Genomic DNA, 122,336 nt, shown 5'->3' on the forward strand with positions numbered 1-122,336 from the left:
AAAGATGCTCAACAGCAAACAAATAAAAGGCACCGGAGCAGGAAGTCGAGGCGCGCTCCGAAGCGTTTCAAAGATACGCTTTTAACAGCTCGTGTATCGTTTTGCAACTCGGAGAAGAGGGTGAACTCTTAAGCGCGTATTGTTAGCTCTCATCAATATCATCCGACATCTTCCCAGTCAGTGGAGGTTTGGCACATGGGTTAGTGCTCTCACCTCACACCATGAAGCAAAACAGAGTTGGCCAATTCTGTTTTGATTGTCAGATAATGTGTTTGTGTGTGCAACGAGGAAGTGGATTAAGAAGCTTCTGGTTTTACTGTTTGCAAACAAGCGTCTTTTTTTTTCTTTTTTTAGATCAATATTTTTTTCCGCTCTGAAAGGTGATCCGTCTGCATTTCCAAAGGGCTTTTTCTTCACCAGAGTACCACATCGATCCCGATTTGGCATCGTCTTCTCTGCGGTTTATGACTACACTGTAAGACCTCTTAAAAAGTGAGTGTTCGGCTTCAACCTTACATCCAGTCGATACCAGAAAATATTACAGGCATTTGGGTTTTTGATCTGACCTCCACGAGCCGCGGGAGGCCGGGCATTTTTTTTACCAGTGAGAAGGAAGAGAATCGATTTTTTGGGTGTGTGTGTAAAAAGAGTAAATAGCCGCAAAAGCAGGTGTAAGGTTCAAGGGTTTGTCTGCGAAAGATAACCACAAACTGCTAAACATGGTTAAAACTTGCTCTTAAATCATTAGAGTTGAACAAAGTGCATTCTCGATGGGAGGAGCAGGCGCTAAAGGAGGCTAAATACATCTGGGGTCAGCCTCTCACCTTGATGCCTTCTGGACGTCATTTTTATGTACAGTACCTTCTTCCTTACTTTCTTTGAGCCTCTATTCTTTTCTGAACTATTGGGATTCTGACACACCTTGTTTCTACAGTGTTGTAATAGGCTATATGCACAGTTTCCCCACGTGACGTCTTCCTGGACAGTCAGCCAGACGCAGCACTTCCTGTCGCTGGTCGTTTACGTTCACAATTAGCAGGTTCCCACACAAAAATAGCGATAGCTCAGGATCTGGTTAAGGACAACGAGTTACTGATGGACAGTCACAGCAACGTATTACAAACATCATGTTCGCTGTGAATCCAGCACCCAAAGGAAACGCCAGCTGTCGTAAGGTAGGAGCTTTTATCTTAGAGCTAAAGGCTAGTGTTGAAAAATGATAATATAACATGTAAACAAGTAAATATTATTTAAACTACTAACAGGACGATTCTTTTTTGCGCAGGCTCGTTCTAAACTTTGCGCTAGTTTTATTTTTTATTTTGTTAGCCGCGTTAGCTTCAAGACAAAAACCTCCACCGTTATGAACACGGAGGTTTCCTCCAGTGAAGTCGTTGCGTCTCACGTAATATTTTTTAACCTGCTTCAGCCACATCCGAACTTTTACTCGCTGTCCTTTACCAAATCTTAAGCTATTGCTTCATTTCTGTGGGACCTGCTAATTTTTAATGGGAAGAGATGACAGACAGGAAGGACAGCCTCTGGCTGACTGTCCAGGCGGGAATCACGTGGGGTCACTGTGCATATAGCCCATTGAATAGAATAGCTATGACATGATTTTTCATCCCTCTTACAACTAAAAGTTATCTTAAAGGAACAGGCCATCGTTTTTCCATTCTGAGATATGTTCTTACCTGAGCATAGACGAGTTGATGCGTACCTGTCTGGTCTTTGTGCGTGCCCGACCCGTGTAAGAGCTTGGTCGCTTCTGACTTCACCCCGTTTGGAGCTATAGGAATGTGCTGGGTGAGGCTAAATGCTACCAACATATTTGTGTTGTTTTGCGTGACTGAGCACACGCACAAAGACCAGACAGGTACGCATCAACTCGTCTATGCTCAGGCAAGAACATAACTTAGACTTTACTGTGCGGATGTCAAAGTGCTCCTAAGGTGTTATTACGCCTTACAATATAGACATCAACATGTTTGATTTTGTGTAGCTATACTTGGATTGTGTAACTGCTCATGTAACCATATTTAAATAGGGAAAACGTGGAAGAGCTTGGTCACTTCTAACTTCACCCCCGTTGGTCCCATAGGCGAGGAGATGCTAAATACTAACAACATCTTTGGTCTTTTTGCGTGACTGAGCGCATGCGTCGAGACCAGACAGCTTCAACTCGTCTAAGCTCAGGTAAGAACATATGCAAAAACGGTGGCCTGTTCCTTTAACCTCTTAACTCCCGCCTGAACCGAGAGGATCTTTTTCCTCACGTCATCAGATTTTTTTTCCATCATTTTTTTTGTTGGGTATTCAACTCATTTTTGTCATTTTTTTGGTCACATTTTTTGTCACATTTTTGTCATTTTTTTGTAAATTTTTTATCAAATTTTTATCATTTGTTTGTCACATTGTTGTCATTTTTTTTTGTCATTTTTTTGTCCATTTTTTGTGACATTTTTGCTATTTTTTCCATAAACTTTTCATCACTTTTTGTCAATGTTTTCACACTTTTTTTTTCACATTTCCATCATTGTTTTCGTCTCAGTTTTGTTGCTATTTTCACAGCTTTTTTCCATAAGCTTTTGGACTGGGGTAAAGCCAAACTGGAGAAAATGTGCTCGGTTCAGATGGGAGTTAAGGGGTTAATAAAATAATTATCTCCATTACTACGGAAGAAATAGTAATGAACTGGATTAGTTACTAGAAAATCTGATCTAACTTTATAAACGCTGTTCCCAACTCCGACGGTGACTATATCGTCAGCTTGTGTATTTTATAAAACTACCCTTCAACAACATCCTGAAATGTATCAAATTTACAATAAATCACATTATTTTGTTCACCGCCACCTAATCGTTCTAACGCCCCTGATCCTGGGAGCTTTGTTGACGTGAACATGAGGTCCAAGGCAGAAAGGTCCCCGGGCCAGACGACTCTGTTATGGAAGTGTCAGTGTTAAGATCCATTGCCCCTCTCAGATTGGCGCCAGTGGGGCCCCTCCCTGGAGTCTGCCCCAGGGGCGTGTGAGCGGGGCACCTGAACCCCCACAGACAGCAGAGGGAACCGGGGGCCAGTGTGAAGGAGGAGAGGTGGAGCTGATTGCTTTGATGGCTCTATTCTGGACACTGAGTCCTTCCAAAGCATTGTATGGACTTTCACCGATATCTTACATCATTGCAACTGTATTAAACAACATAACAACTATTTTAATTCGAACTACAAAACCCTGGCTCTCACATCTCTGCTGTAGACGGTGCGAGAGCCTATTGTAATGTGTGTTCCCACAGGAACCCAGGCTCATTGGTCAGGTACAGGACCCCTCCACAGTCCCATCTGAATCTGAGTGTTTCTGTGTCAGCAATAAAGACAGAAAGACAAAGAGTTTCAGTTTAGTGCTAATGTCCCAGGGCGAGGATGCTCTGTTCCCCCTCATCAAGCACACTGCCAGCGCTTTAGCCCTGTAATGGCCGCCGCACACAACAGTTTCCTGCCTCATTGTTCATTCTGTGTTGGTCTGGGTGCAACTACATTAAGACTCACGTTCTAACTAACCCTCTGCAGCTAACTGTGCGGCAATAGGCCCATCTGTGACCATGAATAGATCCTGAAATAGACAGATGAAGTGTATGTAAAGGATTTTGGGAGATATTTTGGCTCAGACCACGAGTCTGAGTCAAATGAAGTCTTTAAGGACAAGTTGCAGGTCTCTACAGCAACTTAAGTGTGAATTTTGCGTTTACGCTTAGATTTTTGCCAACACACTTTAGCTATTTTTTCACTTTTGGTTATATTTTGCTGCAAAACTAAAGCAACATCCCAGCAATTGGCTACGTGCAGAATATGGCGTCCACTAACTTCCGGTCCCAGTGGGTGATGGACGGGACTTGTTTCTGCCTGCCTGTCAATCAACTTGGATTATTGTTGTCAGCGAAAGCAAGCGAGCAGAGGAAAAATGTGTTTGTTTGGTGTCCAAAGAAGGAGATTGGCCTGTCAATGGGTCACTACACTGTTGTGCAGCGAAATGTACATGTTCTTCATGGTACATTTTGTGTCTTAGTTTCCACTGCTTCCCTACTGATAATGTAGCACGTCAGCTATGGCTAGCTAATATCCGGAGAGATAACTTCACTCAAAGAAGGGACACACGAGTATGTAGCCGGCATTTTTTACCTGGTGATATTGTACCTACACCACAGGGAGAGGCTAAAAAAGGGGATGCTCACTGTTCTTTTTGAGTGGAACAACTATGAATTACCTGAGCAAGACCCGGTGTGTGGGAACGTAGGCCACGGCAGGAGAGCCCTACGGCTGCAGATCCAACCGACGACTCTTCGGAAACGGAGGTTATGGCTCCCGACCACGATTGTTGTGTTTCACCGGCAACTGGGGTTATGGCCAGGGAGTTGCAAAGAGAAAACGAGTCCCTGTGGAGACAACTTGAGCTGGATCGGAGTCAAATACTGGACAGCTGAGCTAACCTGTTCACTACAACGCCACAGCAGTCTTAATGCTTGTATTAATCAGATATTCTGAACTCATCTCAGTACGGCCATGTCAAAATGTGAGTCACCGATATACATGTAAGACGAGGCTGCGTCCTTTCCTCATCCTGTTAATGCATCAAATGTGTGCGCCTGACGTCGCTGATGACACTGTTTGCAGCAGTTGGATGTCGGTAGAGATTTTACGATCTAAAGCCACAAAACAACATAAACTCCAATCAACACGGTGGCCTTTGCACATTTGACTGATGTTTTAAAAATAAATATTTTTTTTACAGTTGATTTATTCACTTATTCATCAAGGAATAAACTATGCAGAGAATGTAGAAATTCTGTATTGCAATATGATTCAATCATCTGTTTTCATCTGTTGAATTAGCTAAATAGAAAAAGACACGCACACCCAAAAGCAGGTTAGGCTTGCATGCTGAATCCAAAAGTGAAATAATGGAGAAAATTAAAAATGGTCAGCACAGCAATTGGAGCTCCCAAAAAGATTTTTAATCTATAATTACACCATTTATAGTGTAAATGGTGCCACATGCCCTTCATCAGACTTGAAAACATGTTTCACAAAACGTATCAATTCCAGCAGGCAACTGGTACATTTCCAATTTCAGGTATGAACATCCGTTTGTGTAAAAAATAAACTTGAATACTTGAAAATGTTCACACATCTATCACACTGCTGTCTTCTAAAAGACCAGCCGAGTCATTTTGTAACCGGGGGCTGTCACTAAAAGCACACAAGGAAGCAACATTGAACACAGAGGCAGGTAATTCTGTAACTGTATCTTTTGCTGCCTCTTGGCAAGGACTCCTTTGAAAAAGAGGTTTTTAATCTCAATGGGACTTTCCTGGTTAAATAAATAGAAATAAATGTTCCATTCTTTTAAATATCAGAATTTATTTGGTAGCAAAATTAAGATTTAACATTGATAAAACCTGGTTAAGACCTGTTTAAATTTTGTTTAGGCCTGGTATATATCAACATAAGGCGTTTTGTTAACTCACTGTATAGTAATTAAAATGTACAGCTCAACATGTACTTCTTTCAAATAACCATATTGTCTCTTCACAGGTGAACAAACTGGCCCAAAAACATGTTTGAGGGCCAAGTGGACTCTCGCCATGGGACCTTCTGGGTAAAACTCTGTGTGGGCCAATTCTGCGCATTCAGTACATGCTTCCCCAATTGAATAAACATCTGCTCCTGAACAGGGGTGGCTGAAGCCATTTAACATGGACTCGGACCCCTGTTCTTATCATTCTGAGGTGGCGGAGGCCTGATGGGTGAGGCACAGTCTGATTCAGCTGTGGCTTCTGCCAGCGGGTGGCACTTTGTCATGAGGGTCACCCTGGGATAGCTGTGGGCGGAAAGGACTATGTCAACTCGGGATTTTTACTGTCCAGTCCAACATGGAGACCCCAGAACCAGAGGCTGAGTTTCAAACCTCGGAGACCCCAGTACCAGAGGCTGAGGTCTCCAGAACCACAGTCTTAAGACTCTGCGGATCAAATCTTAAAGACAGCGGTCCAGGACCCAGACCAGAGGTTCCGCTAGACTTTTTTTTTGTCGGCCACTTTGGCCAGCTTGGTCGTAAAATGTCGGCCATTCACAAGAATTACGGGCCATTAGAAAATATATACATAATGAACGTAGCTTATTATCAATAACAATCTACATTTAGACAGAGCGTTACATGAGTGCTTTAGTGGGTCCAAAACACGGCTATTGCTAATGAAAAAAGGAGGTGAGAAAATGCAGCTCAAATCCAAACATAAAGTTGTACGCGTGGAGACGATGAAGAGTGGCAGGTGTCAAGCGGACGAAGCCTACTCATCTGCACTTCAACTCAGACAGAAAGTAGCTGATATCTATGACTCTAACGCTGTCCTTATCCAGGTCTGACCACATGAGGGTTGGGCTTTAACGTGACATCAGGTGTAAAATAATGATTAAGTCTGTCACCGCTGAAATATTATGGACAAATCGACTGACCATGGACCCAGCTCTGCCGCGCTCTAGAGCGACTCCAACACCGGCTCCAACACCAGTAACTAAGCCGAGGCGTCTGCGCAGACTGACCCAGGGAAGCACCTCTATACCCGGCCACTCTCCCAGGAAGAGCCGGTGCAGGACAGTACGTCAGTCTGACTGACCACACGCTCGTTTAAAGAATCCCAATCAAAAGTATTAGCCGCTGAGTTCTTAGAACACTTTTATAAAAGTAAATATACCTGTAGTTCACTGTTTTCTTGGAAAATGTGACAAAGCACGAAGAGAAAATCCTTTCATTTCCAGTGTGACGATGGCGCTTCAACTGCACTTTGTAAAATGGGCTATGGGCGTAAATCAAAACTTTTTCAATAAAAACATTGAACCTTTCTTTAATATTTGGGGCTGTCTCAAAAACACTTTGTTATGTTGATCACTGACTCAGGTGACATGTTGTATTTAATATATTTTTCTATATTCTCTCCATATTTTTTACTGTCGGCCAATTTGGCCGATGGAAATTATTTTTACCGGCCATTTGCTTTGCAAACCGGCCAAAAGCAGCTACAGCCGGCTAACAGAAACCCTGACCCAGACTAGAATAAAACAAGTGTCAAAACTACAATGGTTTTCATTTCTGAAAGCCATGGCAGTGGAGTTTTTTTTTACATTTAATATTTAAGAATTAATACCAGTCCAATAGATGAATATCAGTTCACTTTGGCTTACATCAGAGATGAGATAAATGCTCCAAAACCAGACACAGGCTTGTGAGAGTGGAGACAATGAAGAGCTACAGATTTCAGAATTTTCTCTTGGGCTCCACGCATATCCTCAACTCAGATAGTACATGTCACCCATAGTCTTCTCTGACTGAAAAAACAGCCCTGCGAGAACATTGTATTTTAGATCTTCGGATTTGAAAATAATAATTCTATCAAACAAGGTACATTTTGGCTAGATAGAGGCCAAGTACCGCGGACCACTTTTCCCCCTGGTGCCCAGACCTGATGACCCTGTTTGGGGAGATGTCGGAGGCAAATTGGCCATGTGGTGAAGTTGCATTTGTAAATGAAAACAAAAGTTTGTGTCATTGTTAATGTCTAAGTCAGAGCTGCACTGTGGTATAGGGATATCGATACCAAACGGCTACTTTTTAAATATCGATTTTGATCAAAAAGTATCGATACTAATTTGAGTATGTAAAAAGAAGGCGTGGCAGCAATTTTAAACATAAAAGGACGATTTACAGCCAAAACAGTCCACAGCAGCAGGGGATTGAACTAAGCCATATCATTCTGGTTTAGATTCTGTCTGTCATTAAAGTATCAATTTTCTTTGTTTATGCATTTAAATTCACATTAACATTGTTTAATTAACCAGTTAAAGTAATATAATTTTAAGTTACGTATTAATTATATTAAATAAATAAATAAAACCAGTTTTAGAAATGTATATTGATTGAAACACATTCACCCATATAAAAATGATCAGTATTGGTATCGGTATTGGTATAGGTATTGGTATAGAGAAAAATGACCCCAAAAGTATCGGTATCGTATCGATTCCAAAAAATGTGGTATCGCCCATCCCTACTGTGGCACATGTGTCAGTGTATCGAGCAAGAGCTACAGAGAAAGAGGGAGGAGATTCTGATCACCCCTCTGTGACAGTGGCACAGATGGTAGAGCGGGTCGTCTCATGATCGGAAGGTCGGGGGTTCGAATCCCACCTCCTGAAAGTGCAAATTGTCGTTGTGTCCTTGGGCAAGACACTTCACCCACATTGCCCCCAGTGTCTGCGTACATTGGTGTATGAATGGTGAGTGGATCCTTGCTGTAAAGCGCTTTGAGTGCCTAATGTAGGTGGAAAAGCGCTATATAAGTTGAGACCATTTACCATTTTACCATTTACTTTGCTTATCTAGTGGTTATACGTATGTCGTATACCTGCATATCATCTAGACCAGTGGTTCTAAACCTGGGGTCGGGACTCCCAAGGGGGTCACGAGACCCCCTTGGGATCATTTAGATAAAATATACATATTTTCATTAGCATATAATCTATGTTTTATTGTGGCATGTGTTTGCTATTTTACCAGAGTGCCATTATTTGTTCGTAGTTTGATCAATTTTATTTCAGCCATTTGTTTTTGCTGATTTTCCTATTTATTTATACCAACTCACCTACGAAAAAAAAATTTGCACCCGAGGCACATAGGTGCGCATCCAAAAGAGCGGAGAATGAAGTCAGCAAAATTGACCGTGATCCGCTCTTTAGCTGGACAGTGTCTCTTTCTAAATGGTGCAAAAAACGTAGACAGCTTTGCTCCCTGGGGCAAAACTGTGTTTCTTTGATATGAGTGGTTCCTCATCACAGAGAAGACCTGTACACATTTTTTCACAAGTGCTTCATAAGGTCCCAAGTTTGATTCCCACCTGGACGGTGTGTGTGTGCAGTTTGCATGTTCTCCCGTGTCTGCATAGATGTCCTCCGGGTGCTTCGGTTTCCCCGACCACTAAAAACATGTGCAACAGGTGAATCCTCCAGCCAGGTGTTTCTGACCATCAGCATGGCACCACATCTGGAGATGGGTCCTCGGGCGTATTCATGCTACGGTCACTGGACTCAATCACTGGTACAGCGGTGAGCCAGGTTTCCAGGCAGGCCAATGTGGCCAAGCAGAATTTAGGTTGTGGCTATAATGTGATTTTTTTACCTGTCCCTGTCCGGATTCATCTCTGACTCTGTACAATGACATTTCTTCCGAGCGGGGAGTCCCACAGGCCCCATGTAAACTGCATGTTTCATTTATAGTGTGTTTATCCTGCATGCTCAATGTGAGCTCAAAATACTCACTTTCACAAGCTTTTTTTTGTTTCTGCTTTATTCACAAACAATGGAACAATGTTGAACAGTGGTATAATAAACATGCTACAAACAAGTGGTTAACAAGAGCTGGCGTGTCAATGCTATGTTTTAATGGTGTATGTCCAAATGACATGCCAGGCAAGCCCTTTACGTTAAAGGAATAGGCCATACTGAGATGTTCCTACCTGAGCTTAGACGAGTTGATGCGTACCTGTCTGGTCTTTGTGCGTGCACTCAGTCAAGGACAAAGACCAAAGATGTTGTCAGCATTTGGCCTCTCCAAGCATATTCCTAGCTCCAAACGGGGGTGAAGTTGGAAGCTACCACGCTCTTCCACGGGCACGCACAAAGACCAGACAGGTACGTATCAACTCGTCTGAGCTCAGGTAAGAACATATCTCAGTGTGGAATAACGGTGGCCTGTCCCTTTAACATTGCTACAGTTACAGTTAGAAGTGTAACACAAGACCGACAAATGTTCTCTACATGGTCATTTCTCTCGTCATCTGCCTTGAAGGTCAGCTTCATTAAAACAAAACAGCTGTCCGCTTCACAATAGGATCTCCGGGTCTTCATCCTTCTTCATTACCCCCTCTGGTACATTGGTTGCAGGGCTTGACATTAGCACCCGCCATCTCCCTCACTAAATGATAACATGGTAAATGGGCTCAGCTTATACAGCGCTTTTCTACCTTCATTTGGCTCACTTTACAGCAAGGAACCAGTCACACATTCACACCCTTCAATACAGTAACTATGCAGACACTGGAGGCGAGGTGGGTTAAGTGTCTTGCCCAATGGCACAACAACAGTGGGCACTTTCAGGAGCTGAGATTCGAACCCCAACCTTCCTATCATGAGACCAACTGCACCACCATCGCCCCTCACTAGCCACAGTGGCGGGACAGACAGCTCGCATTCATTTTCTTTTAGTGTCTCAAGAAAGTCTCAAAATAAAGACCTATTTACTCTAAAAAGTGAACCCTCCTCAGTCGTGCATACACCGCCAACCTTTTCACTGATGTAGATACAGTACTTATAAAACCAACACAAGGCAGTGTGTCTGAACTGTCTATACAACATTGGCAAAGACCAAATGATTTCAAAGTCAACAACAAAAACAAAATCGACAGGACGACATCGAGGCCGCATCAGTGAATGATGATGCCGAGGGCGTCCATATTTCCTCCCGTCACTCTGAATCACTGTTGAACTGAGTCACAGCTCCTCCGAGTCAAAACAGAAACTCGATCTGAAACCCTGTACTGTAGCCTACTCCGTGTCGGCGGGAGCCAGGGCAGACGAGCAGCTTTTCATATTTATCACAGACACAAACAATTCTGAACCATCACAACATCATTGAACTGGACTCGTGTGGAAGTGGAACGTCCCGGCGCGCAACCCCTCGTCTCTGTCCTTCAGCTCTTTATGGAAGGATTTATGGGAACAGCCGTCGCTTCTGAGCCAAACAGAGAGAATACACCTATTATAATGCCATATCCTCATCCGTGCCCGTCGACAGAGAAAGGGGGAAGTCGCCGCGGGCCATTGGACCAGCAGTGGCCATGAAGAAGCCCACAGTTATTTATATATTTATTACTTTCATTCTCTATTATGAGCCATTTATTTTTTATATAGTGGGCTGTTTTATTAGAATCCAAATTCATACATGATATCAACCTAAAAGCAGTTTACAAAGGCTGAAAAATATGGGCCACACTTGTTTAGGACTTGCTATTTTAATTGAGAACTAATGGAGCGGCCTACTTCTGACAGACTTACATGCTCTCACCACAAAAGGTTATCTGAGAAAATCGTTTTTTTCTCTTCAGCCTTCCAACTGAGCCGGTCACTTTCAAATGTGTTGAATGAAAATAAATAATAACAGAGCAAATGATGATTAATATTGAACATATATTATCTGAAGTGGACAGCGTATAGGGGACTCCCCACAATGCGCTGCTTTCAAAAATAGTGCTTTGTCTTGGTCTCTGGCGCCCTCTAGAGAAACATTGCCGAAGTACATGCCTATAAGCTTTCAGTTCTTGTGTCATCATCATTTCAATATGTAAAACCCTCCCTATCGGCCAGTTTCAAGTACATATGCTGTAATATGGAATGGTTCAGTAATTGTAACACCGAGATAAAACAAAAGTGTGTGCGCCGTCGACTGATCCTGAGTCAGCTGAACTGACAAATGTGTGACCTCGTTTCAAATCTCGCTCTGTCGAGGGAAATGATCCGCTGTCAGTGCCACCAATCTCTGATTCTGGTGCAAAAGGGACTGATGTGATAATGAACCACGAGATTCCACTGTTTTTTTTTTCTGATGAAGGAGCACTTTGATCTGAAGTTGTTTTTTTTCCTTCCCCGCATGAGATTCATAATGTTTTATTTACAGACTTCTATGTTGCTTCCACCTTTGACGCATCATGGAAGGCTGCAAGCCAAACAACAGTGATTGTTTCAACTTACTATGAAAAATATTTGGGAGTTTTACCCTTATAGTATCATCATCTGACAAATGAACAAGATGTCTGCCCCCCCTCTATTCTGCCCCACCTCCTCATTGTCTCCCCATTGTCTCCTCACTCTTAATAAGAGTCTATTACGACACTCTGTTACATTTTACAGGCCTGTCCACCACCAAAAACCAAGGTCCTCTTTGCACTGTTCAGACTCCACACTCCGCCTGCCTTTGTCCAACCCTCCCGTATCGCTCTGACACTGCTCTTTAGTCCCTCTAAAACCATCTTATCAGCGCCGGGTGATAGCTGAAGATTAATGACGGGCTCCAGCACAAAGAGACGCGCAGACAGAGCCATTTTGAAAACAGAGTCTGGTCAAAAGCATCATTAATTATCACAGAGTGCTTCTCGCAAATCTGTCTGTTAGACTTTTCAGAGCAAGTCCAATTCTCCACCCGACGAACTCCATTGTCCTTTTTCCAATGAGAATCTTTGGATATCTTTAAGGTCATTCATACTATACAGTCGATTTGTAACATTGTATTTTTGATGTATCTTGCAAAATGTGTGAAGACTTTGACACTAATTAAACTGTACACTTAAAGAGGCCCCTGGAAAGAAGTCCTTTCTTTATCTCGTACTTTTGATCTGATACTGTAGCCTCCAGTAATTAGATGAAACAATGCAGTAACTTAGCTGGGACAATGTATGATCAAATAGACAAATCTATGTTTTCCGTTCAAAACTTGAAATGGTCAATCCTCTCCTTTGCTCACACAGTTTGTCAAGTAGGCTCTCCGGTGTTATGTCACAAATCAAAATGGCGGTTAGCAAAGGTGAAAGCAGCGCCTCGGCTTCATTGAAAACACCAGCAGATCACTGGCGTTGGGCGGTTGTTATTGGACCTGAGAGGATTTATTAAGCTGAATGATTGTCATTTGATTACCGCCTATTGAGGCAAAAGTCTGATATAAACACAAATTGCACTTGACAGGTTTTAATGAATGTTTGTACAAACTGCCAGTACTTGGAGTAACGACCTAAATGTTCAGATTTGGAGGTCGCGACCTGTAGACCTTTCTCACTGACACACCAGGTCATTTTCTCAGCAGTTTTATAAAGTTTAAAATCTGTTTTAAAGGTCCTATATCATGCAAAATCGACTTTTTGGAGCTTTTAACCATGTTGTCATGCTATTTCCTTACCACAAATACCCCCAGAGTGATTTTTGGCTTCATTCTCAACAATCCTCCTGAATCCTGCTCCCTGAGCAGCTGCTCCGCCCTCTCCTGGAAAACGACTGACTTATGACGCGTTTTTTACATCATAGGGTCAAACAGGAAGAGCCCGACATCTGTAATGTTATGCCTTACGGCTGATTTTAATTTATAAAACAGCTTTCTCATTATTTCTATAAGAGAGAGAGAAAGAATTGTTTAAAAAAAGGAAGTGCCCGAGGTGTCCGCAGAAAAAACAAACACACCCCTTGAGCGTCTAAACCAGGTATCTCCAACCAGTAGCTCAGGAGCTAGTAGCTCGTCAAGCCTCTCCAGGTCGCTCGCCAAAGACTTTCTACATCTCTACACGCTTGATAACTCACATTTTCTGTTTGTTCTGAATATGCTGAACACAATCTGTGAACAGTTGGTTCAATATAGTAAAGTGAGGACTAAACTCAAGTCACTTTCTTTGAAATACCATTTTGCCAAGTAATTCTTCTGGGTGAACCACCTAAGTTGCATTTTTCAGTGTTTTTGAACACAAGTAGCTCTCCGATGTTCATATTGTGTAAAAGTAGCTTGTTGGGTAAAAATGGTTGGAGACCCCTGGTCTAAACGTATGTCATGTTTGCACTGAAAGTTGTGAAGAAGGAGCTCTTTCAAACCTACTCTGGACATGCCTATTCTTTTTTCTTACCTAATGATAATGTCATGGAGAAAATGCGTATTTGCGAGGTACGGGACTTTATTCAACCTTCCTAAAGAAGAGGCTGGATGGATGCTTGGTGAAACTTCGCCAGAATCAAAGTGGATTAACTTTTATAACCAACGCGAGTCCCATAATGTGATGGAGTGACCAGGACAGAGTGGTGAGTCAAAACATGTGTTAGCTTCTGTGTTAGCCATTTAGCTAAGCTGTGTTGCAGATGTCAACTCCTTATAACTGCATTGTGAAGTAACTTCACTTATTGCTGCGATATTTATATTTCTTATACTGCTAATAATGCATGGGCGGATTAGCTCGGAGAGAGGGGGTGGAGTTAACTGAATCAAAACACTGTGTCTTCCGGGTTTGCAAAATACCCTCAGAAAATACTTATATTTCTCACAAAAAATAGTTCTCCATAGTGGTAGAGGTACAATATATCATATTATTGCCTATACTTTACTTTGGGATGGCTAAAATAGCATGATACAGATCCTTTAATGTTTAACGGCAATGAGTTTTCAGTGTGGACAAGAGTACCTTGTGGCATTTTTCTGATATTTATGAAGTTAGCAAAAGAAACGTAGCTTGACTAATCCATCTAACATTATGATGAATTCATGCATTTATGTTTGCGTTTCAGGAAATAATCATGATCTAACATAATGCTGACTAGAAAATGTTATAGACGCTCTTAGGCGACGTTCTTTCTAGTTTATTCGGCTTTAGATCTAGCTAAAGCATGTCATGACATTAAACACTTGATGAACAATTCATTTAATGTTTAAAGCTAAATAAATCGTACAATTTGGAGCCTGATGTGTCCTGCACAGTTATGTTAAACTTTGAAACATAATCCTTACAATTTGTTTAGATCTGCAGATGTCGATTCTAATCAGTAACTCAGTTTACAAGATTGATATCTTTCTGACAAAATGGAACATCCAACAGCACAGCAGCTTTTAGGCATGATTTACTGAGAACTTTATTCAATGTACAGGCAAAACCGCCATCCATATAGTGATTGTTTTCATCTGGGGCCAGTTGCATCCTGCGGGAATATCAGTGATTCCCCGGATGTTTGGACAGCCCTATTAGGAGAACACTATCACATTGGGTGACTATACGAGCACCAGGGGGAGTGCATACTAATTCAGGGGCCCGCTCTCAAGATCATTTTGAGAACTGTTATTTCAGTAATATTTTAGTACTTGATTACAATTTAAAAATTCAATTTCAGGCAGGACTCCCTGAAAGTTCCTTTTTTGGATGTACAAAACTAGTACTACAGAAAAGTGGTTAGTCAGCTTTGGACTCTGCGCAATATTTGGCCCTTTCTACTACAATTGATTAGGAGGAAAAAGTTGCCGCTCCACAACACAAACTTGCCAAAAGTACATCCACTTACTATATGGTCAATTATCCCAGCATATCAGCACACTTTGTTCATTGCCTTTTTATTTGATTTCCACTCAACTTTTATATGTCTATTTTTCTATCTATTTTTTAAATTGTATTTTCCAAGGGTTACAGAGGTCAGGGAAGTCTGGGAGTCCCTGCTCAGTCCACTGCCCTCATGACATCCTGGCCACGGACGGGCCGAAGAAGACTGATAATCTCTCGCAGTTGGGAGGAGTGTGGGACGTCCTGCTGATGGTGCTTCCTCTGCCTCAGCCAAACACAGGACACAGGGCACAGAGCCATTATCACTGTCTCTTCCTTCCTCTCGGTCGGCTCCTGCTCGAGTGCGAGAATGGTCATCTGCTGTAACTGTATGTGTAGAGTAATTGTGTGACCGCTCTCTCTTTTTTTCTATTTTGATGATTTTCCTCAGCTTCTGCACCTCAGATATAACATTTGGTGTACGTTGCTTCTCTTTTCTCACCAAATAACAGTGCAACTACAAAAAATGACTTGACTACGGTTTAGGATGAAGGAGTAAGAGTCCATGTGGTAGGAAGCAGGTTACACAATTAAGAAACAGTAATCCACACTAAATTATACCCAGTTTTAACGTTAGTCATGGTTGTAATTTTTAGGTTTAAAGTCCAATGAAACCTCTTTAGAGCAATCTTCTTGAAAATGTGAGACTGGCTCAACTCTGACAATGTTAAAATCCAGGTTGAAAATTGTTCTTTTCAGCTGTGCATATTAACTGAAAATATTTGACCTACACTTGCTTTTTTAACCTTTATTTTGAAGTGCTTGTTATTGTAATTGCCAGCGAGTTGGCCTATTTGTGAAACGTTTTTATGGATCGCTGGATAATTGCAAAGAAGAAGTCAAAGCAGTATATTGCAACTATTTAAAATGTCACTGAAAAAAGCATTTACTAAATAAGCATGAAGCACCTTTACCATAATACATCTAGTTGCACACAAATGCAGAGGCTTGTATTTTACAGGTCAGTGCTGCCCTCTTTTGGTTGTTCTATTTTACTACAGTTCGATGCTGCAGTAATCTCCTGGAATACGTTTGCATGTTTTTGAAAATAAATGTGTCATTGTCCGCAGAGATACATTAATAAATTATACACACACATTTACATAAAAGCAGTTCTTAATATTAAATGAGTACTCGTGTTTAGCAGGTGCCACATTATTAACATAAACAATATCAAAATAGGACGGTACGTATGTTTTTCTTCAAACTTGCCATTAAAATTATATTAGGTTTCATTTCTGGTTTCTTTTTCATCAACAATTATCTGTATAACTTTGACTCTAAATAAACTGAAATTGTTTGACGCGTGTTGCTTGTGGGGCTGCTCTCCGGTGTAACACACACTGTGACCCTGCATCAATGCTGACTCGCTTATAAGCCACTTCTCCTGCTGCCGGGTCTGTTTCAGACAGACTTTTCCTTTGCAGGAACATGCATTTTGAGTGTTAGTGCGAAGGAAAATGAAGGAGGATGCAGTTTCAGAAAGGGCCCTATTCTCTGGGCAACAGGAAGCCAGTGCGACCTGAGTACTGGACTAATATAGTCATATTTCCTGGTTCTCAAGCGCAGTGCTCTGGATGTGCCGCAGCTGTCTTACAGCTTGCTTGGAGAGGCCAGAGAGCAGGTCGTTACAGTTGTCTAACCTGCTGGAGACGAAAGCATGAATTGGGTTTATTGATTCCAGAAGTTTGTCCACATGGCCACTGGGGCAACCTGTCAGGAGCAATGAGCGACCACAGTGAAACACCCGAGGACCCATCTCCAGATCATAAAGGCCCACTGTTCGGAAATCAAAGCCAGGAACTTCTTGCTGAACTTAGACAAAACAACTAAAGTCTATAACAAATAATTTTGAGCTTCTCCCACTCTTGCCACACGAGTAAGTGCAAAAGTTCTCCCGGACGAGCCCCCACACATTACAACATACACTAGCAATAAGTAAGCAATTTTTTAGAAAAGTTTGATTGTAAAGTGACTTAATAGAGTCAAAATCTTACTGTAGCAGATGAGCTTTGAAAAGGACTTCTAACTGCCTCAGACACAACACTTACTTTTTAAAGCTCACTTGCTACAGTAAGATTTAAAGTCAACTACTTCTCAAGCTATTTCGCCTCGTCCTCGGAGAGCACCTGTTTGCTAGGCTTAATACAAAGACCCCTCTGAAGCGCTCACCTTTATCCCTTTCTGAGTTTTAAAAAGTTTTCCTTGGCCTCAGACTTGGTACATGTCAGCAAATGAGCTTACAGCAGAGGAGAGGATGTGACCTTCTTTAATGCGAGTCGACTCTGGCACAAGAGACTGAGAAACGGGAGCCTGCGTCTGCACCAAACCATTCTGTGGAATAGACCTCATCAATCTGAGCTATCTGTGACGCGCCGCTAAGGCCCGCTCCCACTCGGCGCTGCTGCGGGGGGATAAGAGGACACTAAAACTCAACATCAAACCTCTATCTAAAAAATGCACCCGCTTGTTAAGGCTATGAATGAGGGGAATAAATAGCTAATCATGTTCAATTATAGTGAAAATGCTGAGCGATGGAAGACAAAACTAGCCTGTTATGAAAGTGTCAAAGGGGTGCGCGGTGGAGCACTACAGCCATCAATCAAAACACAGCGGTCTGTCAGCTTCGCTAACAAAACAAGGCTCCGGCTGAAAAGCACACTCTGAAAAGGTTGCATTCATTTCACAAAATTACAATTACGGCCCTCCTTGATGCAATTAGGGAAGAGATTGGTGACAAAATCATCTGGTTCATCTGACATGTTGGATGATACCTTTCAGGCTCTCGTGTCTAGGTCTTTGTTTGCTCCTCAGATTCAACGTGGGCAAACAAATCCAAACTGCTTTAGGCACTTCGCAGATAAGGATTTCGTATCTTCTGTGTTAAAAGGTTTTCCTTACACTGGATTCAAATAGGTTGCGTTCGCGTGACATAATAACATTTTTGACAGCCGATGACTTCAGATTGAGTTGGTGCAGCTGAGATTTTTATTGTGTTAACCGTCAAAATGCTACAGTTTTTTTTAACTTGGTTACACTTAAAGGAACAGGCCACCGTTTTTCCACACTGAGATGTGTTCTTACCTGAGCTTAGACGAGTTGATACATATCTTTCTGGTCTTTGTGCGTGCCCGTGGAAGAGCGTGGTGGTCGCTTCTAGCTTCATCCAGTTTGGAGCTATAGGGATATACTGAGAGAGGCTAATGCTAACAACAACTTTGGTTGTTTTGCGTGACTGAGGGCACACAGCTCTTCCATACTGTGATATGTTCTTACCTGAGCTTAGACGAGTAGATACGTACCTGTCTGGTCTTTGTGCGTGCCCGTGGAAGAGCGTGGTAGTTTCCAGCTTCACCCCCGTTTAGAGCTATAGGAATACATTGGGAGAGGCCAAATGCTAACAACATCTTTTGTTGTTATGCGTGACTGAGGGCACGCACAAAGACCAGACAGGTTTGTTTATTAAGGTCCCCATTAGCCATTGTCAAGGGCTAATGGGGACCTGTACGCATCAACTCGTCTAAGCTCAGGTAAGAACATATCTCAGAATGTAAAAATGGTGGCCTGTTCCTTTAAGTCTTAAGACATCAATTTGCAGTATAAAAATATCTTATTTATTTTGTTTGTTTTTCCTCTTCATTTTTGACATCTGGAATCACAGCTTGAACCTTTCAGTGTGAATAACCAGCCGTCATGTTGATGGAGACGTTTGTCCAGCAGTAGGTATTCGATCCATGTCATCTTTCTAAAAGCTGTCTAAGTGGGAAGACGTCAAAATTACAGGGTGCTGTATTCGACAAAAGAACTGAACCAGAGACGCACAGCTGTGAATGAAGTGCCTCTTCTTTTCCTATTCAGAGGCAATTTATACATTCGACTTTTGAAGTACAGTGTTTGTAACAACAGCTGCCTGTAACCTCTTTGTTTGATTCAACAAATGCCAATCAAAGTGACAGACTGTAGCTAGATCGTGAAAGCAATTTATGCAAATCAAGTTGTGAATTATACGTTTTTGTAAAGACTGTGGTTTTTCTCCATCTGCAGCACCATTGATAATCATTCAAAAGCCAAATCTTTTGTAAAGTGCCGCACCTTGGAGAGAAAAGTTTGAGAATCGCTGTCCTAGACACACCTGGCCTTTTTTTCATTACGTCCCATTGAACATCTATGGAACGTGCAGGAACTTGGCAAAATAAAACAAAAGATTAGACTAACAGACGATATTGAGTGTCAGAATGTAGATGAAGTTGCTAAAGTATTACCTTCACGTGCAGCTTGCTCCATACTTACATCTCAGCTCCTTCATTACTAATAGCTCCGAGACTCTACATTCATCTTGGGCAGCTGCGTCTCGTGTCCCAGGGCCGGCCCTGGGAGCAGTCTGCAGCTCTCGTAGCCATCCATGAAATGAGAAAATCTATAATGCATTTAATTCAGCTCTCCGGAGATCAAGGCTGTGTCTCCCAACGCCGCGGCGCCACTACAAACACTGCATCAACCTTTGTCCGAGCCATTTTCTTTTTTTTTTTTGCAATACTCGTGTGTGCATACTCAGGCTATTACTCAATGCCTCTGTCACTTTCACACACACACCACAACACAAGCCACCTGGCCCGTCCTCTCTGTCCCCCTCTTCTCCTCTGTGTACGTGAGTTATCTAGGATGTAATCAAATGTACTTACGTAACACTCACTGTGGCAGCCATTGTTCTTCTTTGTCAGCAGAGTGCGACGTAAAGCCAAAATGGCCACGCAAGTATTCTCAGTCACACCAGCACAAGTCTGCAAGGAATCAATAGTTCTCTGTGAAGGCATTTGTGCTAAACTTGAGAGCACTCCGGTTTTGAATAAGGACTAAATGTTGTTGCTGCAGTTGGTCAGGTCTGTGTTCAGCAACACTATGTGCCCAAAGAGTGAGGTCAGCCGGCCACCTGAACATCCAGGATTCATGGGGCTCACATTGTGAACGAGTGGTTCAGGAAGCTGTGGTTTTTTTTCACACATGGTTTGGCCTCCATAGAGTCCAGATCTTAACCCCATTAAGGATCTTTGGGATGTGCTGGTGAGGGCTTTGCACAGTGGTCACACTCTCCCATCATCAATACAAGATCTTGGTGAAAAAATAATGCAACACTGGATCTGTTGACATTGCAGAAGCGTGTTGAAACAATGCAAATTCTATAATCAAAGCTACAGGTAGTCCAACAAAATATTAGAGTGTGTGATCTTTTTAGTGTAGTGATGGGATGTATGGCTCTTTACCATTCATTTCAACGAGCTGTTCAAAAGACTGGCTCTTTTTCATAGAAAATTTGAATAATTCTAGCCTGACGAAGGCCACTGGCCGAAACGTTGCATTAAGAACACTGGTGTTGCAAGTATAGAGTGTGCAAGAGATTTTTCCTGTTCTCTGATTTAAATGATCTAGAATTACAATGGAACTGATTATGCTTGAAGAACATATTTGTGAATAAAATCGTGCGCATAAAAGAGGCTGCAACTGCCTGACAAATCATTTTTAGTGCATTTAGCTTTGACTTTAGCGCAAAAAGCTTTCACTTGTGTGGCCTGCTCCACTATTGGGCTGATTCTTGAGTTTGTTTGGAGAGTTAAAATTGACGGAAAAACAGATTTGGCTATTTTCACAACTGAGATCCTGTTGGAACCGAGGAGCTATTTGGTCATTTAAAGTATTCTCTAAGCTTTAAATAGTAACTTAAACCACTCACACAACTTTGTTCTGTATACAAAGTTCCATAATGCACCTTTAAATATCGTGTGTGTATTTCTTACAGGCTCTTGCTTCACTGTTGTTCTCCTGCACTGACAAGTCCTCATTCATACCACGTTGAGTCTCCTCATGATCCCCGAAGCTGAGCAGGGATGGGTCTGGTTAGTACTAGTATTGGGTAACTTGTGGCATGTGAAAAGCGCAACACAAACTAGATTCCCTGCCCTCCATAAAGCCAGAGTGTTGTCAGGACTTTGGGGTGTGACTGCTAACTCATCACCCCGACAGGAAGCATGACTTTGCACTGATTTCATGAGGAAGGCACTCCACAGATCACATGTGACCACAGGTCAATGTCTGAAAGCTGCCGCTCACAAAAATGTAATAGATTTGCTGCATGTGACACAAACATGATTGCTGCGAAACCGGATGGGGCTCTTTGAGGACTCTTTCATACGCTGCACTTTGTTATCAGCTCATTTTCGTGCATTACTTTGACGCTGTAGTTTGTCGTCTGCAGTTCTTTACAAAATGATTGATCTGTTGAACTATTGCATTCAACACTTTTAACAAATAAAGATGAATGCAAATGATAAAAGATAAGAAGATGATTGACTCAAAGGACTGAGTTGAACTTGCCACATGTTAGCTATAGTCTTACATACAGAGCTGTAGTAAACATTAACTGTCAGTTTAAAGACACCGGTGACTAAGGGCTGGCTGAGGCACATTCGGTCTCATACACCCCCGTGATGAGTGGACCGTCCCATTGTGACTGACACAGTTTATCTAATGCATGTGTCATCCCCCTCCATGCGCGTGGGACTCCTGCTCCTGTCCACGGTGTCACACGAACTGGCAGGTCGACCATGATGTTTGGGGCCCCTCTATCTGGGCCAGTCCCGTGAGGGGTGGGGGGCTGAGTTGTGAGGCCCTGTCAGGTCTCTCATTGCACAACAAAGTGTGATGTGACGACAGCAAGCCATGCAACATATTAGAACAAAATATAGACGCATCTAGATTTTATGTTTGGTTATTGTAGGTGTTAGTTGTGTAAGTTTCTGTAAGAAAATTGCTGATCTGCTCATTTATAACAGTGACAAGGTTTATTGAGTTAAACCACACCACAAAAATATGATATTATTTCCCGCCCCATCTTAACATTAGGATATCTTACAGGAGCATGCTTTTCATGGACTAAAACATTGCTAACATAAATGTGCACAGCCCTATTCCACGAAGGCCTCCGTCAAATGAAAACAAAAAAAAGTTATTTTTCAGGCCTTGAGACTTAAGCAAGTAGGCTAACATAAGCAGCGTTGTAGTAACAGGTTAGTAAAATATTTTTTTCAAACTTTTTTCACTAACTACGGAATATAACATAATAACATATTACTTAAACAAAATAATGTTGTCATGTAATGCAGTCTGTAGTTAATGTCGTCAAAACAAAACACAAGAGAATGGGGGAAAGCAAAGGAAAAGGAAATCTCAGACTGCACTTTTGCTCAGTGGCATTATTACTATTTTCAGTTTATATTTTGTCAAAAATAACTCAAGAAGTGTAACTAATATATGTAGGATTTATTACAATTTTTAACTTGCCCAACACTGAACATAAGTAATCATTGGACATACAAACAGTGTTGGGCAAGTTCTGAAAATGTTTTATATATTTTATATTAGTGATTACAGCTTGAAAAATGTAATCAGTGTGTATTGCATATTACTTATTAAATGTAGCTGAGCTACACTACTTTGAGTCACTTTTGAGTTACGTTTGGCAAAATGTAAACTGAATACAAAAATGCCACCGAGCAAAAGTGCAGTAGGAGATTTCTTTTTCCTTCGCGTTCCCCCATTCCCTTGTGTTATGTAAATGCTTATCTAATACACCAGTGTCCAGCTGGATGACTAATGACTAATATATTCCCGTATTTTGTCTCAGTAATATGTTATTCCTTAGTTACTGAAAAAAAAAAATATATATTTTTGTAACTAGTTACTTTTGTAATTCGTTACCCCCAACACTGCGTACAAATCTAGACTATTGGGGGTGATTATTATAGAATAGCCTAAATGACACATTTTCACAAATGTACAAACTAAAATCGGGCCATTGCATTTAAAATCGTGTTATCTTGCAGTAGGTTACCCTGAACCACATTTATGTAGAATGAATGAACTCCGGCATCCATAAACAGGCAAAGGCTACCCTGTCACAGGCGCGCCATGAGCATAACGACCGCTTAAGAACTCTACTCCAGAGCATTTCCCTCATTCTGGGAATAACTCGAGTGAAAAACAACATTTAGTAACTGACTACTGCGTGTCAGGTATCAAAGTTTACCAGCAGCACAACATCGAGGGAAACGCGCGGGGCTGGAGGCGCTGTAGTGTGTGTTTGTCTATGTGGATCCAGTCGTGCCTGGACGCGTCGTGAGCGCGCATGTCAGGTTCGCTCGCTGCGGAGATCCTGCTTCCTCGGCTCTCACGATTAATCGCAGGGATGGTGTTGACAGCGAGAGGCGACGGACGCTCGGTTTTACACGTTTGAATAGATGACACGACCGGCTGAAATTACATTCACACGGGACGAGCAGCGGTCCACCGACAGCCCCCTGTTCGCCGTGGAGGAGAGCCGCCAGGCCGAGGACAGCGTGAACATTACTGATGGAATTCCCACTCGTCGCTAGATGGAGAAACCTAAAGGGTGGACTCGTTATAAATAATTAAAAACCATTTGCTGCTAACATACAATCAAAATGCATCTGCACCAGGTGCTGACCGGGGCTGTGAACCCGGGAGACTGCTGCTACTCGGTGGGGAGCGTGAATGACATTCCGTTCACGGTGAGTTCTTGCTTTATACTCTCTATCTGACCAGGATAACACCCACTGAGGCTGGGACTGAGTAGCTAGCTGGATCCCGGATAGCAGTGCGTTGGCTAGCTGCCTGGCTAACCGCGGCTAACGAGCTAAAGCGCTGGTTGTCCGGGTGATTGTTAGCCAAGCTGCCGCACCGATGGAGCTGCTAGCCCTGCCTCTGCTGGAGCTCCGGTGCCCTTCCTGCCATCGGCTACACGGCTACTACAGAGCTAACGAGTAGCACTGCATCCTGCAAAGCATCCCTCCAAATAATATCCATTACAGTAATGTCCCCCCACACTAAGAGAGTTATCGCTCGTCTCTCAAATGACCTTTAGCTTCATCTTGAAATGCAAGAATGACTGTAAGGGAATCCCTTTGCGCAGCCATAACATTATGGGGGAAATCGCCAAGGGGCACGCTCCGCTCAAAGTAAGCACCGCACTGGATACTCTCACAGTGCAGTGGTCGTGCGTAAAATTGCGCACTTCGCCAGAATGTAAAGGCGGCGTGTCTGTTGGTTGCAGAACTTGCTAAGCTCGCTACCATTTGGCGTTAAATCCTGCTCACGGATCATTAGCCCGCTGTCATCTCAGCATCAGCAGCGCCAGGCATGACGTAGAGAGCCATATATGGATACATGAGCTGGAGGATGGGTGTCACGCTGGAATAAATGGACAAAACTTTACATAATGATGTAGGATGCCGTATTATGGCCAGTAAGGTGCATCTATTTGACACGGACATACTTGCACTGCTGAACAGTTTGAATATTAATGCGCTGTGTCGCTGTCTGTCAAATGTCTAATTGATATGAGACGTAGTGACCTCTGTGACCTGTGCATATTCATGGGCTGACTCAGTGTCCAGAGTCTGGCAGCATCTTGCCTTGTTTTCTGTGTCTCATGTTGACAGAGACAAGCGGCCCGAGCCCCCAGACAAGAGCACATTTACAGTAGAATGTCCAATTCATCTTCAAAGTATTATTGTGTGTGATTCTCAAAGGACATGCTCAAATCTATGTGAGATGCAGTAAAACCGGCATCCTAATAGATTGCTGATGTGTCGGTGACATACTGAAATCTTGCCAAAATAGTCCTTGATGAGTTTATAAAGGCGTTGATTGCAAACAAACCATTCTGTCTCCATAATTCTTGTTCATGTCCTTATTGTTTGTGATATACATACTAGACAAGATTGAAAGCTCCTACATGAGTCCTCCTTATGAATTCCTCTTAATGACCTGCATTGGTAATTAAGATGAATTCATCAGCTATAGACTTAGAGTTTTATTCCTGTCACCCACCCTTTTCTCACTTGAGATCTTAGCTAAATGTGCTACAGTCTTGTGGAGCGCTACATGCTGTGAACACTAAGGAGATGAGTGGCTGCCAATTGTGAGCCGGCTCTGTTTCTGCTGCTGCCTACCACCGAGGTGTTATTGAGAACATATTATGTAATAAGCAACATGATACTGAATGTTTTGTCTTTATTGTTTGTCAATAGCCTTCGACATGGAGTAGAGTCGAAATAAGCTGCATCAGACGATCAGTTGTCTTGCTTTCGAAATAGCAATGGTACATGCCTTCAGTAACAGGGGCGGACTGGGACTGAAAAACAGCCCTGGACTCTGACCAGCCTGGCCCAAATTAGCGTAATTGTGCACTTCTAAAAATACATATTTTAACCTCTTACCACCCGCCTTAACATTAACGAGTGCATTTTAACCTGTTCGGCTTTTTATTATTATTATTTTTTGATTGGCATCATCAGCAAAAAGAACGGGAAAGGTGGTCGTAGAAACAGAAGCAAAATCATTAATATAAATAATAAATAATAAAGGTCCGAAAATTGAACCTTGTGGTGCACCATACTCCACGGAATTCCTTTTAGATTCATGTTTTTTTATACTGGGCGTTTACCCAAATCTAAAAGCTTCTCGACTGGAGATCAACAATGTAACGCCTCATTTGAAAGCTAAGACCTACAAAAGTGACGGAAACTTTTCGTCACGTCGCCACATTTTTGTCGTGTTTTTGTTGTTTTTTTAATCATTTTTTCTATCATTTTTTGTTGTGTTTTTCTCACGTTTTTGTAGGGTTTTTTTGTCCGTGTTTTTCTCATGTTTTTGTTGACTTTTCATCCTCTTTTTCTCGCTATTTTGATGCTTTTCTTTTCAGCTTTTAGATTTGGGTAAAGCTCGGTTGAGGCGGGACCGGTGGCCCTAGAGCCAGTGGCCCTTCTGTGCTCTTCCATAATGGACATATGGCCAGTCCGCCCCTGTTCAGTAATGATAATAGTTTTAACAACATGATGATTTTATGTTGAAAAACTGAAAGTACAAGTACACAGAGCCTTGAAGGGAAGTTGGTCTTTGGTTTTTAGTTACAAGTTAGGTGATTATTACTTTACTGAGCTTCAATTAAATGAAAACTAGCGCTATATTGTCCCCTTTGGTGGTTAGTTGCACACATGTGGCATTCAAAAGACATCCTCTCAGCTGGCAGTGTCGCTCTGAGCTCCTCACTCAGCAACATTTCAGACATTCCTCAAGGTGTTTATCTTTTATTTCCTCATCTTTGCAGGTAGCACAGTTCATCGTCAGGTCATGTGATTAACAGTATCCAAAGTAGTTATAGCCTTTCTGACGCAATGAACCTGCGCTTTAGATAAAAAAAAAAAAGCGTTTTATTGGATCCTTGCCGTTTAATGATCATATCTACATTATGTTTTGCATTCACTCTGAGCCAGAAGTCTTTTCCACAAACTTTCTCTGCTGATAATGATTACTTGCTTTGTTCTAGTATACTGTAGTTGTCATAGCTAGCATTCCATGTAGTATATGCTCCCAATCTTGTTTTCTCAACTATTTCATAGTATTTTGTCTCATGCAGTACTACTCTATTCATAAAGGCTTTAGAGAAACAGTGCCTTTGTTCTCTCAGTGAGTGGGATAACTTAAATGTTGTGCAGATTTCTTTTACGACTATTGTAAGGATTACCTCTTTTTGATTCTGCACTTTTTAGATTGTGGATGAGCTTGTGTTTTCGTTCAGCTCTCTCCTCTGCATTTAACCTATCAATCAATGCTGCTCACGCTCAGACAGCATTTTAGCGGTCAGAAGCCTTTCAAGGATTGATCTCCAGATTTGGTCAAGACTACCTTGCTGGAGAGCCTATTGTGCACGTTTTAGGTTGAAGGATAAAGCTAGTGGCAGGTTACTAGATTCAAGAGTGTGATTATGTGTGATAATCAGAGCGGGTGTCTTCATATTGTCTACAATGGCTTCTGGATCAAAGCTGTTAACTGGCTTTGTATCTAAGGGTCACAGCAGGGGTCAAGAAAGAGGTGACATCTGCTCAGCTCCATAAGACAAACCTCCTAGGGAAGGCAAGCCTTGGCCTTCGTCTGTGGGCTCACCACCGTCAGCCTGGTGTTTCCTCGAGAAGAGCAAGAGGACGTCCTGTCCAATGCTGTTACAGTCAAGCCTAGACCCTTGTAGCTATAGGTCACTGTCATATCTGACATACAATAGCATGCTTATGTGCACCAATAAGCAGCACTGAGGCTATATGGCAATGCTATAGCTTCGGTGAGATGGTGCATATATATATTGCACATTTTGGGAAGGGTTTTTGTATTGAAATGCTGTAGAGCTGCATGAATAAAAAACAAAACGATTTTTTGTTTGATATTTTATGACTGAATTAATAGTTGGAGCTATAAAATTACGATTTCAGTGTTCCTATGGTCTATTACTTCACAGCTCAGTACTAACATTGTTATTGTAACTAGAAATCACAAATGTATTTTTAAGCCAAAAAGGTTTTATATGTGGCCTCATAAAACACGACAGTATAGCGACAGATGGCCTGTTGTCCCTCGTCCAACTCGCCCTGTGCGCAGGACTCAGATGTGATGCCCTCGAGAAATTCAGATTATGGTTTTCAAATCTCATTAGCACAGAAATAATTAAGCCATGTTGGTTAAATTTTGGTGATTACATTTCTGTTTAAACGCGTCCAGGGACAGATTCAGTTGGACCACAGTGAGTTTGTTGAATCTACTGTAGTAAAGGAAGGACATTCAGATGTTTTCTACCAGGTAGGTCACAGTGACAGTTGGTATAACAAAATTACCATAAGAGGATCTGTTTTTAACTATCATTACTTTCTATGGGGCACACAGTGGCCGATTGTGGGTTTAATGCCAGGCCTGGGGTCACGTTGCCCGTGTGGGTTTTGGGTGAATAAGTCACACGATTGTTTCCTTGGGTAAGACACTTCACCTGCCTTACCTTCAGTGCATGTAGGCTGTGGACAAACAATTAGCGATCATTCAGGTACATTGCAGTTTGCAGAATGTCACTGTGAAATGATATGGATGACATCTGCATCATATTCCGTGGCTTTTGTGGAAGGTCACAGTCACAGAAGTGGTTTATCCATATTGAAATTAGTCTTTTGAGGATGTATTTTGAAAGTCTCAAACAGAGCCAAGGAGCTGTTCTCTCTAAACGTCTGATAAAAATAGCCTCGGCTTCAGTCTGGAGATGCTGCATGAATATTTCAGTAATACGCTGTATATGTATTCACTGAAGACAGGCCACTGCTTACAAGTGACATTTTTACAGCAGAGGATTGGTCTGTGTTTTTTAGCAGCGCAATGGCTAAAATATGAAACAGAAATGTGCTTGTGTTTGATGCAATCTCGACAAGTTTTGAATGAAAAAGACAACGTTTTTACCCCTTGCTGCTCTGCGGAGAGGAGCTGAGCAGAGCAATGCTACGGAGCGGAAGGTTCACAGCTTCACGGTTACGTCATGGGAGAAGCTATGTGTGAATGGGAACAAATAGGCATGTATCATCGCACTTCAAATAGAATTGCTGCAGGAAGATTCAAAGTATACTCAAACATCTAACCTCTCACTCCCCGCCTAAACCGAGCACATTTTCTCCAGTTTGGCATTGCCCAAATTTAAAAGCTTCTTGAAGAAAAAGTGTCAAAAAAAAAATGACAACAATGTGATGAAAATGCAACACAAAAGATTAACAAAAAAGTGACAAAAAATGTGACGCAAGGAAAAAAGATCTGTTTCGATCAGTTTTGTAGGTCTTAGCTTTCAAATGAAGCTGTGTTAGGCTCCAGTCGGGAAACTTTTACATTTGGGTAAAACCAAATTGGGGAAAAGTTAAGAGATTAACTAAAAACACAACTCTGATATGTTTATTTTTTCAAGGAGGCGACATAATAAGTCAATTTTACATAACTCCCATGTTTTAACAAAGGTCTAAACAAAGGTGTTGCACTTCAGATCACAGTGAAATGCAAACTCTCATAAGAAGCAGAGAGACTTTAGTTTAATCGTGAAGGAAACACAACAGTGATATAACATTTATATTATGACCTTGGTTAGGGCTGCTCGATTATTGAAAAAATAATACTCACGATTATTTTTGTCATAATTGAAATCACGATTATTCAAACGATTATTTGTTCCCTATAAAAAAAGGTCTTGATTTTATTTATATATTTATTAATTTATTAATAACAAAAAAACTATGCTGAATATTTTCTGTTTTCTGAACAGTCATAAAAGTACAAATCGATTAAGGAGAGGTCTCTGTTTCACACCTGCCCCCTGCTGGCCAGCCCTCACACCTGCGGCAAAAACATGAGCCATGACACGTGAAATGTGAAGGGGGAAATAATCCCAGCGCCATGAAATATGCAAGTCTGCTTTGCAAAAAAAAAATAAAAAATAAAAAAAAGTGGAAAAAATAAATAAAATAATCGAAATTGTAATCGAATTTCGATTAATTGCACAGCCCTAACCTTGGTTTTAAGAAACGTACAATCTGATTTTATCTCCCCCTACGGCGCCCACCCTTTATTAATTTGCCACGACGACGCAGCCCCTCATCGGCAGTGACCCAGTTAGCTACCTGTACTAAAAATACCTGACGGGGACTTAATATCATTTTACAATACGCCGCTCCAGTATTAGACGTCTGTCCTGGATTCGTGTGTGCTTCGGTGAAAGGGGAACCTCGCATCTTCACACAGCAGCAAACTAACCATGCATGATGCACTACCTCGGCCACTGCCTGTGTTTTTTAAGGAAAGGTACAGGCATGAAAAGCACCTCCCGAGTTAGATGTGCAGCGCTTCAGATGTGTGATGATCTAAAAATAGCAAACCTGGAAATGATGTCGCTGGAAGAGAGGGAGAGAGAGTGATTGAGGAAGAGAGATGAGGGAGCGTTGGCCTCTCAGCGGTACACTCAGGATATTAGCTCATATTGTTCAATGACTGTGCTTGACAGGATGGGGCTCTTGTCAATCTCGCTTATATATTTTTCATTACAGCCCACAACGTACTAACACATTACACACTCTCACACATGTCTTTTGATAATTGAGCATAATGGAGGAAAGTTGTCATCGGCTACATGCTGTTTGTGTTTTAAGCCTTTGATTATTTGGTGAGACAATATCCATCCCACAACTGCACAACATCATGAAATCTCTGAGGTCTTCCATGTGATGCAGGCTGATTTTTGTTCAAACGGAATGAAATATTGCAGTGTAATCGCGTTTTAATCCAATCCGACTTTCTTTGTATCGCACATTCTAACAAGTCTGTTTCCTTTTAAACAAAAAAAGAAGTTGATATTTGTGCGTATTTGACCTTGTAGTGACCCAGCAGCTGCATGAATGGTTAGCATGGCACCTTTACTTTTGATCGTGGTGCTCTTAAAAGATCCAGGATCAATTGTTTTGTAGGTTTTCTGGTCTGTCAGCAGTGAAAACCTTCCAAGCATTTGATCCTAGAGCGTCCTAAAGACCACTGTGATGGAAAGTAAAGGCTCATACAGCCGCTGGGTCACTACAAGGTCAAATACGCACAAATATGAACTTTTATTTTCCACATAAAAAGTTGCATAATGCACCTTTAAGTGCCAAGCAAAAAAATAAAGAGAAAGTGCTTCATTCTGCTTCTGCATTCCTCTATAAAACTGAGCAGTTTGCTTTACTTTTACAATATATTACAAAATACAAAATAAACAAAGAAGAATGACTGAGCGGGCAAATGACAGTTGTAATTTGTGGGAATTCGTAGAGCAGTTTTGGTCATATTATGTTCTAAACTAATTCATTTTCACCCTTGTTCTGAATTTGTTTGGAATTTAGTCGTGTTTTGAAATGGGTCAATGAAATATCGCATTATCACTGGCAACATTGAAGACAGTTTTCAAATATTTCTTCTCATAGTGTGCAGGCCGAGAGTTTGCCAATAAACCCTCGCTTTTAAATGGCCAAGAACAGAATGTATTGTCTGTTTGGTTTAGCGTTTAACCTCCTCCTTTAGTGTCTATATTTTTTTTTTTTATGAGACCAAAGTACAAAGCTTCCTTAGAAATCTGTGAAAACGCTTCTCCACACACACGTGAAAAGACTTGTACTTTCGATATGAGTAAAAATAACCGTCTCTTTTTCTTTTTCTTCCCGCCCGGCTGCTGACTCAGAGCCAAAGCCAGCCCAAACATGACAAATGCAGCAGCACATTGGAGCAGCTGTGGTCTAACACGCCTGCATGATTACATTAGACACAGGACTTATGGCCGCGTAGACTCCCCTAGATCTACATTTACGATCCACACAACTGCAAGTGCCTTAGTTTGCGTACAAATGTTCACATAGGGATAAAGCTTTTGCGGATCTTCTTTTTTTTTTTTGAGGAAATTGCCAGCTACAGTGAAATAGGACTAAATCGGTTGCACATATTTTTGCATAGCATGAATTCCTCACTTGGTTTTCATTCATTTGTAGAAGATAAAGCTGAAAGTGCCTGGTGTAGTAGCCCTGTTGTAAATGCACAATGCCCTCAGGAGAAGTCGCAGTGCTTTGTCATGGCTGAGGTGTTATTGGGGTAATGTTTACTAAAGGCAGCAGCTGATGTCTGGAGTGAGCAGTTCAGATGACACAGAGAGGAAAGGTGGACAGCGCCCTGTAAGTCAGCACATTCACAAACCTCACTGCAAACTGCAGACTTTTTCTCCGGCTGTGGGAGGAGGCAATCACTGGCATCATTTTTCCATGAATTGCCATGTTAGAATAATAATTAAATTTGAAAACCATTGCTGCATCTTAACGGTGAAAAAAAAGCCATTGAGACTAGGCGTGGGCCACATCGTATCGCATATCGTTATCGCGATATAATGTTTGTATCGTTGTAAATTTTGATATCGCTGTGTCACGATATAATTTATGTTTCGCCCTGCTCCATCAGAGCAGCATAAACACTGACAGTGTCAGACAAAGGATCAGGTGCTCAAAAGTAAAATGAAATGGAGGATGTAAAAAGCTTGAGTAGATCATATTTGTGAGGAAACTAGTCTGGTGCTAAATAAAACAAAAACAAATGAAATATCTTTGCATTAATCTTCAGAATAGGCGTAAGGCTGGAATTTTGAAGTTATTTGCCCGTTGTCAATTATGCTGTCAAATATATTGTATATCGTGATATTTCTTTCGTATACCGTGGTAGAGATTTTAGGCCATATCGCCCTGCCCTAATTGAGACGAGAAGATTTAGCAACAAATCTATGGCAGAATGTAATAATGTCATGTTGCAGCTCTTTCCACCCGGTTTATGATTATTCAATCATTTATTCGGCCTATTCACACAATACAAAAACTGACACGAAGTTCAATTCCATCTATGTCAACACAAGATATAATCTAGACTATTTAATCAAAAACCTAACATTAGCATGATTGTTGTCAGTTGAAAGAAAATGTGGCCGTAAAATGAATATGGCAGGTTTGAGGACCTAATCCCTAACAAATAATCTGCTTCAACAGGATTTTCTGTTTGGAGAAAAACGGCCTGAATCACACATTTTATAGGCCACTGCACTCCAGCTGAAATTTTGACATCATCCAGTCACGTGAATAGAATTTCTTTGCAATAAACTACAGTTTCAAAGGGTGAAAAAGCCTCAGACTTTGACCATTTTCTGAATCTGTCCATCCTCAAAGCAACATTATTATCAAGTGAACTATTCCTTCTGAATGCTCCACTGGTTAGTCAGGAGTCTCCGTTCTCAAAAAGTTTGAATACCGCTGCGCTAGTGTGATAACATAAATACTTCCTCGTCTTCCAGCACAGGCTGTAGATTTCCCCTTTTTTTTTATCCGTCTCTGACCTAGAGTGAGTGTGGAATATGCCGCTGTGACCCCTGTTCCTCCTGTGTGCTCCCGTGATGAAGCATGGCCCCTGTTTCAGTGAAGGAGGAGCAGCGCCGTCGTCCTCCTCCTCGGGCCCGTGACGGTGACCGCTCTTAATTCCAGCCGTAATGCGCACAACCAAGTGCTGCAGTCACAGCGAAGCACCATCTTGAGTCTCCCCCCACAGCTTTACATTATTTTATTTTGCCATATTCATCTGGCTGCGCTGTTCATTGTCACCTGGATATTTGTTCAGTCGAGATGTGTTGTCGTTTTCTATTTGTGACATAGTGTTGTTTCATGTTCAGTGCTTTGTCCCTTGATCAGCCTCGACATGTGAATCAAATGTGTGTTAAAGCGAGTCAAATGTAGCCTCTCATTAGAAGCAGATCGTATATTGATTGCTTTTCAACCTGACACTCCTTTTCTCACTAATTCCATTGTAAATAGTGTGGTGGATGATTGTAAATCTCATATGGCGCTCATGTTTGGGAGCTCTCCATAGCGGCTGTATTTGAGAGTGACGTTGCCCCGCTGTGTGCCCTGGCCTCAGCCTCTTCTTCTGTTCTCCTGAATAATGAAACGCAGACACTCGGCTTGGAGGCCAGCTCTGTGCCTCAGTCGCCTCTGCACTGCTGCTGTTTACACACCTGACCACCAGCAAACAGCCGATCTTTGCGTACGTCCAAACACGGGGCGCCCAGCGATTGATCTGTGTGTAACTATACATGAGAGCTGATTGGATTGATTGATTATCACATAGAAAATGTATTTAAAAATGTTACCAAACAGTCTGAAGGAGATTATTGCATTTTATGTGACCTTTGATGTAGTTGCTCTTTGTACATGATCAAAGAGCAGGTTTTTGAGGCACTTCCTCTTCTGAATAAACTGACGTTGATCGACTAAACTCTCCTGTTCTCTTGGTGAACAATAGAACATGGAAGTTTATTGTTCACACAAAAACTGTAGACGCCACAATGTGTTCAATATTTTCACCTTTGACCGAGCAGTTGTTCCTCGTGTCTTTTGTTTACTTTTACACGTTTTTGCCCTTTGTGAATCTATGAATGGACTTTGCTTCACCTCCATCGTGTTCAACTTCCAACATTTGATCCTGAACCCCCAGACTCTACACTATCACTCATTCTCATCACATTACCACTGCAAACACACAGAGACATTATCTAGAAGTTATCCATTATCTATTATCTAGAAATACTGGTTAGACGGGGGATATACGGTTGCCTTTTCGGGGCGCTCAATCTGCTTTTGTCAGTATCAGCCCAAAGGTTACACCCCTGTGGTCCAGTCAAACTGATGTGAGCTGCGGAAAAGGGCAACGGTGGTTTTGAAAGACCGTCAGAACATGACAGTTTGTATTCATTAGTATACGGCGATAGCTACACCCCCCCTCACTACTCACCCCGTTGCCCCTCCCTCTGTTGGCAGGCCTACGGCTCGGGCTGCGACGTGGTGATCTTGGCCAGCGACTTCGAGTGCGTGCAGATCATCCCCGGGGCCCAGAACGGGAACATCCAGGTGGGCTGCGTGGAGTGCTCCCACCAGCTCGGACGGGTAAGTCTCCACCTCACCCAAACCCCCTCTGAGACTATAGAACTCAGTGCGCCTGCTGCTGCTCTGCGCCGGTGCGCCGTCCCAGGAGATTGTCAGTCAGTCTGCTCGATGGAGGAATACACAGCGAGACAGTAGTTGTAGTTTGGAGTTACAGGCTAAAAATGGGAACTAAAAAATGTGCTTTCCTAATTTAGTTCCAATTCTGTGTTGATGTTTTTTAAGGTCATTTAGTAAAATCTCTCAGCTGCTGCCCAACCGTGTTCCTAGCTCTCACAGACAATTCTTCTTCTTCTTAAAATATCACTACCCTAGTCCACTTTTAGATCTTCTTTTAGCTTCAAAAACGTTATTTTTAGTAGTACTTGAGAACCACCAAGTGAGATTCTGGGCTGCAGCGAACAGTAACTACAGCGAAATGGAGGAGGCTGGAGCCGAGTGAGATTTTGTGAAACAGCAGAGGAAGGGTTAATAGACAGATGGATAGAAGAGGAGCAGGGGAACGCTGAACTTGTGAAGTAAGGCTTGAAAAAGGATTGAAAGAAGACAATAATATTACTAAATACCCCGAACTAAGATGTAAAGAATGAATGGACGATGTGTGAATGAGTAGAACACAGAAGTCGAGGGGATAGAGAGCAGGGAGAAGGAAAAGCAAAGAGAGCAGACGGATGAACAAAGGGTAAGAGATGAAAAAAATGGCATTATTTCAATACAGCACGCACCAAAACGCTTATATTATGACTAAAACTGAACTTTTTTTATGATATCAAGGGGTTCTTTTTTAGACTGTGCGCTGCCCTTGTGGCATGAATGCTAAATAATGCCGAGTTGGAGAAATGAAGAGACAGTGAGAGCGAGTGAGGAGCTGAGAAAGAATAATCTAGACAACAAATACACAAAGCAGACACAAGACGCAGTGAAAGGACCGCAGGAGCTTTGCAGAATCATCAAACAACAACAAGGAAGGATGGACCAGGGGAAGTAAACTAAAGAAGTGAGTGGAGAGAAATCAATAATAAAAACAGAGAAACAAAGTCTCCCCAAAATGAATTATAGGATGAAGGAAATAGAAGCGAGATAAGCGAGTAGGAAAGACGGATGGAGTGATTAAGGGAATAGATGATGAAAGATGGAGCAGCTCAGTGGAGTAGTCCGTCTCCTCTCACTCTAATCTCTCTCCCCCTCTTCTGAACGCCCCTTCTCCCCTCCTCTCTCCTCCGTTCCTCCCCGCGGCCTGAGTGAGTGCTGCTGATGGGGTGAGTAATGTTGTGACGATGTCTTTATTTTTAGATCGCGGCCTCTTACGGAAACACGGTGTGCATTTTCGAGCCTCTCTCCACCAACCCAAACAAACGCCACAAGGTAGACTCCACAAACGTTTCATTTTTAAGAAAAATCCCCCAAAAAATGTGTCTGGGATTAATGGGAGTGTGCCAATAACCAAGCATGGTGTGTGTGTTGCTCTCCTGTGACTAACTTGCAGCTTAACTATCAGTGGCAAAAGACAGGACAGTTCTTCCTCGATGCCATCACCTACAACCTGGCCTGGGACCCGCAAGGTACGACCGCTGTGTGTCTCTGTTCCCCTACTGTCGGTTCAAAGGCAGACTGCAGCACACAGCACGCTTTTTGCTTTTTTTTTTATTTGAAGTCATGTAAAATCCATCTTCTTGCCACCTTGTAGTGTTGTATGTTCGCAGATGTTTGTGAAAATAGAGGGCACTGTTAGCGGTGTGTGTCGTATTTGAGCAATCAATGGCCTGCTGTAGGTACACTGCCGTGAGACTCTGCTTCCTGAAAGGTGTTTATAGGCTCAAATAGCCAGGAACCAAACTACTTTTATGTTTCTAAACCAGGGCAAACTGGATGTCAAAAGTATGTACTGTAGGTAGATAAACTTTGTCATTGAAAACCGTCTCCTAGTTCTATCGCTTGCCACTCCCAAAATGGCTCCTTCGAGCTTCAGAACCATTTCCCTGATGAGCAGCTTGTGCCAAAAAGCCATTTGCTTGATTTTTCTTTCTCTGAGTCGGACAGGGCAAGTCTCTGAAGATGATGAACTGAAGCTACCCTGTGGATATTGCAAATGCACTCTCTCTCGTCGAGGATATTAAAAAGGGTTAAAGATCGGAGAGACTTGTGCATTTCCAAAGACGTGCAAATCTGTGCTTCTCCTAATGAACTTAAGTTACTGTGCTTTACCAACTGGCCACTATACAGTTTTCTAGCTATTTATAATCAGCAAATAGCAAAATATGCACTTATTTAAGGAACATAAATTGAGGGCTTATTTTGTATAAAACTGTTACTGCTAACTGTTACTGTTAGCAGTCCGTAGTTCAATGTGCTCTGAAATGTTCATACTGAAAAATGATTAAAAAAAAAAAGAAACCTTTTTAGGAAAATAACAATGATCTTCAGAGTCAGTTCGTCTGAGTCCCACAGTAGCTCACAGCCCTGTGTCCCCTGATTGTTATCCGCCACTGACACAGACATGTTTTGTCTCTCTTTGAGCCGCTGTAGAACTGCGGCAGCCAGATCCACTGGTTTCACCCAGTAATACATCTCTGCCTCCTCTCACTGGCTTTGTGTTTACTGCTATTGGCGACGCAGTGCTCATAATGCACTTGTTATTAAACGTATTGATTGTTTAGAGCTGACGGCACTTAATCAGTTTGGTGAAGTGAAATAAGGACAATAGATCCCGGAATTGGACTCGTTCTTTTTCAGCTTCCAAAATGTGTAGGCGTGTGTGTTCATAGCGTTAAGAGATTTTTGTATGGTAGGTTTGAACAATTCATCTTTTTGTTTGCAAACCTAAAACATGCACAATAGGGTCAGACCTCCAACTAGGTTACCCCCTGACCAGATACAGCTACAATCCCTCTGTTATAATGTGGCCCCTTCTTTTTGCATGTCTGTTTGTATTTGCTTATGGCTTTCAGTAGTTACTTGTTTTGTCTCGTATCCTGTGATGTGACAAGATTGTGTGGCATTTCCAGATCGTTTTTTGCAGTACAATCTCTTTTATTTACTTGTGTACATCGATTTCCATTTCAACCATGTGTTCCAAGTATCCCACTGAATTTGCTCCCTGCCCACTGTTTAAAACAATATACAGCACATGTGACGGGGGACAGCGTGCGGTTCTTGAGTGTGACATGCTGCCCCTCTGCCCGCAGGGAACCGTATTCTGGCAGCCACTGAGCGACTGCAGCTGTGGGCCCCTCCCGTGTCGGACGCCCTGATCGAGGAGGAGGATGGGCAGGCCACGGACGACAAGCCCCACCCCGTCCTCAACGACTGGAACTGCGTCTGGCAGTGCAAGTATGGATTTTGTTAATACTGTGCTCTGTGACACCGCTCGTGCTTCATGTTCTGTCCGTGTTCATTATTGCCTCTGTCATCTCAATTTGGGACTGTGAAAAGTCTGGAGAAAAAATGATTTCAATTGTCAGCCTCTAATGAATGGTAATTTAGCTCGACTTCTATCTCTTACAATGGGTGTCTCTCAAATGTGACAAAATGACAGCTTCTTTTCTACTAGGGATTGCTATTGTAGTTGACTAGTTAGTGTTTTTTATTGTGTTTTTGAAGTATTTTCAGATCAATTATTTACTAAAGATATGTACTGTCGAAAGGTATTAGTATGACATCGAAAGCTCTTCTTGCTTAGAGTATATACGTATCATTTTAAAGGTGCATTATGCAACTTTTTATGTGGAAAAAAAGGTTGATATTTATGCATATTTGAGCTTGTATAAACCCAGCAGCTGTATGAGTGGTCAGCATGGCGCCTTTACTTTCTGTCACAGTGGTCTCTTGGACACTCCAAGATCAATTGTTTGGGAGATTTTCACTCCTGACTGAGAAAACTTGAATAACAATTGATCCATTGTAGAGACCACCGTGATCAAAAGTGTAGGCGCCATGCTGACCACTCACACCGTTGGGTCACAAAAAAGTCAAATACACACAAATATCAATTTTTTTGTTGTTGCATAATGCACCTTTTCTCGATAGATCTACAATAAATTTGCATTTTAGACTTAAAGGGACTATACGAAGTTTAAAAATGTTAAAACTAAGTATTTTCCTCCCCCTACATGTTCCAGCCATGTCCTAATGTGTAGAATGAGCTCAGACCTGTTCACCACAACTTCCTCTAAAATCCTGCACTCAAAAAGGTGTTAATTTGGTCCGAAGTGCCGTCATGCACAAGCTTATTATAGAAGGTGCCGTTACATGTTTGACCTGATGTGGCAGTAGTGAGTATAAAATGCCCAACTTGCATCTAGCCCCTTTAAACAAATCAAAGTTAAATTACAACAATAACTATTCAGTCATAAACTGATGTTATTAAGTTGTATAGTCTGGATGGTTTGAGGAAGTAGGCTATACAAACATTTTGATCTGTCAGAGCTTAAATAACTTCTGCATGTTGCAACAAAATAGTGGTTTCCCAATGGTACTTTTTACCATTTCAATGTGCCCCACTAACTAAAACGAAATACTGTTAAAAAAAAAAGCCTGGCATGTACTAAAATAATTAGTAAGATGTTTGTACCTTTTAAAATAATTTACTTTAAAATGTATAGAAACCTTTATAAACCTGTACGTCTCGATTTTTCCACCGGCGTCTCTTTCAGTAGCCACAACAATAGTCCCGTGCGTCCTGTTGTTTGGTCTGTGTGCTCCCGAATCACCAAACAAACACACTATGAGCCTATTACTAATTGTCACCTGATGACACATGAATGGCCAAAGCCACAGAGAGGGGAAGTGAAACCTCCAATACCCGCAACAAACGTCTTAACAAAGACACTTACTCACCGCATAACAGCTGACTGGAGGCGGGCGCTGGTTTAGAAATCACAGACAAATGGAGAAGTGAAAACCACATTAATAAATCTGGGGTGAACACGTATTATGCAATGATGGCATTACTTCTTTGTTTATGTGTTTTCCAGAACGGCTGCATCCATCCATGTTGCCAAGTGGTCTCCAGATGGTGAATACTTTGCTACAGTTGGAAAGGTACATTTGTTATAAAGAAGTCTACAGCTGGGTGATCTGTCTTAAACCGTGAAAGTTTGCGTTGGCTCTCAGTTGTCAGGGGATTTTCCATCTTAGTTAGGTGTTTGTTTTAATTGAGTTGATTGGAATATCTTCTGCAGCTTCTTCTTAAATAGACCTTTGGCTTGTGGGTTTGATCCGTCACTTTTACCATAAGAGCGAGAAGAAGCTTCTGAAGATAGAATGGTACATGGTTCATGATTTAATTGTAATTTTGACCTACTTTAGATCTACAGTAGTACTTGCCAGACAATTCCTTATGGTTCTTGGTAGTGGTCGACCGGCATGTACTGGGCCGATATACTGACCGATATTTAAGGATTTTACAATATCAGCTTTCGGACAATCTAGCGCTGATAAAAGCCGATATCTCTGGGACAGAAAGTGATAGAGAGACTTCCCGTTTTTGTTGTTGTTTTTTCATTGGAAAGAATAAAGTCACGGCTTTAAAACGAGTCCACAACTCCCTATGCCTCAGGGGAACAAAGAAACATTCGCTCTGAGTTTGTTGAATATAAGTTTCGCTAAATCTCTGTCAATATAAACATGCTGCATGTCATTTTGAAGCACAGAACCTGGAGAATTAATCGCTGAGTTAGTTTTAACCTCCACAATTGTATTTATGATTGTCGCACAAAATGCCGCTAGCAACAGTATGCTAATGCTAACGGCAACTAATCAAAGCTGGGACAGGAACAATGATTGAATCACCTAAAGTAATTCAATAAACCGGCCACTGCTGTGGCCATGTATTTATGTTTTTTATTATAGACCAAACATTTAGAAAAATCGTCCAAAAATATCGGCCAAGCATATCGACATCAGCCAATAAAAATCCCCAAAAATCGGCATCGGCCTTAGAAAAACCCATATCGGTCGACCTCTGGTACTTGACGTAAAAAGTTTGAGCAACACTGATATAAATAGCCAAGCTAATCTGCACATACAAGCTACATCCTACATGTGTACATGCACTGCACATCATGATGGATCTTGTTTGTTTGGATTGTGCAGCTAAACAAAGACATGTTGGTAATTTGACTCCTTTGGCTAGGATTATTAGGGTTTTTAGCCCCTGCAGAGTTGACATACAGACACACACACACACACGCACGCACGCACGCACGCACGCACGCACACACACACACACACACACACACACACACAGACACACACAGACACACACACACACGCACGCACGCACACACACCCACACACACACACACACACACACACACACACACACACACACACACACACACACACTGGCAACAGCCATTTTATTTCACATAAATAGAAAAGATTAGAATAGAACTCAATTTATTGCCATCTGCACAAGTACGAAAAAGTATAAGCAAAGACAAGCATGAATCAATATACTGTAAGACAAACATGGCCAATTTTTAGCAATGCTCATTATTATCAAGTATTTTATTGGCTGACTGTTTTTACCCCCAAACAGCAGTTAACTATTGTCTGTTAAATCTAATATTGATGTCTCTGGCTTGTCCTAGGATGACTGCTTACTCAAAGTGTGGTACCCAACCACTGGATGGCGCTCTGCGGTGGTGGTCCAAGACCCCTCGGATAAAAAGACTCCTGTGCACTTCTCCTTTGTTTATTTGGCCCATCCCCGATCGGTCACGGGCATGTCCTGGAGGAAGACCAGCAAGTTTATGCCTAAGTAAGGAGACACATTGTTTTTAAGAATGTAAATCAGTTTCAAAAATATTTCACTCCTCTATTTTCCAGGGGCTCGGTGTGCAATGTCCTGCTGACGTCGTGTGAAGACGGCGTGTGCAGATTGTGGTCAGAGACTCTGCTGCCGGAGGACAGCCTTCTTGGGGGACAAATATCGGAGAACTCACAGTCCTACAGCTCCAGCCTCCCAGGACTGGCCGGCAAGGACAAAATACAACATGCCTTGGAGGTGAATCAAGTGACTTCTCTTTAAAAATCTTCCGACATGAGGGAAAAAAAAAACAATACAGATCCTCATCCGTGTGTCTTGTTGCGTTTTACAGTCGATCCACCACTTGAAGCACCTCCGCAGAGGCAGGAGGCGGTCTTCTGCTCTGGTGGCCCACAGTGAACTACTGCCCTCTCAGCTGGGCACCCACGACCCCCACACTCACCGACACATCGCTCATCACGCCAACGCCCTCTGCCACTTCCACATCTCCGCAAGCATTAACCCCAGCACAGGTACAACGCATTTACTTATGATTCACCACATACAACAGATAGCTCTCTGGTTTTGGTTTGGGCAATGTTTGTCTCTCTTGTCACATATGTGGTTGTATGTCTTTTGTCAGATATCCCGTCCCTGGCTGATGCTGCTGCCTTTAACTCCGACGACGGCACAGGCGGCGGGGGTTTCGTGGTGCACTGGCTCAACAATAAGGACCTAAGCTTCACTTCTTCTATGGACCTCTTCATGGTGCAGCTGCGCAAGTTTTCTGAGCAACAACTGGAACAGGCGACCGACGACCCCCTCGATCCTGATGGATCTCCCATGAAGTTTGAATTTGGTACAGCATGATTTAAGCATCATACAATAACATGTTATTTAGGAACTGTATTTCCATTCAAACACATAGAAACACTGTATACAGCAACGTTCAGCTTCAGACTTTATATATTACCTCTTCTACGCAGACCTCGATGAGATGTCTGACAAGGCGTCCTCTGAGCACGGTGAGGAGACGGAGCCTGGGGAGCAGGGCAGCACCAAAGCTTCCTCCCCGGGGTCCAGCTCCAGCCTGCCCCTGCCCTCCATGCTGCTGGAGAGGAAGATGGAGACGCTGATTACGGAGTGGAACAAAAGCCCCGACATGCTGTTCACGGTCCACCCGGTCGACGGCTCCTTCCTGGTGTGGCACGTCAAGTATCTGGACGAGTTCAACCAAGGCATTTTCAGACAGGTCCAGGTGGGTGATGCAGTTTTTCCCTCCTTTTGTTTCAGTTTCAAGACCAAAGTAGGTCGTGGTGTGAGGGTAGTTTCATGCAGCGTAAAAAGGAACAGAAACTGCAATTGAGAGTAAAGCAAAACTCTAAGTGTTTTTCTGCCTTGTGTATGATACATCAAATGATACACCTATGCTTTTGGTGTATAAAACCCCAAAATGTCTGTTAGGAATCATCTTAATGCCAAAATAAGATAATTGCCACTATGAAATGACTACATTTTATTGACAATTTATCGATTCCATACATAGTTTTAATTGCATACACATATTTAATAATGATAGCACTGAGGAAAACATTTCAGCTGGTGCGGTTGATCCACATTTGTACCCATTGAGAGTCATTTACAATATTGTCATAGTTGTTGTTTTTTTATTTGTGAAGCAGTAAATCCACTTATTTTCTTATGACAATGACAACTACCATTATATGCTTTCGAGTAAATACTGCTTTTACTATATCATTACAGAGCCAAAGGTCTGATCATACGTTCACACACGTCTTTCTCTCTCCCCCTCCAGGTGTCCTTCTCCTCTCGTATTCCCGTGGCGTTTCCCACCGGCGACGCAAACTCTCTCAGTAAAAACATCCTGATGTACGCCTACACTCTGACAGAGGGGGAGGGCTCTGGGACGGGCGAGCAGGGGAGGGCCGTGCAGCGCCTGCCCCGCTCCGCCTCCGCCTCGGCTGGCCTCACTTCACTGGGCATGAACCCCTCCTCCAACTCCCAGCCCATCACCAGCCCGGCCGTCATGATGGTCTCCAAGCACGTGGACGGATCCCTCAACCAGGTCCCTGTGACAGTGACAAAACCAGACAGAACACAACAGAAAACAATAATGCAATGCTTTTTTAGGAGATAAAATTTTAAATGAATCTGTCTTCCACAAACCACGAAACACAGGAAAATACTTACCTCGTTTCCTGGTAGATACAGGGTTTGGGTTAATCATTACCATGACATAAAGTAGAAGGCATGTCCTGTTTCCATGAGTAATTAACCATTTTATTACACTTTTAGATGCCATGCTATTTCCATCCTATTATGACGCTATAACAAATCTTGATTCCAGTCTTAAAAAGTCTTAAATGCTTCCTTCTATCCCCGGCTCCTATCATGAGTGTGACTTGTCTGTGCGCAGTGGGCAGTGACGTTCGCCGAGCGTTCCGGCTTCTCCAACGTCCTGAACGTGTCTCATAAGTTCCGGTACTGTGGCCACCGCTTCCACCTGAACGACCAGGCCTGCCACACCGTGCTGCCTCTGCTGCTCACCTCGTCCCACCACAACGCCCTGCTCACCCCGCCCTCCGCCCCCGGGAGCATGGACGGGGAGCAGCCGCCCACCCTCCCCATACCCAAAGGACTGCCCAGGTACGCAATTGTATCCTACCATCATAGAAATGCACTGTTCAAAAGGATGATAAACTGCAAATACACGTTTTGTTCATCTGTGGCAGCCATTACCGTATGGCAGTTTCTATCCGTTCATCCATTTTCTTCCCTTTACCTGAGGTCTTTATCCAGGCAGCAGAGATTCTTGGGAAATCATATTGTTGGTTTTGTCCAAGTTTAGACCTGATTCACTGCATATTTAGTCCTAAACCTTGTGCCGTTAATGTTAGTTAATACAGTAAGTAAATTGACTTTGAAACTATATGTTTTCAGTCATGCTTCATTTTAGTTTAGGTGGACATAGATTTGCTGACAGTACGATCTTGGCATCTGTAAACTCAATTGGAAAATCCCGAACTGCCCTGACTATGCAACCCCGAAAGATGATTGTGGCAGACACAATGGAGACGCTTTTAGCATTTTGCAATACAATACATCAACTCATAAATTATGGACACTGAACCCGGGCTATTTTGGTCTCTTCTAGGAAACAGCTCCGTAATGCAGCCACTAGGACCTTCCACGACCCCAACGCCATCTACAGTGAGCTGATCCTGTGGCGGGTGGACCACATCGGGCCCCTGTCCTGCACCGGGGGGGTCTCTGAACTCGCCCGAATCAACTCCCTGCACACCTCTGCCTTCAGCAACGTGGCCTGGCTGCCCACGCTCATCCCCAGCACCGTGCTCGGTAAACATTTTCATTTAGTCTGAACTTTGCACCTATGAAATAGGTAAAAAGTAAACAATTATATGCATGAATTGCCCACTGGGGTCGAATGTGTGTTGGACGGTTGTATCTTTGTATTATAGTAGCAAAAGCTTTCAGAGAATAGCCATGTGGACCAGGTATCTATTTATCTGACGCTTCACCTCTCATCTCAGTACCTTTACCAGAACAGCGTTTGCACTGATAGTGCTATGAAACGGGATATATAGCGTTCCTGTGGTTAGAAGTTTGAAGTACTTCCACACTGTTTCATTCATTGCCTATGATCCCATGGGAAGAGTCTCAAAGTCCTAAGGTCACCTGACGCCCATTAGCTGCTTAAACCTGCATTTTGTATAGAGTATTGGCTAAATTGGAATTTGTTGCCAGTAGTGGTTCTTAGTTAGTGTGTGAGGATTTAAAAGTGGGTCGCGCTTTTTTCAGGAACATTTCTTTCAATGTTTATCTCCTGAAAATGTAATGAAGACACTGCCTCAGTCTTTTAAGATGACTGGGGATGGGTTGTTGATTGAGCTTCATAGGTTTATTCAGTGTTTAAATACAGGATATTTCATTATATTTAAGAGATCAGACTTTGTTTTATGGGTTGGAATAAATCATTTTTTGGGGTCGCTCGCTGCTTGTCATCCTACAGTAATCCCCATTGCCTTACCAGTTGAGTCGTGCAGCCATGCAGTTTATCTATTTAACTATTAAAATAAATTAAATGAACTCATAATTTATGAGTCATTCCAAATAATGCATATACTGGATCCTGTTTAAGATGCTCTTGACTGAGATTTTCCAAAATGTAACTTTCTTAAGGTTCATGAGGTTCATTCAGCATTATAATTAAGTGGAAGAATGTGAAGAAAAAACTATTTTTTGGGAGATTTTTGCATCTGAAGTGTGTGAAGTTTCTAACAGTAGCTAATTTATTCATATGAAGTGGGACGCTGATTAAACTTTTCACATCTCCTCTCCGTCAGGGACATACTGTAACAGTGCCAGTGCCTGCTTCGTAGCTTCAGATGGTAAAAATCTCCGCCTCTATCAAGCTGTGGTGGATGCCAGAAAACTCCTAGATGAGCTGTCAGATCCGGAAACGTCTGTGAGTTGATCATTTTCATTCCGATGTAGCGCCAGAACATTGTTTCTGTTTCTCTTGGTAAATGATTTCCTTTTTTTTTAATGCTCTGTATGGCTTAATTGCGCATGTTCTTGTTTAGAAACTGGTGGGCGAAGTGTTCAACATTGTGAGCCAACAGTCGACTGCCAGGCCTGGATGTATCATAGAGTTGGATGTCATTACAAACCAGGTTAGAGGCACTGCGTTCAAGTTTCAACAACAACATGCTTGAAGAACACGCTGCGATCAATGAATAACCATAGTAACAACAATGTATTGACCTGTACCTACAGTGCGGCGCCAACACTCAGCTGCTGCATGTCTTCCAAGAGGACTTCATTCTCGGATACAAACCTCCGAGAACATACGAAGCTGCACCTCCAGCGTTTGGTGACGGAGGTACAGGACACTTCTGAAGTCGTCGCCTTGTTATATACTTTCTAAACACTGCTGCTACTTTAGGCAACACTAGCTCAATAGAAATCATATTCTGTCTAAGGCATTTAAAAAAAAAAACTATAAAATGTAAGAAATAAAAATCCAATTTGTTTTCTTTCCATTATAAACAACTGCACCATCTCTGCTCGTTTTTAGATTACCAGCCTGCGCCTTTTTCTGAGAAGTTCTTTTTGGTTGTGATTGAAAAGGACCTCAATAGGAACTCAGTGCTTCAAATGTGGCACCTGCATCTTCGATCTGTACAAGCCTGCGTTGGTAAGTTCATACTTATTCAAGATTCAAGATTTTTTATTTGTCAAACCAAGTGGATGGTTTGAAATTATGTTTCTCTCATCCTTGATTGCGGCGCGGGGGGAGGGGGAAGAGGGGTGGGAGGGAGGGTAGGGAGTTCAGCTTCCCGATGGCCTTGTGTTTGAAACTGTTCTTCAGTTGACTGGAACTGACCCGTAGATTCCGCAGTCTCCTCCCTGAACATTACCTTGAACACACTGTGTGATCAGTGCGAAGGGTGCGCAGCGACTGACTAATTCTGTAAAAGTATTTACTGTAGTTTTACTTTTTCTGACCGACATTGTGATTATGATTAGATTTGCTTTTATTTATTATTTTGAAGATTTAATGTGCGGTGCAAAGTTTGATCATGTTCTGGAGCATTACCACTGAATTTGACTTGACAGCATTTGCAGTTTTAGCCATTTAAAAACCACACGGAGACAGGATATGTTGTTGTTTACAGAAGGAATTACATGACCTACATGGAGGTTTTACAACTGCGACCTTCACATTGCAATTTCAATTCGATTTCTTGCCCTCTTATTAATCTCTAGATTAGTGCCCAGCAAGTTACATTTTGTGCCTGTTAACTGTGCATTTTATCGCTCTGCTTTCCCCTTCTGTCCAGACGAGCAGAGTCGGAGTCCAGACTTCAGCTTTCAGAGCCAGTTAATGGTCCCTAATCAGGCGCTGAATGCAGACTCCTCCCCAGAGACCTCTCCCATCAGACCCCTGCCTCGCTCGGCCTCCACAGCCAATCTGCAGTCGGCCAGCAAACTCATCCTCAGCTCCAAACTGGTCTACAGCAAACGCCTGGACCTTCCACACGGTGTGGAGGTGACCAGGGCCACCCCTTCTGCAGGTGAGGCGCTCTGTGTGTGGTGTTTAGCCACAAATTCCTCCTAACACTAGTTCCTATTCAAAATTGACATTTTTATAATGGAGTGTGGAGTTTGCTTGTTCTTCCTGATGTCTGTGTAGGTTTCCCCTGTTAGTCCTCCTCTTTTCCCTCTGAATAGAGATAGAAAAGAGAAATCTCACTGGAGCTAAGATTAATGTCTTCCATTCAAAGTGCCCCATTCATTGCACTAAATTCCTGTTCACATTCACAGGTCACTTGAGTTCCTCGTCCATCTACCCCGTGTGCCTGGCCCCATACCTGATCGTCACCACCTGCTCGGACTCACACGTGCGTTTCTGGCACTGTGCCGTGGAGGGCGCCGACGAGGGCTACGGCGACGATGAGCAGGACAGCCGCGTGTACCGCTGGGAGCCCTGGGCGCTCATGAACGAAGAAGAGGATAACAACAGCGCGGTGTCTGTCTCGGGACGTCCCGTGGCCGTGTCCTGCTCGTACATCGGCAGACTGGCCATGGCTTTCAAGCAGCAGAGACATGGACAGGTAGGAAAATGGGAATGTGTTATCGGAATCACATTACAGCAGGGACTATACAATATATATGCAAATGTGGAGAGGCATTGTTGTGTTGTTGTTGTTTTTTTATATGATCAAAATGTGAGATCTGCCAGGCCTTAGAAGCGCCTCTCCACTTTTATAGATTGCGTCCAATCCTATTCAAGTGCCTGAGCTCAAACTACTAGGATAAAAATCATTGTTCTGGTTTGAGCCTGGGTATAGCGGCCTCACCACAGGCAACCACTATCCCAAGAGTCTCTTTTGAGCGTTGATGTTAGAAAAGTAAACCCATTTTGTGTGTTAATATGAAATGTGAGAAATAAACCCGAACCCTTAGCTTCCCTCGTACTCATTCTAGGCCTGTCCACCCCTGTTCTCTTATCCATCATACATTTGACTGCAGTAAGTGGGTAAAACTTCAGAATAGAAACTGATACTGCTTGTGTGAAGAACGTAAATGTTTGTTACATCTTGATCCCTCCACAGTCTAATTGTGCCCAGGATTTCTCGATGCACGTGTCCATATACGAGTGTGAGTCGACCGGAGGCTCCGAGTGGGTCCTGGAGCAGACCATTCACCTGGACGACTTCACACGCCCCACCTCCACCCTGGACCCTCGAGTCAGCGTGGACTCCAACCTCTTTGTGTACAGCAGGTCAGTGTCATAAACTATACTGCACCTCGTGGATACATAACGAAAGGCCTTTTGTTATATTTTTAAAGGAGATTAAAAGCATGTGGCAGTTTTTCAGTATTTTCTTTTCATCATATACCAGTCATTTGAGATCAATACCAATGCATGTTCAATAGAATTAAAACTCCCAGGGCTATATTCTCATTCTCGCTCACCTGCTTAAACTGAGTAAGGAAAAATGTCCATATGTGTGAATAGAGAAACCAACCTATATAAACTTCATTAAAAATAATGTATTTTAAGAAATTAAAATATTGACATTTAGACTTTTAATAATAGTTCCAGTATTGAAAAAATATAAGTACAACACTGCACTCCATTTAATGTCAAGTACTTCCGAGCAAACATTTAAGTTACATATCCATTTTTGTGCTAAATACTACAAAAAAAAGTGTGTGCCCTGCTACAAATGTTCAATCTTCAACGTCTTCCCGTTTTAGGTCCGATCTGTACATGACCAGGGACCACACCTCTCCCAACATCAAGCACTACGTCCATCTGGACTGGCTTTCCAAAGAAGACGGCTCCCACATCCTCACTGTGGGCGTGGGCTCCAATATCCTCATGTACGGGCGAATCTCTGGGATGGTCAACGAGCAGACCGGCAGCAAAGACGGGGTCGCAGTTATCTCCCTTCCTCTAGGGGGCAGCATAAAACAGGGCATTCGTTCCCGGTGGATCCTGCTCCGCTCCATAGACTTATTATCTTCAGTTGATGGGACACCCTCGCTGCCTGTCTCCCTGTCCTGGGTGCGGGACGGTATTTTGGTGGTGGGGATGGACTGTGAGATGCACGTTTATGCCCAATGGCGGCAGGACGTTAAGCCGGGCGACGGTGATGAGGGTAACCTGTCCTCCGCGGACATCTCAGGAGGGCAAAATCCAGTTTTCGAAGGGAGAGCCCGGTCTAAGAGCGTTTTTGAAAGCAGCGCGGCTGTGGATGAGGCTCTGAGGGCTCCGGCGGGGCTTCAAGAGGGGGGGCTGTTTGAAGCAGCTCACTCGCTCTCCCCCACGCTGCCACAGTACCACCCCACACAGCTGCTCGAGCTCATGGACCTGGGCAAAGTGCGGCGGGCCAAGGTGAGGTGTAATGTTGTTTGTTAAAGATAAATGCTGGTGTTGATATCACCGAGTCACACTTTACAACACGATAATAACATGGAAATAAGATGGGTTCCCAAACTGTTCGGGCAGCGACACTCAAAATACCTACATCAACTATTCAGGATCCAGCACTGTAAAACATAATGAGCATTTATGATCATTTCAGGTACAAAACATTTAAATGGTCACATTTATGTAGAGCCTTTCTACCTGCTTTAGGCCCTCAAAGCGCTTTACATCAAGAAACCGCTCACCTGTTCACACTCTTGTTCATACACCAATGTACTCAGACACTGGAGGTAAGATGGGTGAAGTGTCTTATCCAAGGACACAAAAAAAGGAGGATACGAAACTGCCAACCGTCTGATTACAAGACGACCCGCTCTACTCTCTACGCCCCTGTCTCATTTAAGTGATGTATACATTGCTATTTGACCTAATGTCACTAAAACACGTAATCAATATTACATATATGTTTATGTCATTAATTTAAAAAAAATATTGTCTTGAAATTATCTTGCAACCCCCACCTAAGGGTCCCCCTACTGTGGAAACCACTGTTGTAAGTCCTGACATGACAATTTTGTTATGCTTTGTTATGTAGCAGAAGTGGGAGTCACTTGACCAGTGCTCTAACATGACTTAAAAGAAGAATTAATTGTCCAACAGTGAAAATTAGGCTTAACACCAATGGGCGCTGGCTGCTCTGCTTTATGACCACGACACTGGGGGCCGCCATTGCTCCGCCGTTGCTGTAGTACCTCCATATCGCCACTAGGGCCCCATTGAAAAGCATTGGAGTTTAGACACCTTAAAAGCAACTTTAGCGCCTGGTTTCAATTTTTTCAACACTAGACTAGGCTAGATATTCCTCCTGAGATAGCGCTGGGTTAATCACAATATATGAAACCAGGCTGGTTTTCGTAAAATCTTGTACTTAATGAGGGTCGGACTGTTAGCGTTGGAGCAGCGCGAGCTACACGTCACGCAAGGGCCGAGTCTATGGTGAAAATCCCGCCCGTATGTCCTTTTTAGGAACATGCTTCGTCAGAGCTGGGGAGCCGTGGTCATTATGGTAAACGGGGAGGAGTGAGCAGAAGACGTCCATTATTTTTACAGTCTATGCTTAACACTTTCATTTGGGACTTGAGGTGACTTGCTGGATAAAACTAGAATTGGCAAAAGCTTTGACTTGACCTGACTTGACCCTGTGACTTGTATTTAGTGACTTACTCCCACCTCTGCTGTTTAGTGTTAGATGACTCAAATTTCATAGCCTCTTGTGCCATAACCAGGTTGAACTCTGCTCCCACATTATTGTACTGTTGTTGTGTCTTTGAGCAATACACCTCATGACTGATGCAAAGTGCTTTAAGTGCCTGTGGAGCTTGAAATATTATACCATCTTCAGAAGGATCAAAAACATGTACCAGATTGGGTTCCCATCAATTGCCAGTTTATACATCGCAAGGTTATTACATCAAGCTTAAGTGCTTTTGTTCGCTTGATATTATAGTTGATTAGACTCTGACACCGTCCTCATTAAAGAGGAACACAGAAATCCCTTCACTTGCCTGACAGCGCTTTAAACTTACATGGTTCTTTTCCCCATTATAATAACCCCCCTGTCTTGTTCTCCTCAGGCCATCCTCGCTCACCTGGTGAAGTGCATCGCCGGTGAGGTTGCCGTGGTGAGGGACGTCGAGGCGGGAGAAGGCGGGTCTCGTCGTCACCTGTCCCGAACCATCAGCGTGACGGGCAGCACGGCAAAAGACACCATCGTGGCCGGGCGGGACGGGGGCAGGGACTACACCGAGATCAACTCCATCCCCCCGCTGCCCCTCTACGCGCTGCTGCTGGCCGACCTGGACACGCCTTACAAGGGGGCGGAGGAGGCGGCCAAGGGGGCGAAAGCGGCAGATGGAGAGGGCACGCAGAAGTCCGCAGAGGACCAGTATACTGACCTCTTCCAGGTGAATACCGCTAATATATGTTTTCAATATTCATCACACAGCATTGCATTGCAGTTTAAAATGTCCTCTTCTCTTTGACAGGTGCAGACAGTCACTACAGACGACTTTGTGAACTTTGCCACCGACAAACCAGAGAAGAAATCCAGAGTTATTAACCTTTCCCAGTACGGGCCGTCCTTCTTCGGACCGGAGCACGCCCAGGTAAAACTGCAACGTTCCTTCAGTACTACAATGCGTTGCGTTACCTACTAGTATTAACTATTTATTTGCTTTTTGTGTGTCTCTCTGTGCTGAATCAGGTTTTGTCCAGTCACCTCATGCACTCCAGCCTCCCAGGACTGACCCGACTCGAGCAGATGTTTTTAGTGGCTTTGGCCGATACCGTGGCAACGACTGGCGCTGAGGTCACAAGCTCCAATGACAAGCAGTACACGGGTAAACGTTACTTACTGAATCCCTTTATATAGTCAATTGTCAAGTGCCTGTGTCGTTTTTCATGATTAGAGTAATTCCAGAAATGTAATCCTACAATGGTGCCTTCAAATTAGTCCAACACTTAAATCGCCCACAAACCTTTTGGCCTTGACCCATTGTTTGAAAACTGCTGGTATTTTGTCTTCATATCATTAGTATTCCCAGAGGTTTTGTATATAGACAGTGATTAAATGTTCCAGATATGGTCTATCTATAGTTATCATAATAAACTGGGCTTATGGTGTTCCTTTTTCATAGATAAAGCCCTTTTTGTCTTATATTTCATCAGATTTATTTAGTCTTTAGTTTAGCATCAAACATTAGCAGACCGTTCCAGTGTAACGTAAACATAAACAGAGCGAAAAGGTTCAAGGCAAAAGGAGCTTAGTGTTTTAAAAATGTGGCTTTTTTTGCATTACTCTTTTTATTTATTCTTCAAATTATGCATGCAGCTTTCAAGCACAAAATGTTCAACGTCAGGCCCAGGGGCCAAATCCAGCCGTCCAGCATAGAACCCCGGGCCCTCAGCATGTTTTGAATGATTTTGAAGATGATATTATGATAAATGTGTGAAATACTGTCAATTCTTTCAAAATTTCCAAACAGAACACCCAATTAGGTCATGTATATGGCTGGGTACCGTTTTTTTCAATAACAATACCTGAACGATACTTTTTTCAATACCTTTACTAAAATATTTGTCATCAAGAACAAGAACAACAATGTGTGGAAGATCTGCACATTTACAATATCGGGTTCATCTCCAGTGTCAAGAAATGTGTGAAAAATGGGGAACAATTTGGGGAGAACTGTGGCAAAAAAAGGAAACATTGTGTTAATACATTTTGGAGAGAAAAAGGGGCTAAAATAGGGAATAAATGGGGAATAAATTGGGGAAAATGGTAATGGTAATGGTGATAAAAAAAAATTGTAAAATAAAAAGTGGGAAAACAAGAGAAAAAAAATTAAATAAGAAATAATATGTAAAAGATTGGGAGAAATGGGGCAAACATTGGGCAAGAAATTAAAAAAAAAATGGACAAACAAATCATTTTATTTTAGCAAACAAACCAAGTCACTTCCTTTAATGCTGTCTCTGAACCAACAGCATCAAAACTGTATTTTTTTTCTCAGTACCTGCTGTAGATACTAGTATGGTAATGGTACCCGGCCCTAATATTTGTAGAAAAAGGTGCTTTACTTCGGGCTAAAATTGGCAGGTCCGGCCCTTGGTCTTTTTACAAACTTGCCTACCCCTGGTCTACGGGAGCCATTTGAATGAAGTTTTGATTTATTGTTACTCTTGGTCTGCTGCTGATAGTTCTGTAATGCTTTGTTCTTTGTAGGTGGAGAGGCTCTGGACGAGTGCGGACTCCGGTATCTGCTGGCCATGCGTCTCCACACCTGTCTGCTCACGTCACTGCCCCCTCTGTACCGCATGCAGCTACTGCACCAAGGTACAAAAGTTATATTAGTTTGATATTATGATTACATCCAATATGATACTCCGCCTTAACTTTCTGTTTGGACTTGTTCACCTGTGTCAATGATGTTCTTTATGCTTTAATATCACAACGGAAACTCATCATTATCCCCCTTTGATAATATTAATCACTGTCTTTTTATTCTCTTCACTCGCTCTCTTGTTTTTAACACAGGTTTATCGACCTGTCACTTCGCCTGGGCGTTCCACTCGGAGGCAGAGGAGGAGCTGCTGAACATGATCCCAGCGATGCAGAGAGGAGACCCGCAGTGGTCCGAGCTCCGCGCTGTGGGGGTGGGCTGGTGGATACGCAACATCAACACGCTGCGTAAAATGGTGGAGAAGGTACAAATGAAACTGCGATGATGTACTGACACAGGGCCTGCAGATGGAAATGAGAAGAGAGTCATATGGGGCATATTTGATGCTATAGTAGACGGTCATTGTTGAATAAATCAAATGAACTAAATTATAATACATTTGTAGGGAAACTCAGCCGAGCAGTTGTGCACTGGGTTAAGTTATGATGTATTTCTATTCCTTCCAGAAGCTAAATATTGTACGTCAATGCTTTGCTAAGAAGGAATTAGTTTCAAAGTGAATTGTTTTGGCCTGACAGTAATACACACATTGCATAAGCCATGACCCCGAGTGCTTTTTGTTTGGTTTTGCTACTATGGCAATGTATTCAGTCTCATTTTTTATACACTTGTTTGGAAATACTAATACGACTAACCGTCTGTTCACTTTTTTGTCCTCAGTTGGGTAAAACCGCCTTCCAGAGAAACAACGACCCTTTAGATGCTGCTCTGTTCTATTTAGCCTGCAAGAAAAAAGCTGTTCTGTGGGGACTCTTCAGGTCAGACACACTTTCTTTGGTTCACTGTATTTTGTGCTGTCGGTGCTCCTTTTTTTTTTTTTTTGACAAACCTCCCCAAAGCTTTGTGCGGATTTAAAAGATCAATAGGCTCTTTTTTTCGCTCCTCAGGTCGCAGCACGATGAAAAGATGACTCAGTTTTTTAAGAATAACTTCACTGAGGATCGCTGGAGGAAGGCGGCCCTGAAAAATGCCTTCTCTCTTTTGGGCAAACAGCGCTTCGAACAGTCTGCCGCCTTCTTCCTGCTGGCAGGATCTCTCAAAGATGCTATTGAGGTAGGAAATGAGAAATACTCGCATGTTTGCAATGAAATGCTATTTTGATTTTTTTGGGGATCTTTCGTTTATTCATTTTTGCATGTTGTTTCTACATGATTTGCTCACACACAAAACAAGCAAACACCAGAATAGAACAGTTGATTGAACTAGAATGAGGCGCCTAGTATACAATCCACCTACAGTTCTGCGAGTAAAATGGCAGAAATTCATGAGTCATAGTGTCCTTTTTTTTTTTTTTTTGTCCTACATTGAGGTGAGACCCAATCTACTGTATGCTTTCACAAAGTATATAGTCATTTCTCTCCATCCCTGCATTCCCATTTCCTTCACAGCAGAGACAAAGATAATAGACTTTCTTATTACACTTTCTCTTTAGGGCGTCTGGGCTCATATCACCACATCATTAAGTCCGCAGATATCTGGGCTCATAGACTGTAGGGTGTTCGTCTGCCTAAAGGCTTGGCAATATATTAGCTGCAACAAACTAGTCTCAAAAGTTAGCTGAATATCGCTCCTGTGCTTTCACTCTGAACCGTTCTGTCAAATAAAGCCAATGGGCCAAACAATTTATTTAAAAAAATAAATAAATACAAACAATCATGTACAGTTTGTCTGTTTAGCGCTGATAAAAGATTTCCTTGGCCTGGGTCAGTCAAAATATAAAGATAGCCGAAAGAAGCGCTGTATACTGCACCAAATTTCAAAGCATTACCATAGTTCAGTTCTACAAATGACTTAACATCATAAAACCACAACACCTTGGTCTTCAAAGGGGGTGTATTAATCGTTTCAGCATGTTGCAATGTTGTTTGTTATGTTGCAGGTGTTGATGGAGAAAATGGAGGACATTCAGTTAGCCATGATAGTCGCCCGGCTTTATGAGGCTGACTACGAGAAGTCCCCGACGTGCCGGGGCCTGCTGTTTGAGAAGGTCCTGGGCTGTAACAGAGATGGGACGGGGTACCACTGCTCGCGCCTGCACCCCGATCCTTTCCTGCGCAGCATCGCCTACTGGATCATGAAAGACTACACCCTGGCCCTGGACACTCTGCTGGAGAGGATTCCCAAAGACGAGGATGAGAACCCAGGTGAGTCCCTTGACTTTGTGAATTACGCAGTCAATTGGTGTCGGCACGGTGGCACAACGGTTAGCACTCGTGCTTCACAGTAGAAGGTCTCAGGTTTGATTCCCACCTGGACGGGGTCTTTCTGAGTGGAGTTTGCATGATCTCCTGTGTCTGCGTAGGTTTCCTCCGGGTACAACATGTGCAATAGGCCAGGGTGAATAGAGAGTGTGGGACAACGGCAGGAAATTAGCGTAAGGCTATAATCCGTCGTGGTGTATTTACATGCATGTATCCATGTATACTCATTAACATGCACTGTTCCCGACCAAATAATGATATCAAATTATAATAAATGATTAATTAAATGATGTAAGACTGCAGTGAAAGTGGCAGAGTGCTCGTGCAGCTGAATGTGCTTGTAGAAGGACAAATGTAATTTGGTTAATGTGAATCTGTATATAGAGTTTCTTGCTGTAAAATAAATGTTATTGATCTGTGATATGCAGTATTGTGACAACTGTGTGACTCTCGTCAGCGGGACTAAGGATGGAAATTAGCCTTTGGCAACAATCCGACTTGTCTTATCATGTCTGTTCTTTAACATGTGCTCTCCCAATCAAATTAATACATAAATAAACTCTCTTTAAACCACCATGAAAGAGAAGGTGTTATTCTGACCTCAACTGTGTCATGCAGTCGGGTCCTTCTTTATTTTGTTTTTTTCTATTCACCATTCATAGAGCATTCTGCTCAATTTAAAATAGAGAACGCCTCCTGCTAGTAGGTATTGATTTTAGATTCCTTTGAACAACTTCACACCTCCCACTGTTAACCAGCAGAGAGAAAACACCACCTATCACTATATTCAGGAGTAAAAAAATCTCACTCTAAGCTAGTTTTTCTTTCTCGTCTGTCTCAGATGCCATGGTGAAGTCCTGCAACCCAGTGGTTTTCAGCTTCTACAACTACCTAAGGACACACCCGCTCATCATCCGCCGGCATTTTGCAGAAGGTGCCGCTCAGACGACTGTGAGCCTCACCGCGGAGAAGAACATCGCCGACGAGATTAACCTGATCGAGCGCAAGCTGTTTTTCACCACTGCCAACGCTCACTTCAAGGTAGGAATACTTTAACACAAGCATAACAGCGTTTTGTCACATTACGTCATGCAAGTGGATCAGAAAAGCAACAAGTGAAAAAGGTTGTATGAATGGTGTGGTGATCGAAGAAAAATGGATAAACTAATGTATCCAATTGCTTAATGTCACAAATCATTGTTTTTATATATTTACTTCATAGATATGTGTTTTTTGTGATTGTTGAAGGCAAAATGAATTACTTTTTGAGCTACTACACATTATCATCTCTGTCTTAGGTGGGCTGTCCTGTTCTCGCCCTTGAAGTCCTCTCCAAAATCCCCAAAGTCACCGTTAAAAAGTCTGGTTCATCTCCTCTGAGCAAAGCGTCTTCAAAGGCCACGCTCAACTCCAGCCACCCCCTGGAGAACGGGACCCAGGGCGGCGGCGGCTTGGACTGGGCTGCCCCAGCTGCTCCTGCCCGGGGAGGGAATGACAGTTTGGCGGGGATGGACTGGAGCCAGCCCGTGGGTAAATCAGATGAGGACGAGCTGAAGCTGGACTGGGGAGACGACAAGGATGAGGAGGAAGAAGAGGACGAGGACGATGGAGGTTTGGCAATGAAGAAACCAGAGGAAAATAAAGCGTCCAACAGCGGAGGCCCCAAACTGCAGAGGGAGGACTCACAGGTATGTGGGACAAGATACTAGATTGACTTTATTTCTTTTTTTATTTCTGGCAATCCCAGTTCAATCGCACTGATTCATATTCAATGGCAATTTTTCTTTTCTGCAGGGTGAATCTGAGGTGGACGTTATCGCGGAGCAGCTGAAGTTCAGGGCTTGTCTGAAGATCCTGATGACGGAGCTGCGGACGCTGGCCACAGGCTTCGAGGTGGATGGCGGGAAACTCCGCTTCCAGCTCTACAACTGGCTGGAGAAGGAGATCGCCGCAATGCACGAGATCTGCAACTACAAGGTGCTGAACCTGGACCATTCGTGTTCTGTAAAGGCATAACTTGATCATGGCAAAAGGACTACTAAGTTAAAGCTTACACACTGCTCTATTCAGGTGGAGGGGAAGGAGGAGGAGCCAGAGCCCGACCGCTGGGGAGAGCGAACCGGGTCCATCGAGCTCTCGGACGATGTCTTCGAGCGCTCGGACACAGGGGCTTATGAGCGCCACCAGATGGAGCGACGGAGACTGCAGGCCAAGCAGCAGCACTCGGAGAGACGGAAGGCCTGGCTGAGGAAGAACCAGGCGCTGCTGCGGGTGTTCCTGTCCTACTGCAGTCTGCACGGAGCCAAGGGAGGGGGGGTCACCTCTGTGCGCATGGAGCTGCTGTTTCTGCTGCAGGAGAGCCAGCAGGTACCCCATTATATACATGACCTATAATATCTCATTAGCCCCATAGCCAGGAGACAGTGTGGCTTTGAGATGTAACCTTGAAGAGAGACTTTTCCAGATAAAATGTTCATCCTTCCCTGCTTATTATACAAGTGTCTGCCTCTGACGGCACCTCTCTCTCACTCTCGTTCTATTGTAGGAGACTACAGTGAAGCAGCTGCAGTCTCCTCTGCCCCTGCCCACCACGCTGCCTCTGCTCTCGGCTTGCATCGCCACCACGAAAACAGTCATCGCCAACCCCGTCCTCCATCTGAGCAACCACATCCAGGACATCCTCCACACAGTCACGCACATGAAGACGCCCCCGCACCCCAACGCTCACGAAGACCAGGTCAGTACCAACTGTGTAGTAAATGTCCAACCTGCAGGCCGTCACGCATCAGCCAGATTCTGGTGTTACGCAATCATCATCTGAAACTCTATTACCTCCCGCCTGAACCGAGCACATTTTCTCAAGTTCGGCATTACCCAAATATCAAAGCTTCTTGAAGAAAGAAATATGAAAATAGAGACAAAAAGCGAGATGTAAATGAGGATCAAAAGACTGACATAAAGCTTTTAGATTTGGGTAAAGCTGAACTGGAGAAAATATGTTTGGTTCAGTCGGGGGAAACTCTTTTTTTTATCACAGTGTTGTTGTGTGAAACAGATATCTTTCCTTCCCCAGGTGTTTGCCCTGCACACTTTAGCCGCCTCGCTGTCTGCCTGCATCTACCAGGCGTTGTGCGACAGCCACAGTTACAGGTAATCTTCCCTCCCTTCCATCATTTATTCATTTGATCGTATCAGTCTGTTTCATCCCTGGGCTCTGCGGCGTTTTTTTGCAATATTAGAACAAAGGGCACTGACTCGCGCGCTTGTTTTTTTTGTTTTTTGTTTTTTTGTGCGTCTTCAAAGCAGCCAGACGGAGGCCAATCAGTTCACAGGGATGGTGTACCAGGGCCTGTTACTGAGCGAGAGGAAGAGGCTCCGCACCGAGAGCATCGAGGAACATATCACGCCCAACTCTGCTCCTGCTCAGTGGCCAGGTAACAAGGAAACTGGTTTGTTAGCATGCCGTTGGCTGAAAATGCCATCCTTGGTGAACATCCTTGAAATTATTTGTAAGTGAAGCGTAAAATATAAATGCTGGGGAGCTTAAAAGCAGGTTCATAAGCCACAGTTATGCACAATATCTTCTCTTTATAACGCTAGAGCTTGATTTACCACAGACGGGAATGACTCTGAAGTTGTTCTCGCTGTGTTTCAACCAACATAGGGGGAATTTCTGTTGGTTTTTCCTTTTTTAATCAATACCGTCGTAATAATACCTGATTTTAAATAAAAAGAGAAAAACATCTTCGGAAAATGTGGCCCTCAACATGCAGGAAAGAGTTTAAAAGGGGTCTAACTTTCCAAATTTTGCATACTGTCAGTGTGACGTGTGGTCATAATTTCAAACTAGGACTGGGTACTGTTGAGCAATGCCAATTTGGTATCGAAAAAAAAGTTTAGGTACAACTTGTATCGATAAAATAAAATACAGTTTTGATGCTGTTGGTTCAAGGACAGCATTAAAGTTCCTTGGTTGTTTCAGCTCAAATATATGTTTTTTTTTCCCCAAAATGCTTTCCTAATTTTTGCCAATTTTTAATTAATAATATTTTCCCAATTTCCCACTTTCACACATTTCTTGACATTGGAGATGAACAACATTATGGGCCAGATCTTGTGGCGGCGCACGGGGCGGCGCAGGCTCTTGGCGAATTATTATCCGAGTGGCGGAGCTATATGTGCCATTCGCCTCCGCCACCTGTGAGGGGGCGTCCCAAGAGGAGGTGACTGCACTGATGGAAACACGGCTGACATTCACTTCCTCGTATTTCCACCATCGTGAGCTAAACGATGTTCACGTCTCGAGAGAAAAAGAGCTACAGCGTCCGCTGTGGCGCGGATCGGCCCGCGCTTGGTGTGAACGCGAAGCAAAACAAAAGCACATGTTCACCCCCACACAACCACTCTCCTGGACGCGGAGTCGATCTGGTTGGAGGAAGATCACAAAGTGCGCGTCACGCTATCGTCTCCGTTTCGATGCACAAGATCGGGCCCATTGTATTATTAGTGTTTTCTGGTTCTAGACGACAAATATTTTAGTATTGGTATCGAAAAAAGTTTCATTCAGGCATCGGTGTCGAAAACCACGTACCAAACAAGTGCCGGTATTTTAAAAAATGTAACGTAAAAATTGCACCCAACCCTCTTTCAGACCACATTTTATTTTTATTCCCTCCAATACGCAAAGTCAAGTGTATCATTATTTTGGGTCTGCGTTGTGATGATGATTACTATAAAGCAGTGCTAAAATGCAAAGATGTGAAACACCGTTGGAAGCGCCTCGATATAACACAAAAGCAGAAACAGACATTTCTGCAGACTTTTACAAATTGAATTCTGTTTTGCACCTATTATCTCACCACAATCCCACTTGAGTTTCTCACTTTGCAAGTTTTTTTTCCTCGGAACGCGCTGAAATGAATTGTTTTATGTTTTACACCTCTAAACCTGCCGAAACGGTGCCAGACATCCAACCCTCCAGTGGGACAGTGCGACCCCAGTTCTCAGGAAATCGAGTGTTGCGTAATCCTAATTGCGGAGGAAAAGGGAAGTAAAAATGACATATGTGAGGGCTTCAAATCCCTGATAGAGCTGAGAGCTGGAGTGAGAGGGGGGGGGGCAGACGGCGTGGGCTTATTCAGAGGGGCAGATGGTGAGCTATAAAAGGAGCCTGAAAGCCTCTGGGAGACAAACCAAACAACACAATCATCGCGCCATCCACTCCACGCGGATTTGTGCTCAGCGATCTGTGGACTTCCTCTGCCGAGCTCGAGTTTAGTCACACGAGAGACAAGATACAGTTACTTAATGCTGCAATAGCTAAATACATTTCGCCTAATCCTCAAATATAAGGTGGTCTTTCTAACTGCTTGGATCAACTACTAATCGACATCACTGTAATTAGTTAAGTCTCCCTCTTTCAAAATTCTGTCTTTGCAGATTGTACGTTGGTATAGTTGGTCACAAGAGCAAACTACATAAGTGAGCAGATAATCGATATCAAACATGTACAATATGAACTGTTTTCACTGTGAACTATCAGAATAAATCATTAAACCTGTAGTTAAACCTGCTGTCCAGCTGCCGGCAAAGTTACGAGTAGATATGAGGAGAGAGGGCAGCGACTAAGTTTTGATCAGAAGTTATTGTGTCCTTGGGCCTAACACAGATATGCAGCTTCAATTTCATCCATCTGCCCCAGGGTGGCTTTTCTTTTTGTACTGAAAAACTCCTGTAATAAACAAGAAATAAGCAAACAAGTCATGCAGACTAACTAATGGTAGTGGTGTGTCCTAGTTAATTGTAAAGCTGGACTGCTTGTCCGTAGAAAAGCACGTTATTAAGCAAATCCTGCTGTCAAGAATTGTGGGTTGAAATTATTCAGGAAGGCTGTAGTCCCAAATCAGTTGACCAATTACTTTATTGATTTAGGGGCTACGTTGTATTCTTATGTAGATGCTCAGTATAAAGCAGTAGTGGTAGTGTTTCAATTTAACACAGAAGCTGAACCAGGCCTTTTGGGAGATTTAGAGCCTAATAGTTCGATAGTGTTTTTCACATATTATCTCACTACTACTATCCCACTTTGGTTTCTCTCTTTTTTTCTTCTTCTGGGAACGTGTTAAAAAGCAAATTCATTGTTTTATGTTTTACACTTTTTGAACCTGCTGAAAAACTGCCAAACACTCTACAAAGACAGAGAGTTCTATGTATTAAATGACCAAATCTCAATAACACTTCCAAATTACTTTATAACTTTACTGTGTTTTTCATTTGACCTTTTCTAGTGTTTAGTCAATTGAAACAAACTGAATGGATCCTTTTGTTAAACTGTGTGTTCCTCTGCGCAGGCGTGTCTTCCCTCATCTCCCTGCTGACGTCGGCCCGAGAGGAGGACCAGCCGCGCCTCAATGTCCTGCTCTGTGAGGCGGTGGTCGCCGTGTACCTCTCTCTGCTCATCCACGGTCTGGGCACCCACAACTGCAACGAGCTCTTCCGACTCGGGGCGCACCCCCTCAACAACCGGATGTGGGCCGCCGTGTTCGGGGGCGGAGCGAAGGTCATCATCAAACCAAAGAGACCAGAAGCCCCGCCAGGTACTGAGCTGTTAGCCCCATGTTTTCCACTCATCGCAGTGACCGCGTGGTCCTCCTGGGCCTCAGTGGAGTTTTTACAGTCTTTTCAAGCCGTTATGAAGGGCTTTATGTACAGCTGTTCACAGTATAATAGCTTTGGATAAAGAAAGAGGTCAAGAGGCTGGATAAAAGCTCTAGGCATGGTACAGTAACCCTATTAATGCACTGTCTTTTTCATATGTAGCAAAAATCTAATATTACAGTCAGCCTTTTATACAAAACCCTGGAAACGTCCTACTTGAAAACTTGTATACAATATAAACAACACAACCAATGCTTCTTCTCACCAGATGTAACTCAATGCATAAATAACGTTATATTTAAGGTTTGGACCATTGTTGTTTTCAACTTGTATCTAAAGTAGGATCACTCTGAGAGCATGTTTACAATAAGGGAATCTGAATCTAACCTTGGCAGGTTTTTAACACAGTTTAGTCCTCATTATAATTATTTTTGCTGCCCTAATTTCTCAGCATAACTAGTCTAACATTTGTTGATCCACATGTAAGTTAATAATTTAAACACATTGGTTTGTCACTCCTCAGTGGTGATCATCCCTCAAAGGCTCTCACTGTTTAAAAGCGCCTTGTCTCTCCTATAGGCTCCTCTGCCCTCTCTTCCCAGCGCCAGCGTCTTATGTTTTACCCTTTTTGTTCCCGGGACGTCTTTAGCCTCTAGCCCTGTCCTGTCCAGTGTTTTGTGTGAGTGTGCCCTCTGCCCTGTGTCCCAGTGCCAGCAGATTTTGAGGCAGCAAAGACAGAGGAGACACAGGAGACAGGAGCCAGTGCCCCGCCTAACCCTAACCCCCCTCCCTCCCCCTCTCAACGTCCCAAACGGCCTCCCCCTCCCGTTTTGAGGGTCCAGGGGGCGAGCTCTGTGGCGCCACCTAGAGCCGGCTGTGAGTAACGGGGCTGGTGGATTGCGGTGCTGCTTTGGAGGTTGTGCATGGTCTTTGTAACAGGATTGCAATGATGCAGATGCCTGACCTGATCTTTTGAATCTTTTTGTGCAGCTACTACTGAATGCAATCATCAACGACAGATGTGGGTTTATCTGAGCGATCAGGGTTCCTGCAAGTCCTTTTAGCTTTGAATGTTGTTATGAGCAAATTTGGTCCTAAACTTTCTTTTAAATCAGGGGTTGCCAAGCTTTTTTTCCTCCGGCTGCCACTTTGGGAAGATACTACCTCTGAGTTTGCCACCACTTCAACATTAGCTATTCATTTAACATTTATTATAAGAAATAAAGCATATACGTATACATCTGTAGATCTACTAAGTTAAAAAGCAAAGAATGCCATGGTTTGTTTCAATGTTAGCTCTTAGTGGCTGTCAGGATTTGCCAACCCCTACTTTAAATGGCGGTACATCTCCTTTAAACTTCGACGTCTTTGTTATGTTGCCGCTAGAGATGCATCGATCCAGCTTTTGTGCTTCCGATACCGATACTGGGGTTTTGAGTATCTGTCTGGCGATATCCAATATTAACCGATACCAAGAGACTTTCTTAAAAGTGCCTGCTGTGAATGAACAGAGTGAATATCCGTATTTTCTCCAGTGTGAGATCAATATAATGTTATATTTTCTTGCAAATGAGATGTTACAGATCAATGATTATTTATATCTGTAATAATAAACTAATGGAAATTTTAAAAAAAAAGCATTACACACAGATCACTAGACTTTTCTACTAATTATCCTTGGAGATTAACTCACAACATAAAGTGATCAGATCATTACAACTTGTGCATGACAAATATAATGTCAAAGTTAGAATTTGTATACTGTTGCTTGCAAAAAAAATAGGTTTGCAGAGGTTAAAACTAACTCAGTAATTGAATTCTCCAGGTTCAAAATGAGGAACAGCAGGTCCATATTCACTGAGGTTTAGTTGTTGAAAGTTGTGTTTTTAAAGTGGTGCGAGCCAAAACAGGTATTGGTTCACCATCAGATATTTGCAGCCGATACCCGATGTTGTATTTTCTTCTAGTATCGGCTCTGATATGTGATGCCAGTATCGGATCGGTGCATCCCTGGTTGCCACAGCTCCTCAGTTACAGATATATTATATTCGGTGATGTGTACTTCCCCAGAACAGTAATAATATGTGTATTAAGTGTAATTGAGTTTAGGGGTTTTGGGTTGGTTTAGTGATGCTACTTTAGAATCGGTTGCCTGGTCAACATAACTCTGAGTTTCAGTGGACATAAGACACCAGACCCTTAAAAATACGTATATATAGTAAGAAGACGGGTTGTTGTGTCAGACTACGACTACAGTGATAAGTATCGGGATGGTTTATTGGAGAACTGATGGTAACACTCACACCTTAGTAAACTGGACTGTAATGATGCAGGAACCCTGGTTCTAAAGTGACGCAGAGGTGTACTGTACGTGGGAGTGCGTGGTGTGTGCTGCACTGCATGTTGTGTTGTGATGTCCTCTGTGCTCATCTCTGTGTCCTCCATCACTGAACAGCTGCCCCCATCATGGAGCGTCCCGAGGAGGACGAGCACAAGACTAACTCTGAGGCAGGGAGTAAGACAGGTACAATATGGAGGTACAATTAGGACCACTACTGCAGACTGTGATGTAGATATAAGTATCCACTGTGCCGTAGTAGTTTTATATACTAAGTTTATGTCTCTAGTTATTCGTCAAATCCTTGTACAAATTATGTTTAAAGCATTTTGGAGCCATTATCAAATCTGGAATGCACAAAGATAATAAGTCTTGTGTAACATAACTATATTATTCTAGTCTAGAAAATGGGGGAAATAGGATTCTGACACCTATATCGTATTGTTTCTTCTTTACTGACCTGTCCCTGATCAACCCATCGAATCACTATAAAAAACCTCTCAGCTGAAAGTGCCTTTTGGCTGCGTTTTCTAATTTGCATCTGCATTTGCTTGTGCTGAGGAATATTAACATCACGGCATTCAACCGATGTTATTGAAGCATATTCATAGTTTTCACGTGACATTGTCAGAGAACAGCTCACTGGTCAAATAAGACAAATAAATCAATTAAACAATGCTTCAGACAGTGCAGTGGCATCTTCTTTATGTTTTCTTTGACCTTTATTAAACCAGGAAAGTCCCATTTGCGCCAGAGGAGACTATTGGGGTTTTTTTGTGGTTGGAGAACATTAGTATCCAGAGCAAACTCACGCAGACACAGAAAGGACACATAAGAGTAGACTCACAACTCCTTTTACCCAATCTCATTATAATATTTAGATTCATAAGCACAACAATTGTACTGTATTGTATTGTACAGCTGTCTGTCATTTAGTCACTCTCAATTTTTTATGTCAGATTTACTCCTTTCTTCCTTTCTCAGTCATATTAGATTTCTTTTTTAACCATTTAACCTCTTAAACCCCACCTGAAACACACACATTTTCTCCGGTTTGGCTTTACACAAATCTAAAAGCATCAAAATAGCAACAAGGAGAAGACTAGGGTAAAAACGTAACAAAAAATCCCAAAAGAGGGCCACGAAAAAGCAACAAAAAAGTAAAATAAGAGCAACAAAAAATCCACAAAAATGGGACAAAATCGCAATTAAAAGCTCGACAAAAAGATGAAAAAGAATGTCAAAAAAGTGACAGCGTGGAGTGCCGTGAAAAAAATCTGTGATTTTGATCAAAACTAGTCTCTGTTTAGCTTAGATTTCTCAGGAACTGAGGCACATAGAATTAAACTGGTTACACCTACGGAGAGCTTAGAGTCTCACCTTTCAAAGCATGTGTCCATAGCTATAACATAGAATACGCTGTGGTGCTACAAATATCATGAAAAATGGTATGGATTGTTGTTGTTGGCACTCTACAGCTAAGTGTGTGATACAGCATCATGGTCACGTCACAGAAAACTATGGATACAGCTTTTCTGCTTATTAACAATAAATACTAAGTAGTTTCTCCACTTCAACTCCTGAGATTTCAGACACGAACGTGACCTCGCTAATCGCACTCATTAGTCTCTCGCCGCGGCGCTATCTCCTTCCTGGATTGCACTCATGGAGGACGGCGATAGGCTTCTCGCACTGAGCTCAGTATCTCTGCGGCGTCGGAGATAGAAGTCCAGAGCCTTTTTGAAAATCGAGTGGAGCAGGCCAGGAGCTAAATGTCACCCTGTTGAGAGAAATCACTTCGGCAAATGCTAAACCCTGCCCTTTTCAGCCGCGCACCCAGCGGAATTTAATTTACTCGGGGAAAAAGAAATCCATCGACACTGAACCGCGTTTTTATAAGTGCTGCCGTCGACTTCCTCCCTCGCCCCCACGAGTGGATTTTACAGTCATTAAGTTCATCCATGTTTGCCTATTCCGAAAGAGCTGTCGGACCAACGCTTAGCACTAAACCTCATTGCCGTCAGTGTTTCTTGTGTGTGTTTTTGCTGAGTCAATGTCTTCTGATCGGATTCTGTCATGTCTGTGTCGTGTCTAACTGTGCTGTGTTTTGTCTGTGGCAGTGGCAGAGATAGGCTCCCAGGAGAATGGGGCAGGTTTGTGCACATTGCCTTGTGTCCTCTCCCTGAATGTCTACTGTACGATGTGGAGATTTGTCTGTCTCTTCTTGACTGAACTGACTAGCGCTACTGTACTTAAATGTGAAAAGGATAAATGTGTCAAATCAAAGACAAAATGAAGAGTGGACTGAGAAACCAGTGGCTGCCAGTTAATGATAAATTCTTCGCAAAGTCATGTTTATTTTTGTCACTTTTACCAAGAGTGATGATAGCAAAAATACTGCATCCTATATACTGTTATTCTTTAAAGAAACTCAGCACTTTCCCCCCCGACGCTTGCTCAAGGCAAACATGATCATGAGTCCATAACTGCTTCAAAACGTCTGGCACATCCGAACAGTATGGATACTTGAGTACCATATGTTCATTGAAGCATTTCCACTCCTTCTGTTCAAACGATGAAAAGTTGCTAAGCCTGACTTGGACTTTTCGAGAAGGTTCAACCATGTTTGCCGCAAGTGACGCCACAGTTTATTCGTCCAAAGATTCGTGTGTCTATGGTTCCATGCGGCTCTGTTGCAGATCCCCTTGTTTGCTGTGTGCGCTGTGGATGCCTTTCACTTAAGGACCGTTCACTTTCCTCAACATCATTCAGCCTCAGAATAACACGCTGAGGGTTGTGCATCGTGAGAATCCGCTTTGTTTAAACCGACGTCTCATCATTGTTTGTGTCTTTTTTTGTTTTTGTTTGTTTTTTCATCTCCAGCAGCGCCTCAGCCCCCAGCAGAGGACGCAGACAGGTACAGGCGGCGCTTCAACATGAGGATGCTGGTCCCGGGAGGACGCCCAGTGAAGGAAACGCCCGCCGCACCTCCTCCCGTCCCCACAGAGAGGCCCGCCTACAGGGAGAAGTTCATCCCCCCAGAGCTCAGCATGTGGGACTACTTTGTGGCTAAAGTAGGACCTTGTTTCATAGATTATACATGTCATTTATTTATGGACAAGCAGTAATTGCAATAGTTTATTAACCTCTTAAAGGAACAGGCCACCGTTTTTACATACTGAGATATGTTCTCACCTGAGCTTAGAGTTGATGTGTACCTGTCTGGTCTTTGTGCGTACCCTTGGAAGAGCTTGGTTGCTTCCAACTTCACCCCCTTTCGGAGCTATAGGAATATGCTGGGAGAGGCTAAATGCTAACAACATCTTTGATCGTTTTGCGTGAATGAGCACACGCACAAAGACCAGACAGTTACGCATCAACTCGTCTAAGCTCAGGTAAGAACATATCTCAGTATTTAAAAAGGCCTGTTCCTTTAACCGTGTGTGTCTTCTCCAGTTCAGATTTACCCAAATCTAAACAGCCAGTGTAACGCCTCATTTGAAACTAAGCTAAGAACTAAGCTAAGAACCTACAAAACTCATCTAAACGGATCTTTTTCCTTGCGTTGTTGTCGCTTTTTAGATTTTTTTTTTCCATTGCTTCTATGTTGTGCTTTAAAAAAAAATCCTCCACGTCTTCATCACTTTTTGTCACTTTTCAGTTTCTGTTTTGTGGCTTTTTTTTTTGCATTTTCATCACTTTTCTATTGCTCTTTTGTGGGTTTTTTGTCACTTTTTTAAATCACGTTTTTGTTGCTCTTTCGTTGCATTTTTAGTCTTGCTTTTGTCTAATTTTTGCTGATATTTAGACATGTTTTTCAAGAAGCTTTTAGACTTGGGTAAAGCCAAACTGGAGAAAATGTACTCAGTTCATTTGGGGGTCAAGAGGTTAAAAAAGAAATCACTGTTAGATATTTTTCCAAAATCGAGAAGCCGCCGTTAGTGTCTGTTCCAGGATCTTTATTTGCGTCTTCTTAATCACGTGAACTTTCCTTGTGTTTCCTCAGCCGTTCCTGCCGCTCTCCGACAGCAACGCTCTGTACGACTCTGATGAAAGCGGAGCTGAGGACGATGAAGACGACGACGACGCGTTTCTGTCTGACACTCAGATGACAGAGCACCTTGACCCCAACTCCTACAGGTGCCTCTCTCCTTTATATTAAAAGTCACACTCAGGGAAACGCAGCCACGAGCACGGTTTGTTCTCTGCCCACCTTTGTGTGCTCTCAATTAGATTTCTGTCACTTTGTGGTCTGCGTCAAATGATGAAGCGCAGTAACAGTTTTCATATTAACATGTTCTTGTCCTGTGTGTTGTCCTCAGCTGGGCTCTGATCCGTCTGGTGATGATCAAACTGGCTTATCACAACGTCAAGAACTTCCTTCCTCTGGCCGGTCTCGATTTCACAGGTTTGAGCTTAAAATATGGGTTGCAAATAATTCTATGTGTAAAACATGACCAAAAACCCTATATTTGTCGCACAAAAATTGAATAGTGGATAAAGCCAGGTTTAAATTTAAGGGTTCATTTTGTTGACAAATTAGACTCAAAGATTTTTTTTCATAGGGGGTATATTGGATATATTATGTTTTCTTAGAATAATCTAATGTTTTGTGGAATAATTTGACTAAAAACTACAAGAAAATAGCTAGGACTATTTCTTGGATAATTTCATAGTTTTGTTTATTTCACATTATTGTAAATTGTTGTGTACATTGAATAGAAAATGTATGTTTAGATTTTTGGTTGAGTGCATTCTCCGAGGCTTGTGTGGCTTAGCTGTGAGTCTTGCCCGGATACCTCCTCGTTTGTCCCTTTTTGTGTCTTGTAAGGCCTTCACTGTGCTGCAGATGTGGGGGGCTCTTGGTGCCTCTTCAGTGTTTCATGAGAAAAATGTGTAGGTCTCAAATAACTTAAGCTCACAAGCTAGATGTTTGTTTTACTTTTAAAAAGCTGGACCATAGACTCTATGCAGTGAAAAAAAAATCCCACAAACTTCACAAAAACACGGCAAAGATGTACAAAAGCATCCAGTAAAACAATGTGGAACACAGAAGCCACAAATGCAGTTCCCAGAAAAAGGCCCCAAAAAAATGCGGCTGTACCTAGAGAGAGGGAGGTTGCTGCTTGTTTACATGTTGCCAAAATATTCAGTTGCCTATATTCTCCCTGCATAAAGTAAAATGGAAGACTTATGCATTGCCTAAGCTTTGGAAATGTAGTTAATTTACCCAAATGAGTGAGGATCTTCATAGACATTTTAAGCTCTAGCAAGCGCTTTCATAATGAGCTTAATGAAAATTAATTGCAAATATTCCTCAACGTGTCCCTAATCCTCCCCCTGTGGCAGACTTGCCGGTGTCCTCTCCGCTCTGCAACGCTGTGCTGAAGACTCTGGAGAACTGGGAGCAGCTGTTGTTGGAGCAGATGAATAAGTTTGAGGGCCCTCCTCCGAATTACATCAACACTTACCCCACGGACCTGAGCGCAGGAGGGGGGCCCGCCATACTGAGGCACAAGGCCATGCTGGAGCCCGACAACACCCCCTTCAAGTGAGTCCTCAGTACATGAGCACACTGTGTTCACCTGTTACTCAAGTGTTTGCACGAGCTAAAACAGACTCAGCAGTTATTTAAACATAGTATTTTTCTGTTCCTCAGGACAAAGAACCACCAGTCGTTCCCGGCTCGACGTCTGTGGCACTTCCTGGTCAAACAGGAAGTCCTCCAGGAAACTTTGATCCGATACATTTTCACTAAAAAGAGGAAGCAGTGTGAGGTCAGTCTCATATTTGTGACACTGTGAATCATAATAGCTGTTAGCCACTTAGCTCTGCGGGCACTTCCTGACAGTACGCACTCTACCGGCCTAAATATTAGATACAAACGGAAAGCTGGAGATTCACTCGAATACAACCAAAACTAATTCCTGTCATTTTAAATATTTTAAGATTGGCATTACTAGTTTCGGACAATACAAAGAATAAACAGTCCCTCCAGGATTTTGCGATGTTGTGATCGCAACTATTAACGCAAAATCAAGTGAAATGAGTGCAACATAGCAACTTTTCCAAAAGCCCGCAACTTTACCCGCAACTATTCCAATAATCCATGATGTCCTTCGCAACTAGTTCTTAACTGCGCAATTTATGCGCGACTAAAGTGAGTTTCTGATCAGTTAAATCCATTTTGCTTGTTATATTTAACAAGCAAAGGTTTAAGTCATTCAGACTTTCTGTGTGATCCTACCGCACACAGCAGCTGACCCCGTGATGCGGTGGCGTTTGCGTGTGGGGCTGAAGCTTTCTTTGCTGTGTGAACTTTAGGAGTCACAGCTCTGTTGAACCGTAAGTGTGTGAAATAAACAGACATTTGTCCTTTCGTGTGTTCTCCTCGGATTTTCATTCAGGCCTCTATTTCATCAGTCATCAGGACTCATGTGCCTGTTTGCTCCGCCCACTGTCCACAGCTGAGCAGAGGACGGGGGAGGGGGGTGCACATGGTTCTGTTTTTGTAAAATGTAAATGTAATGTAAAATGCGTTTGATTGAAGTTTGATTTGTAAAAATATATTGTTTTATGCAGCAAAAAAATCACAACTTTTCATCACAACTTTTGGAAAAATGGTCCACAAAATCAGGCATTTTAGCAACAATTATTGAAAATGCCCCATCCTGGAGGGACTGAATAAAGCTCTAAAACATTAAGAGCAAGTTAGTTTTCCTGTCTATGTGAAAATGTTACTGGAGACATTCAATTATTACAAAATGATTATGGAACATTAATGTATCTTTGTTGTTCGGACGTACATTTAAATGTAATAGTTCTAGGATGATTACTGTTATAGACTTTAGGATTTCCGAGTCAATCCGTAAGTAGTTTTTAGGTGCAGGAAAAATGTGGTATAGACGGGTGATTTCAGAGTTGTGACTGCAGTGAATCCCTTATCAGAGACAGAGTGAATCACTGCCTTCTGTTATTGAGGAACCATAATAAAAACAGCTTCCAGACTGCACTTTAGCGGCTGATCCACTGTACGATAGTTGTCTGTGAAATGGCGGAGAGAGCTTTAGTTCAAACAGAGTCGGCCATCCTGCCGCATTAGCTCCGATGCTAATGAAGTCACATGAGAGTTGGGTCGTGAATATTTTATCACTGCATCAAAGATCCTGCCGGCCGTTTCGTTTCTTTCATCCCATCTTTTTTATTTTTCTGTTTTTGTGCATGTGTTTTGTGCCGTGTCGTCATTTGTGTTGCCCGTCTGTGTGTAGTCTGTAGATGTGGACCATGTAAAACCCAACTGCGTAGCTGGAGCTAGCAGTCCCAGTAAGGTAGTATCACACTCAGCCCTGAATCCTCTGTCCTCTTGTCAAACCAGGCTTGGAGGAGAGCACTGGACTATGGAGCTTTAGAACATCAACAACAAACATGGAGAAAAGTTTTGCATAATTCACGCAAAATGTGTTCATAACAATCCCATCGATATGCCAGCGTCTGACATTAGCTAAAAGTGAAAGGATCAAAAGTGTCCATAACAGGAAACTGAAGCCCATGAAGAGCAACGATTGTCCATCACTTCTCCTCACAAGCCTGGTTGACAGCTCTACTTTCACCTTCACGCATAAATCCACTGAAGATTTTGTTTTCTGACCTGTTCTTTCACGGTAACCTCTTCCTAAAGGCACACCTGTTCTTTTTCCAATATTTTGCTGATTTTGCAAACCCACACCAATCATTACATTATGGCCACTGAGAGGAAACAGCAGATTATTGAAATATCATGGCCCCGTTTATAGTGGCGTGTATAAGGAAGTTTTGTTTTGTTTGTTCCTCGAAGGAAATTACATCAGAAGTAGGAATTGAGTTATTGTGATCTGCAAAACTTGTGGGGTCTATTTACATATTTTATATATTTCTTGTGATTACGGTGGATTTATTTTTATTTATTTATTCATTTATTTGACAGTAAAGAGGTACAGTACACTTTAAAGCGGCTAGAATGCAAGTTGGAAATTTAATGCTCACTACTGCCACCTCAGGACTTACGCGTAACTGCAGGTTCTATATGAAGCTCATGCATGATGGCAACTGTTTGAGTGACAGTGCAGGATTTTAGATTCAGTTGTGGTGAATAGGTCTGGGCTCATTCTACACTTAAGGACATTGCTGGAACATGTAGGGGACAATTTTAACATGTTTAAACTCTGTGTAGTCCCTTTAATGAACATTTCTGTAAATGTGTCAGTATTAGCTGTAAAGCCAGTTTTTAAAGGGGGCCTATTATGCAAAATCGACTTTTTCAAGCTTTACATCATGTTATTAAGTCATTCCCTCATTAAAAACATGCCTGAAGTGTTGCCTTAGCACATTCACGTATTTTCGAGTAATCTGTAAAAACTCCGATGGCAGCCATTTTAGGGATAAAACGCCTGATTCCTTCAGGAAACGCCTCCGACCTCCAGGATACGCCTCCGACCTTTCGTCACCAGCCGAGTAACCAACCACTGCCCCTCAGCAGAACCCCCTCGCCGCAGTGTCTAGCCCTAAGATGTAAACAGAGTCATCATGGAGGATTAGCTTCATGTGTTGTGAACCGGAGCCACAGCAGACTTTTACAAAGACACACATCAGTGTTTCTGTTACCTAAACACCCAGGATTAAAACCGGTGACAAGAACGCTTATTTCAGTGTCTGGTTCTGCGCTGGGCCTTGATGATGCACAGAGCCTCCGGAGAAAGCTAATGCTAAGCTAAACCTCGAGTCATCACGTGAAAACGAGAAATATGCACAAATAAAGTCAATAAAACCACCACACACATAAATAACCTTTTAACAATGATCACACACGGAGCCTGGCTTGTTGATTTGGAAGTTTATTGCTCACATTTCATCTACAATGGGTCATAGCCGAGTGGCTTTCTCCCGGAGCTAACAAGCTAGCCGCGACAAGCTAACGGGAAAATTCACTGAATACAAGCAGCATATTATGCATTGAAAACGTCACTAAAACAGGCAACTGCTTGAAGCAGCCTTTATGATGATCACACACTGAGCCTGGCTTGTTGATTGTGTAGTTTATTGCTCACATTTAATCTACAGTGAGTCGTAGCCGAGTGGTTTCTCCCGGAGCTAAGGCACTATTAGCCGCGACAAGCTAACAACCTTCACCTTCACAACATTCATTGAAAACAGGCAGCATATTATGCACAAATAACGTCAATAAAGCAGCAACTACTCGAAGCAGCCTTTACGATGATCACACAATGAGCCTGGCTTTACACATTTGTGGTTTATTGCAGACTTTTCATCAACAATGAGCTGTAGTCGATTATAACAAGCTAACGGGTAACCTCGAAAAACCACTGTCCACCTGCACAGATAATGTCCGTCTTTGAATCGTATGGGCTCCTGCAGATCCTGGTGTCGTCCATGGGGGTATAGTTAGAGATCCATAGGGCATGGCAGATGCAAAGAGAGAGCCTCCAAACAGCAGTTATTTTTCAGGCAAGAGCCCCTTCCAAGCGTCCGGTGTGGAAGGTTTGTCTCCAAATAATATCCTGTGTGGCCATTGTTCACAAAGTGATAAACAGTAGGTCCTTTCCAACAATAAAAAGTAAAATGCACCGATCGTAGTTTCAATACAGTTGAGACAACGAGCGCAGTGTTGTTGTGATGCCACAGACAGCGTGTGGAGGGGGCGTGTCGGAAAGGGTCAGAGGTTCTTAAAGAGACAGAGGCCTATTTCAAGTCATTCGCTACCACCATTTTGAAAGAGCAATTTTATACAAGGCAGTTATTCTAATTCACTGCATTTACAGACCAACAGACGGTCTCGTCATCATTGTAGTGTGATATAGACTGGTGCTATGTGGCTGAAAAAAGCATAATACCCCCTCTTTAACTGTTGCCCCCTCGCAAGGTGTATAATGCCAACAATTATAAAACATATAGAAAGCATTTGTTCATCCAATTCATACATTTTCAATTTCATTGTTTATCTATTTTTTATTAAATGCCCAATACCTGATTCTTTTGTTCACAAACAATGTAAAAGAGCGCATATACATTCAAGTTTTTGCATCACTTGTTCATTAAAGCAGATATTTGAAACATTTAACACTTGCCGTAGCTTTGAAGAGCCACATTTCAGATCATGTTGACAGAGGTCTAACACAGGGTTTGCAGGTTTTGATAGAATATACAATAACCTCATGGAAGCAAGATCGTTTGATGTTTGCTAAGGATGCTGCTCTTCCTAAATAATTAATAAGAAGATTTTTTGGATTTGCCAACAGTGAAATAGTTGTTTTGATTCTTTAGTGTCCCTCAGACGTTGTCCAAAGATGGAGCAGCGGTGACATTTATTGCACATTGAGCTGCGTATTTCCTCAGTGGCCATAATGTGTTTTGCTGGCCAGTGGTAAACTAACCGCATGCTGCTCACTTGTCGGGACTTTGCTAATCGGGCAGGACGCTAACTCCCACGTAATCACCGGCTACAATAGTCCAACAGTTTACTCGCATCTCTTATGACTTTGTATAAGGAATGTGACTCTGCTCAATCATAAACTCTGGGACTAGTGAAAGATTGAAGTCAACTGGCTGCGACAAACACTAACATTGTTTCTCTGACTGATTTATAACATTTCTTCAGCGATGTCAATGCCGTTAACTGCGGTCCATGGTGTTGCATAATGCGTTGCTTTGTCTGCTGTTCAGGTGGAGGCGGATCTGGGTTATCCCGGAGGCAAGGCTAAAATCATCCACAAGGAGTCAGATATCATCATGGCATTCGCTATAAACAAGGTACTTCAACAACACACGTTACCATAGCAATACTTATGAAAGGCAAGAGCGGAAAATGTGGTTTGTGCTAATATGCTTACATAATATTTATATATATATAACATATATATATATATAACATTTTACATCTTTTCAGGCGAACTCCAACGAGATCGTGCTGGCCTCCACTCATGACGTGCAGGAGGTGGATGTGTCCACTCTGGTGTCGGTGCAGCCGTTCACGTGGATCGGGGAGGACTTCGACAAAGAGTCACGAAGGTTTGATTGCTTTCACTTGGAATACATGAGAATATTTTTTTAAGTTTGACTCACTGCTCAAAATGAATGAATGAATAAAAACATGTTAATACATTTGCAGACACTAGAGCTAAGATTAAACCCTCGTACAACATAGAGCCTGCTACATATGTGGCCGTGTATAAAGCCTGTAGATACTCACCCCTTTATGGATTTCTCATTTCTAAAAATAAACTGAAGCCCTCCTGTCTGATGCCTGCGTTCTTGTCCCTGCAGCTCCGATGACGTGGACTACCGCTCGTCCCACACAAACATCGCCCAGGCCAGTTCTGTCAGCACTGTGCCCTTTGCCCCTCCTCAGATGGCCGTCTCTGCATCCATGCCCTGGTTAGGCAGCGGGCAGACCAGCATGGGGGCCAGCGTGGTACGAGAGCCAGTAATATTATCAAACACAAGACAATACTGCGTTACTGCCAATGTCCAGTAGGAGGACTATTTGGACCAGGCATTGCTGTTTTTCAGATCACATCACACTGTGTTTATACTCACATTATACTCTTTAAAAAGCACAAAACAGTGTGATGTAATCCCACAAACGTGCATAGATTTAATGTTAAACATGCCTTTGGAGGTTTGGCTTGTGTTGCAGTAAACTTACCCTTCATGTTCAGCCTTATCTCAGCCTTGATGCTGAGTCTATGGGACAAACAAAGAGTCCAGTGGCCAAATTCAGGCTAACATGGAGCTTTCTTTCTTTTCTTTCTTCCGTTCTCTGAATGAACTGCACTGCCAAATGTGCAGCTCTAACTATGTTATCTTTCACAGATTATGAAGCGGAATCTAAACAATGTAAAGAGAATGACGTCCCATCCCATTTATCAGTATTGTAAGTGCACAGGGACATGATCCAAATTGGACTTTCCTTTTTTTTCCCTTTCTTTTTCTTTTTAAGTCAACGTTATGTGTTTTATTATTTCAGACCTGACCGGCGCTCAGGACGGCAGTGTGCGCATGTTTGAGTGGAATAGGCCTCAGCAGCTCATCTGCTTCAGACAGGCCGGAAACGCCAGAGTCACACGCCTCTACTTCAACTCGCAGGGAAACAAGGTAAACTTCTATCGTATTTATGAAAGGCTCTGTGACTGTCGAACCTAAGACGCTTATGCTCTGACAGTGTGGAGTTGCTGATGGAGAGGGCTTCCTCAGTCTGTGGCAGGTGAACCAGACCTCATCCAACCCTAAACCGTACCTGGTGAGAACAAATAATGAATTTAATTTACTTGTTTAATGTTTTGTTATGAAGTAGCAGCATTAAACTCTGCTCAACCGTAGAAAAATAAATATATCACTTTTCATCTTTCATCAAATTTCATCTCCTTTCTCTCAGAGTTGGCAGTGTCACAGTAAAACATGTGGAGACTTCGCCTTCATCACGTCCTCGAGCCTCATCGCTACAGCAGGACAGTCCAACGACAGCCGGTCAGTACCAGACCACCGTTACCTCGACTACGCTACTTTTAAAATCAGCGTAAACCACTAACTACCATTGTATCCGTACAGAAATGTCTGCCTTTGGGATACCCTCGTTTCGCCAAGCAATACTATGGTCCACGGTAAGGTTTCTCAGAAGTTACAAAACAGGTCTATTTATTCATTTGCTCTGATGCAGTGAGGGTCTATCTCACCAGAGGGAGTTACGGAGACGTTGCAGAGATTGCCGTGTCTGGCAGACTCCGCAACGTGTCCGATTGATTGTGCGCACACAAAGGGCCTATCCCACCGGCCTGGAAACTAGTTAGGGACTAGTTGGAGACTCGTGTTACCGCTGGTCACGGAGATGTCTCCGAGACGTCCCCTGCAGATAAGGCGAGTCTCCAGGTAGTCTTGGTGAAAACAAACAGGTTTGAGTTCAGTGGAGTCTCCGTATGGTCCAAGAGGTCTCCGCGGTCTCAAGCAGTTGTGGCAACGTTGCAAACTCAATTTGTTTTCCTCAACCTGTGAGACGTTCCTGCAAAGTCCACATTTACACTCCATAATCAAGGATGAAAGAAACATAATTTCTAACCATTCACATGGTTTGACAAATAAAAAATCTTGAATCTTGAATCTTGAATTTACATCAGAAAAATCAGATAAGTGGAGAAATCAGATAGCCCAATAATCAGATTTGATGCATTTAGTGCAGATATGTGGATTTTTAGAGCAACTGAAATATCTCCCACTCCTCCCTTCAGTCATTCTGCACCAGCAGAACCAGGGGGAGAATGACTGCGCCTCCATGTTTAGACTTGGAGTCAAAGTGCTGTCCATGTGGCAGCAGCTTCTTGTGTTTGCTGTATCCACTACACAGCACAGGTTTAGTAACTCAAAGCTCTGGGGTTCAAACTCGGTCAGTGATGTCTTATTTTCTTAAGTAATTGTAGTAGTAAAGTAATAAAGTAAAATTCAAATAGCACAAACAGTGCTTCCACTTTTAAAAATGTGCGTAGGAAGAAATGGGAGCTATGATTTAAACAAGTAAATAATCATAGCTGGGACTCAAACAATATTCTGCATATGTGCAGCGTCTTAACCACTCAACTGTTGGAAACACTGTACATTCTCTACAGGCGTAGACTTGTGAACGTCTCCAAACAGTCTTTGGTGAAATCAAACCTGTTTGTTTTCGAGACCACCTGGAGACTCGCCTTTTCTCCAGGAGACGTCTCGGAGACATTTCTGAGACTGAGATCTGCAACTCAAGACTGCAACTAGTCAGTGAGCCAGTGAGATAGGCCCTGTAGTAGGGATATCTGTTATTATACCAAAAAAAAATGCTTCTACTCTACTCTCAGAGCAGTAAGTAAATATATAAATGTGCTCAATCATGAAGTCCTCAGGTGGTGAGGCCTTAACCTAACATCTGTAAGATTTTGTTTAACGGTATCGTCCCTGCGCCAGTCCATATCATTGTATACTATAACACTTTATGGTCTTCTTTCCTCCCCCTGTCCCGTGTAGCGTTCCCGTGCCATGAGAACGGCGCCACAGTGCTGCAGTACGCCTCTAAACAGCAGCTGCTGATCACTGGGGGCAGGAAGGGCTTCGTGTGTGTGTTCGACATCCGGCAGAGGCAGCTGCTGCACACCTTCCAGGCTCATGACTCTGCCATCAAGGCCCTGGCCCTGGACCCCTTCGAGGACTTCTTTGTGACCGGATCAGCAGAGGGCAACATGAAGGTAACTGAGATAACACGCTGTTTTATCAGGAGGAGGTCTGCTACTGAACATGTTCAAAATATGAGTGTTTCTACCTCATTTCATATTTTCTTAGAATATCCTTACCCTCATAATTGACTGGTGTTATCAGGTTTTTCTTCGAGTGTGAATAAATGTAAACCACTGAAAAGTCTGAAAACCCTTTACGCCTGTCTCGAGACTGTATCCTCCGTATCATCCTCTTCATCCCTGCTCTCCGTCGCCCCCTGCAGGTGTGGAAGTTGGCGGGCCACGGCCTGATGCACGCCTTCAGCACGGAGCACGCCAAGCAGTCCCTGTTCAGGAACATCGGGGCGGGCGTCATGCAGGTGGAGACGCGCCCCGGCAACCGCATCTTCACCTGCGGCGCCGACGGGACGCTCAAAATGAGAGTGCTGCCCGACCGCTACAACATCCCCAACAGCCTGGTGGACGCGCTCTAACCACCGCCACTGACTCCAAAGAGGGAAGGAAAGGAAATGCAAGCTTACATTCGCTAGGCATTAAAAACAAAACAGGGAAAGAGTCCGTCCAAATGCGGCTTGGCGCAGTGTTGTTTCAAAATGGGTTTACCTTTGACGTAAACGGGGTGGCAAAACAAAGCTGCAAACCTTTTTTTGTTTTTTTGTTGTTCCCCAAAGGCTCACGACAAGCAAACGTTACAAGCAAAAGGTACCATACTTGATTTAAAGAGTTTTGAAAAAAAAAAAAAAAGAAGCTTAGATTTATTGTCATTTTACTGAGAAATCTCTCTAATCTTTAGAGTGTGTCTATAGGGAAGCTATGCATGTCCTGTTCTCGTTACGCGGTGCAATCACAGGTCTATTGATAGTGCTCTGTAAAAGTGCTCAAGCAAAAATTTTAAAAAAGTGTTTATCTGTCGTCATTTTGTGCCCACAGCTGAATCTCTCTCTTTCTCTCTTAGCATCTACTGTAACCAGCACTGTGCTTTGTTATTCAGTCAGTGGTTTCCAGTGTGACTCAAGTTGTTGGACTCTGCGATTTCTTTCTTTTTTTTGTTCTTTTCTTTTCTTTCGGTTTTGGATAGATTTCCGACCCCCTCTTTCTTGCCTTTCTGCCCCAGCTTTTGTCAGCCCTTATGGAAAGAGTCGATGGTGCATTGCTCCTATAGTGGCATCCCCTCAGTCTGCCCTCCCCCCCCCCCCCCCCCGCCTGCCCGGCATAAGGAGACCAGTTTTAGGCTCATGTGTTTTCGGCCTTGGGGTAACTTGGTTCCTGAATCCTGGCTCAGATCCCGCTCTCGCCCCGATGTCCTCGTCGGTCTGTTTCGTTGTGCGCTCTGCCTGCCCTCACTGCCTGTTTGGACGATGCTGTGTTTGAAGTATGTGGTATTCTGTATGTTCCCCATGTGTCTGTCCGGTCCGTCCCGCTACAGAAAGAATCACCCACTACACCCCCATCCCGCAGAAACTCACAAACATCATGGTTTTGCACACACACAAAAAAAATCTTGAACTTATTTATCAGTTTTTCTTTTTTAAATTAATATTTAATTTATTTATATGTTGTGTTGGCCATTCCTGTGTAAAGATCTATTTATCTTAATAATGCCTTTTACGTTAGGAATGTAAGGTTTTTATTTTGAACGATGATGTGCTACAGTCTACTGTTTCAGTGTGCGTTCTCTCTATAGCTGTTTTTATTGTTTCATCCATAAAGGAATAAAGTTTTGCACTCAAATTCTGGAGACACTAAAAGTTTTATTTCCAATAACAAATGGGTTATCAACGAAGAAGATACTGTTATACAAATGAATGTCTGGCTTTATTTGGCCTAGTAGTGAAACGTTTCGAATAGTTTTATTATAGAAATTATATAAATATAAATATATATATATGAACTACCACTACCGCTTGTACAAACATAAGACATTTCTTTATTTTTGGGTTGTAACATACCAGCTGGATTAGTTGTATCTTTTGTTAAGTGTCTGTACCGTATTTATTATTACGAAGGTTGTGTTCCTCTCCCACTTTTCTGCCCATTACGTGTACTGTGTGTGTCCTAGATGTTTATCCACAGTTCGAGTGAGAATGACTAAAATGGAGGAAGCCAAAAGTCACTGGTCGACAGAAACAAAAAGGGCACAAGTTTGAAGTGTGTGAAGTTGTGGCTAGAGTTTATCTCAAAGATGAATAAAATGTTTTATTTCATCAGACTCACGTGGCATTGTTTTATTCTACAACGCGCTGCGGATTTTCAATATATATATACAGCATGTAAGAGGGGTTAAACCGAGTACAAGTACACAACACACTGAAGAAACACGGTCAGCAGTTTTGTATAAAATGCTCTTAAGTTTTTAAACTGTTAGTGCTGGTAAAATGCATAAAAAAAAGATTTGAATAAATACAGCAGTGGCAATACAAAAGAGAACAAGCAATCGTGGTCCCTGTCAAAATCATTGTTGGTTCTTTCTCAAAAAAAAACAAAACTAAAGGGATAAGAACTTGTAAAATGGAGGTCCTACAGCTGTGTTTGTGTGGAGTCTGGCCTCTAAATGTAGAAGTGGATAAACGCACACTTAAGGCGCAATTGGCTATTACTGAAAATACCAGGGGGAAAGGGGAAAGACAGGGAATCACTGGGCCTTTGAACAACATGGTGGGGCAGAAATTAGATCTGAACTATTAAAATAAAAAGGATTCTAGCAATAAGTGAAATTTATTTGCCTTTGTACTAAGTTTTATTCAATTTTGAGCGCTATTAGATCTTTTCTCTGAAGTGTAAAAAATGTTCTTGAAATGAGTTGCTCAGATCAGGGGGACAGATTTTGTTGAAGGTATACAGTTGTGAGTCTAGGTCCTTTTCTGCCCAACACTAAAACATGTATAATGTGGTTTCCCCTGGGGCCACGGCACAAAAACAAAACGACAGAGTGTCCATCAGAGCAGAGAGGAGCAAAGAGAGATCCTCATGAGTAAAATACATAGTGACACAACTAAAACTAAAGGGGCAAACATGTAATAATGAGGCTCAGTGCATCATAGAATAATAATAATAATAATAATAATAATAATAATAATAATAATAATAATAATAATAATAATAATAATAATAATAAAGATGATCATTGTCAAAATGTGTGGGTTTTCTTTTGAATATTTTGAATGAAAATACCATGTAATACCATCATCATCATCATCACTCTGCATAATCTGTGCTCACCAACAAAATGTACTTGAGTCTGTCACAGCAAAGTCATGAACCTACAAGACAACAGTCGGGCTGAACAATAGGAGAAAGATCTGTGATATTTGATGATTGTCTTGAATATTATACATTAATACATTAATAGTATTGCAATACAAACCATTTCAGCACATTCCAATTCCAATAATTAATAAAATATGCACCATTTGTTTTTTTTCATTATTGTATCCAAACCAGACTTCTAAAAACACTAGATAAGGATCAAACCATAGACTGAAAAACATGGATGTAGCATCAGCTGCTGAAGCCTGATAGGAAATGGGGGCAGGCTCCAGAAATTCCTTTCTCTAATGGCCTTTCCATTCAAATCTTTTTTTTACTTTTTTCAAGTAATTATTGAGCGCAGGCTAGTCAGACTTCCACGTGTTTGTCTTACCTCTTGCAATATCATCATCCTATTTTTTTGTCTTTTGCCCTATTCTAAATAATAGGAACTGGCTCCAAAAGCCCAGCCAATTGCTAGCATGAACAAGCCTCAGTTAGCCAGCGCTGAACTCTTTGGGGGAAGCCACCCTCACTTACTCCATCGCTATTCTACAGTCTATGAGCGAAACAAGGCCACAAAGGAACAAACTAAGGAAAATGATGGCTAAAACTGACTTACAAAAGGGCTGTTGGCAAAAAATATGTAAATCTCAGCCGGACGGACCACAGTGATTCTGAGATATAAATCTTGCGATATAGATATTGCATTGATAATTTGGCGATATTTTATCCAGCCTTAAAGCCAGCTTGGGACACAACGCAATGACAAATCCACAACTATAATATCCTCATAAACCATCCCCAATCATGTCATCAATACTGTAGTTGTTGCCGAATCTTAAATTGCAGTTTGTCACTCATCAGAAATAAAGTGCACCACGTAGAGCTTGACATAACCATTGTCCCACATGTAGAGGTGTCTGTCTTTGGGGCTGTAGGACAGCATGGCCAGCACCCCTCCGGGAGGCCTCAAATCAAAGGTGACGTTGACTGGTTTGCCTTTCAACAAATCGAACGCGAAGGAGACTCTGGTGTCTTTGGTGTCGGTCACGTACAGGACCCCGCAGGCGATGAAAGCGTTCCCGGCCTTTCCTCGGGGGTACGTGGTGTTGATGTAGGACGTTATGGAGAAGGTCTTCTGGTCCAGCTGTCCCACCATGATGGAGTCGTCGACGTCAGACGCATAGATCAACCACAGTCCATTCTCGTCCGCCGCCACCTTGAAGTAGGTCTTGGAGTTTTGCAGCAGATAGGCCAGACTGTGGTGAAGAGCGTTGTCCACGGTGAGCGTGTGGAGCCGCCGCGTCTCTAAGTGAAATCTGTCGACAAATCACACACGTGTGACCTCAAACAGTGATAGAAAATGAAGCACAAACATTAAAAATACACTCTCCCCGTTTCTCTCTCATCTGGCTAATTAAGCACGGTGCCACAACCCTCCTACATATGCCCCATCTCCACCATAGCAGCAAAACCCTCAGTACTTTGGATTATTTCAGTAAACTGAGCACTGACAAAAAACAACTTTTTATTTACTTACTTATTTATCTTACTTAAAGGGGTTAGATGCAAGTTGGCCATTTTATACTCACTACTGCCACCTCAGGTCATATGTGTAACTGCACCTTCTATATTAAGCTCGTGCCTGAAAGCACTTCGGACCAAACTTTTTGAGTGACAGTGCAGAATTTTTCTTGAGGCAGTTGTGGTGAACAGGTCTGAGCTCATTCACAAGGACATGGCTGGAACATGTAGGGGGAGGAAAATACATAATTTTAACATTTTTAAACCCCGTATAGTCCCTTTACTCTTGTCTTGCTTTATCCCGATTACACTGCCTAAGTCTTGCCTGCATAATATTTTGTTGGACATTCTCTCCCAGGGACATGGACAGTGTTTAACTCACAGTGGGTGAAATAGTTTGTAGTTTGTCCTGCAAAAAGCTTAATAACATGCGCAAGGCTTTGTGTAGTATTAATGTAAAAGGAGATCGAGCGAAGGAAACGCAGCAAGCACTCGTTGAAGTCAGCTCTGCTTGTAGCACAAGCCTCAACCGGCCTCGCCTCAACACAGGCAGAAGATCGGGCCCTCGATGTTGGACACATTTTCCTAAGATCTTGTATTGATGATGGGAGAGTGTGGCCACTGTGCTAAGCTTTCTCCAGCACGTCCCAACCATTCTCAATGGGGGTTAAAATCTGGACTCTGTGGCGGCAAATCCATTTGTGAAAATGATGTCTTATGCTCCTTGAACCACTCTTTCACTATGTGAGCCTGGTGAATCCTTATTAACTGTGAGTGAGTACCTGGCGACCGTGGGGGTGCCTGCGATGTGGTAATACAGAGATCCGTTATGGACTGTGTGACCGCAGCCCTGGAAGAACTTCCTCACATCCACCATATTGAAGCTGGTGTTCTGGAAAGAGCCAATGCTTTTGTACTCCTTCACCACTCGACCTGGACAACAGACAAACACACTCAGTAACATTAGCGTACTACAGTCATATAATGCTTTATTTAGGGGTGTGTTTAAAGCTCTTGAGGAGGAGAGTTGACAAACATGCAGGATGATTAATCAAGCACACCGGAATGAGACACATACTAAAAGCTGGTTAGTATCTCATAAACGATTACTAAAGTTTGCCGGTCCTGTACCAGAGAAGTGCTCAGCCACCCAGATCCTCTCGTCGTGGAGCAGAGCCGTGTCTTTCATCCAGGACCCAAAGGTGCTCTCCATCTCCGACACCTCTCTGGGGTTTATCAGGGACTTTATCAGACACTCTTCACAAAAAAACCCAAAGAGACCAGCGTTACCATAGAAACATAATCACTGCAAATGTATGGCAAAGTATTGTGCAAGAATAGCCCAACATACCGTTTTTCTTGACTGGCTTCTCATGTGATTTCATCATGTCCTTCAGAGACGTCCCATCGGCCTGCGACGCTGCAAGAAGTTTTCCCATAATTTGATAGAATAATTGCCATAATAAATAATGCATTCTTCAGAAGGACGAGTTTACAGGCACGATTCACAAGTTACAGGGTCACTGTCACAGAAATGCTTGAAAAATGTATTATAATTAGATGCAGTGTTTTCTCACAAATGTTTTACATTCTACTGAAGGGCAAAACAAATTACATTCCATTACTAGAAACTAAATCAAGTATAGAGTCTTTAAACTCTTAAAATCTGGTGTTTGTCAGTGTTATTTTACGTGCAGTTATCGTTGCCACAACGTGAAAATTATGCATTTTGAGAAAATAACCTATAAAGCGAGAATTCCCCACACGATTACTAAGAAAAACTATGATACATTACGATAATTTAACACTTTAGTATGAAAATTTAGCTCATTATTTAAAAGCAAATATGAGCGAACAAACATACATAAAAATATGGTCAAACGTAAATGTTTGGGTGATATTAGTTCAAGCAGACACTGTTTAATCATTCCTGTGATTTTGATGAAGATCAGACCACATTTGTTGACCAATTTAGGCAGAAATATGAGAAATTCCAGACGGTGTATTTACTTTTTCCCGGCACTGTATGCTGCTCATGGAATGAGGCGGTTTAAAAAAAGATACATTCCACTCATCTTTTGCAAAACGTATGGCCATTATTTCAGGGCCAATCAAGGTAGTCTCAACAACGCTCCAGGATCAATTGATTTATAGGTTTTCTGGTGAGAGGTTTCATCAGCCCCTCCTGGAACCGCCACCTGAACGTGGTGAGCACCCAAATGATCCTGGGGGCTTTGTTGTCGGGGGCTACGTGCCCCTGGTAGGGTCTTCCAGGGCAAACAGGTCCTAGATGATGGGTCCGACAAAAAGCGGTTCAGAAGCCCCTTATGAGAGACCAACAGGCCCGGTTAGAACCATGAGGCCGTCCTTCTATGGACCCACCACCTGCAGGAGGAGCCATAGGTGCTGGTGCAATGTGATCTGGGCAGCTCCAACAGCTGCTCCCACGACCCGGCAATGGACAAGTGGAAGAGGATGGATGGAATGGATGGAATGGGATGGGATGGGATGGGATGGGATGGATGGATGGATGGATGGATGGGGTTTGTCAGCAGTAAAAACCTTCCAAACAATTGATCCTGGAGCACGCTAGAGACAACTGTGATGGAAAGTAAATGCACCATGCTGACCACTCATACAGCTGCTGGGTCACTACAAGGTCAAAAGCTGCATAATGCACCTTTAAGAGAGCAAACTGAACCAAAAGCTGAAGAAAAAAAACGGCTGCTGTGTCTCCCTGTGATTCATAAGAACACACTCAACGCTGTTTCTACTGTTTTTATATCGTACATAAGTGCTGTTCTCACCCAGAGTCTGAGCGGCCTGCAGGTGGGCTCTGTTGTGTCTGATTCGGGCAGGACCTTGAGGACCGGGAGGACCAGGGGGGCCGACCGGACCAGGATTTCCCGGGGGTCCAGGGGGGCCAGGGGGTCCTGAGAAGGAAGGGGAAACAACATATTTCCAATTATTCATCATATAACCGCCATTTAATATCTTCATATTGGAATAAAAAAAATTATGTGTAGAAATGGCCAAAACTGTTCTATATTTTCGATGATTTGCTGTGAACAAGTTATTAGGTATTCATCTTATATTTTGGGTTCACACAGAAAACTAAAGCAGACCTTCGATGATCACGTCGTTGGATGGTTGCCCCCTCTCTCCTGCTGGACCAGGCTCCCCCGGCTCCCCTCTCTCCCCCGGGTCGCCCTTCTCTCCAGGCGCACCTAACACAGTCACATGGTTAAAATACTATACCTCACTTTACTCTCATGCTAATCAGTTTACCACATAGACTTGTACAAAACAGCATCTATCTTTTCGCTCACATCCGGATCAAGCTTGAGCCTGCGAGTTTATAAAATGGCCGCTCTCCTTCTTTGTGAGCTCTGAATGTCTCTCTGCTTCACTGAGTCACAGGAGGAGACTGGACTGAAGAGGGTCAGGCCGGAGGAGGTTTCTCATTCAGCTCGGGCCCAAAAGCCCCCAGACATGGATAATATTTGAGGAAATGTGAGCGGGAAGTCAATGGCTTGCACCGCATCACACAACTTTGAGAAAACAATGGGTTCAATAGTTTTAGAGCTCAAAGGTTTCAGGAAACTGAAGGTGTTTGGTATGCAGCGTTAGGTGGAGAGAGTAACAGACCCAGTAGTGTCTGGATAATACAGGCTGTCGTCATTTCCAGTGCCTTTCTGACCGCCTTAATGTGATTGAAATAAAAAGCAATTACTTGCGTATTTAGAAAAAACATAGCCTCACAGATTTCTTATTGACACATTGTAGGACCATATTTAAAAAGTACAAAAAAATAGCTTTTTAAAATTATATTTCATTGTATCCTTTGTTGTTTTTTTTAATGCACTGCCTGACCAAGAAAAGCTACCACCTGGATTTAACTCTGATGATCTGGCCGAGCTGCAGGCGGTCAGTCCCAGGTTCAGCAACACTGTACGCCTAAAGAATGAGAGCAGCTGAACTACCTTAATGACCAGGTTATTCCATCAATGGATTTCTCCTTCCCTGATGGCGCAGGCTTATCCAAAGATGACAGTGCCCGGATCAGTGAGCTGCTCACATTGTGAAAGAGTGGCTCAGGGAGCCACTTCATTTTCACACATGGACTGGCCACCACAGGGTCCAGATTTTAACCCCATTGAAAATCTTTGGGATGTGCTGGAGAAGGCTTTGCACAGTGGTGACACTCTCCCATCATACTCTTCATGAAAAATGCGACTCTTGAACTTTTGACATTGCTGAAGCTTATTGAATGAGAGACCAACAGGCCGTCCTTCTGTGGACCCACCACCTGCAGGAGGAGCCACAGCCAATGTGTGTTGTCCTCAAAGCTGAAGAGCATTAGCTCTACTACTACTACTATTTAACACTACTTATTGCCCAGGTGGTCAATTATATCTATTAAATTTGTAAAACGTTTAAACTTAAAGACAATCGCTTTAAGTAATTAAACTTTACACAATACGACAACATTAGTCCAGTGCTCCGGTCTCTGCACTCAGTCACTCAGAGAATAGAATTTAAAACAGCTCTGCTTGGTTTAGCACCAAAGTAATTCTCTGACATGTTAGAGCCGTATGAAGCATCTCAGGTCTCCTGGTGGTTCCCAGAGTCAGGGCTAAACATGGTGAGGCTGCATTTCAGTTTCATGGAGCTAAAATCTGGAACAGTCTTCACAAGGATGTGAGACAGGCCTCGACTCACAATGTTCAGATCCCGTGCATTTGACATCTTGCTTTGTACTGTAATTAATTATCTTTTATGTTGATGTTTTATGGACTGATTTATCTGCTTTCTAGTGATGTATGTCACTGAAAAGCACTTTGATTTGCATTGTGCTCTACAAATAAACTTGCCTTGCTGCTTCACTGGGTCTTGCTCCTGCCATGAGAATCTCAACAAATCTCTAACCATGAAAAGTTAGATTAAAAAACTAAATATAATATAATATATTAGTTTTACCTATGTTCAGGTGTGTTGGGTCTAACTTGTCATATTCACTTTAAATTGCTGCTATGGTTGTTTTGAAAGATGCTCAAATCGCTTGTTCAAGAACCGCGGAAGAAAAGCAATGTTTTCCTTGGGCTTGACCAGGCTTTACAGTAGTATTAAACATAGCTTTTCTAACCAGTTACAAACCTAGGGCAAAAATGAATGAAGTGAACTATTGTAATTCAGCATAGTAGCACACATCTGCTCGAGGCTTCCGTTTGTCAAAGCTTTTGTGTCTGCACCATTTTAAGTGAGTTCTTTTGGCCTCACTCTCCTTCACTCTCCTTCATACATTTACAGTGGCTGCTTTGTGCCTTACAGTGCACTGGTTACTCAATGCCCTGTACAAAAATGGCAGCCATCGCCCCGGGCCTCGGTGCAAAATGGGCCACACAACGAACACGGGCCAAAAGAGGAGTCGCGCTTACCTCTTTTACCCCTCTTGCCGTCCGCCCCGGGTGCTCCATTCAGCCCAGGGAGCCCATCAGTGCCGTTGTACCCGGGCATCCCGTCTGTGCCAGGCAAACCTACAGCGCACAAGCTGAATGTTACAGGGCTGACATAGGGAAACAAAGGCTCCATACGTGTCAATAGTTCAGTGGGACATCATGATTTAGCATTAAGATGTGCAGGCAACTCACCAGGCAGCCCAGGAGGCCCTAAAACACAAGCGTGTGGGAATAAACAGAGTGTTACTGAAATGTTGTTAGTGAGATGAAATGACCAGTTGATGATACAGACCAGCTATGCAGGCGCCTTTGGAGCTGTTGCAAATGTCAATTAAGAGTTTTATCTGAAATTGAAAACAAAAATGAATTAAAATAGAATATTACACTTTATATGATTTAAGGAAATGCAAATGGCCTAATATGAAAACTTTACAAGTCATTATTTTTCATTCAAAAAATGTTTTATCCGATGTTTGATAACTATTACACAAATAAACAGATAATTCCTGCACACTGTCTGACTCACACAAATAGTAATCTGGTTAAAATGGCAATTATCCCCATTTTGTTCCAAATGAACCAGTTTTGCCAGTTAGGCGGTGTGTGGGAATGATCTTTTTATTTCTGAACGATGGGATTTTCCCTCCTCTCCTTTGCACCTGCCCTTTTCTCCTAGTAACAATATTAGACCATTTAAACTCTATCAAATTTGCTTTTTTTTATCAAAATAAATGTCAAAAGAAAAGCTCAATTAGGATGAAAGCGTCTCCTCTCAGACCATAAAACTCTGAACACTGAAGTTCTTGGCCTTATAGTTAGACCTGTCACGATAACAAATCTGAAGTTCGATATATTGAGGCAGGAAAATATCGCGATAAACGATATTATTGACTCTAACGATACTCGATACTGTCAACTCTCAGGCATAAAAATGACAGTAAACCTTTGTTCTAAAAGTGCATCATCATATCCTAAAATACCACACAAGCTGCAATAAACATGAAATATACTGTAACTCAATTTGCTTCAGTAAAAAGTTTTACAAAGAAAGAATAAGGGGGAAATGCTAATAAATGTACAAACGATAAATATCTAGCCCAAAAATACATAGTTTATCTGTTATTTATTGAACGATTGGTCGATATAGTAATTATTGTGACAGCCTTGCTTATAGGGTTGTACAACTCATAACGGAGTGTATTAAGGGCAGCAAAAGCAGTTTGAGTTTCATTTTGTCTATATATAATGATTTAAGATGCTGTACCTCTGTTTACTATTGAATTGTTTGCACTCCATCCTGTCTTTGATTGCACATTTCCTGTCTACCTGCACCCCCTGAGTGTTTCTTGAGAGCTGATGCAACATTGTGAGATGAACCTTATCAAAAAAAAATAGTTGAGCAATGTCATGCAATTTCGATTGACTCCAAGGCCTTCATTTTGGCCCAGCTAATCTAGTATGTTTTCCATTTACTGCCTGTTGTCTCACCGGCACCATGGAGTAGGTCATCATCATCACCGTGTCGTCCTGTACGTGCGCCTTGTGGTATCCGTGCCGATACTTCTGCTTCATCTTGTGCCGGCTCTTCCTCTCTGCCTCCTCTCCCACCTCCTGGCTCACCTCCTGCTGCTCGGACCCCTCGAACCCCCCCGCCCCGCTTTCAGAATCGTACGGCACCCCTTCCTCTTCCGCCCCGCTGCGCTTGTTCCTCGAGTACATGTACCTATCCGGCCCCCCGTCCGCTCCCCTCTCCCTGGGCACCTCCCGCAGGAACTCCACCACCGAGCTGTGCTCCACTTCCATCAGCCTGGTATCCACGCCCTCCAGTCGGGACGCCTGCCGGTTCTGCTGCACCAGGACCAGCAGGAGGCCCAGGGAGTTCAGCACGGCCAGGGCGCAGGTCCCGTAGAGGATGACCCGCTGTGGGACGCTCATGCTCGGGGTCGGGATCCACATGGTGATGACGTCGCTCCCTCGCTTCTGCATTCAGAAAAATATCCACCCAAAAACGCCTAAAACATCAACAAAAAAACAAAAACAAAAGATAGGAAAAGTCCACGGTTTGGAGTTGGAGTTTCGGGGCCGGTCCGCGGAGTCCAGATCTCGGTTGCTCTTTTAGTGTTTGTGAAGTGGAGTTGAAGACAGAGTCCCTTGTGTCACTGGTGGCCAAAAGCGTGTGCATGAGTGGCTTTGTGAGACGTAGGAGTCAGGGGCATTGCACAACTGACTGGGCCCGTCTTGTTCAGTCACCTGATTTAAAATGCAGCTCCAGTGAATGTCCCGGGGAGATGTATGTGGGCAGGCCGACATGACATAAACATGTAAATAGTTGCTCGGTACACGCCAATCTTTTTTTTCTCCCCTTTTTTGTGTTACATCAAACTATATGCTTCCCAAAGACAGTGAATCTTTTAGTCCAGTGAATTATGCAGTTCTTATTGATTTGACTGTAAGATATTGTTTCTCCAAATGGACCCTTATTATAAAGCCTCGATTTAATTTACAAATAACAAAAAAAGTTCACATTATGGTAGAGATTTTCAAATATCTTTACTAAGACTTGGGTTGATGGAAAAGGCGGGGGTCCTGAGATGAGGGTATAGCAGGGGTAGACAAGTTTGCTAAAATGCCAAGGGCCGAAACTAACAATTGTAGCCTAAAGTACAGCAAACGTTTTCTACAAATCGCTAGCCACATAGCATAATTGCCTAACTCATTTTTGTTTTGATTTTGGAGAAACATGTAAAAAGACGTTTTATAGGAAACACATTGTTTTTCTCTTATTGCCATTTTAACAATGCAAAATGACTTAGGCAGTTATGCTATGTGGCACGAAATATACGTTTTGCAAATATATATGACCTAATGGGTTGTTTTGCCGGGAAATGTGAACATATTGACAGTATTTTCCACATTTTAAAGTACTTTATCACGTATTTGGTCTCTAATTCATGAATAAATATTCTCTCAAAATTCTCTTGGGGGCCAAAGGTTTTATGTTGGAATTTGGCCCGCGGGCCTGACGTTGCCTTCCCCTGGGGTAAAGCATAGATTTGTGAGCAAAAGTCAAATAACAAACCATACATACAATACAAATGACTAAATATTTTTTGTTTGATAGTATCTTCGTTATTAATTCGTTTTGACAGTGGGTGTCCTGGATTGTGGCCTGAAAAGTTTGGGAACCCGTGCTCTTGTCCAGGGGAAGACAACATCAGGCCCGCGGGCTTGATCCGGCCCTCGAGCATATATCTCCTGGCCCTAAAGAGGATTTTGAGAAATATAACATAACCAAACAGTGATTGTATACTACCAAAGAATATACTGACAAATAATTGCTTATCTTCAGTATGTTCAGGAAGTCAGCATCTCGTTCTGTGGCCTCATGAAGTTGCTGAACCTTGACCTTACCAACTGTTTGAATTGTTTTGGCCGTTCTCTGTTGTCAAATGTCCAGAGCCGTACAGTTGCATGTTTTGTCCTCAGAGCTCTGAGTGGTTTCCTCGGGCAGTAGGTCAGTGTGGGACAGTAGGGGACGTGAATGATTCAACACGATGTGAAGGCATTTGGAAACTAAAAGCTTCAGGGCCCAGTCTTTTTTGTCTGCCATTTACTGCAGCCTAAATACACCACTGTAAAAAAATATATATATATAAGCCTAAAACATGCTTCAATGTGTGTTACATTAATAAAGCGTTACACTATTAATATGTCTCGCATCCAGAGGTGGCCAGTAACTCAATCAATTAATCTAAGTTTTAGTCAGAGTAACAAAAAAACACGAAACTTACCCTTTACTGTGTTTATTTTATGAGATCTTGAGTCGGAGATTTTCCAGATTCCCCAATATTAACATATTTAGTGTCCATGTTTACAACAAAAGGTGACCAAGATGGCGCTGTAATCCAAGTATGGTCATTTCCTTTGTAGGACAGCTGTGGCTAAAAGGGGAGAAATATACAAAACTTTAAGACCATTTTCTCAAAATGAAGTTTTCATTCCACTCAACAACATCTCCAGAGATTCTTAATCTCAGTGGGACTTTCCTGGTAAAAAAAAAAGATCAAATGAAAAAAAGAATGGATCATACTTTGCATGGGTGCAGCGTCCACAGTGATGTGGTCGCTCGATCGAACTGTTGTGGTGAAAGAATTGAGTCGAAAGGCAAAGCTCTTGATTTACTGGTTGATTTACGTTCCCTGCCTCGCCTATGGTCATGAGATCTGGTAGTGTCCCGATGCAAGCGGTCAAGATGAGTTTCCTTCACAGGGTGGCTGGGCACACATCAGGCACCCTTAGAGATAGGGCGAGGACTTGGTCACCAGGGATGAACTCGGAGTAGATCCACTACTCCTTCAGGTCGAAAGGAGCCAGTTGAGGTGGCTCAGGCATGTCCTGGTCACCTTCCTCAGGAAGACCCAGGGCACGCTGGAGGGACTTGGCACAACAGTGTTGCTCAAGACAAAGTTGGAATCTTGCAAATCTTGCGCAAAAGTCTGTATAGTCTATACATGCCTTTCAGTCATGTTGTTGTTATGGCGGCCATTTTGAATACCGAAGTAGCATTGTGTAGTACTACCACATGTAACAATATCGCTACTCAAGATGAAAAAGAAAGACAACTGACAGTGGCATTTGTATGTACTAATTGCTCAAGTTAACAGTAAAAACATGCCCCCAGAGACGCACGTTTATGTGAAGAATCCAGTGAGTCAGTGTTTAAGATGTTAGCATTCTACCGGTTAGCATATAGCTTCAACAGCTCAGCTCCGACCTCTCCAAGAGAAAGCCCTGAACCACACTCCAAACCTTTGCTACAACTTGTGACAGAGGTCAGAGCTGAGCTGTTTCTGTAGTATTTCCTCGGTGTTCATGATGTGAACCACACATGTGTTTGTCATGTTGAAGCCATTGGCAGTTGATTGAATCAACTGTCAATGGATGACAGTTGCTAACCAGTAGCATGCTAACATCTTGAGCAGCTTAAACACTGACTCAGACAGACTCTGTTGACATGACAAACTGTAAAAATCACAGAGAAAGGTTTTTTTGTTTCCTCTTCGATTAGTTAGTTTAGCCTAACGCTACTTTGGTAATCAAAATGGCCACCGGAACCATGCGTGATGTCATTGGAAACGCATGTATAGTCTGCGTTTAAAAACACAAGATCAGGCCTATATGTCTCTGAGCCGGCCTGGGAAACGTGTTGGGATCACACTGTGTTGAAGTATGATCCCAACTGGTTTTGTAAAATGTCACAATAATCAAGGAAGATATCAATCTTTTTTTCATATGGTGAAGCCCTGAACCAAGCTATTTGTGTATCTTTTGTTCCTTTGATAGACACACATACACCATCCACTGTTGACCTTTGTCAGTCAATCTGATGTTGGTTTCACAGTGTTTACGGCCAAAGATAAGTCACCGCACCAGTCCTGCCAAAATGTCTTCCCTGTGGTCACTCTGAACAAATACCATCATTTTCAGCTGACGGCGGCGCAGGGTTACATTAACATATATTCTCATAAACTCCAGTGGAAATGGGCATTACTCAAATACAGCAGAGAGGGGGGGATTTCTCGGTGTTATCTGGCGGGTCATCAGTCGTCATACAGCCTTTCATTATGGAGCCGTCACAGTCGCTCATTCACTGCCCGGACATTCCTCTGAGGAGTGTGGGAAGCGAGACTCACTGGGGCCTTTATGTGAGCGGCCCGACCGGGACAAAGGGATAAGAAACAAAATCAAGTCAAACCAAAGGAATTCTTGAAGTATAAACAACAACGCGCAGATTTTCAAATGTCTGGAAATTATTACAGTGCGGGAGGCATAACAAAAGTTTATTTAAACAGGTTTTTACAATTGCTTCTGCACTTTTTAAAACAGGCTAAATCACTCAAACCATAAAATATATTAGAGCATTTTACGACTTTTGAAATCATCATCAAGACACTGGGCAAGGACAAGCTGGTGCTGTACTGATGTAAACTGTCAGGGGGAAATATTTATAGTATATATATCACAGTGTAATTTTGGGAAACATTGTGTCGCATGAATGTGGCCGAGGCTTCTCGCTCCCAAAACTAGTGGTTTTTATGTTGTTGTGATGTTTTGTTTTTTTTTGTTTATTCTTGTGACTTGTTGATAAAATAACTATTTTGAGTGACAAAATCAGCTCTCAGAACTGTCTTTGTGGGGACAGAGGAAGAAACGGTTCCACATCATCAGAGGAGCGCAGTGGCTCTGTAAATATTTTTGGGCAGCCTTGCTACTGAGAGCTGGCGACCCGGGTCAAAGCTATCAGACAAAATTTAAAAAAAAACATATAGATTGAGAACGGCGCAGAAATGTATTAAATATTAAAGTCACACCAAGTTCCCCGACTTCTTTGTCAGTAAAATGAACAGCACGTGTTTGTGTTTTGATCACGTTTCTGCGGCGTGGAGTTTGTCCTGCGCTCTTTAATACTAGCGGTAGACCAGTACCATCGATATTCAGTGTCCTGTCTCTCTCGGTACATGAATGGACAGTGTTTAACTCACAGTGGGAGAAAATGGTTTGAAGTTTGTCCAGTTGAGAGCTTTATAAGTTGTGCGAGGCTGTGCGCGATGTTAATTAACTCGGTCTTGAGCAACGCTGTTGTTGCGCCAGGCGGAAGATCAGCCCTTAAAGGTACAGGCCACCGTTTTTCCATACTGAGTTATGTTCTTGCCTGAGCTTAGACGAGTTGATGCGTACCTGTCTGGTCTTTGTGCGTGTGCTCAGTCAGAAGATGTTGTTGGCATTTGGCCTCTCCCAGCATATTCCTATGGCTCCAAACGGGGGTTAAGTTAGAAGCTACCGCGCTCTTCCACGGGCATGCACAAAGACCAGACAGTTACACATCAACTCGTCTAAACTCAGGTAAGAACATATCTCAGTATGGAAAAATGGTGGTCTGTTCCTTTAAGTGTTTGAATATAATGTGAAAATCAATACACAATACTTTTAGTAATTTATTATATATTTATCTATTGCTTTATTTAAATCTAAAGTCTAAAAGAAAAATAACAGAAATTCATCACAAGGATTTTTTTCTTATAACCAGGACTCACTCAGGACAGTGTTAGATCAAGCCAGATATTAACCAGGACTAAACCAGGATTAATTCAGTGCAGAATCAGAACCATCAATAAAAAAGCAAATAGCAGGACAAATGGCTCATATGAACATGGACTAAGCTAAAGTTACGGAGATTCAGTGCAAACCTAAGACAGACAGTGTAGCGATTCGCCTGTCTCTTCCAAGGCGCGAACGCTACTACGCACTATTAGGTAACGGGCGGATCTGTGTACCAGCAGGGGTGAATAACCAACCAACAAACAAATGATTTCACTTTGACTCTATTTTATATGTGTACAGCCACACCCACCCCAATGCTCGAGCGTAAAACCCGTTGAACACAAAATAACGCACTAAGGCACCTGAAAAGAAAAGGTAATAGTCCAAATAAAGTCCGTAAATACAGGTCCAGACCAGGAAGCCTTGAATCCCACCGCAGGCCCGGTTTAACCCGAGTGACTGCCCTCCCGTGCACCCGAAGTCGGACCAGACACCCCCAGCAGCTCTGCGAAGCGTTAATCCACCTCCGTCCTGGATGGTTAGTTCCAAAAAAAGTGCATACATCCACAAAAGGTTAGCTCCCGGCAACGCAACTCTGGCAAAGAGTCCCAAGTTGGCGTGTGACGTCACCTTTCTCGCGCACCCCCGTGTGCGTGACCCATTACCCAGATATACCGGTAACCCAGGTTAACACAGGAATACCACCACCTTACAATAAACATAGTATATGCCTACTGTGACCAGTTTCTTCACATTTGAACAACATTATAGAGGGTTTTGGTTCACCCCTGCTGGGTGACTCACATATAGGGACCTGGGTGGTCTTTACAACAGAACAAAATAAAGTCTAAACCAACCAAGACTACACCAGTCAAGTCTAGTTGAACAGAAAAAATAAAAGTAATTAGGTCTAGACTGCATTTGTAATAAGTATAAGGAGTTTTAGAACTTGAAGTCTTCACAATATCAAGGAAAGCAGCATTTTCAAGGTGGTAATAAGAGGTTGTGCCGCCGTGGCTTCCGACGAGCAAACCTATCAATTACTTTCCCTGGACTTATATCATTGAGGTATGAGCAGCTTTTAACACTGCATGCAGGGTCGGTAACATGTCAACATCAAGCAGTTTGAGTCCAACTTTTCTCCTTGCAGGTAGCGATGCAGGCCTTCAGTTATGCCAAGCAGTCGGGAAAACATGACCAAGATGTAGACATTCCCGAGAGCTTGGACAAAAGGCCATGAGACATTGGAGTGATCATGGCTCCAAGGCTGCCTAAAATGAAAGGTCTTTTTGCCGTTCTTTGAACTTTATCAAAGAAGTGTTGACAAAGTTTTTCCAACAGTTAAACGAAGGATGAGGCCGCTGGTCGGGCCTTGCACGTGTGGCATAGGACAAGATTCAGCTCATGGCAAAGCAGTGAACATACACTGCCTCAGAGTGACGTTTTCTAAATAGGGCTTGTACAGTCCCCACTGCTACACGCATGACCGTCATAAGACTGAGTGACACAAAACATGGTATCAAGTCCATTCTTCTGCAGGAGTTCCTCGATAGTGTTATGTTTTGAGCATCAAACGTCTATAGTGGCTGCATCCACTAACAGACACATACAGCAAGCAGCTCTGTGCGCCCATCTCTGGCTTCATCAGCCATATCAGCATACATCCCTGTTGCCTTAATCTCCTCACATATGTTTGTAGTTATTTCTTTCGAAGTGCTTGTGATCATGTCATTCTGTGAAAAATGAGATAGGTACTCAGCACGGCATGTGGAAGAACAATTCTTCAAGAAAGGATCACATTTTTTCAGTAGTTTCATGCATTGCCCTGGACTCATTTAAACTCTTCACACCAAATAAAGGCTCTCTGTTGCCCTCCATAATGGGTGCGAGGATACTGGGCGAGAACAACTTGTCTTGGCCCACTTTCTGGGGTCCCTAAATCACAGCCTGATGTTCCTCCTTCTGCTCCTTGCTGTAAATCCTGTCCTTCACTTGAGTCATTTGGAAGTCTCTCTACTGTCCCCGGGTCACTTTCTCCTGCTTCTGTTAGCTTTGATGCTGCTCTGTTTTGCTCTTCTTTTTCTCTCCTGTCTTCTCCTGGCCTATCTGAATGATCAGAAAAATGCTTGGTCATTATTCAATACAAATATAATGCAGTAAGCAAAAACAATAAAAATGTCAAACTCAACTCAAGCAAATGTGATCTAATATGTTTACAATCCTATCTTCTTTTTACCTGGTTCTTGTTCCACCGCTGCGCTGTTCTCATTCTTGCTTCTCGCATCTTTCCCTCTTTGTGCGAACATGCAACGATGAACCAAAACCACACAAATAAATATTGTACATTTGCTTTGGTTTCGTTTTTCTCATATTGAACGGATAGGAATGCTTTTACAGCTTGAAAAAAAATCAAAAAAAGATCCGGGGCTTTTGAAAAAGCCACCCCCTAGCTCCGCCACTGAAGCTTTAGATACAGTACAAATTATGGAAAAAATAAAGTTGAATTCATATGAAATTTCTTTTTTTTTTTTTTTTTTTTTTGCCACATCATCCCGCCCATCGACTGTGCGATAAGAGACGAGTATTTTAGACTCGGGCCTGAGAAACACAGGACAGACGGAACTATCTGAGCTGACACTCTAATACACACACTAACACATGAGCTCACGTCCTTGAAAGAAAGAAGCTGCACTCGAGATGCCCTTTTCTTTGTTCAGTTTATCAAGTCTGATATATAGTCCGTACATTTCTCCAGTTTGGACTCCGTAGAAGTAAGTTTTGTTATTGTTGTTCCTTGTCAAGACGGCTAAGTGTAAGGTTAAAGTTGCTAATCATACGGTTGATAATATATTTGCAATATGAAAAAAGGTGATTCAGAAACAGGTACCTAGTGGTGTGTGGATTATGGATATTATTATGTTGCTTGGTTACATAGAATATGAGTGGACAGAGTTTTCTTTTCTTTCAATAATATTTTGTAATTGTGAAACTGAGGATGAAATTTTCTTTGATGTCCATTTAATGATGAACTCAAAGATTCATTGTACCCATAGGTACATTTTGTTTCTTGATGCTATGTTGAAGCTCTTCTTCAGAATCGAACGGAGGTGGGGAGCCAGGATATTTGCTCAAGTAAGAGTAACGTTGCTTTGGAGTCATTTCACTCGAGTAGAAGTGGAAGGTGGTGTCCAAGACTCAAGTAAAAGAAAAATGGCAGAAAATACAGAAAAACAAAATAATTGTAAAGATAAAGGGGCACAAGACGAGTCTATTACCAAAATCACAGTGGAAAATGTAACTATTACTTTTATGCACACAAGAGTACAGTAAAAAGCTAAAGGTACTGTATGGATAAAGTACTCTAAGAAGTACAATTACATCTAAAAGTTCATGTACTTGAGTAAAGATAATTGAGTACTGCCCACCTCTGGAATCGAACCCTATCTGGATTATTATTTTGGATACAGATGGATTGTGCAGTATCACCAGGAAATGTAAATGTTTATTACATTGATTATGGGGTAGGTGTCTGTAAGCTTCTAGCTTCAGCCTACCACTTTATTATTTTAGCTCCTGTAACAGAATAATGTTAATGTTGTAGAAAATTTTAAATGTAAACTGCTCAAGAAAAATACTAAACTAAACTAAACTCTCACATACGCATATTAGCCCAATGTACATGTTTAAAGTTTTTAGACCCTTTTTGAAAACTGAATTGAAATGATCCCTAATTATTATAAGTAAAGACGAGGACCCTAAGTAGGTTATCTCCTGAAGAAGCCGAAGTGTCACCAGCAGTGTACGGTACAAACTGTATACCTGTACGGTACAAACTGTATACCTGTACGGTACAAACTGTATAGTGTAACTAGTGACACTGACAGACCGTTGATTAACACAGCAACATAAAATGTCCAATTATGTGGACCTATTAATAAACTAAATAGACTTTAGAGGACGATGTAAGACTATCACAAGGCTGTGCACTTAATATTAGCACAAATACAAATAAAATAGGCCAAATGGAAAGGTAGACTTAAAACATCTGGTTTGTCAATATCATTCCTTTGTCCATGTCAAAAATATCTTAAATAGCAATAATCCTCCCACAGATGCAGTGTCTAGAACCCAGGCTCCTCCTCTCCCTTCTCTCTCCTCCTCACCCTTCTCTCTCCTCCTCTCCCTTCTCTCTCCTCCTCACCCTTCTGTCTCCTCAGCTCACACTGCTCTGGCCCTGGTCTACGCTCAGCCCTGACTTAGTCTGAATAATACAGCTCATTTTAAGATTATTTTATAGCGCGACAAAACAGAACCGCTAAAGTGACTGGCTTCCTCGCCCTGTCAGCTCTTTTGTTTCCTTTCCCCTTAATAATCATGTAACAGTCATGTCGCGCTGGTTCGTTTATAAAGTTATCGAATTTACTTTGTTTACTTTACTCCCACGTCTTAGATGGGCTGTACCATCTTACGGGGAAACACGGGGACAGCACAGCTGCCCTTCTGTGGTCAGGAGCATGAGCTCATTAAAATTGTTGCGCATTAAAACTGTATTTTCAGCACATTTTGGTCTAGAAGGGCAAATATCTAAGAACATGCATGAAATATGAATGAAATAACACTTAATATTGGGGAGAGAAAAAAAACTGGTCTTGAGAAGGGCACTTAAAGGGCACAGGGCAAAGGGGCAGGTGTTTTGAGCACCACCTGGGCTCTATCTGTGCACGTCCCTGATGGGGATCAAAGAAATTGCTTTGGACTTGACATGGCACATAAATGCTCATTTATGATGCCAAAATCCTTTGGTCTCATGAGCCTGTTTGAAGATTGTGAGAGTGCAATGTATCTCATTTCCAAACTGTCAAATACTGCCTTTTTAACAGAAACCAAACCGAATCCCAAGGGCATGGCAATTATCCATCCCTCAAGGTCGGCGATTTTTTTGTTTACTCCCTTCATGTGAATGTTGTGACTCTTGCAGCTTCACTCGACTTGGCCTTGGCTCGTACCAGGGTCTGAGATTATAAACCCCGTCCCACGCCGCTGCTGCATTTTTCTGCAGTCGCTCTTCAAGCAACAGCCTCAGTCCAGGGAAGCGCCATGACGAATAAGAGTCTGGAGACTGTCTTGGTGGACTCCAGATCCCACAATGCCATGGGGCTGTTTTCTCTGGGAGTGTCCGTGGCAACCAGGACCCTGGTGCTGCTGCTGTGTGTTACGCTGCTCGTGTGGAGCCGCACTGACAAGAAAAAGAAAGCATCGGCACCAGGTTCGGATTATGTTTGAAAATGAATGATTATGTGTGTTATTGTATGTTTTTAGAACATCCCTTCATGTTTTGACTTTATCAGAAAAAAAACATACGGGAAATTGATGAGGGTGACAGAGATCAGGCTGATTTTGACTGATTGGATCATATCTTTTTTTATTCCTTTTCTCTGAAATGTAACTGTATTTTACTTTATTTTATTGGGTGAGGATTACATTGCTCAACTATTTTTTCTGCTGCTAAGTTTGTCAAAAATCAAACATTAGGGTTTAATACACATTGAACAGCAGTTTTGGCTGCAATTGTTCCACATTTTCCCCTCAATTTACTTTATAATCTACATTTTTGTCTTAAAAATGCACACATCTTTTGTGTTTGTAGCAATAAAAAGCCTTAAATGTGACTTGCTGCCACCTACATGCACCCCCGTTTAAATAAATTGTACGGTCTGTATTTTTCCTACTTTCCATCAGTGGTTTGTAAATGTTGGTAAGCACGTAGTCGCTAAGTCATTTTTCCCTCCCTAAAACAGGTCCCTGGTTTTGCTTTGGCCTGGGACCTCTGCTCACTTACCTGCGCTTCTTATGGACTGGTATCGGCACGGCCAGCAACTACTACAACCACATGTACGGAGACATCGTAAGAGTGTGGATCAACGGAGTGGAGACACTCGTCCTCAGCAGGTACAACCTCCCACTACAACAGGACAATCTTATCTCAGTGTTTTATGTGAGATTATCTAATCCTTAGGGCTTCCGCTGTGAACCATGTTTTGAAGAGCTCCAACTACACGTCGCGCTTTGGGAGCGAGTTGGGACTGGGCTTTCTCGGGATGCACGAGAGTGGGATCATTTTCAACAACAATGTCGATCGGTGGAAGAAAATACGTGTCTTTTTCAGCAAAGGTAGATATCACTCATTTTGTTTGCTTTATTTAAAGCTACATTCCAGGTCAGGCTATACTGTATGTAACAATGCCACAAGAGCAACTACGTGAACTGTGTAAAAGTCAAAACATAAGCAAACATGCAGCTTCCAAACAAGCTTCTGATGAGCAGCTACACACCAAAAGGGGGTTATCAAAATCAGGCTTTTTCGAGAACATCTCATGTATTAAAAACCTCATTATTCAAAGCAAAACATTAAAGACGCATAATATATTCCCTAAGAAAGCCACATGCTTTTGATTTTTGCAATGTAGCAAGGCAAGTTTATTTGAATGGCACATTTCATACATGTACAACTCAATGTGCCTCACAGCAACACCAGACACAATAAAAATGCAATAAAAAGGATGAAAAACACAATTAAACTACATAAAAAAATGAATTAAAATATATGTATGTATATTGTATATATTAAAAATTGTTAAAATACAATCAATTGCCATAGGCAGCAGTAAACAGATGTCCTATCAGCCTGGACTTTAACATACTCAGGGTTGACGCCTGTCTCGCCTCCTCACTGAGGCTGTTCTAGACTTTTGCTGCGTGAAACTGAAACGCAGCCTCACTGTGGTTGGTGGTGACTCTGGGAACCACCAGGAGACCCCTCCCTGAGGATCTCAGGACCCGAGGTGGTTCATACGGCTGTAACATGTCAGAGATGTAGTATGAAGGGACTTGTACAGGAGCAGAGCTATTTTAAATTCTATTCTCTGAACGACAGGAAGTCAGTGCAGAGACCAGAGCACTGGACTAATGTGGTTGTATTTCCTGGCTCTGGTCAGGACTCGAGCAGCAGTGTTTTGGATAACCTGCAGTTGTCTAACAGCTCGTTTACAAAGGCCAGTGAACAGGCCATTACCATAGTCTAATCGACTGGAGACAAATGCACAAATTAATCTCTCCAAATCTGGTTTTGACACTGTGCGTTTTTTATTTTAGCAATGTTTTTTGATGGTAATAGGCCGCTGATGTAATGGACTTAATATGACTGTTAAAATTCAGGTCTGAGTCTATGATTACCCCTAGATTTCTAACTTGGCTTTTGGGTCCCAGTGAAGGCGTTTCAAGTTGACCAATGACAACCTCTCTGTGTTTTGTGGGCCAAAGACAATTATCTCAGTTTTATCCTTGTTTAGCTGGAGGAAGTTGCTTTGCATCCACAAACTAATCTGTTTGATACAATGACACAGTGAATCTACAGGCCCATGTTCACCTGCTCTCAGTGAAACATAGATCTGAGTATTGTCTGTGTAATTGTGATAGAACATATTGTTACTGGATATCAATTGACCCAGTGGAAGCATGTACAAATTGAACAAGAGGGGCCCCAAAATCGACCCCTCGGGAACCCCACAGGTCAATGCCATCAGGTCTGAGATACAGTTTCTCTAGTAAGATCCTATGGTCCACTGTGTCAAATGCAGCGCTAAGGTCTATTATAACTAAAACTGTGACCTTGCCTGCGTCTGTATTTAGCAGATTATCCTTATACTCATTTCAATATTTTTATATAATAATATATTTTTATTAATTCATTGTGTGTATACGTGTAGGAGAAATAAGAGAGTCACTCGTTACAAATGAATAGTGAACATCCGATGTACAGGCACTGCTCTGGTGGACGTTCTTGCAGTCAGCGTGCCAATTTCACACTCCCTCTAAACTTGTGGCATCTGTGGCATTATGCTATATGAAACATTTCAGAGTGGACTTTTATTGTAGACAGCCTAAGGTATGTGTGTGATATTCATGCGTCTAATCAACATCTTGATATGCCACACGTGTGAGGCGTGAAGGAGAAGTGCTCACTAACAGATTTAGTCAGGTTTGTGAACAATATTGAGAGAAAAGTCTATTGTGTATAGTACACAATATATGAAAAGTGAATTTCTCCATTGTGAGATCAAAAAACGATTATCTTATCTTTTATGTCTTTGAGTTCAGTGCATGGACAATGGGAGCAAAAGTGTTGCATTTATATTTTTGTTCAGTCTACGTTTGTCTGCAAACATGGCAATGCACATGACTGTTTAAATCTCATCCACTCACACATGTCCATGCTTCTAGTATAAAACCTTTCTTCATAAAGTATATCTTATTTATCTGACTCATCTGCCTGTAGCTTCTATAATAATGATTTAACTGTGTTGTCTCTCAGCTCTGACAGGTCCTGGTTTGCAGCAGGCAGTGGACGTCTGCGTGTCCTCCACTCAGAGACACCTGGAGGAGCTCGAGGCGGGGGCTCCGGGGCCTCGCCAGACTCTGGGGCATGTGGACATCCTGAGACTGCTGCGCGGTACTGTGGTCGACATCTCCAATAGGCTTTATCTGGATGTTCCCATCAATGGTAAAAATTATATCAAGAGATTTTAAATGATTGCCTACAGAGATGAGGACTAAGTGCTGACAAAACTTTACTTCATCAAATGGACTAAGAGTCTGGACTCAACTGTGACTTTAGAAAACTTCTGCTTCTCCTCAGAATTAAATGAATGCTGTGTGGGCATGTGTTTACTCTACACTTTCACATACCAGTGTGAGAGGCTTTACTTCTGCAATGTTCATTGCTTCTTATGTTATACATTTCTGTTGCTGTGCAGAGAAAGAATTACTACACAAGATCCACCTGTATTTTGAGACTTGGCAGACGGTGCTGATCAAACCGAACATCTACTTCAAGTTTAACTGGATCCACAAGAAACACAAGTCTGCAGCGTGAGTCACTTTCTCCTTCAACGGTGGTCATGGGTGAGACACATTGAACTATTCTGAGTTTTGATCCACAGTCAGGAGCTGAAGGACGCCATCGAGGAGCTGGTGCAGCAGAAGCGCAGATCCGTGGAGCAGGCCGATAAACTGGACCACATCAACTTCACTGCAGAGCTCATCTTTGCACAGGTCTTTATTGGCCGTCTCCCCTTTTTAGACTTTTTTACAGACATCTACTGTGTCCCCAATGCACGCACCTCTTGATCATTCACTGTCCTAAATTCTGTGTGTGCTTTTGCAGAACCATGGGGAGTTGTCTGCAGATGACGTGAGGCAGAGTGTTTTGGAGATGGTGATCGCTGCCCCAGACACTCTGTCCCTCACGCTGCTGTTCATGCTGCTGCTTCTCAAACAGCACCCCCTAGTGGAGCTCCAGCTGCTGCGGGAGATAGACACTGTTGTCGGTGAGAGATGTTGATATACCTGAGAAAGTATTTGATTTCACTACTTTAGTAAAAGCACTACTCAAATATTCAAAGTAGAAAGCAAAAGCTTCAAAAACACAAAGATAGCACCGGGATTCACTCTCCGCACGGCAACACAAAAATTACAAATAGCAGGTACTTTTGCCAGGTGAGTTCATTAATCCTGAAATCTGATATACCTTGTTTTTGTTTAATTTTATGCTCATCGACAATACATGATTTATTATAGTAAAAATAAAAAAAACCGCATAACTAATAAAATTTAGGCTATTTTTAAGCATTTAAGAATAGCCACAGTGGCAAGGAAGTTCATGTTAATTCTTCAACATTGCATGCGTTGTTTCCCTTTTCTTAATATGATTATATATTTAATACAATTATGCATTTAATGGAAAGGACATTGCATTAGAAAGACAGCTTAGATGTATCTAACTTTGGTGACTTGGCAAAGCGTGATGAAATTATTATTGACCTGCTTGCAACATGTGTAGCAATAATTGTTTAGTAATTTCACTTATGGAACCATTGAAGTTTACATTGAGAATCAGACTGACTGTGGACTTCATTTATGTTTAGCAAATTTTGATGCATTTGCCACATTTGTCCAGCACTTTGTCCATATAAAGGTATTTTATCAGTATCATTAATGAGTCTATGTCTAATTATTATTGAAAGTAAATAAACCCAAATGCAGTTTAACGTTTCTTCTCTCTCGGCACCGGATTAAGCTGGTCTCTAATTTTTCATGTATTGATTTAACTTCAGGTAAGAGAGCGGTGCAGAACTCTGACCTGCCTCGGCTGCAGGTGATGGAGAGCTTCATAAACGAATCCCTGCGTTTCCATCCCGTCGTCGACTTCAGCATGAGGCGGACGCTGGCTGACGACGTCATCGACGGCTACAGCGTGCCAAAGGGGACAAACATCATCCTGAACACGGGCCACATGCACCGCACGGAGTTCTTCACCAAGCCCCATGAATTCAGCCTGGAAAACTTTGAGAAAAATGTAAGGCGCGGTCAAACATTGCAAAAAAATAAACCACTGCTTCACTGCATTTCTCCTGCAGTAACAAAATCCCTTCTGACTCCCCACAGACCCCTCGCCGTTACTTCCAGCCATTCGGGTCGGGCCCTCGTAACTGTGTGGGGAAACACGTCGCCATGGTGATGATGAAAGCTATCCTGGTGACGCTCTTGTCGCAGTACTCGGTCTGCCCACATGGGGGCATCACTCTGAAGCTGCTGCCCCAGACCAACGACCTGTCCCAGCAGCCCGTGGAGAAGGACAAGCCCCTGACCATGAACCTTCTGCCCCGGAACAGAGCCCCGAACCAGGTTCACTAAAGGACCGGGGGGGCAGGGCGCCTATGGGGGCACCATACTCGAATCAGACGGGGGACGTTTCTGAGGAGCTGTGACTCGCGACTCGGAAGTAATATGTCTCTACATTTTTGCAGTTTTGAGTATTCTTCGGGTGATGTTTGATCTCTTAACCCCCGCCTTAAGCGAGCACATTTCTCCAGTTTGACTTGACCCAAATTTAAAAGCTTCTTGAAAAAAACAAAAAACAATATAGTGTCAAAAACGAGACGTAAATAAGGAAAAAGCAACAAAACAGTTACATAAAAGCAACAAAAATGAATGCAAAAAAAGCATGAATAAAGCAACAAAAATGTGACCAAAAAGAGCACAAAAAATACGACGATAAAGTGACGACAACATGAGGAAAAATCTTCGATCACTTTTGAAGGTCTGAGCTTTTCAAATGAGGCGTTACACACTGACCTATTATAGGTATGTGGATAACATTTTCAAACTCAATAGAAAGACAAGTAAATAGTTAAAGTGGAAAGATGCAGTAACCCCCTACAATATGCAATGAAATGTGTGTGTATATGTTCAGTATGAAGAAAGTTGCAGCGGTTTCCAGTTCAAAATCAGCATCTCTCTTTAGTCCCGCCCATTCCATTGAAACGAATGGAGGTCAGTGTGACCTAAAAAGAGAAATGACCAGAACTTTTTAAATATTCAAGATTCTTTCATCAAAATTTCAGTAAACATTGATTTAACATATTTCCATTGGTTGCACGTGTTAAAACATAATTTTATATTTTAGCTCCTTTTGTTCATTTAAACATTGGAGTTTGGTTTAATTAGGCTATTTTCAGTTGTGTCAGTGGGCAGAGTAAACAAAACTAATGATAGTGGACAGAAAGTGGGGAAAAACAAGAAACAAAAGTGGAGCTGAGTAACTGAATGGTGTTGGCACTAAGGTTTATCTCTTCCACACGTGCATTGGCAGTAGTGACAAAAAATGTGGGGGAGTTTGAAAGATCACAAAACTTTTTGCAGCAAACGACAACAAGACACTCTTCATGTCCACCTCCTTCTCCACAGTGTCCACAGGATTTGAAAGGTGTATATTAATTTCTTGCATATTGAAGTTAAAAATTAAATTTTGAATTTGCTACTGCGGGAGTAAATGAAGACCGATTCTCTCCATTTCTACACAAGACTGAAGACAATTATCCTGATTACGTGACTAGTGACTTACTGTGGGAATGACCAGTATGATCAGGGCAAAACCCGGTCACAGATATTGGGGACAAAAATGGCCACTCCATTTTAGAAATCTCCACATACCTACCTATTAGGCTGTAAGCTGCAGTCGAGAAGCTTTAAGATTTTGGTCAAACTGAACTGGAGAAAAGGTGCTTGGTTCAGGAGGGAGTTAATTTAGCTATTTCTTTATCTACGATGTCAACGCTTGTTCTATACTGTACTTCCTGGATACAACTGTGTGATTGTAAAAACTCTGCTCTGCTCAAAGTGCTTTTATCAGGCAAGGAAATTCTGAAATCTGTTCTTAAACGGGCTGGACTTGTGACTCGGACTTGGATTTGTACTTGAGGGCGACATGGATTTGATAATTCATGACTCTTTTTTTTTTTTACTATGTAGAAGATTTTACATCGTAGTTTTACTTTGTATTCCGTCATAGTAAAGATGTTCAGTCGTCAAGTGGACTGGATTATTCTAAATGAGTTCAGTTAACAACTTTGAAAACCTCTTCTATGATCATTGTACTTGTATTATAGAAAGCACACAATGATACATGCAGGTGAAATTTATTGTCAAGAGTTTCTCACATAACTCTTTGTAAGCACATATACTATACTAAATCAAACTGTCTAAACTGATGAAACTCTGTATATGCTTATTTTTGAATAAATAAAAGTTAGGTCAAACCACTTGATTTTTTCATATTTATTCTTACAATTACTAAGTTATCTTCAAACCACAGGAGAAAAATGTGAACGGTATTAATCGATGTCGGCCTGAAGAGGGCGCCAAATCCTAGTCATTATTTCTTACACTGTAGATAAATGTGAGTATAAGTTTTATTCACATGATTATTTGCATTGATTTGTCGCTCAATCCTCACTGCATTTTCAAAGACCATAATCGAAGTTGAGAAACATAAATATTAATGATGGAGAGCTGCATAATGACAATCAATTTGCTTGTTTGAAAAAAGGTTGCAATTCTTTATAATAATATAATGTGCAAAATTACAAAGGTATTTGCCTCCATCAGGGTTCATCCAGTGATGAAGTAAAACAATCAAACTCCCTCCCCCTGATTGGCCCTGAAAGGCCCTCCCTGTTCCCTGTGCATATGATTGACAAGCAGGTTCACATGAGCTCGTCTCATTGGTTAAAGGGATGGCACCAGGGATTCTTACTAGCATCTGAAATCAACATGATTATTTAATATTACTTAAAGGAACAGGCCACCGTTTTTCCAGACAGAGATATGTTCTTACCTGAGCTTAGACGAGTTGATGTGTACCTGTCTGGTCTTTGTGCGTGCCTGTGGAAGAGCGTGGTACCTTCCAACTTCAGCCCCGTTTGGAGCTATAGGAATATGCTGGGAGAGGCCAAGAGCTAACAACATCTTTGGTGTTTGTGCGTGACTGAGCGCACGCACAAAGACCAGACAGGTACGCATCAACTCGTCTGATCTCAGGTAAGAACATATTTCATTATGTAAAAACGGTGGCCTGTTCCTTTAAGATACATCAAATTCAAGCCCAGGCGCTCAATTACATTCAATCCATTCAATTGGTCTAACTATCACTTTATGTAAAAAGTTACAGATACAGGAGCAAAGAACTTCTGAAGAAAGAAAAATGAAAGTAAAAAGTATCCAATGGAAATGATCCCACAGTAACTACAAAAGTATTCAGCATAGACTTTGAAGACAACTGACGCAGTTAAAGTGCGTTGCATTATGAAGAATTGAAGGCTGTACTGTTGTTCTGAAGAGACTGAATGAGCGGCTGCTAGTTTTTTGTTTTGTGCCGCTTCTGTTCAGAGCGATTTTACTGCAGCTGTAGATTCACCAGCTGCGCGCCACGAAGAGGTCGCTGCGAAAGAAAGGCATTCAACCGAAATCCACAAGCGCTTTCGCTTTTTATCCCGTTATAAAATGTAGAGAAGAAGTAGAAAGTAGATACAGTACCTGCTCAAAAAAGTAATGAAGTGAGGGTCTGCAACCTTCAACATCAAAAGAGCCACTTGGGGCCTGTTTCAAACCAAATGAAAGCGGTAAAGAGCTTTATTTTTTCTTCTTCTTTCATCTTCAAACAGCAATGGATACAGGTTTTTAACTGATAAAATAATAACATTGATGAATTAAAAGTAGCAACTTCATGAAAACATAGGAATCTGGATGACTTTCATTTTGGCTCATATGTGGTCTAATATTTTTTCCTGAGATAGCCATTCATATTCGTGTCTTCTCTCAAATGCTAATTGAAAGTGTGCGCTAAGAACTGAAGCAAGATTTTGAAACACAAATCGAAAATCTGCTCCCAATCTCGAGGTTAATCAGAAAAACGACTATGGTACTACTACGATATTGTCTCAAAAGTCACGTTGCCGTTTCTCCCTCAGCCTCAAACATGCACCGCTCCGAGTGACGCAATAACCTGAAACATGTAAAATGCTCAAATGTTGCACAAATTTACACACTCGCCGTCCTCCGCGGGGTGACGGGGTGATTGCAGAGAGAGGCAGACAAACGGAGAGAGTTTGACAGGCAGGAAAAAGCTTCGAGCGCTGATCAATACCTGCCCGATACTCCTTCAGCATCAGCAACAAGTCGGCCCCTCGTGACCGGTGTAAAACTGTGGACTTCGGCCAAACTGTCTAATAAATGTCGATGGATGTGGGATTTTAGTGCAATGTCATGAATACAACAACTGAGTCAGGAGTGTCGAGATTTACGGATACGGTGTCTGGCTCAGGGGTCTTCAGCTTTGATCAACACATGAGCTACTTTAACAGAAATAAGTGGCACAGAGTTTATTATTCTTTGAGGATTAGACAAAATGTATATTTAAATGTGACTTGATTCATGTGAGTCAATTGGCTAAGAAAGCTTATGTTAGTGTGTCATCTCAGTCATTCAGGAATTATTCATTGTAGTACAGATTTTTGTAATATCGCTAACTGGACTGGTTTGGTTGAGGAAGTTGGCTAATGACAATTTCGCCCAAGCCCAGAACAATGGATATTTAAATAGGTGGAACTGTTACATTTGGATAGGCCAGAGTTTAAATAAACCTCTAGCTTGTGAGTGTAGCCAGTCGTACATTTGAATGACAAGGGTGAAGGATCTTCTGAGGACTCAACCAAACCAACCCATCAAGCTTTTGTCTAAACTTCAAAAGGCATTTGGGGTGCTACTCTGGTTTAGCTGCTCATACTGACTTCACAGACTCATGAACAGTAAATAACCTGTTACCCGTGTCTGTGTAAACAAACAAAATTAGATCTCAAGCTTCCCAAAAGGTCTGGTAAATAGCGGAAGAGTCCAGCTGAGCGCCTGCTCCTCTCCGGCCCCCACTGGTCAGTGTCGCTTTGTCTCCACTCATCGGAAATACAAGAGTGGATAGGATGACCCATCACTGCCATGTTAAAACTCAGATTATCCCTACAAAAAGTTAAAAGGACTTGTTCAAATGTATATTCAAAACAAGCAAGGCTTAAAGCAGTACTAAGTAACTCATGCCCCTAGAGGCCATAAGTGCCACTGCAGGTGGTTACGTTTTTTTACTCATTGTCCGTGAGAGTAAATACTGCGCTGACAGAAAAGACAAAGGGAGAGAGCGATATTGTACATCCAATACACAAGATCATTTTTCACTCAAACTTGGCTGTAAATACCTAAATGCCTAAATGCTAATGTGGCCAACATGTGACTAACATGTGCTTCTGGCACCCACTGTGCACTGCCAGCACAAATATCAATGGATTTCTTTGGGAAATGGCTCATTTTGAAGAGAATAGTCATTAGGATTAAGGCAACAGAACTGGAATTGCCAAAAAGTTTGTTTACAAGAAGATTTTCTCATTTGTGGAGTATTTTTAGGTAATTTCTGACCGTGAAAACTGAAAATAATGAGCCAAATTTTCCAAAAAGAGTATTTTGTTGAAATGTTTCTTGAATTATATTTTACTTGAGTATTTTGAACCAAAAAAATCCAGTCAACCTATGATTGGACCACAAATAATTTAATATGGATAAGAAATGTTTAATTTCAATGCTCGATTTTCATGTTTTTTTTAATTATTCTGTCCTTAATTAATGTTTTGATTTATGTGATGGTGTTCCATGACTGGAATAGATGTTTTGGGGAGAATTGCCTGTTTAAAAATCTGTGCCACATGTCTATGGAACTGGAATCAGTCCCTGATCAGGGACGGCGGTCCTGAACAGGTTAAGTGGTGCTAGCCCGCAGTTAGCGTTGCCTATTAGCCTGTTAGCTTCTTCTTCGTGATTCTATTAGTGTGTATTGGTGGCTCCAGGTCGGAGCAGGGAAAGTTTCGGTTTTCTGGCCAGAGACACCAGGGGGAGATGAAAGACCCCCCCAAGGACAACGGAAAGGATTTATTATGGTAAACAAATTACTTAGTACTGCTTTAAAGGGACCAATACGACCAAGACGAAGCACGAGTTGTTAGCACTTTGGCCCCACAAGGTCGTGAGTTCAACGGATCAGGCATTTCACATATAAAACAACGACTGTCTTTGTTAACTTTACTTTACAGCACAGGGTAGAAATAGTAGAATCACGTGAAAGTGCATTTTACAGCCCTGTTTCCGTGTCATTTCCAAGAAAATTCTGTTCATTTTTCCCGTTAATTTCTCCATATTATCATCCTTGTTACCATGTTGGTTAAAGTTCTTAGTCGTCCAGAAAGTTTCCACCCTTTTTTCTTTATCATTTGACTTATGACTTAAGAGTTAACACCTACTCGACTCCATGCAATCCAGTCTGAGTATTATTAATGATAATTACTGCGTTATTGCGTGTTAAGGTACCATGCTTTTTCCACTCAATTACTGTTACAATGAAGTAGTAAACTAAGCTTCACGAAATGTCTCAAAGTAACGTCCAAACATGATCTGTCAAAGCCTTTCAGTCGGAGCCTCGAGGATGTGTTAATTACAGCCTCTTTACTGAACACTGTCAGGCTACATCAACGTCAGCCTGTTTATTTCTGAGGTGCGAACGGAAACATCCAGCCGCTGAATACTGATGTACGTATGGCCTCAAAGCACCTCATTCTTTCGTAACTGTGGTTATTATCAAATCACAAGTCTCCGGGCACTCCAGTTTCTCCTAATTGTCCACTTGGAGTACCTGAACATGTATTTGATCTTTTTTGTGGGCGATCATGTTTCTCAAAATCATCTTAGAGAATCTTTGCTCAAGGGTGGGATTTGGCACCTGGGCTTACCTTTCCCTGTTTGGGATTTTGAGCACTATTTACTGTAGAAATATAAAGGAGAAATGACATCAAGCCTAACGGTTTGCAAACTTTCAGAGTCTGTTCGCCTACTCAATGGGTCCATCCGAATTCCTCAAATCATAGCTCCTATGTCCTGATCCTAGCTCCTAACCCCTGGTCATGTGATAAGGTCAACTATTAGATCCCTATGCAGTTAAGAACTAGAGCTTCAGAGCTGTCAATCTGACCGTCCTCACCCAGTGGTGGAAACAGCAGGGGAAGTGACATAACCAACAGCTGGTTCATGAAATTACATCACCCATATAGTATTGGACTACAAAAAACACTCTCCTGCAGCCACTGACTTTAACAACTCAAACATGAACCACAATAATGATATGAAGCCACACAGATAACAGATGATGATAAAAAGCTGTTTCAAATTTACCTTCCACAGCTACAGCTTCATCACAGAAATAAAAAATGCTCTGGTCAAATATTCCTCTAAATGAAAGCAAAAACACAAACTGCCTTCATTTAGGCCATTTATTGAGGCGGCTCTTTAAAACAGTGACATGCTGCTGTGGTGACTCTAACATGTATTTTGTCACTTTTATAAAGTTTGGCTTGTGCAGAATCTTTTTCTTATTATTATTGAATTAAATGTGTGCCTGTCAATCAACAGTGGTTGCCATGAATCGCTCAAGCGTACGTGGCGTGGGGGAACCACCAGGCTTCCACCTCTTACCAATCTGCTCGTTTCGGATGTACCCAATATTTTTTTCCTATAGCCGTTTGCATTAGCCATCAAACATCCTATGTGATAAATGATCCATGTTGTTAGTCAGGGCTCTAGGCTAACATTTTGTGTTGGTTGCGTAGGTGCGCCCAAGTATTTTCATGTAGGTGCACCAGGATAGAATTTAGGCGCACCACTTTAAAAAAAAATCAAATTTTCCTGCGAGAAAAATTTAGAATGTATTTAATTTATGACAGAATAAATAATAAATATAAAGTAAGGGGAAATTGATCTGTAGCCTAAAGGTTTTCCAAAAGTAATGTATGTTACCGTAGCTATAGTTTACCCATCTGTGATCGGCTCTCTGGGCTCACGTACAGGCTAATCGACATCGTTTGCTCAGAGGAAGCAGCATGGCATCATATTGAATATTTGCTTAGGGGTCTCTTCCTGGACAATTTATGGTATTATATTAACCCTGGAAATAAGATTTTACATGAACCTGGAAACGTGAAGATGAGAGTTTAAGGTGAGGACTGCCTGATCTGTCTGCAACTTTGTGACGCATGTCGTGCTCGTCTTTGGACTAAGACCCCACTTAGTACTTTTTTACGTGCTTAAGTCCACATCACCACAATGTTGCTGAGACACGGATGTGGCCACACTAGATCGAGCATTCGCGCTCTGACGCGCCAAGAAAGTCAACATGTTGCCTGTCAAATCAATGTACATGCAATGTTTATGCAGTGTATTATTAAATAGACAAAATGTTTGAATCTGTGTTTCCGAATAGGCCATTCAATGTGGCTTGGCTATTCATTGTAATTACAAAGCAAGTTAGAATTGTCAAAGACTTTATTATCATATAGTAGATGTAATAAGAAATCAAATATAAAATGCTGTATTTGATATAATAATATCATTGTATTAACCTGGCTAACGCCATGCTGTTGTGTTTATTTATGGTTTATTTGGTAGGGACAGTGCAAGTTAATGAACAAGCCACACCGGATTGTAGCCTTAGGCTAATTTTCATCCGTCGTCCCCCATGCGCACTCTCAAACACACTCTCATACATCCTGGCCTATTGTACATGTTTTTAGTGGTAGGGGAAACCGGAGCACCCGGAGGAAACCAACGCAGACACGGGGAGAACATGCAAACTCCACACAGAAAGGCCCCGTCCTTGGTGGGAATCGAACCCGGACCTTCTAGCTGTGAAGCACAAGCACTAACCGCTGTGCTACCGTGCCGCCGCTACCGTGTGCGTTCGAATCATTTTGAACTGCACAGCAGCTTGGGGACCATGGCCAAAATTTTGGCATGGATTTGGGAACCAATCACAGAACGAGGAGGGACGGCAAGAGGATGACGCGCTATTCGATATACGGAAGCCTGTAGTTTATTTACGGATTTAAAAAAAAAAGTTTATTTACGGATCCAACATGACAGCAGCAGACGCAACGCTATTTTTCGATCAAGCTTCAGGCCGTGTTCTAAATAGTTTAGCTCGAAAGTTTACAGCGGGTGTGTCATACGTCATCGGATACGATGATACGGTTGGTTGTGGCTATGTGCAGACGCATGAGAGACATTCGTAGCGCCCGATAAACGGCTCTGGACGATCATAAACCACACCTCTCCTACGAAGAAAATGAATTGGTGGTCCCCAGACTAAATATCACTTGTGATTTTAGTCTGGTGTTAGCCAGGCTATCATTGTACAGTATTTGCATGTGTTTTGAATGGGGGATGTCAACTATGTCAACCATTGACGCAGAACAAGGGTCATAAACGTGCAGAAAGTGTTGCCAATGTGTTTGGGGTCTAACGCTAAACTGATTCACGGGCCGAGTTTATTCTGGTGGATGTAACTATGGACACACGGGTTCTTCTGCTACAGCTGGACACAAAGGGTCTTCTGCTACAGCTGGACACACGGGTTCTTCTGCTACAGCTGGACACACGGGTTCTTCTGCTACAGTTGGACACACGGGTTCTTCTGCTACAGCTGGACACACGGGTTCTTCTGCTACAGCTGGACACACGGGTTCTTCTGCTACAGCTGGACACAAAGGGTCTTCTCCTACAGCTGGACACACGGGTTCTTCTGCTACAGCTGGACACAAAGGGTCTTCTGCTACAGCTGGACACACGGGTTCTTCTGCTACAGCTGGACACACGGGTTCTTCTGCTACAGTTGGACACACGGGTTCTTCTGCTACAGCTGGACACACGGGTTCTTCTGCTACAGCTGGACACACGGGTTCTTCTGCTACAGCTGGACACAAAGGGTCTTCTGCTACAGCTGGACTCACGGGTTCTTCTGCTACAGCTGGACACAAAGGGTCTTCTCCTACAGCTGGACACACGGGTTCTTCTGCTACAGCTGGACACACGGGTTCTTCTGCTACAGCTGGACACACAGGGTCTTCTCCTACAGCTGGACACACGGGTTCTTCTGCTACAGCTGGACACACGGGTTCTTCTGCTACAGCTGGACACACAGGGTCTTCTGCTACAGCTGGACACACGGGTTCTTCTGCTACAGCTGGACACACGGGTTCTTCTGCTACAGCTGGACACACGGGTTCTTCTGCTACAGCTGGACACAAAGGGTCTTCTCCTACAGCTGGACACACGGGTTCTTCTGCTACAGCTGGACACAAAGGGTCTTCTCCTACAGCTGGACACACGGGTTCTTCTGCTACAGCTGGACACACGGGTTCTTCTGCTACAGCTGGACACACGGGTTCTTCTGCTACAGCTGGACACACGGGTTCTTCTGCAATAGCTGGACACAAAGGGTCTTCTGCTACAGCTGGACACACGGGTTCTTCTGCTACAGCTGGACACACGGGTTCTTCTGCTACAGCTGGACACACGGGTTCTTCTGCTACAGCTGGACACACGGGTTCTTCTGCAATAGCTGGACACACGGGTTCTTCTGCTACAGCTGGACACACGGGTTCTTCTGCTACAGCTGGACACACGGGTTCCTTCAAGTCTACCTGCAGCACCTGTAAGTCCAGTCTACTCTGTGCTCAGAACACTGCGCTGTGGCCCGTGAGCTGCTACAGGCTCGTGGCTTATAAAACATGTCTAATTTTCTTACCGCCACATGTTGTAATCCTTGTATAACTGCAATTGCCTAATTGTAAAACTAGTTTTAACTTACTTGCCTTTGCTATGCCCAATCCCGTCAGACCTTGGAAGCTAAGCAGGGAAGGGCCTGGTCGGTACTTGAATGGGAGACGGTTTGTGAACACCTGGAAGCCTGGCGAATGTAGTGTGTGAGTGAGTGGTTGGTCGGAGGGGTAAATGCCGCAGACTGGTTGTCTCGCTTCTGTCAGTCTACCCCAGGGCAGCTGTGGCTACAATATAGCTTACCACCGCCGAGTGTGGAGTGAACAAATAATGCAATGTAAAGCGTCTTTGAGTGTCCAGAAAAGTGCTATATCAATCGATGTATTATTATTATTATATAAAATCTTGGTATCGCAAAGCAACTTCAGTAGCTCGAAAAGCCCATGTATAAGGCTATCAGACTTATCATTCAGAATCCTTTCACTGTGTCACCAAAGCATTCCAACAAATCAGATTTCACACAAGTCTTGTGCCGTTAGCTCATTGTCATCTTCAGCGAAGCACCATCAACTCGCACAAACAACAAATGTCTCAAAGTGCTCAATATTGACTCCGGCGCAGCCCACAAAATGCCAAATTTCTCACAGCTCGCAGAGACAACCGCCGCGCCACTTTCACGCCACGTTTCCATGACAACCAAGGTCCTCATATGATTTTTTTCTTGACAAAGCTCATTCACTGACATGAGCGAGCACATCATTGTGTGTCAGTAGATGGTTCATATACGTTCAAGGCGACAGTGGTTATCGCTGTGACAGTGTAATCAATCACACTGTGTCAGTGAATGTGAGAAGTGTGATTGGTGAAGCGTTTAGCCGCGAGCGATTTCTGACCTCATAGATATTTTAAAACATGTTTGGATGGATTAAGGCCCCCATAAAACTGTAAGGCAGTAAAACATATGTTTAATGCAAAACGGTTTGGTATGAAACTGTAGGAGTGTAATACACTGCATGACTGTATTACACCTTGTGCCCAAAGAATGAGATCAGCCGATGACCTGAACATCCTGAATGACCAGTTTATTCCATCAATGGATTTCTTTTTCCCTGAAGACATGGGTATATTCCAAGATGACAATGCCCTTATTTATGGAGTCACATTGTGAAAGAGCGGTTCATGTTCACACATGGATTGTCCTCCACAGAGTCCAGATCTTAACCCCATTGACAATCTGTGGGATGTGCTGGAGAAGGCTTTGCGCAGTGGTCACACTTTCCCGTCATCAATACAAGATCTTGGTGAAAAATTAATTGAAGAAGCAGTGAAACAACACCACAGTGAATACATACTGTAATCAAAGCTAATGGTGGTTCAAAAATAATAATTAAGTAAGTGCTTTATTGATCATTGTACAATTGTACAACAAAGCTGTGTTCAGGTGTTGGATTGGTCCTGAGCCGCTGTGACTGTGGGCCAACCTGACCGGCACGTTTTGTAGGTCGAGGAAACCGGAGCTCCCAGAGGAAACCTGGCTGTCCACAACAGTCTTCCACCATCTTCTGGGAAAAGCGTAGCAGATGAATATAACATTTTACTCTCCACTGAAAGTACATCAGCCAAAACAATAGGAGGTAGTAGGCTTGTGTGGCTTAGCTGCGAGTCTTGTCTGGATACCTCCTCGTCTGTCCCTTTATTTGTCTTATGAGCCCATGTGACCATTTTTTGCGACAACTTAGATTCTAAAGCAGCACAATATATTTCTCCAGTGGTCTTCCCTGATTCACTTCACTAACAAAGTTAACAGCCACACAAAACCTGCAAATAAATGATCCACATAAACAATCAAGATGTCCATGAGGTATTGAGAGAGTCATAAACGAGTTAGCAGCTAACTTCCTTTGACTTTTTCAGTTTCAAGACAGAGAAAATGGACAGCCCAGCTTGAATTTGAATTTATAGGGCACAAACACTACATAACCACTAGCAGCCTATCTTACTGAAGCTGTGCTGGTCTGACTAGGACATTTCAGAGCAACATATAAAGAATAATCTAAAAATGTCCGGTTCATTACATGGGCAGACGTGTCACCTGGATAAACAGGGCTGCAGAGACCCTACATTTCAGTATGTAATTATTGTACGCTTTTAGAGTTGCCAGAGCCATATTGTCTATGGCTCTGGACTGACTTAAGACAAGGCTGGAAGTGTAAAAAACACTTATGACTTTAGAGTTTCGAAACCCACAATCACTATTATTATTATTATTTTTAAGTATTTCCATATCTGAGCACTCGCACTCTGCACTGTTCCTGACTGAAACCAAGTGACCACAAATCTCTTCAGCAGACGCACAGTTTGGAGCCAGACAAACCGCACCGAGTATCGCCCCAGTAAACGGCAAAACTTAGTAATTAGATTCTTCGGCACCAAAGCAAAAGTGGGACAAAACGACAGACTGGAAACTCTCTTTTTTTTTCAATAGCATGGCATTTTGTGTTGATAAAAAGCAAAAGTTAAAAGAGGTAGCAGACAAAATCACTGGCTGAGAGCTAATAAACGCACTGGGCAATATCTATTTGTAGAAAAAATTAAAAAAAAACTTGCCAAGTGTACAATTGGAATGAGCAATAAATGTGTGCCCTGCATTTCAGTAGGTGCCAAATGCTAAAGCTGGAAAACAACATATTTGAGGGTGTGTTGACCATAAATTACCCACTGAAATGGAATGACTGTAGGTCCCCAACTTTGATAATGAAAAATGAGAATGCTGCATGATTTTGCACTTCAGTTTGCACGTGAGCAAATGCTTGGTAAATAAGTCACCATGTCTCCCAAGCCATTGCTCAAAATACATCTTTGCACATACAATCATCGTTTCTACTTTTAAGACAAGTGCTCCATTACAGTGTAATTTTTTGCTAGCTGTTTTAAATTCCTTCCAGTAACTTCCTCCCAAAAAAAAAAAAAGGACCAGACTTTGGCAGCTTTAATATTCAAGATGTCCTAGTCTCAAGTCTAACAGCCCATTTTCTTGCTAAACTTCCGAACGGCCACTTTTCATTACGGCTCATATGAAATTCAAATGACCACATCCCCAGTGCAGCATTTAGGAGTTGGACCGCTCCCAAAACGCAGGAGGGGAATACAAGTTCAATATAGAGCGCCGTGGGGGAGAGATTTTGCACGAGAGCCAAAAAGACACACACATTTGACCCATCCTTGAGCTATAATCTTGAGCTATAATCTCGGTCAGAATAAGATTTTAGCCTACTGGGCATGTAGCTTCTTTTGTTGATGGCGGTAAACGAAGCACCCGTTTGGCGACTTCCAGACACGGAAAAAGCATGCAAACTTCACACAGACCGCAATTGAAATTCTTACTGACTGTGAGGTGGAAGTGCCAGCCAACAATGCCAGATATCAACTAGGATTTTCTCAAAGCATATTTATGAGAGTTTTGTACAACTGGCTATGCCCAAACATTCTTTTTTCATCCATCCAGGCTTTTACCACACTTTACAATGCTATTTCCATCCAAGTCTGATATTGCATTTCATAACTTTCAATAAAGCAGCAAACCCCTTGTGTAAACCTGGACAGACCTGCATGACTCTGTTGTGTGTTTAAACAATAGCACTGTCTTCTCATCCCACAAACACCGGCTGCTTTTATTGCTAAGATCAAAGCGGCTCAGCCTGTTGTCGAGGTTATTATTACTGGCAGATATATACATATGTGGCTGCTCAGTGGCTCTCCGCGCTTTGGGCCCGGAGCGGTAGAGCGGACGGAGGTGCCATCTGGAGCCCGGTGTCCCGCTGAGGGGCAGACAGGCCACACCTGGGGCATCAGACCACCAACTGCAACCACACCTGCCTCATGAGAGACAAGTCAGTGATGTAAAACAGGCACATAATGCTCTCAAATGAACTCTTAACAAAACAGTGTTGACTATTAGTCATATATATTATCTTACTTTATCTGGTGTCTTATTCATTCAGGACAATTGTTCGGTTTCAGTGCATCAGATTTTCAGGAATAAGAAGTGGATCATGAAAATCATGTTCTATTTAAAGAGTATGTAATCAGAGTATTTGAACAATAAGGATTGATGCAAAACACAAAGTAAACAGCCCCTGGATACAGTAAACCATTGGACAAAGCCGTGTGGGTTTGGTTTGAAAACAGAGAGCCTATGATGACCTTTGTACAGTGTTATCATCCAAACATTAGTATTTTGACTTTTAAGCTATACTTAAAAGAAAAATAAAGCTGTTGTCTTCAATAAGATTCTAATATTGACAAAAGAATACTATTAAAAGCTTGTTTAACTTTTATTTACAAAAATCTATACTTTCACAGCTACAACTCCTCCAACAGGTTAACCATCTGTTCCTCACTCACTGAACAGGGCCCTGACAAAACTGATCTCGTCCACTTGTGACATGGACTCTCCACTGACCTGGAGAGGCCAAAAACAACAGCCTCGGATTTGGAGGTGCTGATTTTCATCCTAGTCACTTCACATCCAGTTACGAACTGCAGGCTGAATCTCCTGATTTGATGAAACTAACAGAACATTGCCTGCAAACAGCAGAGACGAGATCCTGTGGTTCCCAAACCAAGTAAGTAAGTGAAGTAATGAACAG

General features: G+C 42.5%; 3 protein-coding genes across 16 annotated transcripts; 2 read left to right on the top strand and 1 right to left on the bottom strand.

Moving 5' to 3' along the window:
- The first annotated feature begins 23,363 nt into the window (after nucleotides 1-23,363).
- On the top strand, nucleotides 23,364-81,527 carry dmxl2 (Dmx-like 2). 14 transcript variants are annotated; one of them, XM_079554803.1, is made up of 57 exons: nucleotides 23,364-23,797; nucleotides 34,499-34,624; nucleotides 35,915-35,986; nucleotides 36,108-36,183; nucleotides 37,807-37,951; nucleotides 39,595-39,661; nucleotides 41,215-41,384; nucleotides 41,453-41,630; nucleotides 41,725-41,905; nucleotides 42,016-42,231; nucleotides 42,359-42,630; nucleotides 43,189-43,458; nucleotides 43,810-44,039; nucleotides 44,548-44,750; nucleotides 45,758-45,879; nucleotides 45,998-46,087; nucleotides 46,191-46,296; nucleotides 46,492-46,615; nucleotides 47,268-47,491; nucleotides 47,742-48,031; nucleotides 48,533-48,702; nucleotides 49,182-49,821; nucleotides 51,489-51,818; nucleotides 51,900-52,019; nucleotides 52,118-52,253; nucleotides 53,639-53,749; nucleotides 53,951-54,120; nucleotides 54,537-54,634; nucleotides 54,764-54,929; nucleotides 55,756-56,020; nucleotides 56,919-57,118; nucleotides 57,376-57,765; nucleotides 57,872-58,054; nucleotides 58,148-58,444; nucleotides 58,623-58,814; nucleotides 59,151-59,227; nucleotides 59,381-59,511; nucleotides 62,428-62,673; nucleotides 63,443-63,610; nucleotides 65,190-65,258; nucleotides 67,193-67,225; nucleotides 67,956-68,146; nucleotides 69,079-69,212; nucleotides 69,395-69,480; nucleotides 70,422-70,623; nucleotides 70,732-70,849; nucleotides 72,341-72,400; nucleotides 75,789-75,875; nucleotides 76,012-76,133; nucleotides 76,389-76,536; nucleotides 76,938-76,998; nucleotides 77,092-77,219; nucleotides 77,287-77,364; nucleotides 77,500-77,591; nucleotides 77,673-77,725; nucleotides 79,113-79,330; nucleotides 79,582-81,527. In XM_079554803.1, exons 1-57 carry the CDS (start codon nucleotides 23,711-23,713, stop codon nucleotides 79,789-79,791), a joined length of 9,429 nt encoding a protein of 3,142 aa, XP_079410929.1. In that variant the 5' UTR covers nucleotides 23,364-23,710; the 3' UTR covers nucleotides 79,792-81,527. The 14 variants fall into 14 exon arrangements, with proteins under 14 accessions (XP_079410929.1, XP_079410935.1, XP_079410936.1 ...); XM_079554809.1 differs by having other exon boundaries at nucleotides 67,959-68,146; XM_079554810.1 differs by having other exon boundaries at nucleotides 59,384-59,511.
- Nucleotides 81,528-83,042: 1,515 nt separating this feature from the next.
- On the bottom strand, nucleotides 83,043-91,671 carry gldn (gliomedin). Its single transcript, XM_079554842.1, has 9 exons — nucleotides 91,039-91,671; nucleotides 89,839-89,894; nucleotides 89,530-89,642; nucleotides 87,217-87,318; nucleotides 86,899-87,024; nucleotides 85,443-85,511; nucleotides 85,223-85,348; nucleotides 84,874-85,024; nucleotides 83,043-83,886 (listed from the first exon to the last, which is right to left on the bottom strand). Exons 1-9 carry the CDS (start codon nucleotides 91,534-91,536, stop codon nucleotides 83,421-83,423), a joined length of 1,707 nt encoding a protein of 568 aa, XP_079410968.1. The 5' UTR covers nucleotides 91,537-91,671; the 3' UTR covers nucleotides 83,043-83,420.
- Nucleotides 91,672-101,748: 10,077 nt separating this feature from the next.
- Nucleotides 101,749-107,406, top strand: cyp19a1a (cytochrome P450, family 19, subfamily A, polypeptide 1a; the record flags this gene model as incomplete). Its single annotated transcript, XM_079555469.1, has 9 exons — nucleotides 101,749-101,917; nucleotides 102,450-102,600; nucleotides 102,668-102,822; nucleotides 105,023-105,211; nucleotides 105,465-105,579; nucleotides 105,651-105,762; nucleotides 105,875-106,037; nucleotides 106,824-107,065; nucleotides 107,155-107,406. The coding sequence occupies 9 exons, from the start codon at nucleotides 101,749-101,751 to the stop codon at nucleotides 107,401-107,403; spliced, it is 1,545 nt and encodes a 514-aa protein (XP_079411595.1). The 3' UTR covers nucleotides 107,404-107,406.
- Nucleotides 107,407-122,336: the final 14,930 nt, after the last annotated feature.

Source organism: Gobius niger (genome assembly GCF_951799975.1).
Source record: "Gobius niger genome assembly, chromosome: 4".
Classification (NCBI taxonomy): Eukaryota; Metazoa; Chordata; class Actinopteri; order Gobiiformes; family Gobiidae; genus Gobius; species Gobius niger.

What these genes read in the sequence shown, in the direction of transcription:
- gldn (XM_079554842.1), bottom strand. Translation starts at nt 91,536, where the DNA reads ATGCAGAAGCGAGGGAGCGACGTCATCACCATGTGGATCCCGACCCCG. An exon ending in TGACCTACTCCATGGTGCCG is followed by an intron (nt 89,895 to 91,038) that starts GTGAGACAACAG and finishes TTTCAATTTCAG; the next exon opens with ATAAAACTCTTAATTGACAT. An exon ending in GCAGGCCGCTCAGACTCTGG is followed by an intron (nt 85,512 to 86,898) that starts GTGAGAACAGCA and finishes AACTTCTTGCAG; the next exon opens with CGTCGCAGGCCGATGGGACG.
- dmxl2 (XM_079554803.1), top strand. Translation starts at nt 23,711, where the DNA reads ATGCATCTGCACCAGGTGCTGACCGGGGCTGTGAACCCGGGAGACTGC. An exon ending in TGAATGACATTCCGTTCACG is followed by an intron (nt 23,798 to 34,498) that starts GTGAGTTCTTGC and finishes CTCTGTTGGCAG; the next exon opens with GCCTACGGCTCGGGCTGCGA. An exon ending in AAGCATTAACCCCAGCACAG is followed by an intron (nt 41,906 to 42,015) that starts GTACAACGCATT and finishes GTCTTTTGTCAG; the next exon opens with ATATCCCGTCCCTGGCTGAT.